Source organism: Maniola hyperantus, chromosome 12 (assembly GCF_902806685.2).
Source record: "Maniola hyperantus chromosome 12, iAphHyp1.2, whole genome shotgun sequence".
Classification (NCBI taxonomy): domain Eukaryota; kingdom Metazoa; phylum Arthropoda; class Insecta; order Lepidoptera; family Nymphalidae; genus Maniola; species Maniola hyperantus.
In genome coordinates this window covers 6,878,982-7,023,160 of record NC_048547.1, presented here as the reverse complement: position 1 = coordinate 7,023,160, position 144,179 = coordinate 6,878,982, and the positions used below count along the sequence as shown (strand labels likewise).

Genomic DNA, 144,179 nt, shown 5'->3' with positions numbered 1-144,179 from the left:
CTTAAAGACAAACTTTTGCTGGCCTGATTATTTCTTTTTCTACAACGAAATAATTCTTACATGAAATTGAGTCGATCGGCAAAAAAAGCGTTAATTTCATTGATTTTTATGGACAACTCACGCTTGACCAAAATATTGACTATCCTACCAAAATTGTTTTCACAAAAAAGAGGTGAAGTTTCCTAAGACAGTTTCCCTGTGCCTCCTATGGTTTTGAATTTCCCCATACTACCCATCCCAGTTAAAAAACTCACTGTCTACGCCATGTAATATAGCCATGTACCTAATATGAACGTAACATAATATTATAAGTAATGCCATTGGGTTCGGACGTATAGTCTCGATATAAGTTTAAGGCACTACAAACCAAATACTGAGCTGCTGGATACGATCGCTCCAGCAATGATCATCCTGATTTTAGTATTATTTTTGTTAGAATTTGCGAATAATATTCAAAATGAGGCCGTTTAACTTTTTAAAACAGTTCCCTTGACTTCTTATAACGTGTTTTATGGCCCCTTCCCGGCTTCTATTATAAAAGTTTTGCTTGACAGGATGCGGGTGCTAGTGACTTGAATATGAAATTACGTTGAGCGGAAAATAAATTAGGTTTTTTGTTTATTGTCCTAATTATTTCTTACTTACTTAATACTCGTCACTACCTTTAGCTGCTAATTTTAATACGGAACCCTAAAAAGTAAGTACATAATACCTCACGAATTTTAAGGCGCAGTGGCCTCGCGCTGTGATCTTATAAATGGAAGATTCTGGGTTGGAATATCAGCTGGGACAATTTCAGTGATTTATCTAAATTGTCTATTGTGAAGCTTTGGTCGTAGCTACTACAGTACAGAAAAGCCATGCCGCCAAGTTACGATGCAGCGTAGAAACCGATAGGGGAATAGTTTTAATAATAAATACCTACTAGCGACCGCCCGCAGCTTAGCTTGGTGTAAATTTATATTCTCTCTACTTGATGCTGCCCGCGACTTCGTCTGCGTGGATTTAGTTGTTTAAAAATCCCATGGGAACACATTTTCCGGAATAAAAAGTAAGCCTATGTCCTGCCCCGAGATGTAAGCTATCTCTGTACTAAAATTCGTCAAAATCGGTTGAACGGATGGGCCGTGAAAGGCTAGCAGACATACAGACAGAGACACTTTCGTATTTATAATATTAGTATTGATTCCGTTGAAATTTTGAAAAATCTGGTCCTGTTCCTCGTCTACATTAAAAAAGGAACCTCTTTGCGAAATTTCAGCTTTCTAGGTCCGAGGTTGAGCGGGCGTGGATGAGTTAGTCAGTGAATCTGGACTTGTCTTTTTACATATTAAGGTAACTGTCACACACCTATAAGGTTAGTTTCTTGCCATCTTAGCCCTACATCACCACGGTAAAATCGCAATACAGGGAAACTTTGGTGCTATAAGGCAATCTGTATGCAAAAAAAAAATAAAAAAAATAAGTAAGTATTATGTAAAAAACTACGCCCTAAGATTATTGTCGTGTTTTATCTATAGCTAAGAAATTACAAAAAATATACAAAGACAAAGAAGTCAAAAATTCTTAAGACTACTACCTAATTATAAATTTTATTCGGAAACAACGTCATCAAAAAGTCCGCCCCTGGTTGCCCCTGGATCAAAGGTGTCCATCAAGCTGGCAACATTGCCACGCTGAATGGCGATGGACAATTTTTGGACCAGGTAGGCCCCAGAGCGCGGATCGCAGCCTCTTTCCCTTAGGCATCTAACTGTTTTATAGCTTTTATGATATTATAGAGAAAAACCGGCCAAGTGCGAGTCAGGCTCGCGCAATGAGGGTTCCGTACTGCAGTCGTATTTTTTCAACATTTTGCACGATAATTCAAAAACTATGATGCATAAAAATAAATAAAAATCTGTTTTATAATGTACAGGTGAAGACCTTTCATATGATACCCCACTTGATATAGTCACTCACTTCGAAAGTTGAAAATACTAATTACTAGTCCATGACCACAATTTAATTTTTTTGTGTGATGTAACCACAAATTCGCGCTTTTCAGATTTTTCCCCGAATGTCAGCTATAAGACCTACCTACCTACCAAATTTCATGATTCTAGGTCAACGGGAAGTACCCAGTAGGTTTCTTGACAGACCGACAGACAGACAGACAGACACACAGACAACAAAGTGATCCTATAAGGGTTCCGTTTTTCCTTTTGAGGTACGGAACCCTAAAAAATAGCATTCAAAGCTTTTGTAGAAGTTTTCTAAATAAATTTGAACATGAAACAAGGTTAAAGATAATAAATGAACAAATAAAACTTTGTGTGAGTCATTTAACTTCACGCCTCGTCAGAAGCCTCGCAGTATTTTCTTAAGACACTTAGTTATGAAAGTTAAACGATAATTTAAAGGCTGAGGTTGACTGAATTTTAAAAGCTTTTTGGCTGTATCCTAAAACTACTCCTATAGCCACTCATAAAATAGAAGCAGGCTAGGCAGGCAGGCTATTCACTATTTTTAATAGAAAACAAGGATTACCATATCAAAATTAATATGAGTAGGTAAGAAATTATAGTTTTAAGTAGAATAATGAATTATTTGTCAAAGAGTTAGGAAAAGTTGAGATATATGGGTATTACTCAAGGCCAAATGTTTGGGGAAGGTAATAAACTGAAATGTTCGCATTACGTAGCATTCTCTTACTTTGACGAAGGTAAAATTTGGTTTGTCAGCTTTGCCAAAACTGATTATATCAGTCTTCGGATCGAATCACCGTTTATTCGATAATATCATCCAAAATGGTGATGAACTGATGAATGCCGAGTCATTTGAAAAAAATAATTGGGCATGGGATGGTCTGTCAGCGACTTTATCTGCTGAACCTTAATAGGCAGAGAGTTGAAATTTTCACAGAATGTGTATTTCTATTCTATGGTCCATCATCTACTTATATTAAAAAAAAAGTATTTTAGCTAAATACACGAACCGGCCAAATGCGAGTCAGACTCGCACACTGAGGGTTCCATATACTAAAGTCGTATTTTTTTCGACATTTTGCGCTATATATCAAAAACTATTATGCATAAAAATAAATAAAATCTGTTTTAGAATTTATAGGTTAAGCCCTTTCATGAGATACCTCAATTGGCAAAGTAATCTTACTTTGAAAGTTGAAAATACTAATTAATTATTTGTTCATGACCACATTATAGTTTTTTTTGTGATGTATCTAACCAAAGATTCACGGTTTTTCGGATTTTTCCCCTTACGTGTAGGTACTATAAGACTTACCTACCTGCTAAATTTCATGATTCAAGGTCAACGGAAATACTCTATAGGTTTCTTGACAGACAGACAGACAACGAAGTCATCGTATAAGGGTTCCTTTTTCCTTTTGAGGTACGGAACCCTAAAAATTAAGAAGTGCATAATTTTGTTCGATGATACGCGGAACCCTTCGTGTGCGAATCCGACTCGCACTTGACCAGTTTTTAATTTCTATCAAAAATTAAAACTAATGAGCTTTTCAAGTTTATGAATAACATAAAAATAAATAAAAATAAACGACGTGATATTTTTTTCAAATCATCGTCAACCGATAGACGTTCACTGCTGGATATGGGTTGTAGGGACTTTTTAATTTTTTTTTTGTTAACAGGCCTTTAAATTTATGTAGGGACTTGTCTATTAATTAACTGATTGGTCTGGTGAGCACATCTCCCCTTACGTTAGTATTATGTCTAGCATTTAAGTTGAAGGCGGTATTTTAATAGTAACACGATGAGTCTCCTGTGACCGCCCAGTTTATTAAAGCGGAAAGGTTGTATTATCTCGGCATCGCTGATCTTTGGGCTTCAGTGAACAAGACAACTGTATATTCGTATTAGAAAAGCGGCTTATATACCAAAAGCCGGCAATTATTATTGTTGAAGTGAAAACATCTTTACGCGCGTTGGGCGATTTTGAGATGGGTATAATGTTAATGTTGATAGTGCTCGGAGTGCCAAATATGTAACGACTACTTAAACTAATATTAATGACTTCATTTACAAATTATAACATTTTAAGTTTTAATAGGTACCTACTACAATTCATTTGATAAAAAACAACAATTTCAAGTTTTTATTTCTGTCGTCAATCCCCACTGTGGACTGCCAATTTTTTTCTTCTGTGTAGCTCCTGTATGTAAAGAAAAACTGACTGACTGATATATCAACGTACCTAGATGTACAATGTACATCCAGCTTAAAATCTCTAATAGTCTAAAAACTTACGGTCTGGTATCTAATTAAGCAGAGCGGAGAAATTGTCATTCAGCAAATGAAGAAGATTATCGACAGGCGACGTGGCAAATCTGATTGGTCTGCTAAACACATCTCTGCTCATCTCCGCTTTGATGGATATAGAACGGATCAGCTAGTTGTAATTATAATTTGAATCCCGATTCCATACGACTTGGCAGGATATATTTCAGAGATTGTACCCAAGAAATTTTTGACCTGGTTCTTCCATTTCTGCTATCGTACCACAAGACCTTGTCAAGGTCTGCACTCACACGTACCTAGTCGAAATTCTTTGGACACGTACGAAGCGAAGAAGCGTGTCTGTTTCTTATCCAAACGGAACGCTCTTCGGGCACTAATTTTCACCTCCACTTTTACCACTTGGTACCTGCAAGTCAATAGTGCATCTAGGCATCTTCTTGGCAAGCGCGCTCCATCTTGGGCTGCATCATTACTTTAACAGGGTCGATTGCAGCTTAGCGCTAGTCTATAATAATAAAAAATTGCTACATGCTGTATATCATCAGGTAATTTTTTTTGTACATTTTTACCATCAACTTATAAGTCTTAAGCTCGCAGTTTAACGTAAGTTCTAAAGAAGATGAAATAAAGAATGTTTTATTACCATTTTATCGCTACTGAATATCAGATATCTAAAGCATCCAAAATCCAATATTGCAATCCCTTGTGAAAGAAAATTCGTAAATAAAAGAGGCAGTCTCGTATGAGTGTCTACAGGAACGAGCAGTACGCTTAGTACGAGATTTTATATCTCACCAGCGTTGATAGTATTCGAGTGTCGAAAACCTTCCGCATTATAGTAAATTGGATCTTAACCGCCTTGTTTTAAAGCTCAAGTTTGTCTACACAGATGTGTAGACAAAACAGACAGACTGTAGATACAGCCAGCGCTCCAAGCGGAAACGTTGCGAAATTAAAATCAGTGGCATTGAATTTTTTACTTCAATTCAAGGCTCTTTAGGTCCATTTTACTTTGACGGTATTGTGTTTTGACTGTCGAATTCTAGCAACGTTTGTTGAGACGTAAAATCTTATACTAAGCGTACGGAAGACACGAGTACATTAGAATTTCCTCGTTTTCCGGCGTAGGCCGTAGAGCATTGCTTACTAGCTCGAAGCCAAATATAATCGCTGAACACCTAGTGTGGTTAAAGTTGCATTTACACCTTTGTACTATTAGCCATTTATTAAAAGCAGTTATATCTTAGTGGTTACGATGTCCGCCTCCTATTCGGGAGGTCGGGGGTTCGATCCCCGGCACACACCTCTAAATTTTCGGAGCTATGTGCGTTTTAAGAAACTAAGTATCACTCGCTTTAACTGTGAAGGAAAACATCGTGAGGAAACCTGCTTGCTTGAATGTTCTCCATAATGTTCTCCAAGGTGTGTGAAGTCTGCCAATCTACACTTGGCCAGCGTGGTGGACTATGGCCAAATCCTTCTTATACTGAGAGGAGACCCGTGCCCTGTAGTGAGCTGGCTATGGGTTAAGCCAGATATACCAACTTGTACCTAAGCAGAGTAAACAGAGGGACTGTGAAATTGTATAAGTACCTACTTAGGATAATAATTTGTGCATTGGAGTAGGATTGAAACGTGCGTAGGGTGTTTTGGGGAGGTGTTGTGTGGCTTCTCCTGTATTGAGCGGTATATACCTACATAGTCCATGCTGCATATTGTACTATACTGATTGAAATCTGGTTTAGCAGATTATCGCAAAATAAGTTTATAGTCCATTGTATAGTCTTCCACAAATTGATGCCTGTTTCTATCTCACAAAATCTATGAAGGCTCCTTTATGGGAGTGAACATGAAAATATATTATTTAGGTACATGCATATAAACAGGTGTTTGCACAGCCCGGTCGTTTTACTTCATATCAATCGTGATAGATCAGTCAGTCAGTTAGTCAGTCAGTCACCTTTTCCTTTTATATATTTAGAAAATGCCTCTGATGGAACGAAAAATCGACATTTATTTTAAAAAAAAACCTCTAAAATATCTAACAGAGGAATCGTATTGTGTGGATTAAGAGTTTTTGAGATATCTAGGTAGCTACCTTTAAGTTTCTAAATTAGTAGGCCTAAAAGCTAAACGTCAACTAACTAGTAAATAATAATAATTTACAAAGCCAAAGCTGCCCTGTCATGAACCCTTATCAGACATGTCCTGCCCATTGCTAGTCTGACGCTAACAAGTACTCCAAAGGGATTTCCTCTCAAAATTACCTAACAATATAATAATAAAAAAGTTTTTTAAAAATACATACCTACATACCTAGCCTTTGGCAATATTAGTCTTTTTAAACTTAGTAAATCCACACGTAAAATGTGGGCACACGTCCATTATTTTTTAGGGTTCCGTACCAGAAGGGTGCCAATGGGACCTTATTAAAAAGCCTCCGCTGTCCGTCCGTCCATCAATCTGTTTGTCCATCTGTCTGTCAGCGGGCTGTAGGTCACGGTACACTTAAAAACTGTCAACATTAGAAAAATACTATATTAAGTAGGCATGTAATATGTCTACTTGGATTCCTTCGACATCAATGATGTCTACGGTTAATATATTTTATAATAATAATATTTGTATGAGTAGGTACCTATGTTATCTTACGGGGCCTACATTATTCATTATGATTATGAATATTATGCTACTGAGCCTACATTATTAATTCATATTCAAAGGCTCAAAGCTTTGTTTTTCATCGCTTGACAAATTAGATCATCCTCATCAAATATTAATTAATCCAGAATGAGGGGCGGGACATATCAAAATCCCGTAGGTACTTAACTTTTTATTTCGTGCCAAGCCCCTACGTTCTGGAATTATGAGATCTAATAGGTACCTACCTAATTTTTATACACATAATAAGACAAGCCAGTGGCATAGATACATAAAAGCATTGCTTACACTAATGATTTTAATAACATACATAATTATGAAATAAGTCCTTTAGTCTTAGCCCAAGTCTTCTCAGTACTTATACAATAGGTACCTGATGATTCCCGTGACTTCATCCACGTAAATTTAGGTTTTTTAAAATCCCGTGAGAACTCTTTGATTTTCCGGAATAAAAAGCAGGCTATGTCCGTCTCCGTGATGTATGCTATCTTTGTATCAAACATCCAAATTGTTTATGTGGATCCGGACCATGAATGGGTAACAAACAGCTGACAGAGATACACACTTTCACATTTTAATAATATTATTAGTATGAATTTCAACAATAAAATTAGGCGCTCAACAATTATTTATTTAAATCAGGGGTAGGTTTTTATACCTAAATTATTTCACCTCGCTAATTAGAGTTAAAACGAATGCGAACCATAATTACGAGGGCTAATAAATGTCGCACTTTACAACATTACGGTAAGAGAAAGTATAACAATCAAACTAAACGGCTATTTTAACGTTACAGATGTTCAAGACTCTGAAAATGCAAATTTTTAGGGTTCTGTACCCGAAGGCTGCCAACGGGACAATATTAGGTATTATTAGGCAATATTAGGCCTCCGCTGTCTATTCCTTTGTCCATCCATCTGTCCATCCATCTGTCCATCCATCTGTCCATCCATCTATCTGTCTGTCTGTCAGCGGGCTGTATCTCATGAAGAGTTAAAATGTTCGTACCCTATTTCTATTGCCGCCATAACAACAAATAGGTAGTAGTAGTTTCGATAACTGCAAAGTGTCGCTACTAGATGGCATTAAACAGTCGCTTCAGTACTGAGTGAACATACGTATCACAAATTTCGTCACTGGCAGTAAGCGAAACCGTGGCCGAGTGGTCAAGGCATCGGGTGCGAACCCAGATGCAGGTTCGATTCCTGCTCGTTACGCAATTTTGATATGTATTTAAAATTATTTAACAAATAATACCTATGAATTTCAAAATGGCGCCAAGTAAATAAAAAAAAATAATTACGTAATCTTGTACGATGGTACGGAACGGAACTTTTCGTGTGCGGTCCGATTCGTACTTGGCCGGTTTGATATTACAATGTTTTCTTATTCTTATTCTCCTCATTGGCTCAGTGACCCAAATGATCTTGGCCTTCGACACTAGAAACTGCCATCCCTGAATCAATTTAGTTGGCCCAATAATCTTCTGGAAAAAATTCCATTAAGGGAAAAATTTACATACAAACCTCAATTTTTTCCCGGTGTAACTTTAAAACTACACATTTTTACTGAAATCTGATAAACTTTCACAGATATTTGTTTCAAGAACGTGCCCACCAAATTTCCTTAAATTTGATTGGTCGGTCTAAATACTTTTGTATGAAAAGCTAAAGTAAACTCTCAAAATAAATATGTTGAAAACTTGCGTAAATAATATCATATTAAGCGTAGCTAAAAATGGATAGAACAGTAAATATTGCTGCTCTTTCATAAAATTCATTATGAACTTAACAAGCATAAAATTACATACAATTGTTTTAAGAATAAATTGTCCTGTAACAAACAACCATAACCTTTGCAAAATAATACTGAATAGAATTTGGGATTTTATATCTTTAGCAATTAGCTAATTGCAATTTTCGTAGGGATCTCTAAATAAAAAAATATAATGTATGTCACTCGGGAATAATGAAGCTTTCCACTGGTGAAAGTATTTTCAAAATAGGTTCAGTGGTTCCAGAGACTACCCCCTACAAACAAACTTAACCTTCTTATAATATTAGTATAGATTAGTATGGATAGAACTTAGAAGATTATATATTTCTTGTAGTATTGGATTTTTTTTTAATAAATATTTGCAGTAAGTAGGTGCTTTGTTCTCTGTAACAATAAATAAAATTATTAAGTAAAAACAACAGTAAAACAACCATTTTTTCTCAGTAGAGCACATAAACACAAAAAGGTAATAAAAAAATAACATCGCAAAGGGTTTACATATAAAAAGGGGCGAGTGAAGCATGGCATCTCAAACATTTAGCATATTTTTTCTCAAAGAGATAAATTCTCTACTCTTGAACGTGTATTCCTAATATTCAGATACCATGAGTATAACATGTATTTGTGTATGGAATCCACATCTGTAGGTATACATAAAATTCAAAGTCTTGACTGACTTATATGTATTTTTACAACTATTTGTCTGTTGCTTTTTACGAGTAGGTAAATAAAATTGCAACAGGTAAAACACACTTTGATATCAAACCCGGTAACCTGAAGATTATCAAATTAATATCGATATACACCAGTACGTATTTTAACGATAACATAGTATGACCTGTCTGCTAAATATGTTAGATAGGTACGTATACCTTAAAAATCACTACCCAAAAAAGATAAAAATATGATATATTATACCATTAGTCATTTTGTAATCTTATCTTATTAAGATAATATTACCTACAAAATGACTAACCGCAAAATATAAAAACCAACCTTATAGTTGTGATAATCCATTGAGTAGTGTAGTAATAAAATAGCTAACTAGTGAAAATTCGAAAAAAAATAACATGAAAACTGGAAGTACCATATTTTTGTTTTTGGCTGGATTAGCAATATGCAGTATGTTCCTTTTTATATATTTATGCAGCTTGGTTTTTGTACATTATATTTTAGTACTAATATAATTATCTATTATATTAATAAATGCGGAAATTCATTTGTCTGTTGGTCTATTTTTTATTGTATCTGTCATATAAAATGCAACAAAAACTTCTAATACAAAAGTGTAAAGTGGACTTTTTGCCATATACATAATATCTAATGCTTAACATAAGAATTGCCTATTATAGTAAAATATACGGTTTTGTTAAAAAAAATTGGTTCTTCGTCTCAGAACAATTTAATACGAGTTTTATTATAATTATTTGTCTAGGAAGGTTTACATCACACTAATATTATAAAGGCGAAAGTTTGTGTGTATGTTTGTTACTCTTTCACGCAAAAACTACTGGACGGATTCAGTTTAAATTTAGAATGGAGATATGCCCTGGATTAACACGTAGGCTACTTTTTATCGCGGAAAACCTAATATAGAGTTCCCACTGGATTGTTAAAAACCTATATCCACGCGAATGAAGTCGCGCGCATCAGCTAAGTAGTTAATAATATAACACATTCATAATTTTGGCTATGGAATAGGTAACCTACCCGTGCAAAGCTTAGGCGGGTTAACTAGTAATCAACTAATACATAATATAAAAACGGACCCAATTGAGAACCTCCGCATTTTTCGAAGTCATTTTAGAAGAAAACTCTGACTCACTCATTGACTGATTCACCAACGCCCAGTCCAAACCTTTAGACCTAAAAAGCTCAAACTTTGCACAAAAGTTGATGTAATGGCCAAATTTTTTAAATTCCCACGGGAGCTAAACCGTGGGCGGTCGCTAGTTAATATTAAAGTGGTTTACTTTTATAAGTATTCGTATTTAAATATAATATAGTATGAATCCAGCATCGATATACCTATTGCGGTTGTTTTTAATAATGGATGAAAACGTACTTGGGTATATTAAAAAATATGCGCAAGTTATTAATTAAGATAAAAGCTCAAGCTTTATATTCTGAATTAATGTTACTCTCACATGTTCAATTAAAAGTAACACATCCTACTGCGTATTTCGATTTTATTTAATTTTAAAAATTTGATTTGCGATTTAAATAAAATTGCTTATATTGTGAGATTCGATATGCTTGTGTTGACGCGTGGATATTTTGGATGGAAAGTTACAGATAGTAATATTTTGTGCGCTTTGTGCTGACTATGGGCATTATTTACAGATGGGGCCGATCTGGAGAACGTGGCGGGGGTGTCAAGTAATAGAATTGTAAATGGACAGCTTGCAAGTGAAGGCCAATTTCCATACGTAGTAAGTAATAAAATGTTTATTGTACACTAATAACTACCACGTACAAACAACAGAAGTATAGTACGCGACGGGTTGAGAATTGAGATGGCAATCAGGGTATGAGGCTCGGGACGCCCCGCATACCCGAACCGAGTTAGCGCGGGGGCTGTGTGGGTGTGCGGGGCGTTCCCTCCCCCATTGCCATCTCGACCTGTCGCGTACTATACCTTACCTAACTTTTCACCTTCTACCTTTTACATTCTGAAGACCGGCATAGGCTTAGTAAGAAACTCCTAAATTGACCCACCTGGAAGCCTAAGCCTTGACTTGTAATAAATACCACACGCTCTCCTCATTGAAATTTAAATTGGAATTTATTTACTAATCATTTAAGTAATTACACCAAAAACAATTTTGATTAAATATCAGCGAACTAGGTATAATATGTGATCAGCATTGAGGCAGGCAGGTCGTCAAAATATTGTATGCAGTAAATAGGTGCACTTAAATTTACATCATAATAATATCTATTCACAGAGAATTCAACCTCCATCTATTCTATCTATAAAAGGAAAAGCTGACTGACTGACTGACTGACTGATCTATCAAGCACAGCTCAAACTAATGGACGGATCGGGCTGAAATTTAGCACGCAGTAGATATTATGACGTAGATATCCGCTAAGAAAGAATTTTTGAAAATTTGACCCCTAAGGGGGTAAAATAGGGGTTCGAAATTTTTGCAAAGTCCACGCGGATGAGCTAGTATAAAAGTATTTTAAGACACTCTTAACTTTCTGAGAAAATTATCACTTTATATTTTGGTATAGGTGTCCATACAATTATTGATGGCAAACGGAACTCAAATGGAAGACAGAGGACATAGGTGTGGCGGTGCACTTTTCACACGCTCCCACGTGGTCACTGCTGCCAGCTGCCTTATTGCAGAAGATAAAGAAGGGTACGTAATTGTACCTAACATTACCTACACGGTACACCCCATCATGGTATTATTATTTCTCTATGAAGATTACTCCGTGACTTTGCATGATACTGCAAAGTGTGTTTTGACGGTTTATACGACCACATTTGTATAGTGCATTCAAAATAAACTGGCGTGTTTCCACTTGAGACCGTCATTAACAATAACAATAGGATTAAGTCGTGGTGGGTGAATTCAAAAGTATCAACACTATGAGGTTGAACCGGCTCCTTTAAAAATGAATGTGCTCTTTGAGTGTTTGGTTTATTACCCCTATTGTTTACGTGGTATGTCGAATGTAATCCTATTGTTATTGCTAATGACGGTCTCAAGTGGAAACACGCCAGTTTATTTAGAAAGCACTATACTACACAATGGCATCACCAGTTCAAAAAAACGGCCTTACAATCTGTACTTCAATCGTATTTTATCGACATTTTGCACGATTAATCAAAAACTACCTATTATGCCTAAAAATAAAGAAAAATCTGTTTTAGATTGTACAACCAAAGCCCTTTCATATTATGATACCCCACTTAGTATAGTAATCTTACTTTGAAAGTTGAAAATAGCAGTAGGTAGGTATTTGTTCATGAACACATTTTAAATTTTTTCTTGTGACGTAACCACAAATTCACAATTTTTAGATTTTTTCCCTCATGTCTGTTATAAGACCCTACCTTCCTGCCAAATTTCATGATTCTAGGTCTACGGGAAGAACCCTACAGGTTTCTTGACAGACAGACAGACAGAAAGACAACAAAGTGATCCTATAAGGGTTCCGTTTTTCCTTTTTAACTACGGAACCCTAAAAACATAAAAATATGATATCGCAAGTGTCCCCTGTGCCCTTCTTACCTATTTAACATTACCTATCTTAACCGTAGCGCAGGATATACTGAGGAAATAAATGTTCTAAGGTATAGGTAAATGTAAACAGTCCGCGCAAACAACGACTGACACAAAACATTACTTTTCCGAGATATTTCTCTAAGGAAATAACATTTTGCCCACAGGGTGTTGCAAACTTGCATAAAGATCTATAAAAGTACAGGAAAAATTGTACAGTACGCGGCCGAAAGTAATGTACATCGGTCTTATTCTTCTTCTTATTTTGCTTTGTGGCTTTCAGTAGTGCCACACCGAGCACAATGCACTTCGCCAATGTCACGTAGAATGGAAGAGTCACAGAGGGGACAGTTTAAAAAAAAACGATACTATCAAGATTCAAATTATTACCTTTTGCAATAACTGAATTTTGTTAGTCATCTACAACAGCATAAAGAACACATACTTAAAAGAATTATATATATATACAAAATATACAAATAGATACTAGAATATATAGGTACTTATTTACACTTTAATATTGTTAGTATTTACATATTTACAGACAAATTTAACATAACTACTAAAAACTAACATAAGGAAACACTCAACATTTATGGGACGGGGGATATCAAGAGGGAGGGAGACCATCATAAAGTTTACATCGGCCTTTAGAATGACATTTCGGTTTCGTAGAGCGTTGACTCTATCATTGAGACCGACAAACGTCAACTCATTAGTAACCTCTCGTAATCGGGACTAAAAAAGAGAATATAAAATACAAAAAAAAAATAGATTTTTTAACATTTCACTGTGACTATCAACGATATTTTAAAATATTGAAAAGTCAATTTGTTGCAGTAACAACCTCCTAAATGTTAACCTGATAAGAGTATTCGCTGGCGCTGTTCTACTAACAAACGATACAAGTGCTGGTGCTGCTGATCGGGTTAGGGGTGTATCAAACATCACTATCAACCCACACTATACTGGCCCACCAGCGTTTGTCAACGATATAGCTGTTCTTGCTGTAAGTATTTTTATTCATGTTCCTCACTATTTTTACTAAGAGAAGTTTCCGTAGCGCGCTTCCCACCGTGTTCCATACAAATGTAGTTCTCATCTCAAGATAACCATTCAAGTTTCACTCAATAAAATTTTGTAGACGGTACGTTCTAGAAACAAATATTAACTACTAAATGATGCTCGCGACTTCGTCCGTGTGTATTCAGGATTTTAAAAATCCCTCGGGAACTATTTCCTTTTCCGGAATAAAAAGTAGCCTATGTCCTTCCCCGGAATGTAAGCTAACTCTATACCGAATTTTATCAAAATCGGTTAACTGCTGGGCCGTGAAAAGCTAGCAGACAGACAGACAGACACACTTTCGCATTTATAATATTAGCATGGATTTATAAGAACACTAGATGATGCCCGCGACTTCGTCCGCGTGGAGGTTTTTAAAATTCCGTGGGAACTCTTTGATTTTCTGGGATAAAAGTAGCCTATGTCCTTCCCCGGGATGCAAGCTATCGCTGTACCAAATTTCGTCAAAATCGGTTGAACGGATGGGCCGTGAAAGGCTAGCAGACAGACAGACAGACAGACACACTTTCGCATTTATAATATTGGTATGGATTGAAGTGTAGGTGTTTTAACTTTTACCTACACTTTAAAGAAATTTCTAAAAATCACAATTTATTTAAATTGAATTTTTAGTTCCAATTCCTCAGTTATTCTATTGTATTTGTATTAATGTTGTATTGTAAGCTAAATTAAAATGTGTAACTTAAAAGTTTCAATCAATTTACTTGTTAACAGCTTCAACAGCCGTTTCCTGAAACTGTTGTGACTCCTGTAGCGTTGCCAAGTTCGAACTTCAACCCAGCGGACTTCACTACTTGCACTGTCACTGGGTGGGGTGGAAACGACTTCTTTTCACAAGTAACTTTAGTTTTATACTTTTAGTATAAGCATATTCCAGAAAAGCGTGCTTTTTAGGGTTCCGTACCTCAAAAGGAAAAACGGAACCCATATAGGATCACTTTGTTGTAAAGATACTACTCACTATCTATACCATCAGCAGACATATTCCTCATCATTTTTATTTTAACAATATTTTTGAACAGACGTAGCTCCAAAACACAACCAAATCTTAGATCAGCCTTTACGCGGTTTATGTAAACGCAACTAGAGCTTACTTATTACACCATCAACAGTCATATCCATTCAAGTCTGTTTTTGAGCTCCATATAAGCAGATTTTTTGAATCAGCATTGCTCCATAACGCAACCAAATTTTTGGTAAGTTTTTACATAATTTGCATGTGTAAGGTTAGCACTTACTTTCTACATGAGCAACAGTCATTTTTCTCGTCGTTTTTATTTTTGCATGTACTTTGGAAGGGCATAGCTCGAAAACGCAACCGAATCGTGATCAGTCCTTATACGGTTTGCATGAGCACAACTAGTACTTACTTTCTATACCATCACCAGCCATATCCATATCATGTCATTTTTGGTAACGATAATGCACCTTTCAGGCTCCATAAATACTTAAGTCAACCACTCAGGGCCTACAGAATAGCATATTTAAGATTTGCCCTTCAGAGAGTTGCCCTCTATCCTCTGAACCCAACAAAATCCATATCGGTGATGGTTACCAAATTTGTTGTGACCCCCTAAATCTAAATAGATTGCTGTGCGTTGATAGATCGTCAGTCAGTCACCTGTTTCGTTTTATATATTTAGATGTACTTAGTAGTTGTAATGTATGGTTTAATGAATAGATTACATAAGTATTATCACCAGGACTAGGAATTAAAAGTTGTTTAAACAATATGTACCTACTGACACCCGTGTTACATAACATTATAGTATGAATTATAGAGAACAGACTGCGAATAACTATTTATGAATTTCTGTAATTTTTATTTTTGCTTGAAGGATCTATCAATTGGATGTATAGTTTAATTGTAATACTATAAATAATAATAGTACTATTTGTAAATAATAATTTTACTAATTGGAAATAGAAAGTCACATTGTACATACTACTATTAGAACTACTACTAATTGAGGGCAAATACTTACCAGAAATTATTCTCTTATCCTATCGCTATTGTGGCTACATACAAGTTCAACATGTCAAACTTCGAGCAACTGCTACGCGAGCTTAGATGCGACATCAAAAAAGATTCGGAGGAGTCGCTCAGAATAGTGGAAGAGCGAATCACAAATAGTATTAATGAAAATATAGATAAAAAATTTGAAGGCATTCAATCGCAGATTGAATTATTAAAGATGAACAATATCGAGCAAAATGAGAGGATTCTTGCAATAGAAAAACAGATCAGATGCAGAAACATAATATTTTTTGGAGTTGAAGAAGGAGAAAAATCCTATGAGGAATTAGAAAATAAAGTAATAAATATAGTAAAAACGGAAATAAAAGTGGATTGCAACAGAAATGAAATTGAAATAACGAAAAGGATGGGGAAAAAAGTAGAAAATAAAATAAGACCTATAGTAGCCACTTTTACGACTTATGGCAAAAAGATTTCTATTCTCAAAAATAAAAAGCAACTTAAAAACAAAACGATTTATTTGAAAGAAGACTATCCACAACAAATATTAGAAAAAAGAAAACAGCTTCAAGACCAATTGCAACGAGCACGAAATGAAGGAAAGATTGCGTATCTACGACAGGATAAGCTAATAATACATGAACCAAATAAAACTCGGAAAAACGAGGAAAGTAAAAACACTCCAAATTCTAGAAAGAGAGAATTAGAGTCTACCCCTCCAAGCCAAATGAGCAAACCGTATATACAAGGAAACATGGCGAAGAAAAATAAGCAAAAAATTAATACAGAGAATAACGGGCAAAGCTCGATGAACAATTTTTTAGTACCTAAATTAGTAGAATAGCAACTATCACGGCCCCTCCAGCACAGTCTCCCAACCCGGTTGGTCACCGTGGGAGAACTAGACCAAAACCCTCCAGTCACTAGAGGTATTAGATTTGAAGATAGCTGCGTACTGCCTATACTAACCTATGGTAGCCAAACCTGGGCCCTGACACAAAAATTAGAACAAAAATTAGCAATCTGCCAGCGTGCAATGGAACGTAGTATGCTACATGTAAGAAGAAAAGATAGAATAGCAAACGAAACATTAAGAAATAGAACTAACATAGTAGATATACAAGTACAAATTAGAAAACTAAAATGGAAATGGGCCGGACATGTTTGCAGACAAAACCAGGACAGATGGGCAAAAACAGTAACAGAATGGTATCCTAGAGACGGTAAAAGATCAAGAGGGAGACAAAGAGTTAGGTGGAATGATGATTTTGTGAAAATTATGGGAGCAACATGGCAACGAATGACCCAAGATAGAGAAATGTGGAAACGACTGGAGGAGGCCTTCGTCCAAATGGGGCGTACTGAAAAATAAAAGTGGAAGAAGAATGTATATACCTAATAAAATATGAAAATTAGTAGTGATATACAGAATAGTATTGTGTACATATTAAAAAATGAAAATTTATACAGTAAAAAATTAATAATTTAAAAATAGCGGTGACATAAATAATAGTAATGATATATAAATATAAATGTAAATGTAAATAAGTATTATGTATTGATTCTATTAAAATATGTATATACTGAATACTATGACAAATGAAATTGCATGTAATGTTTTTCAGTAAATAAAGGCTATATTATTATTATTATTATTATTATTATTAGTAGTTGTAATAAGTATTGATAATTGTTTTTCAGACTAGCGTGCAACTGAGATACGTACAGAAGTACATATACAACCAGAATTTGTGTATGTCGATATACAATAGTCAGATTGGTGCTAAAAATATTTTGCCGTCTATGGTGTGCGCTGTTTCGCTGGATCTTTTATCTTCAAATTGCAATGTAAGTACTAGAGAAAATGAGCCAGCGCGTGCCAGACTTCCGTCCAACACAGGGAGAAACGTTTGTTTGGATGATGGTGCCTTTGGGAGATAACAGGTAATAAAGGTGTATGGCATAATGCTTGACGCGTTTCTAATTACTATTCTGAATAAAGTATTAAAAAAATTACTTTATACTTTGACGTAAGATTTTTTTAAGGTACACCTTTATTACCTGTTATCTCCCAAGGACATCATTATCCAAACTAACATCCAAACAAATGTTCCTCCCAGTGTTGGGGACAATACGCAGAGAAACTTTCAGTTTTTATAAAATAACGAGGGTCTGCCACGCGCTAGGTCTTAGTCTATACATGCTGTTGTTTTTTGTTCGCTCCGATTGCCATCTCGGCCTGTCGCGTACTATAGCTGTAGTGGGACCATGAAGCGTCATGGTGGTATCCCTTTGACTCACCACATATTATGGTGATATAGTGACCACCAGTGACCAGTGGGACCACGGACCCGTCACAAAAATGGTGGTATACCGTTGAACCACCAGTGGGGCAAAGTGGTGGGACCACGAAGCTGGCATTGTTTTTTGAAGTGAAACTTCTTTAGGCGTGGTACGGAAGCGATAATTAAAAGGATATCCATAATGAAAAATGCATGCCTTTGACGTGATGGGAGCATAGGTAAAAAGGTTATTGAAAATTAAACGTGGAACTTGAAACTATGAATGAAGGAACATGGAAAGGGTGTGACGTCAAGAAGCTGCTGCATTGCCCGAAGAAGTTTCACTCCTGTTGTGTTATGGCACGTACCGACACACGCAACTTTTTTTTTAATAGAGTGACGTTGATATTTCAGGTATTTCATTTGTTTTGTTTTATTATTATATTGTTTGATGCACATTTGCTCGATGATACTATGCATTAGGTACAAGTCTAACATATTTTTCTAACCGGAAGGGCACGCGATTGTTATTATTTATTTATGATCTCTACCAAATATTTACATTTTACAGTAGGTGCTTATAAAAATAAATTTTAAATTATCTTTTAATCTTGTCATAGTGATAACTTTATCAAGTTTTGACAGCTTGTTTTGTTGTGGACGAGAAATGTTTTCTGCGTAAGGATTACGATAACAAGAAAAATAGCATTCACTCACTATCGATAAATATAGATGCATTTATGTCATTGTTATGGAAATGATCAACTTAATTCGCTAGGGTTTAGGCTCTTTACGCACTGCATCCGATACAAATTCGAGAATTCTTAATCCGAGGTAGCCGAAGTAGGTACTATTTTGTATGAGGGGTTGCGCACTAGATTTGAAATTTGAATTTCGTTTTCTGAGAGCGAGAATTTCCCCAATTTGGAGCTTCGTTCACGGACAGAATAATTAATCATATTACAGTAGCCGGCAAGAAATATTGTACATCGACCTTTAGAATTAGATTTTAGCTTTGTAGAGCGTTGTCTCTGTCACTCATACCTATGTGACGTTTTGTCAGTATCAACCACAGAGACAACGCTCTACGAAACTGCTATCTCTTTCTAACGTAACGGTCGATATACATTTTCTGCCGCGTACTGCAAATTGCTTGTACCTATGTACACTTGTGTGTTAATTCTGAATTCGAGTCATCATGCGGGCGGCCAGTCTCAAAGAATACTCAAGCAACATTCGTCGAAACAGACTGTTACAACCCTAGATATCATTCAAGAGCATAATTGTTAAAAGCTGTTTAAAGAAAGAAGAAGAAGAAGAAGAAATAACCGTGTCGTTTTGATAATAATTAATTAGCCAGATTGCTCATTAAATATTAGCATTAGATTGTAAAATCGACATCCGGATTAGATCCGACCTTGCTAGATTAAAATTTTCTCGGATTCGGATCGGATGTAGTACGTAATAACCTAAATACGCAAACAAGTAAATTAATAAAAAGCTACGTAATTTGAACGTGAACTTTTTTTTTGACAGGGTGATATTGGAAATCCTTTGGTCTGCGCAGGGACTTTCACTGGTATACTTTCCCAATCAGACGGTTGCTCTAAATCAACGTTCCCTGAAGTTTACACCAGAATATCCAACCACACAAGTTGGCTAAGAACCGTGTCGGGATCCTCAGCAATATACGCACCAGGCGTGTTTGTTACAATCGCAGTATTCTCTTTCATGCAAATATTTATTACAGCGTAACTGAACTAGATTCAAGACTGTCTGTGACTCATTTTATTTAGTTTTATTATTTGATATTTTTATATTATTTATTTTTGTACTGTAATAAAGTCATAATAAATAGGTACAACAAGTCATAAATAAAAAAGTTTACTTTAAATACAATTTTGTTTTTTTATAAAAAATATCTTTCCTTACCCAAACAAACGCTCTTGTTTTTCTGCATGAAAATATTTCATACATAAATTATGTTAACTCGGAGTGATAGCTATAAATAAGTATGCCAAGTTCAAGTTTGTTCAAATCCGTTCTGCGGGAATTTTCTAAGAAAAGTTCATAGTTTCAACGGGAACAGACAGTCCTAAATAAATTAAAAAATACTGTTTTACCTATAGTTTCAGCGTGATGCGCGAACAGACACACACATATAGATAAATTAAATAAAAATGTAACCTATAGGCATACCTACCTAAGTAGGTGGTGCAAGTCACATAACCCTGACCAAAAAAAATCAGCTTGGTCTAAACAGTTAGGAAATACTACTTTGAGTAACTACTTACATCTTGAGAAAATTGGCTAGGTTAAAAGTTAAAATGGGGCAAACACTTATACTTTAAGATTTTCGACGTACAAAAGAATGTATTGGCTAACACTTATCCTTTTCTTCCTAATACATAACAAACACCACAAGGTAAATACCAAACAAAGCGAACGTTGAAATCCTAAAGACAACAACTGCAAATCTTCGCTTACAGGACATGAAAGGACACAAATGTATAGATGGGTCCAATCCCCAATATGGACCCTGGTCTAATAACCCAACAGTTTTTGGAGTCTGTGCCATCTGAAAGCATTTGGGTTACAATTTATGTCATACTATGGCGGCCAAGTCAAAATCGAGTGCAAACATGGTGTTTTGGTATTTTTTCAAAACTGAAAAAGCATTGATTGCTCGATGATATATTTGAGAATGTACCAAAAAACCATGTTCGCGCACAATATTTTGACTTGGCCGCCATAGTAAGAAATAAATTATACTTACTTACTCCAAAAGCTTTCATTTGGCATCAGTTTCAACATCTTTGGGGTATTGGACCAAAATGACTCAAGGTCCTTTTTATCTGAAATAGATTTTTTACTATTTCAATAACATGTAAATATTATTTTAAGTTGCTCCGTGTTAATTTTAATAGACATAAGAAGGATTTAGACTCGCAAATTAATACGAAATCGATACTTATTACGTTTTTATCAGACAAGCAACGTAGATCAATAATGGCATATCTTAGCTTAATAATATTTATCAGTTTATCGATACTGTCTAATGGATGGGTGGTGTTAGATAGTTACAAGCACTGACCTCTACTAATGCAAGTACACTAGACTTGCGATTGCCGACCTGTTTTTTGAAGGTTATTTGCCATTTTGGCGTTATTAGCAGTAGTGAGCAACATATGAGCGTACTCGGAACTAAATTTTAGTGGCATCTGTCAACGTAGTGTCAATACAAAGACCATTTGAGACATACTGGCAATTCTAATTCCCGGTACGCTCGGTGGGGCTCGGCGAGGTACAAGAAATAACTATCATTTTATATAGTATCCCAAGTCCATACCATTTCCAGTGATTACATGGAGTTTTAAATGAATGCCAATATTATTTTCAGAAATGGCAACCTATTGTTTGTTCTTTTTCTCTCTCTACGTCATAGGTACTTATTCCTTATTATTAAGGGTCGATAAACCTTTCAATTACTTTCAACTTTCCACCACGTAATGTAAGGAAAATGAGCAAAATATATGAAAATTATCAATTATCTTTATTAAGTGGATCATGCCCGTGCTTTATTTGCGTCGACTTTAGGTTTTCGAAAAAGCCGACGATAAAATTTTGTTTTACGGGATAAAAAGTAGCCTGTGCCCGTTAATAATTCATTAAATGCAGGCTATCTTGTACCAAATCGATCATAGTGGCGACTTCGTCCAGGTGGATTTAAGTTTTTGAAAATACCCTGGGAACTCTTTGAATTCCGGGAGAAAGTAGCCCATGCCTGTCCAATTTTGACAAGTACAGAGATAGCTTGCATCCCGGAGACCAACTTAGGCTACGTTCTATCCTGAAAAACCAAAGAGTTCCTACAGAACTTTTACAATCTAAATCCAGGCAATAACATAAAGTAGGTATAAGTAAGCAAAAAATGTTACATTTGAATTATGGGTTATATATTTGGTAAGTAAGTCACAGCTTCACAAAAATGTGCTCATGATCCTTTTTTCATTAAAGATTACAGATATTCACTGAAATCGCATTTGAGGTTGTAATTTACTCAGCAAAGAGTAGTTGAAAGGTGAAAGGTGTTATAAATTTTGAGCACGTTCATTAGTAGGATCCACGTAGATCCCTCGTAACAGCTTTTAGGCAACACGTCGGAATTTTGTAATAAGGTTTCCGTAAATTAACGCAGCATCTGTATATAAACGTGTTGATACTGTGATAAAATGATGAATACTAAAGATGCATGTATTTTGTAGTAAGTACCTATACCTATATGAAATATCGTAAATACTGTAAGTTGCTGTAACAGATTATAATTTGGTTTTTGGATGGATATATTCGATATTAAAAATATATTTAAGTCAACATGAATAAAGAAAAGGCTGAGATAATAAATAATTAAACTTTTCTGAAAAGATTTTAACTTCAGGCAGATTTGTAAGTAACTTAAAAATTAAAGGTAGAGGCAGTAATTTTTAGTTAAAAGCAACATACATTTATACTTTTTATATTCTTTGAAAATTCAAATTGATGATTATTTTCTATGCGACTACATGGGATGGCATTTAAAACATAGGTACCTACTTACCTAATAGAATTTACATATTTAAAATAATAAATAAATAAAATAAAACCCGACAAGTACCTAATGACGCTGTTTTGAACAGCTTACAGAAATATTATCATTTTTATTTTTTTATTGTTTTATTCACATACAAGTTAGCCCTTGACTGCAATCTCACCTGGTGGTAAGTGATGATGCAGTCTAAGATGATAGCGGGATATAAAATTTCATTTAATTTTCAATTGCCGGCAACGCACTGGTGGTTCCTCTGGTCACACTCTGATGCTGCAAATGTTCTTGGGCAGCCATTGGGCAGCGGTAAACACTCAATATTAGGTGACCTGCCTGTTCGTTTTTTCGCTATTTTTATTTTTAAAAAAAGGATAGTCACAGAGGCGCTTCAAATCACATTTTGCTACTACCACCTATTTCAATTTAATTCGTACGACGTAACATAATGTCGCCATATTCAGCTTAATTGCTATTGTTTGTTAATAAGCCCAATTGCGTTCTATGAGTACTGTAGAGATATGGTATAATTAAAGCGAGCTTGATTGGTGTGGCATAGTTAGACTAACTAGCCTTACATAGCATGTGCTACAATAGTATAGCATAGTAGTGTAGTAGGTATTCTGCTAATTTAAATCAGTTATTCATACATAATCAAAAGAAAATTCTTAGTTAGGTAGGGACCTAGGTAGGTACCTACATCTAAAACTTTATTTCGATATGAGTTCATCTTGATCATTGTGGATACATTATTTTGCACGCTTTGCCTTAGTTCTAATTAAAATGCTAATTTACAGTCTCACTGTATTTTAATTGAATTTCTTTAAAATTACAAAACCATTCCGAATGGAGATCAACAGTTTTTTCAAATTATATATTATATTTGTAATTTTTATTCACTTGGAATAATATTTGGGCCTGATCTACACAGTCAGTAGGTCTTTCAACAATAATTTGTTATCACAATAGACATGATTTATAACAAAAATAGATTTTCACGGACGATTTAAATCGTTCAATGGTGGATTAAATGTATCGATCAATGTTAACAATTCATGACTCATGATTTCTTCCCCTTATCTTGTCACATTATCAGACGTCAAAACAGAGCAATAAAATGATACATTTATAAACTTTAGAAAAATTATGAAAAGATATTACCTACCCCTCACTAGGTGGACGGACGACATCAGACGGGTCGCAGGGAGCCGCTGGATTCAGGCGGCGCAAAACTGTGGCGTGTGGAAGTCCCTACAAGAGACCTATGTCCAGCAGTGGACGTCTATCGGTTGATGATGATGATAATGATTACCTACCTATAAAGAATGAAAAATATACAAAAAATCCTCCCGACCGAATTTCTGCCACGGCCAATCTCTATGGAGCTTAAATAAAGGCGTACCTATGAACGGATTTACATGAAACCTTTGTGTTGGTATTAGATACCTAACTAATAGGTATTATTAGTAGTAGGTACAGCTAAGTACCTATCTAGTAGTTATAAAAGATATATTATTAATATATCTTTTCATCAACATCTGATGATGACAACGGTGCTATGGTTCTTAATGGGTTCGGTTCAGATTTCAGAAGTTCCGCCATCGATCTTTGTTATTTGCGATCCTTTTCCAACTTCAATCAACAAAAACCTATCGAAGTTTTCCCATTTTTTATACCAAGTCGCTTTGCGTTTAATTTAGCCTCTGCATCGAAGTTTTACCTGACGCTTTTCATCCATCTGAGCGCAACGACATTTTTTAACGGCCAATTCCGTCCATTTGTTGCTGCGTGAAAAAAAGAAAACCAACAAACATACGATTTTGCATTTAAAATAACATTATACATTGGACTTCACGTACCATAGCAGTATTTAGGAAACAAACGTTACATAGGTAGGTACTAATGCTCGGCATGCGGCCATATGTCTCACGCGCCACCTAGTGTACGTTGATGGTACTATGGACAGAAAACTTCATACAAGTGCATGATGCGTGAAAGCTGAAAGCTAAAGTAAAAAATGAACAACCTTAATTTTTATGTATTAAATTTGAAAACAATGAAAATAAAATCTTAGGGCTTGTTCAGGGAAACGCGGGGCGTAGCGCGGCGCGTTGCGTTATTTTCTCCGTTTACGGAGTGGTTGAGCGTGACAGCACGTAAAACGGCGAGCAGGGCCCGCGGCGCTTACACAGCGTCGTACGCAAAAGACAAACAAGGCAAACTGTTGTCCCACTCATGAAGATGCGGGGCCACTGCAGCGGGCCGGGTGGTGCGGACCGAGAACAACATTGTCTGCCACGCGGACGTCCAACTACTACTTTTGAAAGCCTTCTTCGGACATCTCAGACATTCCATCGGCACATTACTAGAAGACAATTATTTTTTCTGATGGAGGAGAATCGCACGTATCCTTTCCGCAGTCCAATACGAGCGACGCGGCGGCGGGGCTGCGATGGCGGTAGCTGCGGCAAACGCAGTGGTGGTTGCCGCGTGCTCTGTAACGACTAACGAGTAGATATTGTGGCTAACTCCGTTGTACACAATCTCTAAACTAAACTAAAATGACACGTCTAAATCTATTGCTATCCCTTTCATAATGTTGCTTGTGGAAGAGGATATAGACAGATTTAGACCTGTTAATTAAGTTTAGAGACTGTGTACAAGAGAATCTGCCCCACTGTTAGATATCAAAACAAAACGTACGTAAATACGCTCCCATATTATTAGTATACGTTTGATTTGATCGCGCGACATGGCGTTAAACGCGCCGCGCCACACTACGCGTCTCTCTGAATAAGCCCTCAGAAAAATAAATTATTCTTGCTATTAAGCACGTCCCATAGTTGTAAAAAGGATTTTAACGTGTTTGGATAGCTGCCAAAAATTCCACTGCTATCACATAAAGAACGCCGAGTGGCAAAAATAGGCTGTGAAGTCACTTTATAATTGCTTATTTTTACTCTCTATCGGAACTAACGTTGCCGTCCAGTGTCAGCTCAGTGTCCCCTTTGTTCTTGTTTAAATATTCTAAGCCTTTGTTCTTCAACAGCGCCCCCCTGTCAATGTCATTCAAGTGGCAACAGAGCCTTGTCGCAATGTATCACATCATTTTTAGGGTTCCGCACCGGAAAAACGGAATCCTTATAGGATCACTTTGTTGTCTGTCTGTCGGTCTGTCAAGAAACCTACAGGGTCCCGTTGACCTAGAATCATGAAATTTGGCAGGTAGGTAGGTCTTATAGCAGACATTCGGGGTAAAACTTGTGGTTACATCACACAAAAAAAATTGTGGTCATGAACTAATAATTAGTATTTTCAATTTAAAGAAGGTAGGTCTTATACCAGACATGAGGGAAAAAAAATCTAAAAATCGTGAATTTGTGGTTACATCACAAGAAAAAAATTAAAATGTGTTCATGTACAAATATTCAATTCATTATCTAGTGGGTTATCATATGAAAGGTCTTCACCTGTGCTTTCTAAAACAGATTTTTATTTATTTTTATACATCACATTTTTGAATTATTGTGCTAAATGTCGAAAAAATACGACTGTAATACGGAACCCTCGTTGCGCGAGCCTGACTCGCACTTGGCCAGTTTTTATCGTTTTCATGATCGTTATGCGCAAGTCTATGTAAAATATCTAACGTATGACGTTATAAAGATATTGTAAAAAAGCAGATATTGTAGGACAAATTAGTTAGGAATTTTCTCTCTGAAGCGTCCAACACATGCCTACATTATTACTTAGCGTAAGTGGGTCACATGCCGGGGGAACAATAGTTTTACTCGCGCATCTTAGAACTGAACTCATTATATTTTTAAAAGCAAATGCGGTGATTAAAAATCGCATGTGATGAATGAATTGTGATGTTAGCACAAGTAAAAATGTTATGCCAATATACCTAAAACTAACTTAATGGATGCTAATCGTTCTCAAAATTAAAGAATTCAAGAAATCCGAGATTTTTACTTAACTACTTAGTTTAAGCTCACAAATTCGTCTATGTGAAATTCACAAATTTAAAACCCCTATTTTACCCCCTTAGGGGTTGAATTTTCAAAAATTATTGCTTAGCGGATGTTTTCGTCATAATAGATCACAAGCACCCGGCGTCCCTGGAAGCAGTACTAAGTAGGCTAACCTCTAACCTCTTGACTAACCTTTTCACCACGATGCGCGATGGCCACCTTTAAGACCGAGCTATTCGAGCGCAGTTGCGACTTTTTGGGCTGCCCGTATTTGAGGTGACCGTCGAATCGAGAAGAAGAAGAAGATCATCCAAGTATTGCAGTTGATACATTTCATAGTGATAACACTGTTTTACGTATCTTGAAAGCACGTTATTTATCATGCATCACCTTTATTTGCATGTGCTATAACGGGCTTTCAAGATGTGCTTAACAACAATTAACATTTTAATTGTTACTTACCTGCTACATGCTGAAAAAGCATCATCGTGAAATCAAGGTGCTTCTATAGTTCACAAAAATGCTTTTACCGTATAACATGTCCCCGTGGCCGTAAGTTGACTGTTCCATTTCACTTGATAAAGGTTTGACGTAATGTGTACAGTCGTAAAGTCAGAGACGTGTAACAATTTTGATTTTCTAGAAACTGAGGGAGAAATTATATAAATGCATGTTTAAAAACATGGTTTAAACATTTATCTATATCTATCTATACTATTATATAAAGAGGTAATGTCGTTAAGTTTGTTTGTAGGGGGTAACCTTTGGAACTACTGAACCGATTTTAAAAATTCTTTCAGCAGTAGAAAGCTACATTATTCCTGAGTGACATTGGCTATACATACGGGATCTTTAAAAACCTAAATCCACGCGAGCGAAGCCGCGGGTATCAGCTAGTATATTATAAAAAGGAGAAACTGACTTACTGATATATATCTACTATATCAACGTAAACTCAAACCGGTGAGGTAGATTTTATGTTTAAATTAGATCTCAACTAAATCGTTTTCTAAATTCCAAACGAAGTAGTTTTTCGCGGTCTGCGTTTATAATACAAACTACTTTTTGGATTTTAGATGATTAAAAATTTGGGAAAATATAGATAAGATATATAGAAATAGATTGGCAATTCAATCTATACCAACAAAAATGCTTACAAAAACCACTACCCAGTGCACACTAAGTATTATGAATGTCCATACCCGTGGCTTACGTGTCCGCTTTTCCAGGTCCCTAAGGGTGGTACGTGACAGTAGCTTGGTATGTAAAATGCTAATGTTTCCTTATATTTGCGGGTATTTTAGATACAAATCTCTCTAGATGCTTTGCAGATTGAACTGGTTGAAACTGGTTACCTACTTTACTATAGGTATAACTTGGAGTTCCCAACCACATGAGTAGGTAGATATTTCCAACTGCCTGTTCATTCCAGTGACGATTACATGATGAATTAAACAAGGCTTTAATATGATTTGAGGTCCTTACGGTAGGTATAGAACAAAGATTTGCACTGACAATTTTATAGAAACCACGCTCCCAGGCAGACTCTTTTATAGCAATTAGCATTCCTGCTGCAACTCTGCATTCTAGTTAAGTGATAGTGTCATTTAATTACTGGTGATAGAAATCGCCACATTGTAATAATCCCTACTGATACTTATCCCTAATCCCTACTAACGCGAAAGTGTGTCTGTCTGTCTGTCTGCTAGCTTTTCACGGCCCAAATAATTCAACCAATTTTGATGAAATTCGGTACAGAGTTAGCTCACATCCCGGGGAAGGACGTAACCTACTTTTATCCCGAAAAGAGCTCCCGCGGGATTTTTAAAAATCTAAATCCACGCAAACGAAGTCGTGGCCATCATCTAGTAAAATATAATTTGTACTTAGCTATCAAATTTCGGCCAGCTGAATCGCATATTTCAAAAATAATCGGATACTTTTGTCATTATTGTTCCACCAACAACAATATACCCTCGGATATGGGATCACAATATCGCGTATTGCGTAGTAATATTGATAACATAGCACCCCCATTGTCATTTTTACAAATCGTGAGAAAATCCGTTGACAGAGTAAACTAGAGTCAGGGCACCTAAGGGAGCTCTCAGTTTGATCCTGAATCGATGATATGTCAAATATTAGGCTATGGGTGACGTGAAATAGGCATTTATTAGGCTACCTAGTGTTAGGTATGGTAGGGTTAGAAACTTTGCAGACAAGGAAAACTATTCTGGTAAACTATTACCTTTTAGTCCAAAACAAAGTCGACAACCCAGATATAACCTGTGCAGATGTAGTGGTGAGGGGGCCGGATAGAATTGTCCATTCAAGCAGACGTCTGCCCATTTTTCATCTGGCAACGACACGGACAAATTTTGCCGAAAATGCGCCAACCCTAAGAGCACTCACCTTGCTCAATGGTCTGATTGCTCAGCACCAACAATTAGAATCTAAAAACATCTGATGTTTTAATATTAGTATATGTGAATTAAATAAACTATGTACCTATATGTAACTTATGACTCGGCATGCGATTTGCCGTTGGTGTAAGCATACCGAGGATATTGTTTAATAAATCAATAAATCAATAAAATAGACGCCTGCCAGTGACGTCGAATCCTCGACGTTTTGATACAAGTTCCCAATGTCGTAAACTGTGTCGTTTTTTTTTTTTTTTTTTTTTTTTTTTTTTTTTTTTATTTGGGACAGTAAACAATTGCATATTAAAAGTTAAAACTAGGTACGACTTAAATCTAACAAAATTGATAAATATGTAATCCACTACACTATCCACAGCTTACTACAAACAACTAGGGCGACACAACATTAACAAACATATACAATACATACATATATATAATAATATAAAAATACAAGCAAACGACTAAACTATACATAAAAATTTAAACAACTAATCGCGCTAATAAAAAAAAAAAAGTCTTATTTACAAAATAAGGGAGACATTCAATACAAAAATACATAATCATAACACTGTTCTACATAAGTGAATTGAAAAATTTTTAATCGTTTATTGTCGTTGATCCATAGGGTTCTTTATATTTTTCAGCATCCGATATTTTCAAGTATTCGGTCAAAGTTCAGTATCTTATGCTGCAACTACAATATTTTAGCAGCACTTTCATTAAAAATAAATATAACTACGTCCGCGTTGAAATATTTACAAAGGATTGGTGCGGATTCATAAAGCCATTGTATTCGTAGTACAAACACCCAGCAATTTGTGGTATTCCTGTGCTCGAAGTTTTGATCTCTATTTTCATTTGTTTAGAGTAGGGACCTACTCGTCATTTTATTGTTGGTCTAGTAGGTAGCTGTATAGTTTGTTTGTTAGGAAAGGAAATTAAACAAATACCTATAGAACGTGACACGTTGAGATGACATTCGGGGTGGGGATGGCCCGCACACCCGCACAGTCCCTGCGCTAACCCGGTGTGGGACGTTCGGGTGTGCGGCCAGTCCACCCGCCTCATACCCCGATTCCCACATCGACCTGTCGCGTACTATACCTTTGTTTGCTTCTGCATTGCTTAGGGTCGATGATGGGATAGCAATAGCAAAACAACCAAATCATTCCGCTTGCAAATGTAAGAGTACGAAATTTTAACTCTATGGTTTATGTATTATCTATAGTACATACTTAAAAAGATCTTGTCTTGATAGACTGACTGATCCATAAGCGCACCGCCTAAACCATGCCTAAACACTAGACAAACTAGAAATTTGACATTAGGTTCATTTTGTGATGTAGTAAGGATTTTTATCGCTTCAAAGGGGGCTATGTCGTGTAGTGGATAAAAGTTTGTAAGAAAGTCCGCCATTTTTCAAGGTATATCCATAAAATTGTTATTTGGACTGAGGGACGGTTAATATGAAGGAATAAAATGTTTCACGATTTTCGGAAATTTCATCCCAGAGGCAGAGGGTCAAAGGGTTGAAAGTTTTTAAATAAAGTCCGTCATTTTTCAAGTTATATTCATAAAAATTGAGTTTAGAGAGCTTTCAGTTAAAAATAATGAAATAGGTAGGTAAAGTAGATGCCTATGTGTTTCAGGATTTTTAGAAATTCCACCCCCTCACCAATTTAGAAAACTCCATTGCAGTACAGCAGTCAGTTAGTTATAGGTACATATATCAAAAATGTTAGTGACCGCTAAGGTGTGGAATTCGGTTCCGGCATCCTTGTTTTCTGCCATTGCATATTCTGGGCAAGCGCGCTCCAACCTAGACCTCATCTTGTTATTAAGCACTAGGTGATGCTCACGACTTCATCCAAGTTTCGGTTTTTAAAAATCCCGTGGAAAATCTTTGATTTTCCGGGATAAAAAGTAGCCCTATGTCCTGCCCCGGGATACAAGCTACCTACAAGATACAAGTACCATATTACGTCAAAAACGGTTGAACGGATGGGCCGTGAAAGGCTACCAGATAGACCGACACACTTTCGCATTTATAATAACAGTATGGATATGGATGATTGTTGCCAAGCGTAAGTCTATCCCGCAATTAAAAAAATATAGAAATTGGGACAGACGACTTAACATGCTATTGAGAACAAAAGGCCTTATTCGGACTTCTAAAGTCGGTTATTCGGCTACCGGCTTTGGTCAGCGTTACTTACCCAGCGCAATCAACCAATATGCCCGTCACAACTTTGCCACACGTCCGTCAAAAGAAGCTAGAAAGTAAAGTAATTGTCTAATTTTCTCTTGTTATATTTGACTTGACAATACTAACCTCAATAAAAACAAAACTTTATAAAACAAACTTTTATCTAAGCTCCATATTATGTCCATATGTCAAGACAAATCCAACGAGCTAAAATGACGGAATTATGATGGGTTTTTAAAGAGTTCCTTTGATCACCTCCCGGTTCCATTAGGTATGAGACCACCTTCATGGTATCATAATATTATCACATTGTTACGACGTCATATTAATACATATTTATTAAGTATGCGTTCCAAATTTAAACTCAATCGGTTGGCGGGAACTGGTCTAAAATTCAGTTGAAAGATTTTGACCACATACCAACACGGTAAGTTAAATAAGTAAGTAGGTATAGCTTGTAAAAACGCGGGTTGCTGTCATTTACAGCTAATGGGTTTCGATAACAAGGGTCGAGAGATTAGGTGGAAAAATCATTGGGGTTCAATTTTAATCGGCAATTTAAGTCAGTTGACAATGGGGCTAATTCCTTTGTACACAATCTCTAAACTAAACTAAAATGGCACGTCTAAATCTATTGCTATCCCTTTCATAATGTTGCTTGCGGAAAAGGATAGCACTAGATTTAGACCTGTTCATTTAGTTTAGTTTAGAGATTGTGTACAAGAGAATCGGCCCCAATATCCGGCTAAAAATCTTTTACCTGTTAGTAAAAGACTTATTTTTTACCCGAGTACGACAAAGTTAAAAGAGGAAGTATGTGTTTATTTATAGTTGTTTAACCGAAGTGTCAAGCATGGCTTCTTAATAAATTTTCTAATATTTCGTGGGGACTCCATTTTCCGAGATAAAAAGTAGCTTAAATACCTATCTGTGTCTAGGATGCAAATACATTTAGGGTTTTGAAAATCCCGAAACTCTTTGATTACTTATCTGGGACAAATTATGTTAATCACCGGGATGTATAAGATAACTTTCCCTTCGTCAAAATACTGCAAGACAGACAGACAGACCTTATATCACATTAACTGATATTTAACATTTAATAAAGGATTTTACCCAATGTAAAATCCTTTACTTTATTACAGCATTACTTAGGTAGGTACTTATACGAATAATAAAAAAGAAAATTGCGCGTAACGTATGAAAATTTCATAAAATAATCTATGAATATTAAGTGTGAATAATCGTTTACTCGAAAATTGATTTCCATCATCACAGTTTAAAATCGGTTTTTATTAATTTTCGTAAAGCCCGCAATACAAAAATGCATTTTCCGTGTATGTACAAAATAAAAAAAGTATCGTAAAAGTTTCAGCTACTTGTATGTTTATTTTACGTTATAAGAAAAAAACATGTCAGATGCCAGTTATGATGCAGTGGCGTGCATGCCAGTAGGTGAGACTGGCATACACAAAACAACAGCTGCGATTAGGATAAGCTGTGGTTATTGTTATATTCTGTTTTTAAAATAAAATAAATGATTCAATTAATGGTCAAAGCTGTGTCAAGTGTACATGCAGTTGGCAAATTGTGTATTTCATCGAGATCATATTAATGTGCCAGTAAATACCAGTCATTTTCACTTGCATGTAGTTGTAGAGGGATGTGTAGCAGAGAATAAATTACTACGTATGACAAGCTTTTAATGAGATTATAGCTTTTGAGACGCCATACATAATATTATGTATTGCCAACAATTAGGAATACATATTAAAAAAAAAAAAGAATATTAGCCATATTACTAAATGACTAATATTCCCCTTTCCTCTCCAATTAAGCGTCAGGCTTGTGCTAGGAGTAGGTACGACAATAGTGCAACGGGCGGGGTTTGAACCGTCGACCTTTCGGTTTTCAGTCCACTCCTATACCGGTTGAGCTATTGAGGTTCTTATTTCATGTGTATGTTGAACTTTGCCTTAAGTTATGAAATTCTACTTAATAAAATACATAGATAGTAATTCCCTATTGATCGTGGTACGTATCTACATTAAAATATGTACATTAAAATTGTTATCACAGTACCTAATAAAAATAAATACAAAAGTCCCCTTTCATGAGGCACCTAGTAAATAAGTTTATCTGTTCGTTGAAAAGAGGGAAACACTTGTAATCACATCAGGCTTATAACCCGTAAACGGGGCGTGGAGGCCGGTCGGCCTAGATAACCGGTACATTGCCTGAATTTCGAATTTGACGATAGACTTAACAATATTAGTGTTCATTGCCACATTGGTCTCGTGGATATATCTTATTTGACTACGGATTATAAGTTCCCGGATTCGAGTCCCGGGTTGGACTAAAAAATTGGCTTCCTAGATGATGCGTTGTCTCAACTAGGCAACACCAGTATTACCTACCACCAATAAAAAGATTAAAACAGTTAAATAATCTGTAATCCGTAATTGAGAAGAAATAAGTTCAAAATCCTTCCATGCGTTCAAATTGCCTTTTCGAGTGTAAAGTCTGATATCAAGAGGCTGGCATGGCAATAAAATTTATTCCACTGCGTTGTACGTTTAGTGATATATTTTACAGTCTATTGAAGTTATTTGACGGCAAACACCTTTTGGGATCTAATGAATACAATACGACTCATTTAGGTGATTGTATGTCGGTAAATTACAAAATTTATAATTTTGTAATACTAAACAGAGATATTACACAGATATATTTCCGCTCTCCTCCGTCTTAAGTCGTGTTTTTTTCTGCGGCGTCTCCCTGTTACTTGTTTAATGTCCTCTGTAATTTGTGTTTATTCATGCCTTAAATAAAAACCGGCCAAGTGCGAGTCAGGCTCGCGCAATGAGGGTTCCGTACTACAGTCGTATTTTTTCGACATTTTGCAGGATAATTCAAAAACTATGATACATAAAAATAAATAAAAATCTGTTTTAGAATGCACAGGTGAAGACCTTTCATATGATACCCCACTTGATATAGTTATCTTACTTAGAAAATTGAAAATACTAATTATTAATTCATGACCACAATTTAATTTTTTTTGTGTGATGTAAGCCTAAATTCACGGTTTTCAGATGTTTCCCCAAATGTCAGCTATAAGATCTACCTACCTACCAAATTTCATGATTCTAGGTCAACGGGAAGTACCCCGTAGGTTTCTTGACAGACAGACGGACAGACAGACAGACAGACAGACAGACAGACAGACAACAAAATGATCCTATAAGGGTTCCGTTTTTCCTTTTGAGGTACGGAACCCTAAAAAGTATTCGTGATTGATGTTCATTTTACTTTTAATTCACTCGGCCTTGGAAACAAATTACTCGAACCAAAGGGAAATAATGAAACAGATTATTACGCTTTTGAAAACATCAAGATGGGGTTCTAAGAGTTATTCATATAAAGCAATCTGTTATTTCCCGGGAGTGAGCAGAGTCTGTCTTACCGAAAATTTGTTGATATTTCTTTGAAGGGCCTCGCAAACAACTTGTCTTCTGCTTGATACTGCATTGAGTTTTGTAAAGTACGCTTTACGCATTGTTACATATAGATAAGAGTGTGTGTTTTGAAGTCCGCCTCACGCACTAAGGGAATGTACTTGACGCGCGGCGTGTACATCAAGGCGTTAAGTGCCGCGTACGTTGGCAGGCTTGCTGATTGGATGAGTGTTATAATATAAATAAATAATAAAAATAAATAAAATAGCCTTTTTTTACCAAGCTTTACCTTACTAATACAATAGGCCTTAAATGTTAAAATAATAAGTAATGTATAAATTATCTAATTTAATTTAAATTTAATTTAAAATTATCTAAAATGCAGCAAAAGTCAAGGAAATGGACCAAGCTGCCGCTTGCAAGCTGCAGTGACTGTAGATATGCTTGCATTGTTTGAATCGAAAAGTTCAGTTAAGAACGCTCCCTGCAGCTTAATGAACTGTCGACAGATATAATGAGGATAGCGGGAAGCAACTAGATGAGAAAGGCTAAGCACCAGTTAAGGTAGAGCTTGTTTAGGAAAAGCCTTCGTCCAACAGTAGACGTCTAATGTTTATGATGATGATAAAATTGATGAACAGTTGTGAATTTAAAATCACAAAACGTGGATTTTAAACGGTAGGTATTCGCATCAAACTCAGCAAGATTTAGTATTCAGAATTTTAATATTTGCACTTCAATAAGCCTGGAAATAGGTACGCGCCATACTCGACTATGCTACGCGTTGCATGCTCTAGTAGGTAGGTACGTTATGTGCACAGCAATGTGATGCAAAATGCAATTCTGAATGTGGTTTCCGCAAGCATTGTATTTCTAGCTTATTATCCTTACGTATTGCGTAATTTTACCAATTGGGGCAACCTTGTGCAAATTAAAATAACAAAATATGTCAACTATTTCTGTGTGCTTACATGACTAAATGCTTTTTATTTTCAAGAATTTGATAATTATTATTGCACTTATTAAAAACTAGCTGATGCCCGCGACTTGGTCCGCGTGGATTTAGTTTTTTAAATCCCGTGGGAACTCCGGGATAAAAAGTAGCCTATGTCCTTTTCCAGGTCTAAACTATACCCATGCAAAAAATTCACGTCGATCCGTTGCTCCGTTGAATGACAAACCAACAAACCAATATACCAACAAACAAACACACTTTCGCATTTAAACTTAACTAGATGATGCCCGCGACTTCGTCCGCGTGAATTTAGGTTTTTAAAAATCCTGTGGGAACTCTTCAATTTTCCGGGGTAAAAAGTAGCCTATGTCCTTCCCCGGGATGCAAGCTATCTCTGTACCAAATTTTGTCAAAATCGGTTGAACGGTTGTGCCGTGAAAAGCTAGCAGACAGACAGACAGACAGACACACTTTCGCATTTATAATATTAGTATGGAAGTATGGATAAGAGTACTGATTACAATTATTTATTGTAACTGATGCCCGCGACTTCTTGATTTTCCGGAATAAAGAAAAGTACCCTACCACACTTTCGAGGTATTTAACTATATCCATGCAAAAATTACGTCGATCCGTTGCTCCGTGCTCTGAACCAACATTTTGCGTTCGCATCCCTAACATGGGTAGATATTGTAAATGGTATCTACTTACTTACTTGCAATACTTAGTTTAAATCGAAACATTCCGACTTGTAAAATATGTACATATTATAACATTTTCATAAACTTAGTAGGTAGGTAAGTGCTGCGCATCGCTTGGAATTTGAATAAGTAGTTCAAGAGGCGGTGGCTTTTCTGGTTACAAGAAGCTATCAAAGTGTGCTCAGGGAGGCATATGGGAGGCATATAAAAGCTATTTCTTTGTTCTCAGAACGCGATGTTGAGCACGTTCGCGAAAGCGTTGTATCGACAGAGGCGCGTCATATGACCGCAAATGAAATTCCTTTCGATTGTCGCTTTGTAGAATAATATCAGCTCAATACTGAGTATTTGTTTACCTCTGATTTTTTTATCTAAATTTATGAAAAGCTGACTGACTGACTGATTGTTTGACTGATCTATCAACACACAGCTCAAGCTACTGGACGGATTGAGCTGTTTGGCATGCAGATAGCTATTATGACGTGAACATCCGCTAAGGATTTTTGAAAATTCAATCTCTAAAGGGGTAAAATAGAGATTTGAAAGTAGGTATAGTTCACGCGGATGAAGTCGCGGGCATAAGTTAATTAGTATTATTATAATATCATAGGCTTATCTTGAACCTTTATGGCAACAAAAATCTATATCTTGAGGGTTCATTTAAACGAAAAATCTAAATGCAAATCTAAACAAGTTTATTCTGTTTAAGTATCCACCCTAACCTTAAAAGGGTAGATATGTACCTATGCGTGAAGTCTGCCAATTGGCACTTGGCCAGCATGATGCCTTCTCATTCTGAGAGGAGACCTGTGCTCAATAGTGAGAGGGCGATGGGTTGGTTATAATGATGATGATTATTAAATCATAAATTAATAAATAAAAATATTTTATTCCGGCCATCGAGGTTCGTAAGTGTTTTGTTATTTTATCCACGAAAAATCTAGATGGAAAGGCAAAAAGTTATCCTTACCTGGCTCTACGGGCATTTGAATACAAAACGGCAAGCTCTGTTAAAAATGTATACGAAGTTTTTTGTCCTATATAGGTATACTTTTCACGAACAAGCGAAGTCATATTTTATGTGAGCAGTCTTCGAACTTTAGTGGGTAGTAGGTACCTAGAGAAATTATACATTACCTATTCAGCTTAACTTTTATAATATATAATATCTACAAAAGACTAACAGCTCCTATTTTACGTCGATTTATAAAATATATTGTTGGGAAAATTTGGATAAAAATTCCAATCCAGAATTCCAGATTTCTAAAAACGAGAGTAGTACGAGAACTGTTAGGTTATAGGTAACATGTGGTTGTCCCAGAGGTTGAACTGTTTTTGTTACTAGCTACGACGATAGAATTTATTCAAGCGAATATATGATTTATCGAAAAGCATAAACTTAATATTAGGTATATTTCCTACGTCAACTTATTTAATACTAGATGATGCCCACGACTTTGTCCGCATGGATTTAGGTTATATAATCCCGCAGTAGGTAACTATTTTCTAGGATAAAAAGTAGCCTATACCTACGTCAAATCAGGGTTAAGCTACCTACGTACAAACAGCCAAATCGGTTCAGTCATAGCGGCGTTAAGGAATACTAAACATCCAAACTTTTACATGTATAAGGATTAGGATTATGCCGATGATGTTTGTTTTCTACCTTTTATACTTGACAACTATTGCTAGAATCAATTGTAAAGTAAGTACAGTAGATTTTAGAACTCAGCGGCATTAACTTAAGTAGTAGGTTCCTCGGGCCGTAAACCCGAAGAGGAAGGCGGGGGCATCCTGTAGGGAAGCCCTGTGAGGTAGCTGTACCGCTAAGACGGCATAGTAGTATGCAAACTGCGTTCCTGTGCCGCCTCATCATAGCGTTGACGGGTCCGCTGGGTTTTAGTGGGTATTCTAGCTTTACAGTGAGTCCCACATACCTCCCCGGAAGAAACGTGGTCAGGTGCGTTTCTTCCGGGGAGGATGCGTAAAAGCATTTCCCAGCGCAAAAAAAAAAAAAAAAAGTAGTAGGGACTGACCACACACTCAATATTGACACACTATTGTATCCACGGTGATTGTATCACACTTTACGTAGATAGATACGTTGTAGTAATAAAATATAAAAAAACGCGAGACAGTTCTCAGGTCATTTGATGCATATGCAACGAAAGCACGTTACACAGAATACTGATTCTCGAAGGACTAGCTCAGCACGGTTTAAAAATACGATGAAAACGATGTCGACTGCGTCAGACAGACAGGATATCGTGTTTGTTTGAAAATGGTACAAAGACATTTTAAAAATACTCCTACATTTTGCTTTAGGTAAAATTTATGTAGCGTATAATATTCTGTGGTAGCGTGTAGGACGGAGGTACCTATACGCTATATTAACTTGTCAATGATTTTGATAAGTTATTATAGCGTATAGGTCACAACAGACGGAAACGTTTAAGTGCGGAAACCACTCGCCCAGAGCGAAGAAGAAGAAGATAGCGTATAGGTATCTAAATAAAAAGATTGTGGGGTTACCTAGTATAATAAGTCTATGGGTGTTATAAATTAGTAAGTACCTACTTAATAGACTTTATATAAACTAAACTGTTCTCAGTTTATCTACAGTACACTCTTGTAAATTAGCTAGTGCTATCTATAATATAAAAATGAATCGCTGAATGTGTTGCTCATCGCAAATCTCGAGAACAGCTGAACCCTTGATTCCTTGAAGTACGAGGATGGTTCTTACGGAGAGAAAAATTTTAATAATTTGAACGGAACGAAGTTCGCCAGGGCAGCTAGTTCTAAATAAAAATAGAGCACGCCCACTGACCAATTTTACATTTGCAACATATACCTACCTACCTACATTATTTTTGCTTACCGATCATAATATCACTACCTCTATTATAAATGTGAAAGTGTGTTTGTTTGTTGGTTTGTTGGTCTGTCCTTCAATCACGTCGCAATGATGTACTTATCCGATACTGTCGATACTGATGTATTTAATTAATAAATTTCAATTTTAATTGTAAATCGAATCTTTAAAAAGAGCAACCGCCGAATTTCTTGCAGGTTCTTCCCAATAGAAAAGGCAAAAAGGCAGTGGAAGACGCATTTGACAATTCGAAAGTACTTGTAAAAGTTTATTTGAATAAAAATATTTCCATTCTGTTTTACCGTTTAAACTATCGTGAGTGATTTCCATTCTATTCTATTCTATTTTTCTCCTCTCCACTTACAGTTTGCACAGATGCGGTGCGGAACTGAGATATTTGTGACGTCAAGTAATCTGATTGGTCTTTTCCTGCACCGGTCTACCCTCCGCTTATTTCCGCATCAGGGGAAATGCACTCTTACACTGAGGCGACGACATATAGATATTCGTTCACTCAAAAGCTTCGCTGTTCTGTTAGTTTGCGTGGAGAACCACTTATCGGATTATAAGGTGGATATTACACTAAGCAGTTTGTAAACTACAAGTCCCATCTGAAGATTTATGACTAGATCTAAGAAATTGTAGTACTTATAACGCACTTTATAGATAAGCCTCGATAGTAGGTATACAGATTTTACGTAATATTGAACCCAGCTTAGACATTGCGAGTATTTTTTACTAAGTAGCTTTTATCTAACTTGCCGTGATAGTATGTGTTCAATTCAAATTTTGCAACTGAATTTAAGACCAGTTTCTCCAACCGATTGAGCTTAAATAATTGGTAACAATATCTAACATCAATGACAACGCCATAATACGGTGCCATACAGATGATCTCATGATGGAGTCGGGATGTAGTGTAGCCATAGGAACTCCTCAACTTCTCAACATAATCTTGTCATATTTGGGCTCGTTGGATTTGTCTGGATAAGTATCTGCAAATACTATAAAACTCAAAGTCTCACCAGTGTCACATGATGGAGCCGGGAGGTGATCATATGAACTCTTCAAGTACCTACCATAACTCCGTCGTATTTGGGCTCGTTGAATTTGTCTTGACATATTCGTTTTAGTACATGACTTAAATAAAAGCTTGTTTATAAAAGGTGTTTTAACCTTGAGAATATTATTTAAACATAAATGCACGGTAAAATACTTTACAGTATAGACAGCGCTGAAATAAGAGCCACTTTATGAATACAATTGGCGTATTGAAAACTAATAATCTCGAATATCTGGAGATATTTGTCATTATCACTCATCAGTAGGTAGGTATCTGCTCGTGCTAATATCAGAGGTAGAAGATGTATCAAGCAGATAATGAGCCATAATGAGATTGCTTAATGGAGTGTACCCATAACAAGCCAATCGTCTGAAATTGATTGAAATTGCATACCAGTCATAACATTAAGAGGAGTTTATTCGTAGCGCCCTCGAAACAAACGAAGTCTGGCTCTCATTTGAATACTATCCAATCAAACGCAATTTAATTTGTAGACACGTTCTAAAACACCGATATTCGTGTATATGTAGTTTTAAAGTTGCACGGGCTCAGATATTAGCATAAGAACAGATTTTTAAGCCTGTGTGACTTTTAAACTACACATTTTTACAGAAATCTCGCAAACCACAGACAGATATTTGTTTCTAGAACATATCTACAAAATTTCATTGAGATTGATTGGTTGATTCAAATGAGAACCAAACTACGTTTGTATGTAGAGAACTGGGAAGTGCGATAGGAAAACTTCTCTTCATCATCATCATCATCATGATAACCTCATAATCGGCTCACTACAGAGCACGGGTCTCCTCTCAGAGTGAGCAGGGTTTTGACTTTTGGCCAATCTACCACGCTGGCCTCACACACCTCAAGACTTCACACACCTTTGAGAACATTATGGAGAACTCTCAGGCATACAGGTTTCCTCGGGATGTTTTTCTTCACCGTTAAAGCAAGATATATTTAATTAATTAAAACGCACATTACTCCGAAAAGTTAGAGGTGCGTATCCGGGATCGGACTCCCGACCTCCAATTAGGAGACGGACCTCCTAACCACTAGGCTTCTCTTTACGAATGTTAATTTATATTAATTAACTACCCCAACAGCTCGACGTTTGATGGCAGAGATTGATTGCTACATGACGTTTTCGTAATTCCGTAACAACTCTATTGTTTTCGTAAACTTTGAAAATGTTTTTGACATTTAACTTTGAAGTAAAAATTTACGTACTACTGTGTTGTTTTTTAAATAAAATTATTCCATAGCAAGTAGTTCTCATTTTATTTGTAAAATCTATACATATAAAAAGATTAATTGACTGACTGACATAATATCAAGATTTTGCATGAACTGTTTGGTTTAGCTAGTACGAATTTTGGTAGTAGGTCGTAATCGTAGGGGTTTTCTACGTCGAATCTGTCGGGTGTCAGCTAATACTTAAACATGAGATACTTTAGACAGATTTTGATTTTGTAATAGCAATGATGAATTTTTGTAGGACACCTACGAGATTTTTCATTACAGATTAATGGATAGGTAGATGAACAAGAAAACTACAAGAGAATTTTTTAAAAATGGGAAGCGTAGATGCCCGGACTAAAGTAAAATGCCAGAAGCATCTGCAAAGCCCTAAAACATTCACGTTTCCACTTGTCACTTTCTGAGTGGGTGATATTCTAGTGTCGTAAATTCTTAAACGACGTTCGCAAGTAGAAAAACAGGAGCTTTATAAAGTTTTACAATACTTCAAAATACCTAAAAGTTTTTGGATACTTTTCTTAAGTATTATGTATCGTATATTGAAGTTGTTTATCGAATTTAGTTTACGGAGGGAATCATGGTTTATCCTACGCCGTGCATTGGCCAGCCGTGCATCGGATATGTAAGTTTTATTAAACTTGCGCCCGGATGTAGCACGAGGCCACCATGGTCTTCGAGCATGTAATACTCCATATTCAATAAAATATGCATAATATTAGAAATGCGAAAGTGTGCCTGTCTGTCTGCTAGCTTTTCACGGCTCATCTGTTTACCTAACCGACATAAGAGTAGCTCGCATCCCAGGGACGGACATAGGCTACTTTTTGCGTCAGAAAATTAATGAATGCCCATGTGGGATTTATAAAAAAACCTTAGTTCAATTAGAATGAAGTCGTGGGCATCAACTATTTGGTATACACACGACTTGTATCCCGGAGATGGGTATAGCTAGTACTTTTATCCCGGAACATCAAAAAGTTCCCATGGGATTTTTAAAAACCCTAAATGTACCTATGCGTGAATGAAGTCGCAGGCATCAACTATAGTCTAGTAAATAAGATACAATGGCTTACTGAAATACTTTCAACCACGGTATATTTTTTTTAAGTCTAGTAAACCGACACTTAATATTTAAACATTAATTTATTGTTATTAAATATTGTCTTTTAAAAATCCTTCTTCACAATATTGATAAAAGTACATTGCTAATATAGAAAATTGTGAGAAAATTGTATTCAATTCATGTTTGATATTCATATTACAGAATAATAACGATACATTGTTGTTATTACAAAGGAAATGTGCGCGAAAATTGCTTTTTAAGTAGGATCCACTTGGTGTTGCGGTTTCGAATATTAAACGACGATGGTGTGACAACGGGGAAATATGAAATTGTATCTAATGTTATTTGCGCCTTTACTCAATGAAAATAATAGGAATAATAGAATAATATCCCTCTCTCTCCGCTGGATTCAGGCGGCGCAAGACCGTGGCGTGTGGAAGTCTATCGGTCTGTTGATGATGATGATGATCTCTCACTCTCTCTCTCTTCATTGTTGACGGTCGTGACACTTGATTTTGTTAAAGATGTGAGCATTTATGAGGGGGCACGGCAGTGCCTCCGCCAAATCCTATCGAGTTATCAAATTGTATAAAAAAATAAGTTTGCTTAACTCAACTCAGCTCAAATAATTTATTCAGAATACTTAGGTAAAATGTTACGCATAGGTTCTGATGATCAAAATTGTTAATTTGTAAGATGATAGAGTGGTGATAATTAATATCTACGTTCTTAACACTAAAGCAACGGGATCCAAACGCGCCTAAGTCTGAGAAGAATCCAATAGTTCAAAATATTCATAGTAATATTTTGGTTCAAAGAAGTAAAAATCTAGTTTGTTATTCATAATACATAGTTAAAATACCTAAAACGAAAATACATTATTGTGTAAAAGAACTTAAGTATAGGTACATAGTGTAGGCACAGTTTTATAGTGGTTATAATATATAATACACAAAATTATAAAATTGGTAGATTAGACATAGACACTACTACATATTGTTATGTAGTATAGAGTGTTCTTAGTGTGCTACAGCAGAAGACTCGCTTCGGCGTTCCTTCATTCAGCTTCACCTACTCGACCTTCATTTCGCTACGATATCGCCGGCTTACGTCGCTCTTTTCAGCCCGTAGGCTCGCTTAATTCAGAAACTCTTGCTTGTGCAGTACAATGCTTTACAATACCTGGGTTGGACCAACAAGACTACATGCTTGGAGGTGGGGTGCATCCTGTCTCGCTGTTAAATGTAACCCAACACGAAAACCAATCACCAGACAACGAATGAAAACGGGTTCATTTAGTAAGTAATATTTACGTAGGATTAAATATACCCAAAGTGGGCGGTTTCACGATTTAACGGTTCAGTATATCTACGTTAAGAGATAAATTATTCCGTTGGTACCGTGGCGGTATCATACCTAATTATAAATTCTTATGTAGATTGTATCACTAACCATACTAAAAGTGCGAAAGTATCGGTTTGTCGTTCAATCACGCCTCAATGGAGCAACGGGTCATAGTTAGAGACCTGGAGAGTTACACAGGCTACTTTTTATCCCGGAAAATCAAAGAGCGAGTTTTTCTTGCATGGATATAGTTAGAAACCTGGAGAGTTACACAGGCTACTTTTATCCCGGAAAATCAAAGAGCGAGTTTTTCTTGCATGGATATAGTTAGAAACCTGGAGAGTTACACAGGCTTCTTTTATCCCGGAAAATCAAAGAGTTCCTAAATCCTAACTCCAAGCAGACGAAGTTGCGGGCTTTAGCTACTGTTATAATAATTATTCGAAGAATACTTATTCGGAACCAGAAAATTGCTATAGACACTTTACAAACTACAATTTTCTATTGCGTTAGAAGTTTCTCGAAGGTAGGTAGGTACTCGTATCTTGAATTGTTCGGCATTGCAGATATTGTAGGAACAACCGGTTTACAAATCACTTGAGCGAGTAATCCTTTGAAAACAGTTTGAGCGAGGGTTTTCAGATGGTTCATCTAGAAATAGATAAGTATCTCTAGATTTACAGATGTTCATTAAATCAAGATACAATGAGATAGCAGTTTCGTAGAGCAGTTGTCTCTGTCGTTGAGACCGACATAACATGAGTGAAAGAGACAACGCTTTACGAAGTCAAAATCTCTTTCTAGAGGTCGATGTGCCTACAATATTTCCTGCTGGCTACTGTAAGGCGAGGGACGGCAAAGTCGGCGTTAAAAAAGGGTAGTCTCTACCGAAACAAATTGTCCTTCTTTGATAAAATTTTCATATTAGCTGGGTTTCAGTTTTTGAATTTTATCTTAAGAAAATTAAGAGTTATTTGTGTACAATAATATTGTGAATTGATCTCTTGAGAAGAGAACCCCCGAGTTTCTTGCTGGTTCTTCTCGGTAGGAACGGCATTCCGAACCAGTGTAAATTAAACTAGTTGACGATTCAAAAGCACTTGTAAAAGTTCATTTGTATAAAAATCTATTCTATTCTATTCTATACAACACCAGGCGCTACATTCATTTACACTATATTGAAGACATCCTGGGTTAATATACTTGTAAGGGTTTTATAAATATAAATCAGAATTATAATAAAATATCAAATCTAAATAACTAAACTAAACCAAAATGCGATAATATAATGATAATATTATCACAGTCGATAAAAGCGGAATTTTTTATAATGGTATGACTCAACATATCACGTCAAACCTTTATCAAGGGAAATGGGACAGCTAACCTACGCGTAGGCTTTATAACGAAAAATGTATATGTATGTACAACATTGAAGTTATTTCTATCAGATTTTTTTGGTATTTCCTCGGAGAATAAAACAAGATTGAAATTTACGAGATTCAAGTCTATAGATTAGGTACAAGATTTACTTCGCCTTAAATGTATTTGAGCTGGTATTCTGCGTATCTCAACTATTAATTCAAATCTCTTTTGTTGAATTTAAATGCAAATCGATTCACAAATAAATAATTGAATTTATTTATTTGTGAATTGAGTTTTAGAAGACAGAATAGACAGGGAATCACTTACTTATCTCTATGAGAGATCTCTACCAGTGACCCTTGGCAGATTAGTAGGTTTTTGAACCTATCCTTATGATCGTTTCATGGTTTTGCCTCTAAAAGTTTTCAAAAATCAAGAAACTTGGCGCTTTGAACACAAATATTTGCGCAGCTAAATTTGAGGTAACTTTTCTGTCTCAGGCAGTCTTTATGCTAGAAAAATACTACGTTGCAGTTCTCACGTTTATCTCCGAATATTTCACACAAATGCTATGCACACATCATAAGGCATATTACTTGCGGTCATGCGAAACGCCATAGTTCAAAATATCTCCACTGTATAAAAGATCAGAAGCAATTATTATTATTGGGTAAACACATTTTAGATAGTTTTAACTTGACATAAGTAAAAAATTATAACTTAATTGATAAGCTCATAAATTAGTACCAAGTACCAACAAATTATATTATGTTAGTGGCCGGTACCTACCTATAAGGGGGTAAAACAGGGGTTAGTCTACGCGGACGAAGTCGCGGTAAGTTCAAATGATGTAAATAAGTTTGGAATGAGTTATTAGTGTAAAATAAACGTGTGAAAAATAAAGATTGTTTATTTATTTCTACGAGCGATGTTGTGATTTTCAGTCCTTTTCCGTTTTATTACTGACGCCGTTAATTTAGTCTCAATTTGGTCGTGATCAGTGATGCTCGGAGCGTTTTCCCAAACTGTTACGTATCAATATATCCATCACTGTCTGAGCCAACTAAACACCGTTCACAAAATTGAATGTACGAGTAGCTACAGGAATATGTATTGGGTAGGTAGTTAAATTATGGAGAATGATATCCAAAATGGATAGACGAAATTCGACGAAATTCTTCACATGTCGAATAAATTCCCTTCCTATCAATACCCATATACCTAATGCAAAAGTGTGTTCTTTTGTTGGTTTATTGGTTTGTCCTTCAATCATGTCGCAACGGAGCAACGGATCAAAGTAATTTTTTGCATGGGTAAAGGCCTGGAGAGTGGCATAGGTTACTTTTTATCCCGAATAATCAAAAAGTTCGCACGGGATTTTTAAATATCTGTTTCTAAAGTGCCTTGAATCAGTATTGACGGTAGTGGTGCTCAAAGATTATGTCATTTGCACAAGTGGATTTTGTATTTATATGCATAAATAATTAGTACTTTTCAGGTAGGATTCGTAATTAGGTCTTTTGGGAAACGTGCCCGATGCCTTGACCGCTAGGCCATGGTTCACTCTGCTACCAGTGCCGAAATTCGAGATATTTCCTATAAAAATTATAAAACTTGGTACTATTGCCCAGAAAAGTAAAGAGTTCCCACAGGAAAACCCTAATCCACGCAGACGAAGGCGCGAGTATCAGCTACTGATACTGAAACAATGTAGTAATAATTCGAATAAGTACAATGTACCTTATAATTTTAGACAACGCCGAATTAATTACCCCAGAAGCCACTATCATTGACTTAACCTGAAATCGCATCATAAATTTCTCTACAAAGTGAATATCAGCACGCTGTAGGGGAAACTATAAATTATATTCCATCTAAACCACTTTGCGTGCGATTTTATACATACTTGAAACATTATACCGGAAATGTTTCGGAATCAAAACCAGCTATCAAATAACACAGTGAACTAATGCTTGCCTCGACTTGTATTGTTTACTTTCCTTGAACGTAGGAGTGGAAACTGAGATCCAATTTTGTAAAGGAGTATTTAAGCACTCAATTAACGCATTTGGAATGCTGCCAGAAATATTTTGGGGCGATTTCTTTTTTGTTATTAGTACATAAATAATGTTGGCAGTATTTTCGGAAATAAAGGGACCATTTTGTCGCATTTTACGAGAGTTTACTTTAGTCTAATTGAAAAATTAGTGAGTAGTTTTGGTAGATATATAGGTACTTACTAATTCTGTAACCTAAATGTCACACAACTTTCCATTTCTGTCTATTTTTTGTAGAAACTGTTCGTAAATTATGTTGTTTATAAAATAATTGTGTCTCGTCATGAAACATTAGAAGTGATGGTAAATAACTGCTATTTTTAACAGATAGTAATATACCTACTTACTGCCTCTTAAGTGCGTGTACCTATCTAAAACGCTTCACAGTGTGAGCCATGCTCGGAAAATTATAATAAGTGATCAAATCAGGAAGGAAGAGATTCATAGAAGAAACTAGGGCACCCAAAGACAGCGTTTCGCAAAACTAAATAAACAAAAGGCAGGGCACATAGCTTGAAGAACCAATACATTTTGAGTCCATATGTGATGAAAATACGAATCAGGACTGAAACAAAGCATTAACTGCTATAAAACTTCTCGTGTATGATAAAAAGATAAATAGCGATAAAAAGACCTCCACTAAATGGATAGACGATCTCAAGAGAGTTGCTGGTAGCCGATGATTAGGTACAATGTGTTCTAAGAAAATCCTTCCACAAGATCTCTGTCCAGCTGTGGACGTTTATCAGTTGAAAGGACGACAACGACGTCAATACAATCAGATACTTATTATCATCATCATGATCAACGCATCGCCGGCTCACTACAGAACACGGGTCTCCTCTCAGATTGAGAATGGTTTAGCCATAGTCTACCACACTGGCCATGTTTGGATTAGTAGACTTCGCAAACCTTTGAAAACATTATTGAGAACTCTCAGACATGCAGGTTTCCTCACGATGTTGTCCTTCATCGTTAAAGCAAGTGATATATAATTACTCAAAACGCACATAACTCCAAAAAGTTATAGGTAGGTATAGAGCCCCCGACCTCCGATTAGAAGGCGGACGGCCTAACCACTAGGCTATCACAGCTTTGCAAGCTAAGCAAGATATAGTTAGAACTAATTGGCATGTTGCACTATACACAGTTAAGGATAACTTTGGCAATATTGAAACCTAACAAGGTGGAAATTGCGCCATTTACACACGAATGGAAAACACACACACAACTATTACAGAAACTTGAAATTCAACATTGAAGTTTATTGAGTGACGACTAAGTTACGAAGTTAAGTAAAAATATTTGCAATTTTCAATAAGCTATAAAACTATTTTGAATTTAACATGAGATTTCACTTTGTTGTTTTCCAGTTTCCGTACATATATATAAGTAATACGGTACGGTACGGTTTGTCATAGAAGACAATATTGGGTAAGACTACTTAGCCAACTACCTACTTAGGACTTGCCTCCGCCTGCCATACATTTTCTTATGCTTATGTTTACGACCTTATCAATTTTTATTTTTAACAGACTTCCAAAAAGGAGGTGGTTCTCAATAAAATTCGGCCCGTTTTTTTATAGAATGCAAAGCTTGTTATTTGCTTTTCAGTTACCAGTTACTATTTATTAGCAGTCGGGATTTTTTGTATTTCTATTACGAATTTTTTTTAAGTCATTAAAATATCACGAAACATCGTCAGGAAACCTGCATGCCAGAGAACTCTCCATAATGGTCTCAAAGATGTGTGAAGCCTGTCAATCCGCACTTGACCGTAGACTTATGGCCAAAACCCTTCTCACTCTGAAAGGAGACCCGTGCTCTGTAGTGAGCCGGTGATGAGTTGATCATGTTGATGTCCTCTATCATGCGTCCCGCGTTTTTCTTTTTAAACCCTACAAGTATTTTCATAGCTGGAATTATTTTCCTTGATATTTCAAAATGATTCACTCGAAACGTGCATAGCTGAGTTAGCATACAATGTATCTTTACGCTAACGCTTTCGGAAACAAGTTTGGAAAGGGATTTACGAGTATGCGCCCGGCTGACGTAGGCTCCAATTCTGTATCCTATTCGGAGAAACGTTGAATATGACACTCGGAAACACAATCATGACATGTTAATGTAGCGAAAGTAACAGAATATGAGCATGAAAATGGATTTGGAAACCAGTTTAGTCTTTATTCGTACGATCTGTAACCCTGCATGGATAATGTTCTCGAAGCTTCCTGAAGCCAAGCCCAGCCAAGTCTTCTTGTTCAAAATTACTCAGTGCTTCAAGACCAAAGTCTTCGAACAGTGCGTGTTGCCAGTGATGACATATGGATCCGAAACATTGTCGCTAATTATGGGCCTCATAAGAAAGCTCAGAGTCACTCAGCGGGCGATGGCGAGGGCTGGAATGACGACCTCGCACCGGAAGACACAGCGTTGAAAGTTATCTACTACGCTGGCCACTGCGGATGGTCGACCTTTACACACCTTTGAGAAAATTACGGAAGATTCTCAGGCGTGCAGGTTTCCTTACGATGTTTTCCTTCACCGCTAAAGCAAGTGATATTTATTTGCTTAAAACACACGTTAAGTACTCTGAAAAGTAAAAACACGGACCTTCCAACTTGGAGGCCTAGGTTTTAATCTCTAGGATATCACCATTTCTTTGACATAAATACCACCGTTAAAATAAAAATTGAGACCTCTTATGTACAGCTACTTGTACAAAAGAAGAGTTAAAACGGCCGCTTCCCGTGCACAAGACATGCGTCGACGGAAATCCATTGTGCCGGTCAAGCTCATAATAAGTACTATACCTTCCCCAGTTTCCTTTAACATGTACTTAAAGGTCTTTTTTGTCGATTAAAAGGTTATCTCTTAACTGCGATCTCACCTGGTGGTAAGTGATGATGCAGTCTTATATGGAAGCGGATTAACTTCGAAGGCATACCTACTATAATAACAGTTTTATCTAGTCACCGCTTTTGCTAGTAGGGTGGTAACGGCCAAGGCCAAAACCAGACCAGACCAGATCAGGTACAATTTAGAAACTATAGATTCCCAAATTGTACCTCCCGGGAATCAAACTCGGGATCTCCCACTTATAAGAGCACAGTACTGCACCAAAGAGGTCAACCTTGACATACTGTTAAGCTTTCAAAAAATCAGCTTATTTCACTTAAATTACTGGAGGATTCTCAGGGTACATATTATATTATCTTGAGACTAGCTTATGCTCGCGACTTCATCCGCGTGGGCTACACTCACTTCAAACCCCTATTTCACCCCCTTAGGGGTTGAATTTCAAGAATCCTTACTTAGCGGATGCCTACGTTATAATATAATCTGCATGCCAAATTTCAGCCCGATCCGTCCAGTAGTTTGAGCTGTGCGTTGATAGATCAGTCAGTCAGTCAGTCAGCATTTCCTTTTATATATGTATATACAGAAAATTTTGACTGAAATGCTAGTTAGTTATAAGTTACATACCTACCTAACATTATCATCATATGAATTCATGCCGCTTTTGAAAGCATTTCTTTAAAAAATACTGGAATGCGATGAATGCTTGCCGTCGAATTTTACGAGCGTTGCCGCAGTTGATGAAATCTATAAATTGTATATACGATCAATTAGTCGGATTAATAACTGTCTATGTACATGGAGAGTGAGTGATGACATTGCCCGGGTCCCCTCGCTACAAATGTTTGTTTTGTGCCAATGATTTATGGTTTCGCAAATGTTTTGTATGTAATGAGTAATTTCCTTTTACACAATTCCATATCCAAACTAATATTATAAATCAATGAAAAAGAACATTTCTCTGTCTCTCTACAACCTTTTCACAGCCAATCCGTTTAACCGATTTCGACGAAATTTAAAACAGAGATAGTTCACATACCAATAGTACGCGACAGGCTGAAATGGCAATCGGGGAGGGAACGCTCCGCACACACACACAGCCGAAGGTTTTTTTCATGGAGAACACGGGTGTTGCAGGCAGCATCCAGTACGTAATATAACAGATTAATTGACTTATACATCTACTAGCTTATGCTCGCGACTTCGTCCGCGTGGACTACATATATTCCAAACCCGTATTTCACCCCATTAGGGGTTGAATTTTCAAAAATCCTTTCTTAGCAGATGCCTACGTCATAATAGCAATCTGCATGCCAAATTTCAGCCTAATCCGTCCAGTAGTTAGAGCTGTGCGTTGATTACATCTGAATTATTTTTAAAGAATATATAGCCTAGTTTATAATGCTGACAAATATTCCCCTTTCCCCTCCAACTAAGCATAAAGCTTGTACTAGGAGTAGGTACGACAATTGTGCAACGGGTGGGGTTTGAACCGGGGACCTTTCGGATTTCAGTCCGCTCCCGTAACCGTTGAGCTGTCGAGGCTTTCGGCTATTTGCATCGGAAAAGATAAATTATTCATAATACGTAGTCGGTAGTAAGTCTCGGAACTCTAAACATTAATTTAATGCCATTTGGTGATTCAGTAACGTCTGTTCCTAAAAGTTTTTATTGAATATTAGCGTTGGGCGATTTACGACTCGTGAAACCTATTGGAAAAGTGACAGTATTTTCTACGTACCTATCTATAAGTTGCCTAAAGCGATATAAAAAGTTTCACTAGATGAGGCGCTTCATAGTAACAATATATCACAACGAACATCAGCTGCATCGGTCACCGCACTCCTGTCAATCGTAATTCGCTTTAGACGCAGTTTTTTTTTAGAAACAATGATAAGTTAGAATAGACTACCTATAGGTAGTAAAACTACCTATGATAATGTGAATAAAAAGACGTATATTTTAAAAGTTATCGAGCAAGTTTGAATTTTACAAACAGCCTGCTGCATCTAGAAAGCGGATTACGATTGACAGAACTGCGGACACTGATGTTCGTTGGAACATGTTGTTACTATGAAGCGCCGCATCTAGTGGATCATTTATATCGATGCCTAAAGTAGTTTCGAGAGATAGTTGCATTGTGATATTAATGCCCAATAAGAAAATATTGTTAAAGTTTTTCTGCTGTTATTTCGTTCACTATCTCTCGACTGCGATCTCACCTGGTGATGGAACAAAACTTTGTGAAATATTTTTAGTTGCAGAATTAAATCTTTTGAGTTTTTATTATTAAGGAGTAGATCTACCATTACGAATTGGTACCTAATCTAAATACATACCTATATAAAAAGAAAATCTGACTGACTGAATGATTGACTGACTGACTGGCTGACTGATCTTTAAACGCACAGTTCAAACTACTCGACGGATCGGGCTGAAATTTGGCATGCAGAAAGATATCATGATATTTGAAAATTCAAACCTCAGAACAATCAGGCACTCGTCTGATCCAAATCCGTGAAAATACGGATATAAAAATATTTACGTCATATTATGTCATAAGCTACCATACAAAATACCATAAAAAGTTCTATGACTACTTCGGAACGTATTTTTACGGACTCGGATCGGATGAGTGTGTTATATTACGATAAAATTGGATACATAATTATTATGCTAAAATTCATCTAATCATAAACTTGGGAGTCTGAAGTAAATGTTTGTTGTGATATTTAAAACAGAATCGTAATTCCGTTTCCGAATTCAATATCAATGTACGGAAAGAGTATGATTTAATTAGTATCTTTTCTTGTATGTTGTTTAATTTTATATTTAGGAATGTGACAATACGATAAATAATATTATGTGAATTGTCAATACTGGTAACTAATTATTCATTGTAAAATTGTAAATTAAATACTGTCAATGTACGGAAAGGGTATGATTTGAATAGTATCTTTTCTTGTATGTTGTTTAATTTAATATTTAGGAATGTGACAATACGATAAATAATATTATGTGAATTGTCAATACTGGTAACTAATTATTCATTGTAAATTAAATACTGTCAATGCACTAAAAGTGACATTATACTAAGCTATTGTCAACATACAGTTGGCAATAGCTATTATGTGAAATAATAATGTTGTGTAAACTGACAATTTAAGTCGCTTATTATTATTGTAAATTATTAATACGTAGACCATCAATGTCACTGATTTTATTATTGTAAATTGGGTGTGTCAACATACCTTTTGTCAACAAACCTAAAATAAATAATGATTAATATTAAGATCATGTGATAGTCGACATCCGCCTGGTTTGCGAGGGCAGTGTTATAAAAGTACCCTACCTCGACAGAGAGGGAACAGTCTTGTATCGACAGCCCAGAGCAAACACAGCGGACCTTACTGAAGTTAAGTATTATTATATTTTATTATAATGTAATGTAATCATTTGCCTTTTATAGGTTACCTGTTGTAACTGTGTACCAAATATGTACCTACTACTTTACTCAACGTTCTAATGTTTTAAAAGATGTGTGTTATGGAGTTTCTTTGCCCTTTCTTCTCCATGACTAAACACCTTAGCGAAATGGGTGGTAGATTCATTTTAATATAAATAGATCAATGCTGAACAATACAATTCAATTATTATTGGACTTGGTTGGTTTTACTTCTGTATTTATCACCTACCCTCTTGTGCTATTTATTTTATACATTGAGATAAAAGTAAACACTAGGTTGTTAGCTTCTAATTATTATAGAAGCCTGTTTAGATGATTAGGATTCTTACTTTGAAATAATACGGCAGATGCTTTGCTTGATCTTTAATTACTTAGTATTTGGCCTTACCTGACAAATAATTGATAAATGATAACTTTCATTAGTAATCATTGGAAACTTCTCTCTTCTTTTACCATAAAATCTCACATCAGAAGTGGGATCCGATAATTCTTTTCTTGTCGCAATACTAATACTTTTCAAATGCTTTTAGCAATCGTGGATGCGGCTTCTCCTCGAAGCAACAGGCTACTGCCTGTCATCGGCAGCACTTGGTATTGGTGCCCGATGATCACAAAGCGATGGGCAACGCTGTTGTCAGCGGCACTTGGTGCTGGTGTGACACCGTTGATCGAAACGTCGCGTCGCTCCAATTGTGAAAGATAAGTGAAGTGTAATTATGTGCTGCTTTAAAGTGATCTTAAAACCACGTTTGTGGTATTGTTTCTATGAAAAAGTTTTTGTGAGGGTAATCATAAAAGATTTTAATTAGTTAGATAAACCACGTGTTGTGGTATAATTTATTTGGATAAGAATAAGTCTAGTTAGAGGTCAGATTGGCCGAACGGTTTTTGATAAAGTATATGTAGATGTGAAATCATTTAGAACGTTATGATATACCGAAACAAAAAGGTTTGCTTTTAAGAAATCGCACCGTACTTACAGCTCAAAACTTGAAGAAATTAACTTATTCTGATTAATTAAACTTAAACATAAACTATATTTATTTATTTTGCTTCTTAAAATAATTCAACTATTTGTCTTTTCTTAAAACAACACAAGAGATTATCCATTCGAACAATTTTGTCGTTCAACTAATTTCCTTTTCTTAAAACAACGCAAAGCAGATTGCCTACTCAAGTATTTTTTTTCTACTCAGTGACGTTATTATAACATTTAACATTTTTTTTAATAAATAAGGATTAAGATTACCAAACTGTTTCCACATACAAAATAATAATAATAATAATAATACAACTACAAATTCTTTGAGATTTCTTACATTAATTTTATTCTTAACTCTATAATATTATTATAACTTCGCTTAAGAATAATTCCCCTTAAATATAGTTTGTTTTATTTAATCTTCTTTTGTCGAAATATCTCATTTCAAAAGTATTTTCTTTTTAATAAAATATTCTTATTGTTCCCACATATCAGCAATAAACTTTGAGGTTAGGTTGAACCTGATTTTATTTTATCTTATTATTTTGACAAACCAATCAAGTAAATAGGAACCTATTTTTTTTTTCAATTGGTCATCCTACTAAAAATAATAATACGTCCTACATTTTATTTTAGGAAATACCTACGTTACAACGTGTTATTAATTTATTCCTGTTTTGAGTTTGTTTGATATACATACAAATCAAATAAAGAACATATTTATTCAAGCGGTAATAAAAAAAAAACTGGAGATCATAGGAGTAAACCAAAACCTGTTTGTACATTTGGCGTTCCTCAGGGATCAATATTAGGGCCTTTGTTATTCCTGATCTATATTGATAGTATAAATGAAATAGGTTTAAAAGGAAACATACTGTTGTACGCTGATGATACATGTTTATTTTACTATGGCAACTCAATACACACAATCATCACAGATGCACAAAACGACTTAATACTACTCAATAAATGGTTTCAATAATATAACCTACTTACAATTAATACCTCAAAAAAAAAACATATGCTACATTAAATAGTTACATATAAATATAACTACAATATATTTTCATACTAAATTCACATACATGACTATAAAAATAAAAATAAAATACAAACATATAAACATTTTTAAATATACGTGTCGCACTAGTGATGCAGTGCTGTCGTGACTCAGAGAATGACTTTTTCAGAATCGACGAAAAACTGATTATTCACTTCCTGTTATAGATTATAATTACTTTATAAGGTTTATAAATAATATTAACGCAATTATCATTTACATTCGCAATTTTTGAGTTAAGACTGTATTGCTCAAACAAAAAGTTTTCAGAAAGAGTAATTATTTTTAGTTGTATAGTTATTGCTGAAAATTTTTGAGTTACTATAAATAATGTTTGACTTTTTCCTTATGGTTTTGAGTATAATTTTGTAGTTACAACAATTATTTAATTTAGTTTTAAGTTTTATAGTTCCCTCCAAAAAAATAATTTGCACATTCAGGTTTGGACATTGATAAATAAAACCAGATAATCAAGAAAATTCAATCAGATAATCAGTTTTTATTTATAAAAAGTAATAATTTAATTTCAACAATTTCTGCCTTTTTCAACAAAAACAAAAAAAACCTTCCAAAACAATAAACAAAATTTGTCTTGAATACAAAAAAAAAAAACAGAGCCAATCAAAATAATTTTTTTTAACTTAAATAATCAGCTATTGTTGTAACTGCACAGTAATTGTACGTAGTCACTAAATTGGAGCTAGGCAAAATTAAATAATAGTATTTCTATAATAATAGTATACTTAAACTAGTTTTACATCAGTCTGTTTCTAATAATTAGCATCAAAATGACAGCAATATTTTTTATTTAAGTACTTAAAATCAACCAGTCAAACTTCGCAAGTAAGATTCATAATAGGTCCTGGGAATCATATTTTGTCGAGCAGTTCTTTCGTCTTTTAATATTTTTGTTTAATTGTTTATGCTGGTGTCAAAGCAACAGAAAAATAACGTTTGGTTTCCAGCTTCACATTAAAATTACTACCCCACTGGTCACAATTTAATTCACATTAAAATGACTTACTAAACCAATAAGGGTGTCTTAAGTGAAAATACTATTTTAAATTTCATTTCTGTGAATCGATAATAGTGTAATAACTAGAAATACACCTACACACTAGAAATATCTATTTAGGTTTAAATCAGCTATATTGTATTAACTCGAATTCATAGTTGAACTTTTACATACCTGATTCAACAATATCGTTCCAATTTGAATTAATGCGGTCTAAACAGTAAACTGTCACGTCCTTCTTCGTCGAATTTAGATGTAACTAAAGATGATGCAATATTGGTTAGGGTATCACGACAGTTAGTCAGTCACTCAAATTTGACATGTTTTGGGTTGCGACAGTGTGTCGTCGGTGCGATATATGTATACATTTGTATATACTATAAACCCTATACTTACTATAATACATATGTAATACATACACATAGGTACAGATATTATTACTATTATACTACTACCAAGCCGTTTCTAGTAATCCGTGTTTTGCCAATTCTATTTCTACCCACTTTATTTTGTATAAAATCGCAGTGGATGTGTTGATAAGATACCTACTGTTTATTTGTTAAATTTCTCATGTAAGTGAATTTATTTCATAGTGAGAATAAAGTTCTTTAACCGTAATAGTAGTAACCGTATACATATTAACATTGGGGAACATTGTTTGGTAACAACAAAGAAAACATATTCTATTCTACTCTGATTTCGGTCTGACGTCTATCGACGTCTGGCTATCCTGGTTTTTATGACAGTAACATTGACATTGAATCATTGAATATCGTTTTGTGAATGGAGCAATCTTATTTTTTTTTATGTCGGTACTTTTGTTGCCGCTGTTCATTTAAGTTCACTGGCTGCATTTTTCTATTTTTCTATGTACTTCGGGAACGAAGTACTTATCAAGATGGCCGAATGGTAATAAAACATACTAATAATTTATGCTAAATGACAGAACAGAGGAAGAAAAAAAAAATATGCTCAATGGATACAAAATGTTAAGACTCACAATGTGACAAAATGTTAAGACTCCCGAATGTAGCAACCAACAAAAAAAAAAACAAAAAAAAAAAACAAAAAAAAAATCCAATGATTATCCCCGAATGGGACAAATGTTATTATTCCCGTATGGAACGGATGTTATTATTCCCAAAGGGGACAATTTTTTATTCCCGTATGAAACGGATGTTATTATTCCCAAAGGGGACAATTTTTATTATTCAAACATATAAAACAAAGGGAGTTAGGTTAGTTAGGTCTGCCTGGCACTAATCATTGCCCTTTTCATTGGTCGGGTAATGTTAGACGGCTCGACTTGACAGTGCTGGTATTACACCATTGGTGTGATACATCTTATTGGTGATAATTCAGTAATGTCCTGGTACGAGACCCATTTATGGGGGCGGCAGACAGTTAGCTAGGTAGTTAGGCTGCCCGGCACTAATCATTACTAGACCCAAAAAAAAAAAAAACAAAAAAAAAAAAAAAAAAAAAAGGGGTTAGTAATGTTAGACGGCTTGTTCGGACGGTACCAGTAAGTAGCGAGGTGTAGTAATGACCTCTACTGGGCAAGAGTCTAGTACAAGACCCATTTATGGGGGGGCAGCGGTTAGGCCAGTTAGTTAGGGCTGCCGGCACTAATCATTACTAGTACCAATAAAAAAAAAAAAAGTTAAAAAATATTGGTTGGTAATGTTAGACGGCTTGTTCGGACGGTGCCAGTAAGTAGCGAGGTCTAGTAATGACCTCTACTGGGCAAGAGTCTAGTACAAGACCCCTTGCTTTATAAAACTAATAATAATAAAACAAAAACTATACATATTATACAAAAAAAAATAATTAAACATTAAATTATGGGGCGCAGCCAGTTAGGGACAGTTAAACTAGGTAGCTGTAGCTTATAGATCATTTTAGCTTATAGATCTTCCTTAGCTTATAGATCTTTTTAGCTTACAGTAATTTTTTTTATTTAGCTCTTAGCTAGATTTTTTTTCTTTTCTTTCTAATTTCCCTATGTACTTCGGGAACGAAGTACTTGTCAGTATGGCCGTGTTATATTACGATAAAATTGGATACATAATTATTATGCTAAAATTCATCTAATCATAAACTTGGGAGTCTGAAGTAAATGTTTGTTGTGATATTTAAAACAGAATCGTAATTCCGTTTCCGAATTCAATATCAATGTACGGAAAGAGTATGATTTAATTAGTATCTTTTCTTGTATGTTGTTTAATTTTATATTTAGGAATGTGACAATACGATAAATAATATTATGTGAATTGTCAATACTGGTAACTAATTATTCATTGTAAAATTGTAAATTAAATACTGTCAATGTACGGAAAGGGTATGATTTGAATAGTATCTTTTCTTGTATGTTGTTTAATTTAATATTTAGGAATGTGACAATACGATAAATAATATTATGTGAATTGTCAATACTGGTAACTAATTATTCATTGTAAATTAAATACTGTCAATGCACTAAGAGTGACATTATACTAAGCTATTGTCAACATACAGTTGGCAATAGCTATTATGTGAAATAATAATGTTGTGTAAACTGACAATTTAAGTCGCTTATTATTATTGTAAATTATTAATACGTAGACCATCAATGTCACTGATTTTATTATTGTAAATTGGGTGTGTCAACATACCTTTTGTCAACAAACCTAAAATAAATAATGATTAATATTAAGATCATGTGATAGTCGACATCCGCCTGGTTTGCGAGGGCAGTGTTATAAAAGTACCCTACCTCGACAGAGAGGGAACAGTCTTGTATCGACAGCCCAGAGCAAACACAGCGGACCTTACTGAAGTTAAGTATTATTATATTTTATTATAATGTAATGTAATCATTTGCCTTTTATAGGTTACCTGTTGTAACTGTGTACCAAATATGTACCTACTACTTTACTCAACGTTCTAATGTTTTAAAAGATGTGTGTTATGGAGTTTCTTTGCCCTTTCTTCTCCATGACTAAACACCTTAGCGAAATGGGTGGTAGATTCATTTTAATATAAATAGATCAATGCTGAACAATACAATTCAATTATTATTGGACTTGGTTGGTTTTACTTCTGTATTTATCACCTACCCTCTTGTGCTATTTATTTTATACATTGAGATAAAAGTAAACACTAGGTTGTTAGCTTCTAATTATTATAGAAGCCTGTTTAGATGATTAGGATTCTTACTTTGAAATAATACGGCAGATGCTTTGCTTGATCTTTAATTACTTAGTATTTGGCCTTACCTGACAAATAATTGATAAATGATAACTTTCATTAGTAATCATTGGATTTAATTTATCATCACTATTAAAGCCCACTGTGTTAACTTCTCTCTTCTTTTACCATAAAATCTCACAAGTGCGTAACCGCCCTTGAGGGGGTAAAACAGGGGGTCGAAATGTGTGTAGTCCACGCGGACGAAGTCGCGGGCTTAAGCTAATATACAGACAGAGTGCAACCAGAACGCTAGCAAAAATGAAGACAGGTGAGGTAGGTACTGATGATTACAGACATGAAAAAAAATATGTAAAAAAATCCTATGATTTTGTAAAATTTTACGATATAAAACATCTGACTGACACTAGAGGTCAACAAACGTTGCATAAGTAGGCCACTCGGAGTCAATGCTGCGTCGTAGGCGGGGCATTGACCCGACTTTTGCGCGCTATACATTGCTGGTTTGAAAAATACTAAATCACTAAAACTACAAAATGAGGCTAATGGTTATTGATATTCGCTAAGTTTTTGCTAGCGTTCTGGCTACACCCTGTATAAGGGAGTAGGGATTGAGAATAAAAGGACAATTAATGTTTTAATATTCATGTATATTAACTTTCACTGTGTCCATAATAATAATAATTACATTTATATTAATTAATATCACAGTTCAGCAACTTCACCATTAGGTAACATCAACACATTAAATGTTACATCATTCTTATTTACTAAAACATTGATTTAAAAAACCAAAAATAAACAGTTCGTAAATAATACTTAGTGACTCTTTAATAAAACTTTTCTCCTTTTTTTAATTGTAACTACATGACAAAATGGGTAAGTACTCATTAGCATCAAAATTTTGTAAAATCAAAAAAAAAAAAAAATTTTACATAATAAATCCAACATTTATTTCTTGGAACACTCCGATACATAATATTATTCTGGTTTTTTAAATCAGTGTAACCTACCTACCAACATTAAAGAAGGTAGGCATGTCTTATGATTAAATTAAAAATCAATTATTTTATTGGTGCTGCCTTGATTAAATATTCAAGATTCCACTTTCAAGATTTCAACATGCGGTTATTAAAGGGGCGGATCAACAAATTGCTGAAAATATGGCAACGCATTGGCGGTTCTACTGGTACTGAATTTTGGTACAACGACCCCAAAGGCCAATGCCAAACCTACACATTGGTGTTTATTAACGCTCCGACTAGAAGTTTTTATTCACGTCCGTACTGAGTGACAGGTGTATGGACCACCCCAGACTGCCTCGAATCTAGCTGCCTCCTAAATTAGCCCTGCTGCAGTATCTTGGATCTTTATCCACAAAAAGCTAGATACAAGTTACGCTACATATAGTACGCGACAGGTCGAGATGTCAATCGAGGTATGAGGTGGGGTAAAGCCCCGTACAGCGCCCTCGCTTCCCCGTACCGGGTTGGCGCGAGGGCTATTCGGGTGTGCAGGGCGTTCCCACCCCGATTGCGATCCCAACCTGTCGCGTACTAATCGTACTATATACAAGTACCTACGAAACATTAGTTGTGTCTATTATAATAATTACTCTATATTTATTAAAATTCAAAAACCTGTTAGAATTGGCGAACTTCATGTTTCGTGTTTGTTTTCATTAAAGACAAACATTAAACGCTGAAACTGGACTCCTGAAAGGGCGATTCGATAACAACCGATTAATTTTAAATTAATGTTAATAAGTTGAGTTTGTAGTTTATTAGCTCTGAACGGCAAGTTTTGCTTGTAAGTACACTAATTAAGTGTTATGTTAAGTATAAGTATTGTATTGTATAAAACAGGTACGTACCATGACTAATTAGGCGATATTTAACTGCCGATATTTCGACTCAGTTGCATGAATCGTGGTCACGACGAGACATGGCAGCTCGAACTTGACCTGTCGCAGCACTGCAGTCCCGTTTACCACGGCTCATGCAACTGAGTGGAAATATCGGCTGTTAAAAATCGCCTAATTAATTTTGGTATGGTACATTTTATACATACATATGTCGAATAAGCTTAAAATCAAAAGTACAAGTAAATGTAGATCGTGCTCTCTGCTCTTAATTTATTATTATTCATAACACTACATTCAGGGTAGGGTGCTTATCACATTAATTATGTATTTATTATACGGAAGTTTATGTGAAATTGTAGTTTCGTAATTTATTCCTTTGAACTTTGAAAATCTTTGTAACTTTATGTAACTCAAACACACATCAAGTAGGTACTGTATGGTAGAATATTATTGTAAATTGAACGGTAAAAGTCCTTATAAAAGTTTATTTGAATAAAAATATAATATAATACTTAAAATAAAGTTGAAAACTAAAATCCGACTACGATCATCTTAATAAACGCTGAACGTTAATATGAACTTTTAATAAGAACTTAGCTGACCCCTTTTATGCTAATTATAGTGACGTACCTATGTGTTGTGAATCGTGAATTTTAATCAAAACTATTTTATAGGACAGGCATTCTGATACATACATTCATTATTAATAGTAATAATATAAAGTAAGTAAGTATACAAATATAATTTGTCATGTTACAATTAATATTGGTAACACTAAAATCTTATTTAAATAAAACTAAAGAGATAGTAAGTAGGTAATTGCAACAGAAACAGAATTTATTTTATCAGTAAAACTTTACAGTGTTCGATGAAACGTATTGTTATTTCAACAAATAGTGTAAAATAGAAACCGTTATTATTTAATTTGTAAAATCCACATTGTATGTCCACTAACTACGCTTATAAAATTTTATTTCATTCTATTTCACAGCTGGATCACTGCTATCTGAAATAAAATAGAAATTAAATAATCCGTTAATTTTCATCATCATCATCATCATCAACCAATAGACGTCCACTGCTGGACATAGGTCTTTTTGTAGGGACTTCCACACGTCACGGTCTTGCGCCGCCTTGATCCAGTGGCTCCCTGCGACTCGTCTGATTTTGTCCGTCCACCTAGTGAGGGGTCTTCCAATGCTGCGTCTTCCGGTGCGAGGTCGCCATTCCAGCAACTTGGGACCCCAACGTCTATCGGTTGTACGAACTATGTCCCCTGCTCATGCCGTTCATTTTAGGCAGGTACAAAATATTATAGCAGATGCATTTTATAAAACCTACTTTAAAATTGTTCCAACCTCGCAAGTGTGGTATGAAATACCTATTTCTATTGACTTTGACGACTTACCTGGCGTAGTGGTGGCTCTACCTTAAAAGCGGGAGACCCCGGATTTGATTTCGGGCAGGGGTAAATAAATTAATAGGCTCTGATCAGGATGCTGGGAGTCGGACGGTCGAATGACTTTTCAAAGTCAAAGTCAAATGATTTATTCAAAATAGGTTATAAATTACTCTTTTTGATAGTCAGTTGGATTTTTAAGATATAGTGGTGATAATTATTAACTAAAGGTTCAAAACGCGCCCAGGTCTGAGAAGACTAGGCCACTAAGCTTTAGTATTTTTTTTGTTATTAAAAAGATTACTTTTTGTATTTTATTTTTCTTACCTTGGATAAATGGTATGAACATCAGGACGAACGGGTATGTTTATGGCGATGCGTGTGCTCGTGTGTGGCGACATGGCCGCCGCCGCGTTGATTGCCCGAATGCGCGCGCGCAGGCGCTCGTACTGCTCGGGCTTGTATTGGGCGGCGACGGTGACGGAGTTGCCCGAGTACTGCTTGAAATATAAAACAACATGAATATTAAGTTTTATTATGTAGGCAGGGAAATATCGTACTTCGACCTTTAGAAAGAGATTGCGGTTTCGTAGAGCGTTGTCTCTGTCGTTGAGACCGACAAAAGTCACATAGGTATGACTGACAGAGACAACGCTTACGCAAATTAAAAAGTCGTCTCATCTGTGAACTTCCGTGGCGTGCGCTGCGTAAATAGTTAAAGTTACACGAAAATAATGTTCGGTGGAATTGTTCCTCTTAAACAGCTCTAAAAAAAGTCCGCGATAGCATATAATATATTTATCTTTTACGGTAAGCTCACAATAATAATTTTAATGGTTTTAAAATGTGGTCTAAAACAAATACTTTCACAGGTGTTTTTACTATCATAGTAGGTATTAATCCTTATCAAAATAAAATTTTTCGTCATCTCAAGTGTTTATAATTTAGACCAAAATTGCCCTTTGTATCATTTCATTTAGAATAATATGTTAGGAGATATCACGAAATTAAAATAATGGCGACGGCCGCGGCGGTCCGTGCATGCAACGCGATTATGTCGCAGTACGATGATATTGGAGGTAGGTTGCAGGTACCTACCAAGTAGACTTTTCGAACTCGAGGATCCAACTCCTCAGCCTTGATGCAGTAAGGAATTCTTAAATCGTGGTGATACCGTGGAAATTTAAAAGGATGAATGTTTTTACGACTGAGATATCACGGGGACGGGCTACTACGGATAGGTTACTTTTTATCCTGGAAAATCAAAAGTTCCCACGGGATCTTTAAAAACCTAAATCCACGCGGGTGAAGCCGCGGGGATCAGCTAGTGTATAATAAAATTGTAAATACCCTATACGGCGCAAGTAGACCGCCAGCGCTTTTCCAAGCGATTAATACCTGTAAGCATACGTTCACATATTTATATACCTTTAAAGCAGCCGCCGCTTGCTCGTGTGTCGCTCGAGTTAGGTCTCTGCCATCAACACTCAATATTCGATCGCCTCTATGGAGCAACCCGTACGCCGCCCCTTCAGTGGACACACCCGACACGAACACACCGCAAGCATCGTCTTCCACTCCGCTGGTCTCATCTACCTCGCCTCCCAATCCCCCTACAATATCCATCCCTAGCCGTGACCCCGAGCGCACTAGACGCACCATCCGTACACATCTGTTTAAACATAAATTAAATTAGAATATGCCGTTTTATTGGGGTTCACTTTGTTGTCTGTCTGTCGCGGACGACGCAAGTCGAAATAGTTACCAATTGATTTAATACCTACTTGATAGGTACGTACGAGAGGTCGGTGCATGATAATGTTGACTAAGTATACCAGTACCTGGGTATTTTATTCGACTCCTCCTCGGCAAGATCGTGCAGAGTGGAACATGACGTCGCTTGCGTTCTCGCTGAAAATTGCATTCATTTTGAAATAACTGATAAGCACAACTAGAGATGGTTTTGAGTTAACTTAGTACACCAAATATATCCAAATGTCAGGTCTTTTCCATGTACAAGCTAAAGATCCGGTGTGACACGGATGGAAAGACGGGTAGACAGACAGCAGAGTGACATTAATAGGGCTCCGTTTTGCCCTTTGGGTGTATAACCTTAAAAGCTAACACTGCATTATTTTGGACGTACTCGTAGATATCACCACTATCATTATGATTCATGGTGACATGGGCACTTAGACACATCTATAGAACGCACTTTGACTTTGCCCAGACTTAAGATTGAGCTAAAACGAGACAGATTTATGTGAGAGATATAGCTCTGCCTCATTTTAACTCTGTCTTAAGTCTAAGCTAAGATAGAGTGCGGTCTATAGATCTCACCCTTAGGCTGAGATCTATAGAGCGCACTCTGACTTAGATCAGACTTAAAATTGAGTTAAAACGAGACAGATTTATGCGAGAGATATAGCTCTGTCTCGTTTTAACTCTGTCTTAAGTCTAAGCTAAGTCAGAGTGCGCTCTATAGATCTCACCCTTAGGGTCAGTAAATTCGTAGAAGTAACACATATGTACTTCATGGCTCCTAAGAAGTAAATACAAGTAAGTGCTAGCAAATACGAATTCAAAGGGAAGTATTTTTTTAAAGTCTAGAAAGAAATTTAGTTAGTGTAAGTGGCACTGCCGTTCCAATTAGATGTAAAATAAATGTATAATAATAATACTTACTGGTATACAGCGGTGCGGTTCGTGCGACGGGCGGAATTGAACCTGCAGCTGGAAGAACTACAAGTGTTACGTGGTCTCCTGTACTTCGCAACGCGGATACCGCCGTGGCGTGAGTCACGCCTATTAGAGATGTTTCTACGCCCTGTTTAAAAATAAACATAATATTATTATCTACTATTATGCTTATAATAAACTAGCTTATTACCGCGACTTCGTCCGCATGGACTACAAAAATTTCAAACATTTACCCCTTTAGGAGTTGAATTTTTAAAAATTCTTTTTTAGCGGATGTCTACCTACGTCATAATAGCTATCTGCATGCCAGCAATCCGTCCAGTAGTTTGAGCTGTGCGTTGATAGATCACTCAGTCAGTCAGTCAGATTTTCCTTTTATATTATATAGAATATATTCATACTAATATATTAAAATGTGAAAGTTTGTCTGCCGGTCTGTCTTTCTTATCTAAATATAATTATATATACCTAGTATTATAGCTGCATCGATGAATCTTCGAACTAGTCAAAGGTAAGCTGGCTAAGTACCATGTTAGATCTAATGTTTCCATCTCAGTACACTTCAGTAATTTTCCTATAAGATACCAGATGTAGGCGTAACGCTACATAGCAGTTTTCTTCGAAGCAGGTATTCCAGTCACTTGGGTAGGTATGTACCTACTACATTTTTTTTTTTTAAAAGATTATTAGCCATATTAAATTACTAATATTCCCCTTTCCTCTCCAATTAAGCATCAAGGCTTGTGCTAGGAGTAGGTACGACAATAGTGCAACAGGCGGGATTTGAACCGACGACCTTTCGGTTTTCAGTCCACTCCTATACCGGTTGAGCTATTGAGGCTCTGGTTTAATTTAATACCTTAGAATGAATTACCGTAGATGAAGTAGCGGAATTCAGATTTTAAAAAGTCCCGTGGTAACTCTTTAGTCATCCGGACTAAAAACTAAAAAACCGACCAAGTGCGAGTCAGGCTCGCGCACTGAGGGATCCGTACTACCGTCGTATTTTTTCGACATTTTGCACGATAATTCAAAAACTATGATTGCATTAAAAAAAAACTGTTTTAGAATACACAGCTGTAAGCCCTTTTATATGATACCCCACCTGATATAATTATCTTACTTCGAAAATTGAAAATACTAATTATGAGTTCATGACCACAATTTAATTTTTTTGTGTGAATTAACCCTAAATTCACGGTTTTCAAATTTTCCCCCGAATGTCTGCTATAAGACCTACCTACCTGCCAAATGTCATGATTCTAGGTCAACGGGAAGTAGGTACCCTGTAGGTTTCTTGACAGACCGACAGACAACAAAGTGATCCTATAAGGGTTCCGTTTTTCCTTTTGAGGTACGGAACCCTAAAAAGTAGCCTTATATTACTATCTAGGCCTTCAGCTATACATTATGCCAATGCCGAAAATCACGTTGATTCTTTGCTCCGTTACGGAATGATTGAATGACAAACCAAACTTCATATTGATAAAAGCTGGGGTAGGTAGTGATTAGCTTGGATTTAGCTCTGCAATGAATATTACGATGTAGAGAAAGACGTTTGTACCAACGAATATAGGTAGGTATAGGTACGTATATAAAATGTTTAAGTAGCTAGTAAGTAAGAAGACCGCCCAAAGAGTTTTTTTATCACCATGATTTCATTAAGTTTATGGATCTTTTTACTTACATGTTCATCGCTTACAGCTAGTATTTTATCGCCAAGCTTCAGTCTGCCGTCATGATGGGCGGCGCCGCCCACCGCAATGTGCGATATAAAGATGCCGTCTCCACCGGCTGCGTCGTCTGCCCCGCCAGCAATACCCAAACCTAGTCCACGCACCCCTCGACAGAGCGTCACAACCATTGGTCTTCGAGCTCTTCTTACTCTCTGTTAATATAAAAAAAAGCCGGTTAAGGGCGACTCGTCTCTTACACGAAGGGTTCCGTACCTCATAAGGAAAAACGGAACTCTTATAGGATCACTTTATTATCTGTCTGTCTGTCAAGAAACCTAGAACTTCCAGGCATCCCTATAGATTTCCTTGTGATGTTTTTCTTCCCCAGAACACTAATGAATTTCAAAACGTGGATAAAATGAAATCTCTATATGCACAACCTTGCTTCTAATGTACAAATACTGTTTTATGAATTTGTGGTTTCCTCACAAAGTTTTCCTTTACCATTCACAATGAGGACGGCACAAAATAATTTTAAAATAGGATTTCACGTTTGCAAAATTATTAAAATGTACGAGTACGAGGCGTGTAAAGTTCTGAATCGAGTCATTATTTTACATTATAAGTATTCAGCTGGGAGAGGGCTGTGGTCCAACGCATTTGTCGTGATAAATAACATCCTGCTGAGGGCTAAATGTAACTTTTCAATTTAGAGTTTATATACCGTGAAACCGGAGTAATCAGAATCTGCGGAGTTTGCCCGCGTTAATGCGTCCGATTTTTAATACAATGGTTAGGCAGTGGTCCGACCGCCCGGCGAGAAAACGACTAACTATCGGCGATTTTCTCTCTCAAGAAACGCACAATAAAAATGTACATTCCGTGTAAACGAAAGAGATGCATACTTATATCAAAAGTTGCTCTCTGACTGTTCACACTGCCGGCGACGACTCGCTTTACTAGTTTTATCGCTGTGCGAAGAGCTTTCAAAAGTAAACTCGCTCAGCGATATTCGTTCAGCGATGCTCGTTCGCTTGAACACGTGTAACGCGCGCGCAGGTTTGCACAGGACTGAGGGGCCGCGGGCGAATGGCGCGAGAAATCGCTCGTCGCACTTGCACACTCGCTTATAGCCCGGCGACAAAACTATCGAAACTACACACTCGCTTCCCGCTGATCGCTAACTCGTTTATAGTTTCTAGTTCCACTCGTTTCTCGTTCATCGTCGGCGCTCGGACCACTGCCTTATGATGCCGTGTGGTGACGGAAGATCAGAATACAGTTGGCGCCACCCCTCCTCTTCCCGCGGGTGTCGTGGGAAATACCGGACAGCGGGCAGCAACGTGCTCTGTGCTACTACTACCATCTACTGCGATCACAAACCCGTCTTCCCAGTGGTGATTAGTCCAGCGGTGGACTGTTATAGGCTGATGAATGTTGACTGTCAGTATTACAATTAGCAGTAGGTACAATATTTTGACTATCAATGTAGAGTTAGCTTATTATACAATTTTCGTAAGGATCTCTAATTTTTTTGACAATAAAATATTATAGCCTATGCCACTCAGGAATAATGCGACAGGTCGAGATGGCTATCGGGATATCAGGCGAGGGAACGCCCCACACACCCGCACGTCACTCGCGCTCGCCCGCACCGGTTAGCGCGGGGGCTGTGCGGGTGTGCGGGGCGTGCCCTCCCAGATTGCTATCTTGACCTGTCGCGTATTATAGCTTTCTACAGGTGAAAGAGTTTTCAAAATCGGTTCAGTAGTTCCAGAGTTTACCCGCTACAAACAAACTTACCTACAAACGAAAACCTCTTTATAATATTAGTATGAAAACTACTCACTAATCTCACGACATTTCCAGCCTTTTGCAATGCATCTACGGCCACAGAATGTGGGGCGCCTTCCACGGAGATGTCGTTGACCTGCGAATTATTATGTCATTGTAGGCAATCACCAGACATTTCATCTTTCAGAAGTTCATCGTAACTACTGTAAAAACAAATTTCTCCAAAGGTCATGTGATAAGTATAACAATAAATACCAATAGATATCTATATTTGGTTTTAAGACATTTATTTTTCCATAAAGGAATTTCCACTTAAATGGAACTTACAGGCTAAATTGTAAGAAACCGGCCAAGTGCGAGTCAGGCTCGCGCACTGAAGGATCTGTACTACAGTCGTATTTTTTCGACATTTTGCACGATAAATCAAAAACTACTTACTGGATCTCTTTCAAACCAATTTTCGGTGAAAAATTGCATTTTAACATATTGATATAATATAGTAGATACGCCTGAAGATGAGATCCGATTGAATCTGAAATCAGGAAATGTGTCTAATTCGTTTCTTGATAGCAGCTGCAAACCTTACCTATAACTGTTGTACGCGAGCTAAAACTAAAGTAAGTAAAATGTATGAAATATACCTACCCACTAGTATTTATTATGAATCTATTTTATTGTGAAAACTTTGCTGGCTTACTTCAATTATCTAGACTAAAGTTAAAATTATGAAAAATGTATATCTAGCTGTTTGTTTTCCTAATAAAAATAAATAAAAAATATTTCGTAGGTATTACTGTGCGTTATTATTGCAGTGCAAAAATAACTAGTTATTTAAAAAGCTTTCAAAAAAACCCGACTGCGGTTTGAACTGTAACATAATATTTCGTTGTTTATTGAATGAACAAAAAACATCATCGTGCTTTTGAAAGATCTATTAAATTTTAGTAGGTGGAACAGTGGATAGGTGGATACAGTGCGTGGAACTTATCTATTGTGACAGAATAGGATAGAATTTGGTATAACTATTTAAAGAAATTCACAAGAAAAAAATGATATAATTCTTTCAAAATAGCAAAGAGTCAATATAGTTTAACTATATTGCAATACTAGCTGATGCCCGTGACTTCGTCCGCGTGGATTTTGAAATGGCGGCTAACGGGGCTCTAGTTCATATTTCGCCCACCTGAACAGATAAACACCTAAAAAGATGCCTCAACTTAAATCTGAAATATTCAATTTCGGGTTTCATTCATCTTCCTCAGTTACTGCGGCTTCGAATATAAATATTTTGAAACTAAACTATTGCTACAGCAGAGTATTTTCCTTATTTCCTTACTCCCATTTTTTTTTGCGCACTCGTAAGGAACAAATTAAGTTAATATTGTGATACCCTTTAGGCAAAGCTTTTGGATGTACGCCAAATCAGCAGAAACGGTTCTTTATTCAAATTGGACAGGTCAATGGCTCACTGTAACGAAGCTAAATTAACTGACTTACTATTTCTGCAAAACAGTCAAGTCTCTGTAGGATAAAGACCATAATAATAATATTAGTAACTTAAATTCTTGACGGTACGAAAATCATATACGTGGTAGACAAAGCTGTCCAGTTGAAGTGGAACTGGGCTGGACCACGGACATGTGATACACCTTGTCCGACAAATTATGGGCAAAGTGTGCAACAAACTGGGTGCCAGAAAAACAAGACTTAGGCGTCAAGACTCGAGGCAGACCACGGTGTCGTTGGTAGTGCGTTGGTACGACGAACTCGATGCATTAACGAAAGAGTGGGCCCAACTATCAATAGACCGGGATACCGGATAAATGGAAGTTCGAAAGGGAGGCCTTCGCCTAGCACTGGCACACGTCAAACTTTTTTTTGTACCAAAAACATTTGCAATAAAGAGGAAAAGAGAGTAAAAGTGGACAGGGAAGCACTTATCTCTATGAGAAATCTCTACCAGTGACCCTTGACAATGCGAGAGGTTGTAGAGTGCGAGAGGGCGTCTTTACTTAAATATGAATATAAATATTGCGTTACAATTTAAAATTTCTAGTTATCGATATTATTATTGCTCAACTACATTTAAATAGGTACCTATAGTTGAAAACGTGCTAACTTGGACAACATGGTCTTAATGAAGACCCTTGTAATATACCTAATTGACATCTAAACACGACATCGTATCTGAATGATAAATCGATTTCGGATATGTTGATAGGGTTGTTTATCGAAGGGAGCGAGGTCCAATCGTCTAACTAAATTCATCATCTAATAAATCAATTCGTGAAAGGGTTGTTCTAGAAAACCCTGGGTAACCAGTTTAAATGGCTACAATTCACCGACTGGAAAATTTACCGCCTTGCAATCCATCAAAATATAAAATTACTAGCTTATTCCCGCGACTTCGTCCGCGTGGACTACACAAATTTCGAACCCCTATTTTACCCCTCAGGGGTTGAATTTTTAAAAATCCTTTCTTAACGGAAGCCTACGTCATAATAGCTATCTGCATGCAAAATTTCAGCCCGATCCGTCCAGTAGTTTGAGCTGTGCGTTGATAGATCAGACAATCAGTCAGTCGGTCACCATTTCCTTTTATATATTTAGAAGAAGAAGTACCTAACTAACCAGTTAGGTACTTAATTTTATATTTTACTACACAGATAGAAATACCCACCACCTCCCATGGCCCCACCAACCTTGTGGTTATATTGGCAGGAACGCGGGAGGGCGCCCGTTCGGTACCTACTTGCTAGGTGGTTCTTTCCTGGGGCACCTTCTTGACTCCCTACAAATTCTTCTATCTCATCTTTGTCCCTATAGCCAATCTCCCCTTTCTGCGGCAGACGTCACAAATACGGGAGATTCAATAGGTTACCCACATCCTCTTCCGTTATTGCATACACAGATAGAACAGCATAGGTTTTGTGGATTTGCGCATGTTTTGCCAAATGGAAAACATCGACAACCAAAACATTTGCGTAAACAAAAGGTTGTTGGTGCCTATGCGCCCTAAATAATGCGCCTCTATTATTCATTTTTTGCGACACGGCTGTTTAGAGTGCCAACAAGTCCCATAAATATTTGAACAAAAAAGGAACGTAAAGTCACTGAAACTTTTCTATTAAAATTCAGCTATATATGTTTTATAGAAATGTGAGCTATTTCACATCATCCAACTCAATTGGGAATCGCTTTCAATAAAAAATCATCTCAACCTGTCGCGTACTATAAACAACCAATCGACTTGATTTTTGGCATAGAGGTAGTTGAAAGAACGGAGAGTAGCCTACGTTACTCTCCGTTCTTTTATCCCGGGAAGTTAAAGAGTTCCCACAGGATTTTTAAAAACCTAAATCCACGCGGACGAATTCGCGGGCATCAGCTAGTCTAAATCCATACAAGGAAAAGGTGACTGATTGACTGACTGACTTACTGATCTATCAACGCACAGCTTAAACTACTGGACGGATCGGGCTGATGCAGATAGCTATTATGACGTAGGCATCCGCTTAGAAAGGATTTTTGAAAATTCAACCCTTAAGGGGGTGAAATAGGGGTTTGAAATTTGTGTAGTCCACGCGGACGAAGTCGCGAGCATAAGCTAGTTTATAATAATATTGATAGGGATGTAGGTATGTAATAATATTTGATTTACCTGAAGCAAAATATCTCCAGTTTGTAAACGACCATCGTTTTTCGCAGCTCCGTTAGGCGCTATCCTGGTTATGCTGACGTCACCGCCGCTTTCGCTTCCCGCTATGCTCAGCCCAAGGCCGCTTACTCCTCTCTCCAAAGTAACATCTGTTGTTTCCCAAACGTCATCTGGATTTGAAGTGCTGTGATGCATTAGATACTGGGGACAAAAATGTGTGTGTAGGTATAATCTATTTTTCTCAGCTGAATTAAAAGGCCTATACCTACCTAATATTATTTAACTTAATGATGATTTTATTCCACTGAATGTTGAATCTCATTAAGAAAAACAAAGTTTGACAGATTAGCGGACTCGGCCAGTTCTGTTGTCACACACTATGCCCGCAGCATAAACGTGGATCCACATTTTCGCATGCGCATGAACCGTGTGCATGTGAAAATGTGTGTGAAAAAATGAAAAAAAAAAACAAACATGTGCACACAAAGCGCGTCGAAAACCTTTGGACGCGTTAGGGCCTTTGTGCACTCATCCATATTCGGTTCGTATCCGTGATTCTCCGAAGTGGCCGTCATACAAATACGTATTACATTCGATTCGTATTTTTTCCACGGATCCGTCAAATCACGGATGAGTGCACAAAGTACCCTTACGGCGATTACGTACTGCACTTCCGTCATACGAGTTCTATCCGTCATCCGTGAGAATACCAGTGATTATCTACGACGTAATATGTCATAAGCTCCCATACAAAACAAAAAGCAACGTATTTTCACGGACTTGGATCGGATCAGTACGTAACTGCCGCTACTGTATCTGTGTACACGTGCATGTCGCGAACTCATAACTATAACTTGTTTGTACTCATTCTCAAAAAATCACAAACATGTGCACGCCATGACTGACACAACATAGACGCGAACCGCTCGTGAACACACGTCCCCATTATGTTTTTATGTTGCGCGAGTGTGCAAGGTTCGTATGAGTGCGCAAATGTAGATCTGCCTGTAGAAGTTTTTCCGCTAAGTTCTAACAAAACGGAACCGTGATATAAGTAAGTGACGATTCAAGGAAGTGTTAAACGCAGGGCAACTTGCATCTGTTATGCGTTTCTTTGAGAAGTTTTCTGCGATTTTTTACCGTTTACATCAGCTGCTATACTTACTTAGTTGTTTTACAGAGTTGGGGACGACACTTGCGCATCGCGGTGTATTAAATTTATGAAGTATGAGTTGTACGATAGCGACATACACTTTGCATACAATCTCGTGACACGTGTGTCGCCATCGTGCGTCCACGGAAACAGGCTATGATCATTTTATACTTTAACTTTTCCGCTCTTGGGCTGTAAATAACAATTATGTACCTGAAAGCTCGCTGTGACCTGCCCACTCTCCGGACTGTGCATCATATTTTGTTCTCGCCCGCTGTCATAGTTGCTCACGTTCGCTGGCAACAAGAAAAATATTTTATAAAATCCACTTGAAATAGACTTATACAAGTAGACGTTGGAAGAAGAACAAGTACGCGTGCCATACAAAATTACAGAATTTTCTTGTGCCGATTCAAAGCGCTCAACCGAGCGTCATCATGATCAACCCATTATTACCAGCCCACTTCTGAGCATGGGCATGGGTCTCCTCTCAGAATGAGAAGGATTTTAGGCTATGCTGGCCCAGCGTAGGTTAACAGACCTCACACACACACTTTGAGAACATTATAGAAAACTATCAGCCATGATGTTCCTCATGATGTTTTTATTCACGAGAAGGATAATAAAATTTAATCTTATTTAATAATAAATTATACTGAATTTTCAAATGTGTATGGAATGAAATCTCTGCATGCATAACCTCGTGTACTCTAATGAACAAATACTGTTATATTAATTTGTGTAAACATACGCACTGATTTTGTGGTCCCAAATAATTAATATTGTCTTATAATATTAACATTACAAATGACTAGACTAATAATATGTGTCATAATATAATCAGAAATAGACTTTTTGTTCAAATAAACTTTCATAAAATGCACTATACAGAGTGTAACCAGAACGATAGCAAAAACTTAGCGTTATTGTTATACCTACTTTTCCTAAACACAATTCAATACCCATTACCCATAACCATTTGCCTAATTTTGTAGTTTTAGTGATTTCATATTTTTCAAACCTGCAATGTATAGGTATTATAATATAGCGTGCAAAACCCGGGTCCATATTTTTTTATATTTTTTTTCACGTTTTTTTGTGGTATCATATCAGTAATCATCAGTACTATCACAATATGTCTTCGTTTTTGCCAGAGTTCGGGTTACACCCTGTATATTAAAGCGAAAATGTAGTTTTAAGTTGTAACCAGACACAGCCGAATTCCTCAGACCAGACTAGATCAGGGACAATTTAGAAATTATAAATTTCCAAATTGCCTCTGCTGGCATGCGAATCTGGGACCTCATACACAATATAAGACCACGGCGCTCACCACTGAACAAGTTAGGTCATGTAAAATCATATTCAGTATAACGCGTATTTTAACTTTTTAAAAGTACGATTTTTGTCCTTCTTATACTTAGATTTAAACCGTACTTTTGACATAAAAGTTGACCCATAGAGTTAAAATGGCACTATGATGACTGATAATGACTATACCTACTTCCCATCAGTATTCGAGTTGTAAATAAAATTAAATCCAAACCATATCTACCTATGAGTAGCTAGGTATACAAAGAATTTTCTGACGATTTCACAAGAAATCAGCCTTCCGTTATAAAAGAAAATATTCTTGGAATCGCTCCTTTGTAAATAGGAATTATTATAGTATTATTATTCTTGTTGAATATCGCAAAATAAAAAAGCCAAAGTACCTATACAATAAAGTCTGATGAAATAGAAGCCAGCCACAACAAAACACACACTGTGATCTTTGAAATTACAAGAATAAAGGCACTAGCTATTATGCCCCCAACTTCATTCGCGTGTTTTTAGGTTTTTGTAATCCTAAGGTAACTTAGCGTTTAAACTATCGTGAGTGATTTCCATTATATACAATATCTGTCACCGGCTTTACTCACGTATTTAGTCGATGTTAGCCCGACTAGTTTCGAACCCATCCGGGGTCCTTTTTCAAGGGAGTCAGTTCGCGCACGCGTCGCGGTTGTAACTGTGAGCTGCGCGTGCCGCTGCTCATAGAGCCCGTTGTACTCCCTTGAAAAAGGACCCCGGATGGGTTCGAAACTTTATATTATTACAATACAAATGATACTAATCATAGATCTTTATTATCCCTGTTTTGTTTCCATTTATCTTTAATTAGTATTAGAATAATAACGTAATATGCTAAAAAAAACTTCCTACTCAAAAAAGTAAAATGTCCTTCCTATTCAGGTATCATAATAATATTTTATGAGCCAGAAAACTTAAATTGAGGACCTTTCATTATTAAAAGCGTGACCACCTCGTACAAACCAACAAGCAGTTACCTACTGTACAATAACAATGAATAATATATTAATAGCTAAAGGAAAATGCACCTACCTAGGTACTTATTTTCCATGATCATGTATTCAGCTTTATCCGCTTGGATTTAGATTTTAACAATCCCATTGGAATTCTTTTAATGGAATTAATTTTTCCGGGATAAGAAGTAAGTAGCTTATGTCACTCTCCAGCTCTTAACTCTACACATGTATTAAAATTTAATTAAAACCCTAACGCAGTGGGTGTATGGGGTAATACGAATTCCCCTTCCACCCACTGGTGGGAGAAGCCGGTGGGTGCACGAGTAGCTCCTCGTGAAAATCACGTCGATTCGTTGCTTGAAGTGACTGAAGCACAAACCACTTTAACAAACGAACACACTTTCATATATTTTATAATCTGGGTTTTGGGTAGTGATTATTTATTGTAAAAGTAGGTACGTGAATGAAGAACCGTTTTTATTTGATATTCCCTTAATACCAGAGGAGTCTATAGAAGAAAGTAATTACAGCTTTACCTAATTACTAGTTCGTCGCAGCCAGGGTGATATTAATCTTGCCCTCGGTCATATATCACAAAATTGCTTCTTAGGGTTGTATTACTCGAATGGGTAAATCGAAGCGTCTATACTTAGTTCATTTCTTTTTGGGGCTTGATTTACTTTGTCGACAGATTTATTAGATTTCACACAGTTAGACCAAAGAAGGTGCAATAACCACAATGAGCTACACAAAGATTTTTCAAATCTTACTATTAAAGGGAGTTTCGTGTAACATAGGGCAGAGGTGGGGAAGTCTAGGACAAATCTAGAAAAGTGGGGCTTTATCTCTGGACACGATACGGAATGCATCTGCGGTCATCCCAGACAGATCAACGCATTGACTGCCCGACAACCTGCACGAACGAGGAACTGCACGAGGCTAACAACCGAAATAAATATTGCGGTTGCGGTTTTTCGGGCTGCTCGTGTTTGAGGCGACCGTCGAAAAGAAGAATAAGCAGAAAAATTCGACCAACGCATTACTCATACATTTAATAAAGTCAAAAAAAGCCTAATACTTACGAAAGTATCTAAGGACAGGTCACGCCACCGCGTCGTGGTGTCTCGAGCTATCAAACGAGAAACACAAAAGTAGACACCAGAATCGGCAGTTTCAAAATAGGCGTCGAAGGACAAGTGACAACGATATTACCAACCCAAGAACATAAGCTAGTAACATACTGTACTATTTTATTATTAAGTATACCCACTTTGTAAATATTCTTTTAATTTCCGTAAGTAAATAAAATTAATGGTCTTAAAATACCAAATAAACTCCCAATTAGTATGGGAGTTGTTCATAAATTTGGTTCATAATTATGATCTTGGGACTACCCAAATTATAAAGGTGCTTGAAATTGGAGTAGATCTAATTAGATGGAAACGTACTTCAGATTTAAGCCTCATTAATGAGAAAATGTAATATAAATAGAGGCACCATAATAATATTATAGGACCTATACCTACAGTTTTATTAAGCTAAACATTGGTTTCAAATCTTTTTTTTAGAGGGATGCCAACGGGACCCTATTACCTAGTAGGCCTCCGCTATCCGTCCGTCAGTCTGTCTGTCAGCGGGCTGTATCTCATGAACCGTAGGTAGGAGTTGATTTGCACAAAGTGTGTATTTCTATGCTGCTATTTAATAATAATAATAATTAATAATTATTATTTATTTATTTTAATAACTCAGTACAGTTTATCTCTCTGGAATCCTATATAACAACAAATACTTAATAAAAAAAAACTAAAAGTACATAGGTACTGTTATATCTTGTACGATGGTACGTTTTTTTAGTGGATTTTTATGCAATATTCATCTCCAACAATTTATATGAGGAATACTTATAATTATCTACCTATTACACATTCGTTGAAAAGTCTCTTTGGCTAGCATATAAATTGGTGAAAATGATAAAATACATTGTCACGTTGAATGAAAGAGCCACATAATAGGTTTGCGTCTTATGAATAGACGCCAATTTGTATATGACATTTATAAAAGTATTTGCCTAAAAAATCCCTCGAAGATTAATAGAAACCATTTGGATAATTTCTCATAAGACCTAAATTGCGTACATTTTTGCTAAACATATAAAATTATATACTCCCATAATATTTGCCATTTATAATGAAGACAGAAACTACCTATAAATACCTACACCTACGCTTTTTGCTCTCGGCTAATTTCATTCCTCAGAATTTCAAAGGAATAAAATATCTATTAATTTTATAGCGAATCCTGTAAAGACATCTGAAACTTGATGTTACCACCGCGAGATCGCAATCAACTTGTAACGAATAAAATTAAATAAATAAACCCAATAAAGAGTTCATTATCTACTACTGCTACTGACCTACTATAATACTATACTATCTACTATAGTATAACAGTATTATATATAAATAAATAAAAATCTTTTTATTCGAATAAACTTTTACAAGTACTTACGAATGTTCGGAATGCCGTTCCTACCGAGAAGAACCAGCAAGAAACTCGGCTCGGCTATAGAGGTAAACTGTGTATGTTTGTTTGTAGGAATTAATCTCTGGAACTACTGAACCGATTTAGAAAATTCTTTCACAAGAAAGCTACATTATTCCTAAGTGACATATAAGATATTTAATTTTCAAAAAAATTTGATTACTTGGTACAGAGATGGGTAGCTTGCATCCTGAAGACGGTTAGCCTACTTTTCATTTCGGATAATCAAAGAATTTCCACGGGATTGTTAAAAACCTAAATCCACGCGGATGACGTCGCGGATATCACAAAAATGGGCCAAGAAACTACAATACTATTATCAGTAGAAAGATAAATGTTGTTCGAAGCATTACATAAAAGAATCGGTACATATTATGAGTAGTGTGGGCAATATCGTCTTGTACAACAGTGCTACACCTCGAATAGGTGGGCCACTGTGCTTGTGTTGAGACGTCGTCGGGCCCCTCAGACGCAAAGCTCTTACGGCGACCATCTGAAGTACCAGATGTGATTTATCTCTATTTATAAAAATAAATCGCTAAATGTGTTGCTGATCGCAAATCTCGAGAACAGCTGAACCGATTTTGCTAATTCTTTTTTTATTTAATATTCCTTGAAGTACGAGGATGGTTCTTACGGAGAAAATTTAAAAAATTGCCTGAAAAATAATCTGAGACTGTTGGGCGGTACGAAGTTCGCCGGGGCAGCTAGTGATACGATAAAAATGAAAATTGAAGGTTTGAAAAATATTTTGGCATTGAAAATTCCAGGCATATTGGCATACCGAACGAAACTTCCAATTTGGCATAAATTTGCCACATTGGGAGTTCGGTTTTTCACATCCGATAGTTTATATCCGCAATACGGCACTACGCATTACGACCGCAGATGCCGTTGACAACTTTTTGTTACTTTTATTGTTTGCCAGAGGATCGCAGCCTGAATTTTTATCTCTTTATATTTATTATAGGCTACATCCATGACAGTATTAAAATATGTCCGATATTGTTTGTTGATTTTTGTGTTTGAGTGTTTTATTTGTCTCGCATCCAAAATGTTATCATTAATCTTTAAATACAATCTATACTAAAACACTTGTCCTGAATTGACTGACTGATCTATCAACGCATAGCAAACTTGAAATTTTGTCTAATTTTATTTTATGATGAAGGCATCCACTAAGAAATTCCATCCGTAAAGGGGCTAAATAGGGAATAAAAGCTTGTATGAAAGTCCGTAATTTTTCAAGATATATCTATGAAAATTGTTATTTAAGGTTTTCGTTAAAAATAAAGAAATAGGTATGAATTTTAGAGTTTTTAGAAATCCTATCCTTTTACTGATTTTCATAAAATCCCACTCAAGTGAAGCCAGGGCGGGTCAGCTATTGTTTAATAAAATCTTACCACTCAAAAAACGCTACAACGCTAGTGTTGTGTGTGCTTCAATCATATCGCAACGGAGCAACGGATTGACGTACCAATTTTTTTTTATATTATTTTGATTTTCCGAAATTTAAAAAGTATTCTGTATCTGCGCCCAAGATGTAAGCTGCTATACAAAAAAGATTCCGTAACTTCATCCACGCGGACTTAGGTTTTTTAAAAATCTCGAGGGAGTTCTTTGATTTTCGAAAAACGAAACAAAAAGTAGCCATGTCCGTCCCCGAAATGCAAACTATCTCTGTACCAAACATTAAACAGGGTAAATGGATGGCCCGCGAAATGCTATCTAACAGACAGACAGACGGACGGATGGACAGACAGTGGATTATGAAATTCCGGGAAGTCGAGTTGCATTGTTTCTTAGCAAGCGCAATATTCATGCACTTATTCAAGTGGGAAATGTACATTTACATTATATAGGTAACTACGAGATAAAGTTATGAAAACTGAAGTGAAGACTCTTCACTAAACCTTCAGGGAGTACAAAAGCAATTCATCTACGTCTTGTTGTATTGTTATCAAAGTGAAGAACTTTGAATATTTAAAATTTAACTTTGACCACTTGCCCTAGTTTGATTAATATAACTTATGAAACGTTTTTGATAAAAACCATCGAAGAGAAAAGAGCTCCCTATAGAGCGTAATCTGACTTAGCTTAGACTTAAGACAGAGTTAAAACGAGATAGAGCTATATCTCTCACATAAATCTATCTTGTTTTAAATCAATCTCAAGTCTGAGCAAAGTCAAAGTGCGCTCTATAGATTCCAGCCTTAGATCCTTTACAATTTACAATGATAGGGAGTTAGTGTTCGTCTGATGTCTAATTAATCAGCTATCGCCACAATCTTCGGTTAAAGCTGAAGCCAAAGTTTAATAACTTTAAGAAAAGTTCAATTGGCTAAAAATTAATAAAATAATATTTTTTTAAAAGTTTGTGTAGATTTTTGTCTTGATAAATTTATGCAAACTGTGTGGAAGGAACTTCCACTTGCTGTTTTTCCTAAAAACTACTAGTTAAAAAACCGGCCAAGTGCGAGTCAGACTCGCGCACCGAGGGTTCCGTACTACAGTCGTGATTTTTCGACATTTTGCACGACAAATCAAAAACTATTGTGCATAAAAATAGATAAAAATTTGTTTCAGAATGTACGGGTAAAGCCCTTTCTTATGATTTCTCACTTGGTATAGTAATCTTACTTTAAAAATTAAAATACTAATTATTTTACTAAGGACATCGCACTGCTTTGTATAGAATGTATGAAGAGGGGTTGGGGTGGCGACTGGGATGCGCGACACTGCATACAATCGCGCGGCAGCGCGCGTCTCGGTTGCATGCCGCAAAGTCTACCTTTAGGTGTACTTACCCGACTGAGTTATTGATGTGTAAATACATCCTACACATTTGGCCCATGCCAGTCAATAAGGCAACTTTTGCCAGCCCTAGATAATTCAGTAGGTACGTTGGTCCAACATACCTATACGTACAAGGGGCTTAACAATTATATATTCAGTACGTGTATTAGAAGATGGGTTTCATTAAGTAATAAGACGGGTTAACGTCAGGTGTTTGTGGTGATAACCGACGCCTTCAAGGCACGGATAGGAATTTATATGTTAATATACCCAAGCGAGGTCATTGATGTAATCCCTAAAGTAACATAATATCATTAAGATCATAGGCGAGGTCTCAATCAGTCGGGGCTGGAGGGCTATTAAACGTAGATAATAGGTATACCAGAATTTTCCTTGAGAATATTATAATTATGTTGTTATTAAATATGTTGTGTACGTACAGATCAATAATTTTGAAAAAAAAAACAAAAATCTTTTGTATTTATTGCACGAGTTAAATGCAAAGTTATTCAAGTATGAAATGTACTTAATTAATTTTTGGCCAACAGTTTAACTAACCTTTATTTTCCCGGGATCGAAACTAAAGATATTTAAGCCTCGTGCCCAATTTCACCGAATGCGGATTAGTAATTGTTGACACGAAGAAGTAATAAATAAACAAACAGACGTGCTCTCGGATTTCCGAATGGCATGGATTTTGCTAATCTTTTCGTCAAAATATAAAATGTGTTAGTAGTAAGTATATTATACGCATTTAATATGTTATAATTATATAAAAATAACCGCGACTTCGCTCGCGTGGATTACACAAATATAAAAGCCCTATTTCACCCCCTCTGAGGTTTACTTTTCAAAATCTTTTCTTGTGAATGTTTGCATCATAACAGCTATTTACATGCCTTTATGCCTGATCCGTCCAGTAGTTTGAGCTATGCGTTGATAGATCAGTCAGTTAAGGTATGATTCGCTACATTGCTGCTGCGACACATACATTGCTGCGATTGTATACGTTTACTACTGTCAAATAAATAGCAATGAAATTGCATATTGTATTGCAAGTTTTCAAGGAGCAAAATCCATACTACTATTATAAATAAGAAAATGCGTGTGTATCTGTCTGTCTGTCTATCTGCTAGCCTTTCACGGCCCATCCGTTTAACCGATTTTGACGAAATTCGTACAGAGATAGCTTGCATCCCGGGGAAGGACATAGGCTACGTTTTATCCCGGAAAATCAAAGAGTTCCACGGGATTTTTAAAAACGCGAACGAAGCGCAGGCATCATCTGGTTAATAATATAGCAAAGAAGCAAGAATATTCCGACACAAATTTTTCAGATTCTGATGTATAATGCCTGGGACTCATGAGAAATGAGCAGACATTATGAAGAAGGCAAATGGAGGAATGAATATAAAGTATTTTAGACTATTGTTGTTACAACCGTTTATGAAAAGATTGTTTTTATCTTGTTACTGTGTTCTCCTACTCCCTCCGGTAAAGATAAGAGATTTTTTGAGCATCCATGATTTTATTAAATTTCTTTGTAAACATTTTGATTATTTTATATACCTACCTCACTTGAGATAATTTATGCAGTAAAAACAATAATTATGGATATACTTATATGTGCCCATATCAAAGGGAATATTAATATCATTATAATATTCGTTTATTAATAATAAGATCTGTGCTTTTTGTTTCTTTTGAATTTCATTAACGAAGTTTGAATGTTGGTCTCTTTGAGTCTTATTACTTTTCTTTGAAATATTTTGATTTATTTACTTGTTCTGTTTCTTTGTTGGTCTTTGAAAACAATTACGCTTCAGGTTGAGATGGCAATCGGAGTATGAGGCGGGGACGCCCGAACGTCACCCACGCTATCCCGTACCTGATTGGCGCGGGAGCTGTGCGGATGTGCAGGACGACGAATAAAGGCTAGTTTTATCGCGGGAAGACGTTTTCTTATGGGTAACACCTGCAGAGTGGATAAGTCAAGCCGCAGCATAATTTTTTTGTAAACAATTTAACTTCATTTACTTTAAAATATGATGGAAATTAATAAATATATAATAATAAAAACAAAAGAGTGCTACGTGAGGCCTATTTGTATATAGACTTTAGAGCGATTGCCATAATCAGTACCGTTATTATAAATGCGAAAGTGTGTTTGTTTGTTGGTTTGTTGGTTTATTGGTTTGTTGGTTCGATCACGTCGCAACGGTGCAACGGATTGACGTGATTTTTTACATGGATATAGATAAAGACCTGGAGAGTGATATAAGCTACTTTTCATCTCGGAAAACTGAAGAGTTCCCACGGGATTTTTAAAGACCTAACTCCACGCGGACGAAGTCGCGGGCATCAGCTAGTACCAAATTAAATAAAGCTAAGTTGGATTTTTTATAGAAAAAGAAATTATATATAGACTGATGAACTTAAAACACTCCTGAGAAATACACGGTCGCTTGAGAGTCGACTGTACTATGCAGGTGGACGATTCGCCTTGGTCCCGCGGGAAAACAAAAACTCCTCGCGGATAAAATGCAACGGACGCAGGCAACAACTAATGCATACAATTTGTATATGTACTTACATTCCTCAGTGATTTGCAGCTCGATCTTGTCCAAGTCCTCAATCTCTTCGTCATCGAAGTCAGTTTGGACTGTGGCGTCACGCGTGTATTGTTGTAGAGTAATGACGTCAAATGCTGCGCGCTCTTGCGGACTCGGAGCCCGCTCGGTTTTCACTTGCTCGGCGGGACAGCACGTCCTTGTGCGTGCTCTGTGTTGGTCTTGAGTATCCTGCCGAGCACGCTTGCATGCTGTGCACCCACATAAGGATCCGCGTACACGCAGCAGCCACACAAGCCCGAAGAGCGCCATCCACGTGCTCATACTGTGTACACCACCACCATCACATTTCATTGACACTCGCACATTTTTGATGATTAATTCATATTTTTGTTCACATACACAGTTTATAACTAATTCATATTACACAGTTCTGTAAGTATTCAGTTTTAGATAAGCGATTTGATTCATTTGATTTCAAGTTTTTAGAAATGGAGAAGCAACCCACTGTAATACAGTGTTTACTAGTGCAGGGGTTGCCCATTCATACGTCTACTAGACCTAGGTCTACTTAATTGTTATTACTTGTTTTTTATCTGTATTATAAGTATTTTTTTGTGTTCCTTATATGTAATTTAATTTAATAAACTAATTTAATTTAATTTAATAAACTATTGAATTACGAAATAACTACTTAATTGTATTACTGAAAGTATTAGAATATAATAGAAACATTTTTTATTCAAATAAACTAATTACTTTTGAATCGTCAAATGAACTGATGCCTTTGCTATTGAGATGCATATGCACGGTAATATTTTTAGCTGCTCTAGGTATTCTTACTTCTTGTGGAAATATTCTAAATATTTCAACAGAACCTCCGAGGGCGAGGCAAGAAGAAGTAAGGCATTTATGGTTAGATATGGTTGCAGTTATCTAGTTGCAATAGCTCGTTTCGAAAATATCGAGTAGATAAAAATTTAATCTCTCTCGTGAAGTTGCAAAAAGTCTATAATTTCCAGTGACATAAATGTCGAGGACGTCTCTATAAAATGACAAATGGCACCTATAAATTGTAACTCGGTTATACCGATGCGATGGCAGCACTTAAAGTGGAGAACTCTGGAAAAAATATAATTTTGTTACAAGCGATCGCCGAAATTCTCCCCGGGGTGCAAATTAATGCTAAAAATATCTCGAATTATTGGCACGGTCTTCTCGAGATATCATATTTTAAAATCTCGAGGGGTAGGCATTTTCTGACGCGTATTTAGACTTTAGACATAAATTGATGGAAATGAGAAACCCGCAAATCTGTTTGATAAATCATCAATATTTATAAATATTAATATTTTCAGCAGATTTACGGATTCATTTGCAAATATGGTTTGAAATTAAAAGATTTCCGATTTTTAGATTGTTAATCAAGTTTAACTTGATAGTAAATATTTTCAAAACTGAAATGGAGGTAGAAAATAGGCACTAGAGAATAATTGAACTGTATAGGTAGTTTGTAAATTATTCAAGAAGTTCTCTATACATATTTAAATTAAACAAATCCGAAGTGGTCAAAAGAGTATAATTATGTTAACATTTTCTCTTCAAATGCGATCTTCAACAGCTTACGAAGTTTGCATCCAATTTAAATAATTTAAATTTATACATTTGAACAGTCAGCGGTATCAAAAGTTAGGCATGAAAGAACTGAACATTAATTTTACTTCAGTAAATATAACGAAATAAGTATTCAGTTTCTATAATTTGTTCCTCTTGGTCGGTAGCAAACCAATTAAATAACTAGGTACCTCGGAGTTTTTAGTTGTAGGTACCTACTTACTTGAGGAAGAACTTTGATTAGGTGTGATGAAACAAATGTGGGAAAATAACTCTCATATACAATTCACAACGTATGAATCTGTACATGTGAGGAAAACAACCCAGAATAATAAGAAAATTAATTATTTATGATGTGAGAGTGAGTTTATCTGATTGCCTGGCCCCGTACTCTCTTGCTCGCGAAAAAAAATGTAAAGAGAAAAAAAACTCTATGATTGGATATCAAATCAAACGTAGTGAGTAAAGTGCATACTTATATACAAAAACAAATAGGTTTGCTTCAATAATAATATTTACTATCAGACATTCGTATGTAGGTAAATAATTTTTATATATTTCAAATTTAATATTTCAGTCGTATTTACAATATTTAATATTGGGAAACCTTATCAAATAACAACAAAGGTTTTGTGTACAATTTAGTTTTCCATCGATACAGTTTTTTCAAATATCAATACTTCCTGCCCGTATTTATAATTTAATAACATATCAATTACATGCAATTTTTGATAGAATCATCACCGAATAATATAATGTAAACAGTTAATGTAACTTGTTTGTATGACACAAATCGCAAATAATTTTACTAATTATTAACCTATGTTTTTCAATTTATATTTCGATGCTTTCAATACATCAAAAAAATTAACAGGAGCAGGGCAGGGCAGGCATGGGGTTACCATGACGAGGAGGTTGCGGAGTAAATATTAAAAAAAACTTTAAAAAAGATATTATATTATTTGACGTAAGATTTTTTACACCTTTGTTACCTGTTATCTCCCAAAACCACCACGACACAAACTTCATAGTCGCGGATCGTTCCTCTTCCTCGAAAGAAACTTTCAGCCTTTATATAATAACGAAGGTCTGGCACATGCTGGCTCTTAGTCCATTATTTATAAAAAGTCTTGTCCTGACTGAATGGGCTATCAACGCACAGCCACTAGATAAACCACTGGGGTTCTACTGGGGTTAGGAATTTGAAAATACCGTAGATTCCTTTCATACTCAGCAAGTTTTTAATTTTCCACCCCTGAGAAAGTTAAATACGGGATACACCGGATTTTTTCAGGTTAGGTATATGAACAAAAATTCGTAAATACCAATTTGATGAAATTGCACCCCTCACCGATTTTCGAAAATCCAACGTAAGCAAAGCAACTCGAATTATCTATATATAAAAGGTGACTGACTGACTGACTGATCTATCAACGCACAGCTCAAACTACTAGACGGATCGAGCTGAAATTTGGCATGCAGATAGGCATCCGCTAAGAAAGTATTTTTGAAAATTCAAACCCTAAGGAACCCTGACTCGTAGTTTTTATCACGATATACATACCTATATCGTGATAAAAACTACGAGTCAGGGTTCACTAGGTTCTGTGTATATTTTATCTCTAAAATTGTGTAGCTATTGATAAGCGCTACCCTTATAATATTATTAACAGCTGGCTTTAATTAAAAGCTGTGCAAGAATCTCTTACTAAGTTTCAGAGTACCTCGTTAACCCGGATCAGAATTTGGACCAATTTTGTCATTAATATTTTAATTTAGTGGACTTTCATATTATCTTCTCATAAAGTTGAAATTGAAAATCTTATTTTCTCTTAAATTACATATTTCAAAGTATTTATTATGATCAAATTATTTGCATTTTCTCATATGAAATACTAGCTTATGCTCGCGATTTTGTCCGCGTGGACTACACAAATTTCAAACCCCTATTTCACCCCCTTAGAGGTTGAATTTTCAAAAATCCTTTCTTAGCGGATGCCTACGTCATAATAGCTAACTGCATGCCAAATTTTAGCCCGATCCTTCCAGTAGTTTGAGCTGTGCGTTGATAGATCAGTTAGTCAGTCAGTCAGTCACCTTTTCCTTTTATATATTGAGATGCTAGAGTGTGCGTATGTCTATCTGCTACGTTTTGCTCACGGCCCATCCGTTAAACCAATTTCGACGAAATTTGATCCAGAGTTAGCTTGCATCCCATGCACGGACATAGGCTAGTTTTTGCCGGTAAATCAAACAGTTCCCACGAGATTTTTATCAACTAAATCCACGTGGATGAAGTCACAGGAATCATCTAGTATCTTCATCATCATCAGCCTGTGGACGACCACTGTTGGACATAGGCCTTGCCTAAAGAGGGCCACCACACCCGGTCCTCAGCCTTCCTCATCCAGCCACTTCCTGCCAGCCTCTTTATAATATCGTCTAGTATCTATACCTTATATTATGCTATTTGTTCTATTAGCTCTTCTTTATTCATATATACATTAAATGTTATGTAGGTAGAACGTACGAGCTTTATCAATTTTTCATATTTCAATCAACGTAAATTGAAAAACGTCATCTTGGCGAACGCTCATAACTCTTGTAAAATATTCCTGAAATGGTTCTCAGTCTTGATTTTACATTCATTTCTGTAGAACGGAAATTGATTTGAATTTCTGTACGCGTGAATTTTTTCTTCTTTTCTACAATTAATAGGTAAGTACTTACTGAAGGAAAATGTGTGAGTGCATGCATAATTGTGACGTATTATGCTTAATCTTTTTAGGGCTCCGTACCTCAAAAGGAAAAACGGAACCCTTATAAGATCACTTTGTTTTCTGTCTGTCTGTCTGTCTGTCTGTCGGTCTGTCAAGAAACCTACAGGGTACTTCCCGTTGACGTAGAATCATGAAATTTGGCACGTAGGTAGATCTTATAGCTGACATTTGGGGAAAAATCTGAAAACCGTGAATTTAGGGTTAGATTACACAAAAAAAAATTAAATTGTGGTCATGAATTAATAATTAGTATTTTTTCCAATTTTCTTCTTCACCTGTGCATTCTAAAACAGATTTTTATTTATTTTTATGTATCATAGTTTTTGAATTATCCTGCAAAATGTCGAAAAATACGACTCTAGTAGGTACGGAACCCTCATTGCGTGAGCCTGACTCGCACTGGGCCGGTTTTTATTTATTTATATACATTCTTCTACAAAATATTTTAAGGGAAAGGAGAGCGTTTCTTTACCCGTAAGCGAGAAACTGGAGTACTTAGTAGGAAACCGCTTTACCTCAGTGACAAAATACTCGTTTTCCTTCGGTCTTCTTCTGTGTTAACTGCTAAACCAAAATAGATGAGGCACGGACATAGTTTATTAGTCTCTGTTTGACTTAAATTCACGCAGACAATGTAGCTGGCATCGTCTAGTATGCTGTAGGATATAATATAAGATGTACCTATAGTAGTATTACTTTTACGGCCCTGGAAACATTTAGCTGACGTAGCTCTATTCTAAATGCAAATGTAATGTTCGGCATATGATAATAAGACACATTGGGTACGGAGTTTTGTCAAAAAACATGGCGAATGACTATACTTATCGAGGCAAGAATTCATCAAGAGTCGAATAAAAAGCTTGTTGCTCAGATTAGTTACATTAATTATTTGTTAAATCAAAATAAAAATTAGGATCGATGCCATTAAACTACAGCTATGATCACCGTCATCATCAACCCGTTGCCAGCTCACTACTGAGCACGGGTGTCCTTTCAGAATAAATAATATAACATAATATAGGAGTACCACAATAATAGATCACCACGGTGACCCACGTGCGGATTCACACACACAGTTTAGAGTGCAAGAAAGGTACGAATATTATAAATAGGTATTGGTTTTTTTTTTTTTCATTGGAATAAGTATTTTTAGTAGTTACAAGTTGTAACAAAATAATTTAATTTTCAATCCAATGTGCACGGCCCACGAAAACTCAAGTACAAAAATAAAAGTAGCAGCCTTAAAGAAATGAGTAAGTAGGTATCTAACAAAAAAGCCCTTTTATTATATACTACCTGGCTCGCCGCGGTATGCGTACGAGGCGGTTGTGCGCAGCGCCCAATTTACCTACCTATTCCAAGTTTGCGTTAACTCGACATCGATACCTACTTACATTGTTTATCGCCGGGCGGCCGGCCCGCGCCGACCGGTTTATGTAGGGATGTGTGATGAACGCGGCAAAAATGTCCGTCGGTAGTGCGACAGAAGAGCGAGAGTTGAGTGTTATGCAGCCAGTGCAATGTCAGGTGAATGAATCTATGCAATTAGAGAATGCGAATGAAATGATGGTGGTACCCTCTGGGTCGGCATCTAAACGACCCAGAGACGAAGAAGAAAGTGAAGAAGATGATGAATCTCAATGGACAACGGTAAGGAGAAACAAAGAAAAAAAGCATAAAACTAGTGAAGCAGTGGAACTATACATTTCGTGCAATGAAAAATTTCCAAAGCAATTTGCCTTTGCAAAATTGTTAAAATGTCAGGGTATTACGGAGGTTTTAAAAGTCAAGTACTTAAATCCCTATAAAATTCGGATGGATTTTAAGACTGAACTAATGGCAAGGAAAATAGAAACATGCAAAGAATTTATTGAAAAGGGATGGAAATTCCATCGTGCTATGGAACAAACCTATTCGTACGGGGTCTTAAAAAACGTAGATTTGGAGTTATCCGATGAAGAAATTTTCGACAGCATCACATGCCCGAGCCCAGCGATATTAATTTCTGTTAATCGTATGAAGAGGCGTAGTGATGATAACAAGTGGTTACCGAGTGAAGCAGTGCGCCTCTGTTTCAAGGGCACTTGCTTACCAGGTTTCGTGTACGCCGATGGCTTAAAAATAAAAGTGGATTCGTATATATTCCCCGTTTCTCAGTGTTGGCGCTGCTGGCAGCTAGGGCATGTAGCCCGTAAATGCCCAAAAAATAAGATAACGTGCCCAAAATGCTCTGGCAATCACGAAAATTGTGACACACAAAGTCCCAAATGTGTTAACTGCTCAGGTTCTCACATTTCAATGTCTAAAATCTGTCCAAAATATAAAAAAGAGAAGAGATTGAGGGAAATAATGGCAGAATTCAATTGCACATATAGGAAGGCCATGGACGTGTATGTGGAGCCGGAGACAGAAGCCCAAGTAAATGAAGAGACAATGCAGGGGTACGACGAGCCGCCCTCACCTGGCTACACAGTTGACGACTCTTTTCCGTTGGGTCAAAGAACTTTTTCGGCAGTTCTGAGGAACAAAACACAGAGTGACCCTACAGTACGAACTCCGAAAAACTCAACGAAAAAACAAACAAAAAAACAGCGTAACGAGAGTCAACCTGGCAACGAGCGTGATTCATTTAATTTTGCATATGAAACTCCACCTTCCTTTGAACGTGATGGTCCTACCACAAGTTCACAAGATACACCTATTAAATTCAGTGAACTTTTAACAAGAATAAAAGAAATTTTATTTCTACGGGAAGTGTCGGTCAAAAATAAGTTATTAAATATAATTAGATGTTTTATACGGTGGTTGATAATAGTTGTAGCTAGTAATTTTGCAGATTCTCCATGTTTAAAGTTTGTTTTAGACCTTTTTGATGCAGAATAACAACAACAAAACTATACAGTTAAACATATTCCAGTGGAACTCGCAAAGTTTAAGACCAAAAAAGTTAACTTTAGAAAACTTGTTAATACAAGAAAAAGTTCATATTTGTGTAATTAGTGAAACTTGGTTTGAACCGGATAGCTTGTTCAGCATTGGTGGGTACAAAGTTTATCGTAAGGATAGAGCAGACTCATATGGGGGAGTGGCAATAATTATCCATAATTCTATAAATTCGTATGAAATAGCGGACTTTTCACATAATATTAATTCAGGAATAGAAGTTATCGCGATTAAACTACTCAATTGCAAGAATATTGAAAACATTGTTTCTCTCTATTGTCCACCATCTAAACGGACGATAAACAGCGATTGGGAAAATATTCTATCGAAATTCCAGAGCAGAACACTAATACTTGGAGATTTTAACGGCCATCACCCAAATTGGTCAAGTAAGCTAGATTACAGGGGCTGTCAAATTTTTGATAGCCTGGTAGATAGCAAATTTATTACATTGAATGATGGAAAACCGACAAGAATTAAACTAGTAAGTGGAGAATTGAAACAATCTTCCCCTGACTTATCATTAGCATCGTCTGACATAGCTTTCTCCTTTAAATGGAATGTTTCAAATGAAACATTAGGAAGTGATCACAGAATTATCAAAATTTCGACTAAAATAAGATGCATAAATAAACCCTGTTCAAAAAGAAACTACAAAAAAGCAGATTGGGTGTCTTATACAACCTTTCTGGATAATATTTACTCTAATCTGACATTACCCGCAGATCTACAAGATGCATATGACGTTTTTACGAAATATCTAGATGTAGCCGCTGATACCTATATCCCTAACTTTAAGATAAATAATGACCCTACAGGAAAATTTATGCCAAAACCCTACTGGAATCAAAACTTATCTAGATCAGTCGCTGATCGACGCTTAGCTCTGGCCAAATTCAGAAGGAATCCTACCCCTCACAATCTAGATATATTGAAAGATAAAATTAGAACAACGCAAAAAAATATGAGAGAGGCTCAACGTGATGACTGGCGCTCGTTCTGTTCTTCGCTAGGATATGCAACATCACAAAGCGAAATATATCGCAAACTAAATTGGATAAAAGGTTATAGCTCTAAACCACACATAACCAACGAAAAATTAAATGAATTGCTAAATAATCTTGCACCCGACTCAGTGCCCCCTGAAGACCCGGTTTTTCCAACATATAACTCATGTATAGAAATTAAAATATCAATCCAGGAATTAGAAAAAACGTTACTTCGTAGTAAAGATACATCTCCAGGTTGCGACAATATCCCTTATTCTATGCTTAGATTTCTCCCAGAGAGCGGTAAACAGGTGTTATTATCACTTTTTAACCAATTTCTTGATAATGGCTTTATTCCTAGACAGTGGAGGGAAATTAAAATTGCTCCAATACCCAAACCGGGCAGAGACCCTAACTGCATTTCTGCATTGAGACCTATATCATTAATGTCGTGTTTATGCAAAACTTTTCATAACATTCTAATGCTAAGATTAGAATGGTTTATAGAAAGGAATGATGTATTATCTAACAAAACTACAGGATTCAGAAAATGCCGTTCGACCTTGGATAATCTCACTAGCTTAGTTTTATCGATACAATCAGGCTTTTCCGAAAAACAAATGACTATAGCCAGTTTTATAGATGTTGACAATGCGTACAACAACGTGGACATCAAAAGTTTGATGCACATAATGAACGACTTGGGTATTGGATCAAAAATGTGTACCTATCTTTACAATTTTCTTAAAGAACGACATCTCAAAATTTTTACCGAGGACGGTTTCATTTCTAGAAAAACTGGACGTGGCTTAGCCCAAGGAGACCCTATTTCTCCAATTTTATTTAATATTGCTACATCAAAAATTTGTAAGAATATTGCTAATGTTTCGATATCCCAATATGCAGATGATTTCATATTGTTTTGTACTTGTAAACAGATAATGGAAGGAACAAAAAAGTTACAAGCTGCACTGAAGATCTTTACAAAGCTACTTGGTAATATTGGCTTAGAAATTTCGCCCTCGAAAAGCAAGGTGTGTGTATTTCGATTAAGTAACACCCAAGATGTAGTAGACTTAAAAATTGGGGAGACATCATTACAAAATGTAAATACTATCAAATATTTAGGGGTATGGCTGGATAAATCCCTTAGATGGTCCAAACACATTAACGAAATAAAAAGTAAAGCGTCAAAATGTATGAATATTTTAAAAATTTTAGCAGGTTCAGGGTGGGGTGTACATCCGAGGCATTTGCGTCGCCTTTATATAGCGTTGATACGCAGTAGATTGGACTATGCGAGTTTTCTGTATGACAGTTCTTGCAAAACACACTTAAAAAAGATAGATGTCCTGCAAAATCAGTGTATGAGAATAATTGGAGGGTATCTCAAAACTACTGCTATACACGTTATGGAGTGCGATCTGAACTTACAACCACTATATGTTCGAAGAAGCTATCTGGCGGGCAAGTTTTTGCTAAAAACCAAATCGTATAAAGATAATCATGTAAGTAATGTATTAGATAATTTTTTTTGTAGTCAGGGAAATATGTATTGGCGAAATAAAAAAACGCCGTTATTAGTTAAACTATTAGAGGTACTTAATACAGTAAGTTTTAATTCGAGTCAACAGTTGGAAATATTTTCTTTAGATTTTTGGGTCAACAGTCTGGATTTGTCAGATATAGTAAGAATAAATATGGGTAAAGATATAAAATCTAAAAGGAGTCGTAATACAGTAATTTCAGTCGAATTGTGTAATGAGTTTTTAAATAATAGCTATTATCAATTTTATATTATTTACACAGATGGATCAAAAGATCACACTGGCGCCGGAGCGGCCTTCTATGACCCTCAAGCAAATATCTCTGTAAAATTGTCTATAAAATCCAACATAATAAGTATAATGTTTGTCGAACTGATTGCCGTAGCCGAAGCATTGTCTTACATAGAATCTCTGTCATCAGGTAATTATGTCATTATGACTGACTCTAAAAGCGCTCTGCAGTATTTAATCAAATGTACGTTGGGCTATCGAGGGGCACCGATAGCATTTAATATTTTGCAAACTATAAAAAAGCTGAAAAGCATTAAAAAAAATGTATTATTACAGTGGATACCTGCTCATATCGGCTTGATTGGAAATGAAATTGTAGATAAGTTGGCCAAAGAAGCTGTAGAAGAGGGTATTTCTTTTAATTGTACACCTTACTGGTCGGATGTTTTATATGTGGTAAAAAGGCATTGCCTTGGCATTTGGAGGGAACATTTCGATGAGATATCTTTGAGTAAGGGGATATGGTACAGGACTATCCAACCAACGATAGGACGGGTTTCGTGGATTGAATCTGCTGATATGAGCAGGGGTGACATTGTCACTGCCTTAAGACTTCGTGCTGGACACCTTCCGCTAAACACTTTTGGTTATCTAATGAAAAAGACCCTAGAAGAAATCTAGCCCGAATTGCTCGGAATGTGGAGTGAGAGAAGATATAAATCACATATTTTTGGAATGTACCCGCAATGAAGTCGAAAGGTTTAATTTTTTTATAATGTTTAATTTAGAAATTAGGAATATTGGCGTTTGTAATAGCATTTTGGCCTCTCCATTATCGCGAGAGGCCAGAATGCTATATAAACTATTTAATTTAACTTTAAAACGAAGATAATTATTATACATACCTATTGTGATTTGTTACAAGGGTGACATGTTCTGATTGAACAAACCCTTTAATAAAGAAAAAAAAAAAAAAAAAAAATTATATACTACCTGATGCCCGCGAATGCGTCCGCGTGCGAACTCTTTGATTTTCCGGGATAAAAAGTAGCCTATGCCACTTTTCAGGTCTTCAACTATGCCCAAGCAAAAAATCAAGTCAATCCATTGCTTGGTTGCGACGTGATTAAAGGACAAACCAACCAACGAACCAACAAACAAACTTTCGCATTTATGATATGGGTATTGATCATCATCATCATTTCAGCCTGCGGACGTCCACTGCTGAAGGCCATCCTTAAAAAGCACCACCACACCCAACGGGTGTCATTTCAGCCTGCGGACGTCCACTGATGGAAGGCCATCCTTAAAAAGCGCCACCACACCCAATGGGTGTCATTTCAGCCTGCGGACGTCCACTGATGAAGGCCATCCTTAAAAAGCGCCACCACACCCAACGGGTGTCATTTCAGCCTGCGGACGTCCACTGATGGAAGGCCATCCTTAAAAAGCGCCACCACACCCAATGGGTGTCATTTCAGCCTGCGGACGTCCACTGATGAAGGCCATCCTTAAAAAGCGCCACCACACCCAACGGGTGTCATTTCAGCCTGCGGACGTCCACTGATGAAGGCCATCCTTAAAAAGCGCCACCACACCCAATGGGTATCATTTCAGCCTGCGGACGTCCACTGATGAAGGCCATCCTTAAAAAACGCCACCACATCCAATGGGTATGATTTCAGCCTGCGGACGTCCACCTGATGAAGGCCATCCTAAAAAAGCGCCACCACACCCAATGGGTATCATTTCAGACTGCGGACGTCCACTGATGAAGGCCATCCTTAAAAAACGCCACCACACCCAATGGGTACCTACCTATATAGTATGAAAATATCCACCAAATACTTAGGTATTTGAAAATGCTTCGTTTCGCACCCAATCAATGAATCATCTAATCCGGATTTCATTCCAGCAAGGAACAATTCCATTCTTCATCCAATTCGAGCAAAATCCGGCGCTAAAAGACTGCGGAGTAAAATGTTTATCTTTTACATACAAAGTGAATATTTATAGGGATCACATGACCCTATGGAAGCGACAACGAGGACCCTAACTCGAAATAAAATGTTACGAGTATGGTTAGGTAGGTATATCGGATTTTTTGTTAGCCTTCCGCTGTTTTTAATTTTCGGAATCTTTATAAAAGTCTTTGCTTTACAATCCTAAAGTATCAGCACCCTTATTATAAATGCAAAAGTGTGTTTGTTTGTTGGTTTATTGGTTTGTTGGTTTGTCCTTCAATCACGTCGCAAAAGCGCAACGGATTGACGTGATTTTTGCATGGATATAGATAAAGACCTGGAGAGTGACATAGGCTACTTTTTATCCCGGATAATCAAAGAGTTCCCACGGGATTTTTAAAAACATACTTCCACGCGGACGAAGTCGCGGGCATCAGCTAGTTAATAGGTACATAAAACACAAAAAATGTTTCTACCTATGTCCGTTATCGACTGTGAAACCATTCAACCGACGTACCTCAAACCAGTTTCATTAGAAAGGCAATAATGCGAAGATTAGCACTAAAGCAATGCTTTAGCCACATTTTTTTAGCGTAGTAGCACACGCCGAGTATCCGCTAGTAAATCTATAAAACTAAACGAAATCGATTGGTCTATATTTAGAGCTTTCCTTTTCACATGCGGTCTCAGGAAATGATAGATAGCACAACTACTCAAAAGCTTTGCTCACATTGGGATATACGCATGCGGTTTTGAGCCACCAAGATAATATAATATTACTTAGAATAGAATAGAATAGAATAGAATATGTTTTTATTCAAGTAGACTTTTTACAAGCGCTTTCGAATAGTCGGGTAGTTTTAATTTACCACTGGTTCGGAATGCCGTTCCTACCGAGAAGAACCAGCAAGAAACTCGGCGGTTGCTCTTTTTAATTTTAATTTTACAATTTACAATGTTATTATACCATACTATACAAGCCATTGCAGCCCCGTGCATTGCTGGAGCGAGTCAAATCCAAGCTTTTTTATCATTTACATAGTTTAGGTACATATTTACATAGTGCCTGCATCATTAAAGGAACGTACTGTAATTAAGTCTCTAACCCCAGCTGTTTATAGACTATGCGTAGATCAGTCAGTCAGTCAGGACAAGTCTTTTTATTTGTATAGATTGGATTCTAAATAAGATAGAGGATAATAATACATAATGACACGTAGGCGAGACGAAACACGACTCGCACTTTTAGCAAATTGGCCCAAGGAGGCATGTTACATGAATTTGTCGACAGAATAGGGGAAGTGGGTTTGATTCAGTATAAATACCAATACTGAAAAGTATTGATAAGATAATATTATGATGTCCGTCCTATATATTGTACCTATTGAAAACTCACAATTTTTTAACAGAGTAATCTGACCTGCATAGGTACCTACTATTTACGGTTATATTTTTACTATTTAAGGATATAAAATAACCCTTATATCGGATCACTTCGTTGTATGTCTGTCTGTCTCACGTATCTGTTAAGACATGCGATATCCTATAGGATACTTTCCTTTGACCTAGAATCATGAAATTTGGCAGGTAGCAATGTCTTACGGCACAAGTAGGTAAAGGGAAATATCCGAAAACCATGATATTATTGCTACATCACAAAAGAAAATTAAAAGAAGTTTATCTCTTGTAGCTAGCCTTATCTAATTACTATACAAATCATGCCCGCGTGGAATGGAACGATGGTACGGAACTCTTCGTGTGCGTGTCTGACTCGCACTTGACAGGTTTTTTTAGGTTCTAAATCTTTAGGTTTAGGTCAAAACTTAAATTCACGGTTTACAGATTTTTCCCCGTATGACTGCTATAAGATCTGCCTATTTCATGATTCTAAGTCAACGGGAAGTACCCTGTAGGTTTCTTGACAGACCGACAGACAGACAACAAAGTGATCCTATAAGGGTTCTGTTTCACGCACAACAGACGGAAACGTTTAAGTGCGGAAACCAGCCCAGAGCAAATAAGAAGAAGGGTTCTGTGTTTCCTTTTGAGGTACGGAACCCTAAAAGTACTTAAAATTGATAAAAATTATTATATACCTACCTTCCTAGACCTACCTAAGTATATATTTTTTTAAATGAATAAAATCATACATTAATAAATATCTATTATGTAAGAGTTTATAAAAAAAGTTCTCTGATTTTATGATAACTTATGTTTCCCTTTTATAAATATTTCTCTAAATTATAATTGGCATAAAATATGGAATTATTAACTTGTGCTTATTTTTCGAAATCCGTCGTACCTACTTTAAACATTCTTTTAAAATCTAAATCCAAAAAGTTGTTCTACACTTTAGGACATCCACATTAATTGATCAATCCAATTTTTTTAATGCTCGAGCACACTTTCGCACATTCACAGTTAGTTCGTAAAATTGGCGATACGCTCACGAACGCGTAGACTCCCCTGTGAAACAGGACGTCTCACCACTTAGGTATCAGCGAGGAAACTGAATTTCTGATAGTAGATTGCTTTACGCATGCGGATTGTCATGCCTTAAGCCGTGATGAGAGAATGGATGTTTCATAATTAAAACCAACAGTTACGCGATTACGGGGTAGTGAGTTTTTACGTTACCTACCTACCACCTTTATTACTTTTTTTGTTAATTACTTGCAATTAGTTCCCTTTCTATCTCATGTAAGATTGAAGTATTTTTTGTTTTAATATTTACGTAAGGTTTGCGACAAATTTACTGGCATTATTTTAATGTATAAAACGGGTACATACTACGATTAATTTTTGTTTTTAATTGTCGATATTTCAACCCAATTGCACGGGTCGTGGTCCGAAATTAATCGTGGTATGTACCCGTTTTATACATTAAAATATGTCGTTGAACCACGAAATAAGCTTAAAATCATTACTCAGTTAATTTCGTAGGCGTAGCACCTCCAAGGTAAAGCATAAAATAACAACTTCCATAAAATTCTATCACGGGGAAGTGTAGTGATCCATCATAGCCCGAAGTGTACCTACTTAATGGATGTAACTACTAAGTAGGTACCTAAGTATACCTAAGTATATTTTTTCCACTTTTGCTATGTCAAAACTCAAAAGACTCTTTCTATTCGCTCTGTATAATGTAGCTGTTTATAAATTTTATTGTACAACACGCATGAATGTTATCCCTGTTTTATCTACCTAATATTTATCTCAACTTATAGGAGGGCAACCTCAATAAAGTAAAGGAAAGCACTACAGGAAATTAAATCCTGTATGAATATTTCGTTCAAATTCACTCGTAGACTTACCTAATGTGCTTGAGCGTGCAATATTATATTTAATAATAATAAACAGTAATACCTTTATTTCATTATCTAATCTATCCTATGTTTTTGAAGTTAGAAATATGAAAATTGGCATTTAGGTATTTTGGGTTCCGTGCCTTAACTGAGTGAGTAGGTAAGTGAGGCCTTTTGCAGCGGGAAAATTTCAGTCTTATATAAATAAAAATCAATCGTTGAAATGTATGTATGCATGCGCATAACTTCGGAACGACTGCACCAAATTGGTTAATCCATTTTTGTTGTATGTATTAGGACCATTATGACAATTTGTTGTGTTTGTCAAGCCGAGATTTGTATGAAAGATTTTTTTTGGAAAATTCACGGGAAAAGACAGTTCCCGCGGGACGCGGACGAAGTCGCGGGCAACAGCTAGTGTTAATTAATGAAAGGTTTAATCTAAATTTATGCAATATTATAAGAATTACCAACAATAAAGACATTGGCCGCAAACTCAGCCTACCCTAGGGTTGCCAGGTCACCAAACCTAATAGCCGGACAGACCAGCCAGTTTGGCCGGACATTTGGGTAGAAAGGCCGGACACTCTACATTATTGAGGATTTTGTGTCTTAGTATTGATAGGTACGACAAAAATATTGTATGTAAAATCAAGCTTTTTTATTATTGTCATAAATCTCGTTGTCGGGCGGCACTGCCGCCTGCGGGAGTGACCGACAGTCGGCTCGCCTGCGCTCGGTCACGCTCGTTTGCGAAATGTAAAAAGCCTAACAAAAGCCGGACAAGCCGGACACCGTTTATTTTGGCCGGACACGCAATCAAAAAGCCTACCTATGTCCGGCTTTATCCGGACGCCTGGCAACCCTATACTCAGCTGTGCTGATTTTCAGTTTGCTTCAAACTAAATAAATGCGAATGTGTGTCTGTCTGCTAGCTTTTCACGGCCCATTTTTTTAACTAATTGTAAGGAAATTTGGCACAGAGATAGTTAGCATCTCTGATCTCGGCGATGGGCATAGCTACTTTTCGTCTCAAAAATTCTACGGTATTTTTGAAAAACTTATTCCAGTGGACGAAGTTTTGGGCATCATCTATTTGGTACATAAATAGTTTGCGTCCCGTAAAAAAAGGCTAGGTACTTTTTATGAAAAAAACCGAGAGTTCCATTGGAAGCATAATCAATCAATCAATCAGCCTGTTTGCGTCCACTGCTGGACATAGGCCTTCCCAAGAGCCCGCCACCACACACGATCCTCCGCCTTCCTCACTAGGATAAGACTAATATTATAAAGAAATTAAGTACTAAACCTGGAGGTAACAGTTTATTGTCGTACCTACTAATTTAACGTAAACTCTTAATTCAGTAAAATTTCCCTTTTGGATTTCCTTATCTTAGACTTATAATTAATTAAGGGAAGGCTCGTTATTTGGTTGGGTCCTGGCAGCAAGATAACCTCATTACCGAACAATGCTCAAAGCGGCCATGTGTTCTCAACGATCACAACGCGGGAGATGTGATGATCATTTAGAACACAGGCTTATTGTTGCTGATTAGTGATTAACTGATTAGCAATACAATGGAAAAGGAGCGGGTAACTACTTTAATTATATTATTTCCTTGTTTTTACGAGCATTTCACCGCGATTAATAGCCTCATCTGGTGACAGAAGGGCTGGCTCATTTTTTGGGCAACGGATCAGCCTAGCTGTCTCCATAATATTCTCAAAGGTGTGTGAGGTCTACCAATCCGCACATGGCCAGCGTGGTAGACTATGGTCAAACCCTTCTCAGTCTGAGAGGAGATCCGTTCTCTGTAGTGAGCCGGTGATGGTTTGATTATTATGATGATTATGGGGTGACTCAGCTATAGTTCTAATTTTCTAAGAATAAGACTATTCTTATAATCATGTAATAATTAATATCGAAGTATATGTAGAATTCCGGTGTTTTTAAAGTAAAATTCAAAAAAACATCTCTTAAATAATCAAAAGTTACAGATTTAGTCAAAATTTATTTATATTAGCAAATAGCTGATTCCTGCGACTTCGTCCGCGTGGATTTACGTTTTTTAAAATCCTGCGGGAACTCTTTGATTTTTCGGGTTTGTCGTCGTTGCTTGGTACCTACAATATGAATTCACTATGAACACTTCCTGAATCTTGATAACTCAGGCGGGCAGTAACCCTGCAGCATCAGGATTAAGGAGTTGAATCCAGAATTTTTTATGTGACAACGACGTAAACTTTTTTGTTGATTTAAAAAAAAATTGCAAATCGGTCCAGAAACCTCGAAAAAATCGATGTAGAAAAAAGAACCACCTCCTTTTTGACAGTCGGTTAAAAACCGATGACCTTGAAATATTTACGGAACAATCTTTAAAATATTCCCTTTCTAACAAAAAAGGAATGAATGAAATCGGACTACGCGTTAATGAATTACAACTCAGTATACATTTTAACTTTCGTCCCCTCTCCTACGGGAACCATGCTGAATTTCGGGATAAAAAGTATCCTATATTCTTCCTCATAGTATGACCTCAAATCGTACCAAGTTTCATTGGAATCCATTCAGTAGTTTCAGCGTGATGCGCGGCCGTGATACAGACAGACAGACAGACAGACAGACAGACAAAAATGAAAAAAATTACAGTTTTGGGTTCAGTATCGATTATAAAGTGCCCTCGAAAAAAAATTTTCAAAATATCTTCAATGTACAGAATTTGACCTGTTACAGTTTTATTATAAGTATTGATTTTACTTTCTCATCCACACCTTGCGAGCCATCCTACATATTTTATTTTATTTTTTCTTTAAGTATATACAAAAAAATCTATCGTACAATTTTCCTATTTTTACAATAAACAACATCTATTTAAATGTTTTATTTCATATTTCTTCTTTTATGCCTTAAAGCACTTTAAAAACTTTATTTTTTTCATTTACTAAAGTAATATATATTGGAGGGTCGATATTGAAAGAGTTCTTACTGTCTGTAGACTCCGTGAAAAGAAACGTATGAGTTTTACTCTACGGAAGGTAGCCATCTTTATTTTAGTTGTCAGAGTTGGACTTTGACACGCACGAATTTTGTTGTCGTTCACAATTTTCTCTCGCGTTAAATTAATTAAGTATCAGATTATAGCTTAGCTAATTATTATTCTTTGAGATAGGTAGGTAGTTTCTTAATCGTGATATTTAATTCGGTGATTGTTAGAACAGTAATTGTTCGATGCTAATGTACATTGTGTTAAATAGTAACATCTAGTGCCATCCGGTGACTTTGTCTGCAAAGCACTATTAATAATGTTCGCGTAGTTGTTTGACGAATATGGAATACTAATTATTGGTGAATATTAGAGTAATTCGTGAGTTAACGTTTGGCTCAGTGGATAGATTATTATAAGGACATCCGTTAAGGTTATTTCTGCAGACGCTAGTGATTTAGAGTGTAATTGGAGATATACCGGCAGTTGAGATAATGATTAGTTTGAAGTGATAGTTTAGTGTGATAGTAACTTGAAGTTAACTTTGATAGTAGGTACCCGCTTTAGAATCGTATAACCCGGTTGGTAAAGAATCATTGATGACCCTCGAGTAATGTTGAAATGGATTAGACAATGAGTTGCCCATGAGATCGAATAGCTTACATTCTACCTGGTTTCTGTTGTGATCGCTTATTTGGGTGGATAGTAGTCGTGGCGCGTGTGGCGCACGATGCTATGGTGTTCTGTATGCAGATGTGCACAGAGTGGAGAAGGTAGAGCTATTGCGATATTCTGAATTAGTAATGAGAAGTCAATTATAAGATCTGGTTTAGATCGTAAGAGAGTCAATGCAATGATCCTGTTAAGAGCGTTCATGAAGTTGTGATTGATTACCTTGAGATGATTAGATAACGGAATAGGTCGTGATTTGATTGAGAGGTTGCAATGGCAATTGCGCCCTAATCACACGATGTAGTGTTTAACTCAGGCTAGCTAGTTTAGAGTGAGGTGAGGGGTCGCTGTGAGGGGTGGTTGGAGGCGACCATAGGTAGGGTTAGGTTAGGGTGATCTGGTTGTGTTACGTTGATGGTTTCCATGTGCGATACGTTACTGAGAACTATTTGTAAAGAACATGGATTAAAGTACCTACTTATTAATTACTACCTTCTGATGTCGGCTAAAGATGAATAATAATTATCAGCCATCCTCCTGTTCTCCGACATATATATCAATCGCCAACTTTATATTATATTCTATGCCACTGACGTTTGGGTAAGTATAAAAGGCGGTCGCTGAAAATCAGCGTTGGGGCGTCTGGTACCTCAGATATTTGCCATAGAGTTTTGTGTCTGAGGGGCCCGACGACGCGACGTCTCAACACAAGCTGAGTGGCCTGCCTGTTCGAGGTGTTGCACTGCTGTACAGAACAATATTAGCTACACCATGTACATATATGATACCTCGAATAAACATTATTCTATTCTATTCTATTTTGAAGTTTTGATAGACAAAATAAAATAAATTAACAGTTTATAATACAGAAACGCACCTGTACACCTGTAGATACACATAGGATACAATAAAATTGTTGAACAAACTTTAAATGTAGCAGTAAAATGTTTTAAACCGAAGAGAAAAATCAGATTCTGCTTAGTGAAGTTACGGTGACGATAAAGGCATTAAACGGCTTGAACAATGCCCAACAGGGCTATGTGCGCTAAACGATCGAGCGAAAGATTGTGGAAATGCTGAAAGAGCTCGCCGCATTTATAGACACTAGACTCACTAGAGGCACTAGCACAGTCCGATAACGCTACTGCTTGTGTATTTATATTTTACAGATAGTTTTAATTATTATACACAATCTTCCTGCGTCGCTCCCTCAATTTTGAGGATCATGGCTCCCTTTTGATATAATCTTTGCTACGATGTTTTTCTATTTTCCTCTGTTCGCGCCGCGTGGATTGCATTGCAGATAGGTGTGTCGACCGCCACTTTTATTTGGTCTACCGAACGTCTCGGGCTACGTCCGCGGGGTCTCTTTCCTTCGATCTTCCCAGTGACCATGGGTATACACAATAGGGTATTTTTTATTTGAAAAGTGTCTTAATTTGATCCTAAAGTGATAATAAACTACCAAAAAATTTACAAAATTCTTATTCGATCGATAATTGCAATAAAAATGCATTTAAAATTTCGCCGCGAAAACGCTACCCGCCATCTTTTTAGGTTCATGAGCTGTGATGACGTCACTAAAATGCTAAACCACGCGTATTAGCAATTTCCGGGACTTCTATCATTAGAGATCATTACACAAGTCACAACACACCTATACAAAGAAGAATGAGCAATTTGTTTATTTGTCAAACATAGCATTAAATTAATATAGGCGCTTTGAGGCCATTGCAATCGGTGTGTAAATCGCTAAATAGGGGCTTTGTTTCCTGACAAGTTTATTTCCGCAGAAAGAGTGAGAGTCCAGAGTGGGAGGTCGTCCCAGTACACAGCGCTTGAAAATGCGTTAAAACCATTGGGTATATTAGCAGATTATAACAAATTAAGCTTTTGGTTCCTTGTACTTATATCATGGACTTCCGCAAAGTAACGCCTGCTCATATACTTACAACACTTGCTCGGTTATTTTGATACTCGAAGGGTTTCCTCGTTTTCTTCTTTGATACTTCGAATTCCACAGAAAAACACTCAACATAGACCGCAAGCACAATAATTATAATTATACTTACATGTTATGTTAAATATAATGGAAAAAAATGATTCACGTAAAATACTTCAATGTTATGAACGTGAAGCAGGTAGAGCAACATTTATTATGTATAAAAAATGCGCAGCGTCTCGAAATAAATTGAATAAAAAGTATTTTTAATGAACAAAAAGTTTAAAAGTGGTTGACTTTTAAAAATTCAATGGCTATTAAAAATATTATAAAGCTCCACTGGTACCCGAAAGTCATCAAAAGTTTGCAGTAGATGTCTTTGGACAGGGTCCAACTCTATACGTGAACTGTAGTTTCCTAGGGGGATAATTATTCGTTTAACGACATTCATTTAAAATTTAAAGGATGCGTTTAATTTAAAAGTTTGATTTAATAAAGAAGGATAATTCAGTATTGTATTCTAACAGACATTATGTTCCATTCAGATTTACAAGTTTGCGTTTAAATCTGTAGGTAGGTAACCTACCTTTATAAAAAGGCTGTTATTTTTGTATAGACTGTTTTCAAAGCATTGTGAGTCGATAGCGACAAAGGGGCAAGTGTTGATTGGGTGACGGCATAATAAGGACTGGATAAAGATACCCAATGAGTGGGTAAAAGGTTAGGTATAGGTATAGTAATAATAAATTTTTCATTTTCTTTTTACCAAGCTGCGGTGGTAGATCTCGTGAATTTGAATATTTTTAAAAAAGGAGTTATTTGAATGAAATCAAATGTATGTTCTATTTTATTAATGAAAAGTGTATGTTAATGTAGGTACGTATATATAAAGTCAATATTTTTTAAATTAGAATTATCATTATAATAATATAGTCGTAATAAAGAATTCAATTTTAGTGATTATTCAAAAGCACTAAAAGATTTATTTGAATAAATTTTTAGGTTCCACTTTAAACAAAAATATATTTAGTGTAGGTACAGTTCTCTATCAAGGCAACACTTTTGAATAATAATATAATAGATATGGTTACATTGCAAGTATATGCATAAAATATAAGGTACCTACCTATTTTATATGGCAAATCGATGGGCTTTGGAATCTTAATTCAAATCACATAAATTTGAGCATGTGAAAATCGACTGCGAGAAGAATTTGGTATAAATCATTACCTCAACTCAAGCTCAACATCTACGTTTGATTTATTTGCTTTTCACGTAGGGAATGTCACCAGTCAGTATCCGCCCCTGTGCCTTTACGTTATTTGTGGCTTATGATTCATTTACCTAAGTAGGTACTTACTATTCATGGTTTATTTTCCTGTTTAAAAAAGGTAAGATGGGAAATCTTCAAAAATAAAAGTTAGGTAGGTACTTAAATTCAAACAAAATTACGTATTTGTTTAGCATAAAAAATAAAAATAATTATGTATACTATAAAAATACAAAAAAGAATCGGTCCAGTGCGAGTCGGACTCGCACACGAAAGGTTCCGTACCATCGTACAATAAATAACACTTTTTAATACCACACCTAGCAATTTATTAATAAAATTAATTATTAATTTATATATTATATGTATATTATTATACTACTGCATAAGATTCTGTGTATTGCGTCTAAGAACTATCCAACACACCTAGTTTCTCCTTTCACCTAAGGTTGCCTGGTGGAGATTGCTCTGAGCAATAAGGCCACCTTTGCATACAAGTAAAGGAATTAAAACATTCTAATAGCAGTGAACCTTGAAAAGGTGTCATATTGACAGTAAAGGTTAACTAAATACGGCCAAACTTCAGCGTTTAAAATACCGCTCCCCATTTAATAAGCGTACCGCCGAATAAGCGAATTTTTATACGACATTAAGCTCTATAAAAATGTAGGCTGCCTATAAATATTCAGTGAACTCTAGCACCGACCTATGTTTCCTGACAAGTTTATTTCCGTGAAAAGAGTTATGTAGTAAGTCGATACAAATCTGCAGCGCAGCGTCGGCCGTTTCCGGTTGAGTTACATTTTTAACTTTATTATCACATTTTTAACCGTTTTTATACAACATGATCAACCCATAGCCGTCTCACTACAGAGCACGGGTCTCCTCTTAGAGTGAGAAGGGTTTTGGCCATAGTCTACCACACTACCATGTGCGGATTGGTAGACTTCACACACCTGTGAGAACATTATGGAGAACTCTCAGGCATGCAGAATTCCTCACGATGTTTTCCTTCACCGTTAAAGCAAGTGATATTTAAATACTTAAAACGCACATAACTCCGAAAAGTAAGAGGTGGTTGCCCGGGATTGAACCCCCGACCTCCGATTACAAGGCGGACGTAGTAACCACTATAAGGCTATTACAATTTTTCGTTTTTATACAATTGTTATAAATTGAGCTTATTAATAATTATAATACGTGTAGTATTTGAGTTTAATACCTAACTGCAGGTGTGCGAGTGTACAGTAAATAACGAGAATTTGACGAGCAAAGATTTGTCCTACTTACTATAACAAGATTTCTTTCGCATGTTTTGAGCTATCAAAGTCGTCCACAATGTAGCCTCGAAATATTATTAATCTAAACCAGTTATAAATTGTGTAAAAAACCATTCAAGAGTGAGTTGGACTCGCACAGGAAGGGTTCCGTACCATCGTACAAGAAAATTACACTAGTTTTTAGGGTTCCGTACCTCAAAAGGAAAAACGGAATTCTTATAGGATCACTTTGTTGTCGGTCTGTCTGTCAAGAAATCTGCAGGGTTCTTCCCGTTGACCTAGAATCAAGAAATTTGGCAGGTAGGTAGGTCCTATAGCAGACATTCGGGGAAAAATCTGAAAACCGTGAATTTGTGGTTACATCACACAAAAAAAAATTAAATTGTGGTCATTAACTAATAATTAGTATTTTCAATTTCCGAAGTAAGATAACAATATCAAGTGGGGTATTATATGAAAGGTCTTCATTTGATTTTTATTTATTTTTATGCATCATAGTTTTGAATTATCGTGCAAAATGTCGAAAAAATACGACTATAGTTCGGAACCCTCGTTGCGCGAGCCTGACTCCCACTTGGCTGGTTTTTATGTCACTCTCCAGATCATTAACTCTCTCCTCTAATCTCTCTGACTATATCCTAAACCTTCACGTCACCGTCGATTCGTTGCTCCGGTGCGTCGTGATTGAATGACAAACCAACACACTTGCGAATTTATAATATTATTAGAGATTACAAAGACATTGTCTTTTTGTAAACAGGTAGCAACCAAATTAACCAAATAATATCCAGACATAATAAAAACATAAATTTAAAAATATCAGATTAGGATTTTGAAGGGCAAATAAACAACATTTTTATATTTTAATTTCTACTAGATGATGCCCGCGACTCCGTTCGCGTGGATTTAGGTTTTTAAAAATCCCGTAGGAACTATTTAATTTTCCGGGAGGGCTGAAAGGCTAGCTGCAGACAGACAGACAGACAGTCAGACGGACAGACACAGTTTCGCATTTAATAAAAGGTAGCTCTAACTGCGATCTCACCCCCCCCCCCCCATCCAACAATTTCAGACGTCTATTTATTAGAGCAATAGCTCAATGGCTGGAACAAAACAGAATTCCAAACCTGTATTCCAAACCCTGTTGCACTATTGTCGTACGGTCTACTCTTAGAACAAGTTTTACACTTAGTTGGAGGGGAAAAAGGGTACCTATATTAGTCATGATTGACTTGATAATATTCTTTAAAAAAAAACCGATCGAGTGACAACTGTTTTGTAATTCCCAATACATACTTGCTAGGTTTTGCCCGTAATTGACCGCATTTCCCCTACTAGTAGGTGAACGGACGACATCAAACGAGTCGCAACTCGCAGGTATAGTACGCGACAGGTCGAGATGGCAATCGGGGTATGATGCGGGAGGACGCCCTGCACACCCGCACAGCGCCCGCGCTCGCCCGCACCGGATTAGCGCGAGGGCTGTGCGGGTGTGCGGGTCGTTCCTACCCTGATTGCCATCTCGACCTGTCGCGGACTATAGCAGCTGCGAGCCGCTGCAGTGCATTGTATTCAGAGAGCGCAAGACCGCGGTGGGCGTATGGAAAGCCCAACTATAAATAGATAGGTAGGACCTACCCATATTATATGTCATTTTACGAAAACTTACAACTCTTTTCAGGACAAATTATTGACAGTTGTTTTTTGGTTAATGAATATAGGTAAGTGAACGCTCGAGATAGATGGCAATAGATGTGGGAACGCCCCGCAGACCCGCACGGGTGTGCGGGTCGTCCCCCCGCCTCATACCCCGATTGCTATCTCAACTTGTCTCGGACTATTCCTATGTATTTTTTGGTAAATATATAAATATTTTAACAGTAAGTAATTATTACATACTTACCATATTAATGAGTTTCTGAACGAGACGCGGCACCCAGGAGATTCACACACTCACAGCACGCCTCGAGTATCGCAGCCTGCGTGACACAGCGTGACTCGCAAGTCGCAAGTCGCAGTCTCTTGAACGCGGCCCAGCGTCGCGGTGTGCAAAGGTCTATTGAATAAGGACTCAGGGCCGGTTGTTTCAACAAACTTTAACGGACACGTAACCTTTAAATATGGCGCTAACGAACGTAAGTAAAGAAAAAGCGTTGATTCAGTATCTATTAGCGCTAACGTTCGTTAAAAAGTTACGTTTACGTTAACCGGTGCTGGAGCCATTGGTGATCGTCAAATCAGTTCGTAACTTCATACTTCTTACAAACGGAATATTTTATTTACAAATTATAATGGAATCAATTTAATTCAAAGCTTTTAATGATAGTTTTTTTGAAGATTTTGTAACAAAGAAAAAGTGTTTAAAATGCGAAGTAGCAATATTAATAACTATGTATATAATTTAATATACTTAAAATGAAATAAGAAAAGGATACGGAGAAGTAAGTTAATTTTTAGGGTTAGTTTCGCAACCAAAATAACAATGACGAACAGTTTTTTGTACAATGAAGCAACGCACTTAAATTAACAGACGTTAAAGTTCGTCTACGTCCGTTAAATTTTAACGAACGGATCTTACGAAGACCAATGGTTTGAAACAACCGGCCCTCAGAATGGGTTCGAAATACTGCATCAAACACGTGAGTTTAACTGGTCATACATATCTATTTATAACTAGCTGCCCCGGCGAACTTCGTACCGCCTAACAGTCGATTCTTTTTCAGGATTTTTTTTTAAACTTTTCTCTCTGTAAGAACCATCCTCGTACTTCAAGGAATAGGTATTATAAAAAAGAATTAGTGAAATCGGTTCAGCTGTTCTCGAGATGCGGGATCAGCAACACATTCAGCGATTCATTTTTATATATAGAAAAGAAGAATTTTGTCACGTTAACCGACGACGTTTATCCTATACATAACTTTATTGAATCAATAGCTAATGGGAACATTACTGGCGAGTTCAGAAACCGGGCATAAGAAATTTTTCAACACAAATACTGTAGGTACCAAAAATAAAATCTCTACTCATATTACCACTACCCATATTATAAATGCGAAAGTGTGTTTGTTTGTTGGTTTATTGGTTTGTCATTCAACGGAGCAACGGATTGACGTGATTTTTTGCATGGGTATAATAGTTGAAGACCTGGAGAGTGACATAGGTATCTACTTTTTATCCCGGAAAATCAAAGAGTTCCCACTGGATTTTTAAAAAATAATGCTATTCTGACGAAGTTGTGGGCATCAGCTAGTATTAAATAAGAAGGTAATGTTAAAGTATTCTAACATCAATTTAATAGATCGAAGCTTCTGAATATCTACGGTAAAGGTGAAAAGCTTCTTACAGCGGAGCGGTAACTAGTAGAGAGATTACCATAATTCAGTTTTGCAAGGCGGGCGAGATCGAGATGTCCAAGGCGGAAATGCAATATTGGAATTTAAGATGTAGCGCCCATCGTAAAACATTTTTCCGTGGAAATAGCATGAAATGATAAACAGACACACAATGGCGCATTTGTATATTTTATTTTTATTTTAACATGATTTGCATGTTAAAATATGTCTTAGAAATCCCCTGCCAGACACCCTTACACTTTTAAACTTTAATGGTGTCAGGGCGTTGCCATGATACTGTGTCTGGCAATGCATGACGTGATTTCTAATACTATTCAGTATATTAGACAATTAGACTTTATACTGTTGTCTCCCAAAACCACCATAATCCAAACACACATTCAAGCAAACGTTCCTTCCAGTGTTAGGGACAATATGCAGAGAAACTTTCATATAAAATATCTAATGAAGGTCTGGCGCGCGCTGGCTCTTAGCCCATAAGCTTTTAAGTCCGGTTCTGTCACTTGTTAGAGACAACAATTTTTTATTCCGTACTACTGGCACAGTTGTACTCTTAAACGATATATGATGCTGCCCTAAGGCTACACCGTGTTTTTGTCAAAATAGGAAGGAAATAAAACGTTATTTTTTATGACCCGATTTTTTTCTACATCATTTTTTAATACAAAATGATTGCCGGGATATAGTCCGCGTGGTTTAGGTTTTCTAAAACTTCCGTGGGAACTCTGATTTTTTCGCAAAATTAAAGCCTAGATCCGTCTTCGCTCTGTGTCGAATTTCATCAACATCTGTTAAGTGGATGTGTCAGATAATCTTTTAGACAAACAGACAGGCTGATTTACTTTCGCATTTAAAAGAGGCTTGCAACTTCGTTCACGTAGGTGTAGGTTTTTAAAAATCCCGTGGGAGTTCTTTAGTTTTCCGGGATAAAAGTAGCTTATGTTCATCTCCAGGACCTAGAATATTTAAAGCAATCTTTGTACTTTTCCTTAATATCGATTTGAGAGACAAGCTTTTAAAAGATATCCCGTGGGAACACTTTGATTTTCCAGAATAAAAGTAAGTTTAAAGGATGAGTTGGGAAAAAGTAATAGGCACATTTGTAATAGACTTTCGCATTTATAATAATATTAGTATGTATTATGTTCCGTGATTTTGGGACACTAAATATTTTATGTACAACGCAAAATAATATAAAAGTAAATCTTGTAAAGATATGTATCCAGTGAGTAGAAAAGATGAATCTTCTAAAGATTTTTTTAAAATGTGGCTAAAGCATCGTCCAAAACTGCGCAACCAAAGTGACTGCGAAGCAGGAACACATGAGTAGATATGTGGCGGGAACATCAGTCGCCAGGCATACCTACGCGACCACTAGGTACTCCTGCACGTCTAGATTCGCTTCGTGGACGCTACCGCATCGCATCCTGTGTTTATGTCACGCAGGTGTGGCCGTAGTTTTATACCCAAGTTTTAATATATAGACACTTATATAAGGAATATAAAAAATATATTATACTGAGTCACTTATGACTTACTTGATCACCTCATGTCACGAGAAGGTTGGCTCGTTTTTTGCTCAAAGTACACACAAAAGTAATCGTGTAGGTACTGTAATAATAATAATGATAGTATTATAATTATGATCCATGCAATCATATTTATAATTTATTTATTCGTTAATAAGAGAAGGATTATCGTTCCATTGTACTAAGATTAAAGCAATGAGTTTCGATAGAGATAATATCGTGAAAGTACATAGAATTAACTACTCAATACCTGCGTTTTAAATTAAATTCTTATCTACCTTGTGGATTTTATTTTATTTTAGTCTTTTTGTATAACACATTGTATTATATTATATTATTCTATGAATGTACCTGTGTATGCCTATGTCTATATTTTTATTTATATATCTACCTATTATTATTTAGGTTAGGTTAGATAACTTCCGTACACCTTATACTTTGTCACTAGTCTGTGAATCCTCTGCAACATTGTAGACCGGTAGAGATCGCTTCAAAGCGATAAGGCCGCCAATTATAGGTAGGTACCTATTTTTATGTTTATTTTATCATTTGTTTGCATTTTCTTTAGTGAACAATAAAGTATGTACATATTTAATTGTTTCATTTCATTGCATTATACCTACATATAGTATGCGACAGGACGAGATGGCAATAGGGAAGGGAACGCCCCGCACCTCACACCCCGATTGCCATCTCGACCTGTCGCGGACTACTTATACGTAATTGTGAGAATGCACTGTAAAGAGAACACAATTATTTCAAGTTGTCTGACGCAATGTTTAGCCAAGTTGGTGCATGGATGGGTGACCGATTATTATTATTACTCTGGATTCGTACAGGAAATATGAATTACTAGATGATGCCCACGACTTCGTCCGCGTGGATTTAGGATTTGAAAATCCCGTGGGAACTCTTTGATTTTCCGGGATAAAAAGTAGCCTATGTCCTTCCCTTGGATGCAAGCTATCGCTGTACCAAATATTTTGGTCAAAATCGGTTGAACGATTGAGCCGTAAAAGGCTAGCAGACAGATAGTCAGACAGACAGACAGACAGAAACACTTTCGCATTTATAATATTAGTATGGATTATGTGAACCCACATGACCTACCTAGTTTACTTTGTACTAAACTATGTATTACACTGTTCGGAATTGCTCTCTAAAACATAATTCTTCAAATCTTTCATGGAACCAATCTGACAGTGCAACTTTTGGAAGGAAAAATTGACAAAATCGGTCAAGATTTGACGGAGTTGTTCTGAAGGAACCCTATTGTTTTACAGGACAAATCCATCTTACATGTTAACCTAAAATATTTTGGTTAGTTGTAATTTCAGCATGATGTGCACTGCGCAAGCATTGCGCAAGCAAGTACAAGAATTAAAAAAAACGTTTTGGGTTCTATACATAATAATATATCGACAATAATGCTTCCTCAGATTAAAATTTTCAAAATATTTTTAATGTACAGAAATTGTTCAGTTACGATTTTATTATAGTTAGGTATATAAATCAAATAATGATGTAGGTATTTGTGTTCTAAAAAATAAAGTAGAAAGTAAAGTGTATTAAAATTTTATTGTTTGCCAATAAAAACCACTATTGAGACCGGTTAATTAACATATTATTTTCTCTTAAAATTTTTGCTATGTCCTTATAAAGAAAAAACCGGTCAAGTGCGAGTCAGACCCGCGCACCGAGGGGTCCGTACTACAGTCGTATTATTTTCGACATTTTGTACAAAAGATATTATTTTAGCATCAAAATAAATAATAATCTGTTTTAGAATGTACATGTAAAGATTGCCCTTTTAAATGATACACCACTTGAAATAGTAATCTTACTTTGAAAATTGAAAATACTAATTATTTGTTCATGAACACATTTTAATTTTTTTTTCGTGATATAACCACAAATTCACGGTTTTTGGATTTTTCGCCTTACGTGTGCTATAAAACCTACCTACCTACCAAATTTCATGATTCTAGGTCAACGGTAAGTAGGTACCCTATTGGTTTCTTGGCAGACAGACAGACAGGCAACGAACTGATCCTATAAGGATCCCATTTTTCCTTTTTAGGTACGGAAGACTAAATATCCAAGTAAATCATTTTATTTATTTATTGTTTTATAGAAAATCTTAGCGAAAAATGTTATTTTTAACATTTCGGTGTGTGTAAATTTGGATGTGATTTTATATGTTTTATATTTCAATAAGTGTAATTAAGGTTTTTTGGTATTGGAATTTAAGCCCTAACTAAAAATAAGAATTAAAAAAAACGGCTCTTGGATAATAATAATTTGTTAAAAAGAGTTAATGGTATTAATGGGGTTAATAAAATATCTAGATAATTGCATTTCCTATAGGAAGGAAACATTATATCACTTATAAAATGCTTATAAATCAAATCCTGATTAGGAAGTATAGAATATGTCCGATATATCACAATGGAAAACCCTAAGTAGAAGGTTGTTCCGTGGTAAAGGTTGCAAATTAAGTTGTATTAATAACAACATCAGATCATAATTTAGTTAGCAAAATGCAGAGCCTGAGTAGAGTCGCCCATATCGTCATTCTAGCGTGCTTCAGGTTAAAAAATTATTTATTTTTTCGCAAAATTTTATCAAACTGTTTCTTGCTGTTGTATTCAAACTATAAAATAATATAGTTATGTGATTAAAATGTGTTCAGTGTTCGATAAATATACTTACTATTGTTTCTGTCAGATTATTTTTAATTTAAATATTTTGTTAGTGATAGGTAGAGTGATGGATTATCTTTATTAGTTTCACGAGACAACTTGGAATGGAGTTACAGTGATGCGCATGCAGTTAATTGCGTGCAATTATTACTACTTAAGTACCTAGTTGAAATTTAAATAATTATAAACTGTATTTCAAAAAAAATTGATCTTAAGTTTTGTTGTATGACTATATCAACCAATCTACACTTTTAAAGGACAGCGATTTGAGCAGTTAATAAATTACCTGTATTGAAAAACGCCCTACTTATACCTAAAATATTAATGTTCGGAATGAAAAATATAATCGTAATCATAATTTTATAAATTATTATTGATATCGGTACTTTTAACACATAATAAAACTGATAACAATACCTCTGATGACGATACCTAATAATTTAGGTACCTACTTACTTAAAATAACAAAAACTTTAACCTCCGATATCACCATATTGAAGTAACAATAGTATTATGGTTTAGTTATGTATTAATGTTTTTTGCTTGTAATAAAATTTATATTTTTGTTGATCTCTTTCCTGTAATATTAGCGCGAACGTCACTAAAGCGAAGGTTCGGGATCGGGACTTTTTTGTTTCATTTAGCCTTAGGTCATCCAGAGCAGGTGGAATTTTAAAAATTACGCACCGCTCTTCCGGCGCCAGTTTTCCCCTTCACTTTTAATATGGGTACATTCAAGAGTGCATAGACAAGCGTGATCCACCTTAGGCTGCATCATCACTTGCCAGCAGGTCTGATTGCAGCCAAGCTCTAGTCTAAAATTAAAAAAATGAATTATTTATATAATTTTTTCCATATATTAAACATGATTTATTTGATTGCAGCCTGCTGTTTACTGCAACAGGAGTGAGCACGTTAGTAAGCAAGAATGGGCTGAGCAACTATTCGTTTCCGGACAATTTCATTTTCGGAGTCGCAACGGCTGCATTTCAAATTGAGGGGGGTTGGAATGAAGACGGTGAGTCCTATTTTAATTTTTTTACAATAACGTTTGACTGCTATCGCACAAGTGGAAGTTTTAACATGGAACCAGACTATCCTGGAAGAGTGTGGCACTTTTTCCTAATCCATCATCATCATCAACCGATAGACCCCCACGCTGGACTTAAGACGTCCACTCGTCATAGTCTTGCGCCACCTGAAACTAGCGGCTCCTTGCAACTCGTTTGACATGACTATTGTCCACCTATTAAGGGGTCCTCCAAAAACTGAACCCATGCCTACCCTTAGTTAATTCTACGCGGCGTGCGTCGTATTGAAAGTTGATACACAGAGGCTGAGATCTATAGAGTGCACTTTGACTTTGCTCAGACTTAAGATTGAGTTAAAACGAGACCAAGACAGAGACAGAGCTATATCTCTCACATAAATCTGTCTCGTATAACTCAGGGTGAAATCTATAGAGCGCACTCTGACTTTGCTTAGACTTAAGACGGAGTCAAAATGAGACAGAGCTATATCTCTCACATAAATCTGTGTCATTTTAGCTCAATATTAAGTCTGAGCAAAGTCAAAGTGCGCTCTATAGATCTCAGCAATTCGCTTAGCATACGGCATTGTTAGTAGGGTGGTGACTGGTGACCATTGATGTCGAAGTATTAATAATTTGTTCTATGGTGGTGAAAACTACGGCCAAAACCTCCCAAACTTTTATTAGCGATTCGATTCTGATTCGATTTTGATTACCTCGCGCTTAGATTAATTATTCTATACATAATTAATCTTAGAGCACGCGTTTGGAACCCTCGTCCTTACTTTTAAGTTAACGTAATTAATAAAATTGTCACCACTATACCATCTTACAAATTCAACAACTGACTATCAAAAAAAAAATATTTGCACATCGGTCCAGAAACCTCGAAAAAATTGGTGTATATTGTATATACATAAAAAAGTGGGCCGAAATGAGAACCACCTCCTTTTTGGAAGACTGTTAAAAAGTGTAGGTACATAGTGCCAAGCTGCTTTGAAGAAATGATTTGATTTACATCGTGTTGATTTCAAAATCAAAATCTCTATTCTCGTTAGTAACTACCTAAAACATTGACATTATTGTATTGTAAAAATACAATACTCCTAAATTATTTGTCGTTTGTATCTTCTAAAATTCCAAAATAATCCCTTATCCTTGGAAAAGATTTATGAATTGCAAAAACAAAGCAAGCCTAAACGATAACATCTATTTCTTTTTTACGCTGACGTAGAATGTGTTTATTCCCTTCTTGTGTAATAAATATTTCTATAAGCATTTTCTTTTAAGGTAGACAAAAGCTTTGCCTTTGAAAAATAAAGATAATGTAACGTTTTACCTATGTAACGAGATATTTATGATATGTAAATTTTACATAGATATTTTCAGGTGATTAAAACTCTTTTATTAGGCTACTAGATAATGCACGAGACTGTCCACGTGGACTTAGGTTTTTAAAAATCCCGTGAGAACTAATCAATTTTCCGCGATTAAAAGTAGCTTTTTCATCTCCTGGATTGAATTTATCTCCCATCATAATCGTGATTAATTATGATAAACGGTTGTACCTTTAAAATTCCCATGGGAACTCTTTGATTTTCCGGTATTCAAAGTAGCTATGTCGATATCTGGGATGCAAGCTATCTCTGTACCAAATTTCGTCAAAATCGGTTAAACTAATGGACCGTGACAGGTTGTATATATAGAGATAGACAGACAGACCTGCGCATGTATAATATTAATTAGTATGGATTACAATTTAAAATAATCGAATAATTTTAACAACCATCCTGCCGTTAAATTGTGAATGTCTGTATAACTATGAATTAAAATATAAACTAAATTAGTTCCTAGTTATGGTAAGTTTTAACCAAAGTCCAAAGATTAGAACTATATATGGCTCAAACTTTGCGTATTAAGATTCTTAGCATCGTTGACTTAGTTTTAAGGTCATTTGGACGTAACATATTCACACTAAGTTTAAGTTTTATCAGTTCAAGAATTTAAGTAGGTAGGTAATGGTTATGTAAGTTGGTACTTCCATATAGGAACTTGTTTTATTTTTTGGTAAAAACAATTATTCAGTAACTTAATTGTATAAATTATGTGAGATAAAGTATCCGCGACAGGTTGAGATGGCAATCGGGGTATGAGGCGGGAGGACGCTCCGCATACTCGCACGTCACTTGCGCTCGCCCGCATCGAGTTAGCGCGGGGGCTGTGCTGGTGTGCGGGGCATTCCCTCCCCGATTGCTAACTCGACCTGTCGCGTACTATAGATAGGTACCTACCTAATGTAAATGTAAAACGAATCCACGAACGGGGTCTTTTATTTAAATTTATATTACGTACCTATACAAGTATCGATTGTTAAAAAGTGGTGAAAGCCTAGTGGTTAAGATATCAGCCTTCTATTTGGAAGGTTGGGGGATCGATCGTAGGCACGCACCTCCAAAATATCAGTTGTTTTATTAATGGTGAAGGAAAACATCGTGTTACCCATAATGTTCTGAAAGGTGTGTGAAGTCTGCTAATCCGCACTGGGCCAGCCATAGTCAGGACTGTGGTCTAAGACCGTTCTCATTGTCTCTCAGGACACCCGTGCTCAGTAGTGGGCCAGTGATGGATTGATCTGATATTGTTTTATTTTTTGTTTCAGGCAAAGGCGAAAGTATGTGGGACACCTACTTACACAAACATCCAAATTTCACAGTGGATCATTCAAACGGTGACATAGCTGCCGATTCTTACCACAAATATAAGCAAGACATAATCATGATCCAATCTCTCGGAGTCAAATATTACAGAATGTCAATATCATGGCCAAGGTAATTAAAACTATTGCTTTTGACCGATAAGAACGAATACTTGCTCTTATCTTTCTGCGAATATTATGTACGATATTTTAGAAACAAAATGATAATAAACTTAAATCTAAATAAAATTAAAAACAACTGAAACAAATTAAATTAAATCTAAAACCTCATTGAGACTCCCGCAACGAGGCATTGTACCCAAGATGCTGGCAGTAGTGCCCCATTGGATGGTCAAACTAAGACTATTTAATTTAATTCAAAACAACTTTATTGTTAATAGATTTACAGAGAATTTCCTCAAAAAGAGCTCAGCCCCAGGGCCCCACAGCCCTAGAACCTCCACTTCAAAAGGCACAAATATGAAGCTCACATTGAGGTTTTTATACTTCGCCTTTTGCACCCAGCATCTTGAATGGGCCGGCGATGGGATGATGATGATGATAATCTTGGATAGAAGGCCTCGCTGCGGTGTCCTCGATGAAATTTAAAAAAAAAACAATTAAACTTTTACAAGTACTTTTGAATCGTCAAATGCACCTACCACTGGTTCGGAATGTCTTTCGGAAATGCATCTACCATTGGTTCGGAATACCTCGGATTTTTAGATTCAATTTAATTTAATTTATTTTAGTTTGTAAATTATTTAGTTTATAAATTATTTTAGTTTGTATCTAAGTCTTCATTTTAATTTAGATTTAATTTAAGTTAAATACCTATTGATGAATTTACATAAAAATAGTAATTACATACTTATAAAAAAAATAATTACAACTTACAACTAAATACTCATCTATTTTTTTATTACAATAGGATCCTCCCAAACGGAACTGACCACTACATAAATAAAGCAGGTGTCCGTTATTACCGCAAGCTCTTGCTAGAACTAATAAAAGCCAAAATAACCCCCGTAGTCACACTTTTCCACTGGGATATGCCTACAGCGCTTATGGACTTAGGTGGGTGGACAAACCCAAAAATGGTGGATTACTTTGAGGACTACGCAAGAGTAGTGTTTAGCTTATTTGGAGATATTGTTAAAACATGGACGACGATGAACGAGCTTCATGTACATTGTTATAACGTGAGTAAATTTTTAAATTTTTACTGTACTTAATTGTGACAGTTTTTTCCATTATAATTCAAAAACAAAATGGTTAAAAATAAAAAATAATCTATTCATATAATATTATTTATTATTTGCAATAAGGTTGAGAAAACTTTATTTAACACTATTCCACAAGTCGACATCATTTACATAATAAAGTAGAGCTGAAATACGTAGGCGTGACAGATAACGGATGGACGGGCTTAGTTGCACTAGGGTTCCTTTTTACCATTATGATACAGAACCCTAAAAACCGGCCAAGGGCAAGTCAGACTCGCGCACCGAAGGTTCCGTACTACAGCCGTATTTTTTCGACATTTTGCACGATAAATCAAAAACTATTATGCATAAAAATAAATAAAAATCTGTTTTAGAATACACAGGTAAATCCCTTTCATATTATGATACCCCACTTGGTATAGTAATCTTACTTCGCTGAAAATAATAATTATTAGTTCACAACATATTTTAATTTTTTTGTGATGTAAACACAAATTCACAGTTTTCGGATTTTTACCCTTACTGGTGCTATAAGACCTACCTACCTGCCAAATTTCATCATTCTAGGTCAACGGAAAGTACCCTATAGATTTTCTTGACAGACACGACGGATGGACAGACAGACAACAAAGTGATCCTTTACCTAAGGGTTCCTTTTTCCTTTTGAGGTACGGTACCCTAAAAAAATGAACCAAAACCTTAGTGATCAAAATTTCTTTGATCTTGACGCGGAAAGTGCTTGGCATAAATTCTGCCCGAAAATATTATATTCTGCAATATTAATATGAGAAGTTAAAATCAGTATAGTAGATGAACTGTATACTTAGTAAAGACATTAGTTTATTATTATCTTGAAGTATTATTACCTATTCCATTGCGCATACGTAAAAAGTTCTACAAACAATCGGTTCTTTAAAAAGTTTATTAGGCATAAAATTTTATTTAAGTACAAACTTACAGCGATCAAGTTACACTGTTAATTTCTTGAATCGCTAAAATATAATTTCTGCAGCGTGGGTATAATTGCTAATGGAGCTCTTGGGAATATCCGATCAAGCCGGTCGTTTGCGTCAAAAGGGCTTATCCACTTACATAATATTTAAGTAAGCTGTTGAACACTATGTATTATTTTTAGACAAAACTTTTACAGAAGATTAATATTTCAGAACTGCACTTCTGTGACAGAAATAACGGAGGCAATGTACCTGTTTAATTATGATACTACATATTTCCATTATTACTAAAATTGTTCATTACGTATTCTAACTTTCCCTTTTTATACTACCACTAAAATAGTAGGGAAAGCTAGTATCAACTAGCTTTCCCCTGGGTAAACCCACGTAAGATTGGGTGTAGTGTCAGCAAGTTAGCCATACATTAGAGTTCTAGTGAACCTATATTGCTTCAATCCATATGCAAAAGAGAGAGCTAGGTACCTTACTGTTACCTTGCCATCCGTTTAACCGATTTCGACGAAAGGTACAGAAATACTAGCTTTCTAGGAGACGGACGTGAAATAATCTCTATATATAAAAATCAATCGCTGAATGTGTTGCTGATCGCAAATCTCGAGAACAGCTGAACCGATTTCGCTAATTCTTTTTTTATAATATTCCTTGAAGTACAAGGATGGTTTTTACGGAGAGAAAAAATTAAAAAATTGCCTGAAAAAGAATCGACTGTTAGGCGATACGAAGTGCGCCGGGGAAGCTAGTTTATTATAAAAATATCATATAAAAATAAAAGCCACGCGAACGAAATCATCTACTTAGTTATTCTTAAGTAGTGATTATAAAAGAAATATTCTTTCACAGGGTTATGATCTCAAAAACTTTGTTCCGGCTATGCAATCGCACGGCGTTGGAGTGTATTTATGCTCGCATTATATGCTCTTGGCACATGCGCGAGCCTACCATTTATATGACAAGGAATTTCGACCAATGCAAAAAGGTTTGATTTTTATAATAATCTTCTTTTCAACTGAATTTGAAAATAAAGCTTGAGTTCAGCTGCTAATCATATTAGGCTTGAAACACACAAAATGCTCAACGGAAACGTATCCAACTCGGGTTCTAAAGATAATAAAAGCATACGAATGTACGATTTGTTAGACAAGGCAAAGTATGAAGGCGTTTATTCAGCAAAACAACAATGTAATCACGTCGTGTACTGCGTGCTATGGTAGATTTCACAGCTCCAGCTCCAGCCGTCCACGCGTACGAAGTCGCGAGCATAAGCTAGTCTTATATATTGCAAGGCCTCATTTATTAAATTTTATTACTATTAGATAAGTCTATCTAGTATTAGAGCTAACTTTCGTGCTATAACTTTGTAATTTTTAGGACAATTGAGTCATGTCTCTAATTAAGTGGAACGCAAATACTCTAGGTTATATTTTACATAGTTGCTCACCCGTGAATAGTTTTTATCTTAAACACGTCAAGGTTATGCAATGATTGTTCAATTAAGATGATAATTATTGTCTTGCATTACTTAGTTGAATTTTATTAATCCATGTATAATTTCATACTTGCAGTGTTACTTGCAGTTATCATCGTAAGAAGTTAATATTGTTAAGTTAATGTTGTTAAATAATAGGGATTACCGATATACAGAAAATAGAGTAGGAAAGACCAGAGTACATTATAATCTTAAGAGCGGATTATTCGGAGTGCATGTTATGTACCTACTCCAGACCTACTCCATACAAACAAAATTTGATTCCTATTTGAATATCACTAAGCAATAAAACTTGATGAAATTTTGTTGGAACGTTCTACAAATCAATCTGCGCTTTATCGGGTTTTCGTAAAAAAATGTGGTTTTAATGTTACGTGGCTTTATATGAAATCCATACTATCCATACTAATCCATACTAATATTATCTGTGTGTGTGCGAAAGTGTGTCTGTCTGACTGCCAGCTTTTCACGCCCCGTCTGTTCAACTGATTTGGCGAAATTTGGTACAGAGATAACTTGCATCCCGGAGAAGGCCATAGGCATACTTTTTATCCCCGAAAATCAATGAGTCCCCATGGGATTTTTAAAAATATAAATAGACGCGGCCAAAGTCGCAGGCATCATCTAATTTGAATAAAAATGTCCTCCTCTGAAAGTCCTTGCAAGTACCTAACTTTGTATCAACCACAAACCGTAGATTAATTAGTAAAACGGATAATATTCAAATAGGAATCGAACTCCATTTGTATGGAGAGCGCTCCGGATGCACTCCTCTATTGCATTATATAGAATAGGTAATGCCCACTATTACTAATTTATAATTAAACTAGCTTATGCCCGCGACTTCGTCCACATGGACTACACAAATTTAAAACCCCTATTTTATTCCCATAGTGCTTGAATTTTACGAAAAACATTTCTAAGCGGCTCCTACGTCATAATAGTTAACATGCCAAATTTCAGCCCAATCTGTCCAGTACTTTGAGCTGTGCGTTGATAGATCAGTCGAGTTACCTTTTCCTTTTATATATTTAGAGGATGATAATAAAATTTTCAAACAAAATATTTACGACATTCGAGGACCCTGGAATAGATAGTCAATAGACAATATACGAGTAGTGGTTAATCATATAGCCACAAATAAAATGGCACTAGAAAATACCTACCTACCACTTTCTGATCATAATGGAAAAGGATCTTCTTTATTTCTTACTATACGATAGGTAATATAGGTATTAGTGCACAGTAACAGCCATTTAAAACTTTATGCTATATTCTGATTTTGTGCTATATTTTTACAGGTAAAATTGGACTAACTCTCGATGTGTTCTATGGAGAACCAAAGGATAGTAACAATAAAATAGATGTGGAAGCTGCTGAGAGATACCTTCAGATGCATGTATGTATACGCCAAGTTTCCAACCTTTCTACTATCGTACCGCAAGGCATCGCCATGGTCTGCACTCGTACCTACGTAGTCGAAATTCCACTGTTATAACGAAGCGATTTGTGATTTGGAGCTTCCAGTATCAGTTTTCCCCTCCAATGGCTCCTTCAAGTCAAGAGTGAACAGGCATCTTCTAGGCAAGCGCGCTCCATCTTAGGCCGCATCATCACTTGCCACCAGGTCTGATTGCAGCAAAGCGCTAGTCTATAAATTAAAAAAAATGTTACGAGTAAATCACTAGTGTGAGTCCACTGCACTGTCCAACCTTGGCCAATCATGCATTCTCTGTAGAAAGTTGACGCATGACAAAAATCTTGATTTTGTCTATAAAGATTAACTTCCGTGCCACAATTCTGAGAAACACAGTAAATATTTACGTTAAAATGCTACCTGATACACTAGTTATATTGTTTCCTTAATAATATTTTAAAACTATATATAGGTAATTAAGAGAATTCTTCGTAACAATTTTTTCAAATCATTTTCAGGGTTCCGTAACCATTGGGTGCCAACGGGACCCTATTACTATGCCTCGGTTGTCTGTCCGTCTGTCTGTCATCGGGCTGTATTTCATGAAAAGTAGAGAGTTGAAGTAGAGAGTTGAAGTTTTCACAGAGTGTATATTTATACAGAAGACCAAGATGACGAATTTTAAAATGGCCACCTTAAAAATTAAAAAACGTGCATAAGTAGTGCTTAATCTTGTACGATGGTACGGAACCCTTCGTGAGCGAGACTGACTCGCACTTGGCCGATTTTTTTTGGTTTATTTACATGTCCATATTTTTAACTTTGTAGTTGGGACTGTACGCCCATCCAGTTTATTCCAAAGAGGGAGACTACCCCGTGCTTGTGCGAGAAAGGATTGATAACATGAGTCGAATCCAAGGATACCCAAGATCTCGTCTGCCAGTGTTTACTCCCGAAGAGGTAATTTTGTTACTCATTAACTCACTAAAATAAGGCATTCGTCCAGTAGAATGGTTTAACTTTACAATATTATGTAATCCTATTATAGATTCGGCAATAGATGAAAGAGATAATATGTTAAAAGGAACTTCCGTGCTCTGTATTAAGATCCTGTTTTCTTGTTTAGAATTTTTAACTACCTACTCATCATTATCATCGTCAATAGGTAGACGTGCAATCCTGAACATATTATTAAGTCTCTTCGTGTAAGTAGGTCTATAGACTATAATATAGTCCAGCAGCCGCCAAGGGTTTTTTTTCTGATTAATAACAAGCTGATTCTTTCGATCTTCGATTTTCGATCAACAGCTAAGTCCGCCCTTGTTGAGCCATGTCGGTTACTCTGGTCTATAAAGCTCCTCATTTCTGATTTGATCATATTGTAGAGTAACTCCAAGCATACGTAAGTCTCTCTGTCGCCCGTTGAGTGACTCTGAGCTTTCTTATGACGCCCATAGTTACCAATCATGTCTCGGATCTATACTTAGTACCCAATCGTAAGTAAATCATTTTTACAGGTTGAAATGGTACGGGGAACTTCCGACTTTTTTGGCATCAACCATTATACTAGCGTTTTGATATCTCCATCTGAAATGGAACCTGGCTGGCTGATACCCTCACTTGACCACGACGTAGGAGTGAAGTCGGAACAAGATCCTAAATGGCCAATTCCTGGAGCAGAATGGCTGGCAGTAAGTCTATCATTATTTTGATAAACATAGCAATCAGGCTTGTATGATGTATGATAAAATAATGAGTGCACTCAATACTCATTATAAGTAAATCATAAGCGCGTTTGATTTACTTAGTAGCTTTAGTTTTAAGTTCACGTAAACAATTATCACCACTATATCATCTTACAAATCTAACAACCGAGAATCAAAAAGTGTAAATATTACCTACCTATTTTGAATAAATTATTTGACTTTGACAGAAAACTTGTAAGTTTCACTTAATTTTACCCGCGTTAAAAATACGGATAATGTGGTCATCACCCTAAGATACACTGCGCCGAGTTCTATCAAAACCAATACAGTAGAAGTGATTGAAAGATATAATTCGCTAAATTTAGAACGCACGAATAATTATCATTATAAAATATGCAAAAGTGTGTCTGTCTGTGTTACCTTTCCACGGTGCGTCCGCTTAAATAAATTTTGACGAGGTATGGAGATAGCTTGTATCCGGGAGACGGTCAAAGTTCTACCTTTTATCAAAGAGTTCCCATGCGATTTTAAAAAAAGAACTAAGTAACCACGCGCTCTTCTTTTAATTATTTTTACCATTGTTTCAAAACACATTCCCAGAACTCCGTTTCAAACCACGGCCTTCATAAGCCATTAAAAGTAAATAAAAACTATAATCGTGCAGTTCAAACTACGCATTAACGATCTTGACTTTAAAGTAAACTGGAATTCAACTTGTTAAATGTATTTATTTACGAACATGGATGTTTTTAAAAACAAAATGTTCGCTTTTGAATTTAAAACTCGTATCTATGTAATATTAAATAATTGTAGTACAAGTTATCCATGTAAGAATTAAAAACTTATTTCCGTTAAATCCGTAATGATCTCAATAGTGCCTCCGTGACGACATTCTCTATGTCTATTTTTTTAATAAACCGATAGCAAGTCTGCAAATGATTTACCGCTTTAGGCACTTGTCCCACTGCTGATGAGGAACCGACTAGCTATCGATTAGATAGGTATATTTTTCTCGCTCAAAATACGTAGGTATTATCGATGAATAATTCCATGCCAATAAAAGAGATAAATATATTACCTAATAGATGATTGCTGTCTGTCTGCACTGCCGGCGAGAACCTTTTACCACTAGTTTGTCGCAGCGGCAAAGGATAAGTCGCTCAATGACGTCGCAATAAGTAATAATGTATGACGGGTGATTATACTTGCCGTCGCACTTCAATACACTCGCTCATACCCAGCGACAAAACTATCCCAGCTAACTCGCTTCTCTTGCTCGCCAACTCGTTTCTAGTTTTTAGTTACGCTCGGTAGCTCGTTTCTCGCTAATCGACGGCCTCGTCGGCGGTCAGACAACAGCCTAATACTTCAAATGATATTGACAGAGAACTTGTCTGCGATGTTTATGCTTTAATTGTTAGTCTCTATCAATCTAGTCTTAGTTTAGTTTAGGTATGTGTGTTTTACCTATATCCGCAATAATCAAGGGCAAGAATATAAATTAACTAGCTTATGCTCGCGAATACGTCCGCGTGGACTACACAGCTTTCAAACCCCTATTTCACCGCCGTAGGGGTTGAATTTTAAAAAAAAAAGTCTTAGTGAATGTCTACGTCACAATAAAACTACCTGCATGCCAAAATATCAGCCCGATCCGTCCAGTAGTTTAAGCTATGCGATGATAGATCAGTCAGTCAGTCAGTCACCTTTTATACATTTAAACTAACTGATGCCCGCTACTTCGTACGCGTTAGATTAAGGTTTTTCAAAATCCTGCGGGAACTCTTTGATTACCCCTTTTTCACTCCCTTAGGGGTTGAATTTTCAAAAATCCTTTCTTAGCGGATGCCTACGTCATAATAGCTATCTGCATGCCAAATTTCATGCGATGATAGATCAGTCAGTCAATCAGTCAGTTACCTTTTATATATTTAGACTAACTGATGCCCACGACTTCGTACGCGTAGATTTAGGTTTTTACAAATTCCGCGGTAACTCTTTGATTTCCCGGGATAAAAAGTAGCCTATGTTATTCTCCTGATCTTAAACTATACCAACGCAAACAATCACGTCGATCCGTTTCTCCGTTGCAATGTGATTGAAGGACAAACCAATAAACAAACACTTTCGCATTTATAATAAGGGTAGTGGTATGAATTTGTGCTTTTGTTTCTGATGTATACTAAAACTATATTGCCTAATACAGTGCTTACTTCAATATACATTAAAGCTATTATTAACATTATTTTCTTATGTTATAGTAATAAGCTCTATTATAATAATATACTTGTTACTCATGATAATTTATTTTACAATTCGTATTTTATTTCTGCTGTTGCATTTTGTTAGTTTTTTGCGAGTAGGTATAAGGAAGTATATTTCTTCAAATTATTATAATGTGCTTATTAATAGTAATATAATTTACTAGCTGATGCCCGCGACTTCGTACGCGTGGATTTAGGTTTTTTTAAATCCCTTGGGAACTCGTTGGTTTTCCGGGATAAAAGGTAGCCTTGTCTTTCCCCGGTATGCAAGCTATCTCTGTACCAAATTTCGTCAAAATCGGTTGAAAGGATGAGCCGTGAAAGGCTAGCAGACAGACAGACACACTTTCGCATTTATAATATTAGTATGGATTTAGTTTTTTTCTTTCTAAAAGTAGGTAGGTTACTAATAATTATTAGGGTCTTGACTAGAAAAATATATTAGGTATGATTTACTCAATCTAAACCAATTACAAGTGTATTACTTAAGTTTTCCTCTATTCAGTAAAGATAATCTGTAAAGAAAATCTGTACCAAAGTTCTCAGGGGAAATTCTGAGATATAACAGGCTGTTACTTTATCTACGTAAATAATTTAATGTTCTGGAGCACTATAAATATTGTGTGATAAGATACCTTCACTTGTGAGGAAACTAGGATTTTTTCTGAAAATTCGTTCTCATTTTTTGCTGGAACTTTTTTGTTTTTCTGCGATAAAAAGTATCCCATGTCCGTTTCTAGAAGCAAGCTAGCTTTGTGCCGATCAAGATTGGTTCAACATGAGCCTTGAACGTTGTGACAGATAGACTGTGACATATACTCCATATAATAATGATTATTAGATGATGCCCGCTACTTGATCCGTGTGCAATTAAGATTTTTAAAAATTCCGTGGAAACTCTTTGATTTTCTGGGAAATTATGTTAGTCGTTAAAACGCATAGACTGTGAATAGGTGACAGAGAGAGACACACTTTAGCATTTGTAATATTCATCGGCATCAATCCATCGCCAGCGCACTACTCAGCACGGGTATCCTCTCAGAATCAGAAGGATTTGGCCATAGTCCACCATGCTGGCCAAGTGTGACTTTGTGTGAAGGTGTGTGTAACACCTTTGACAAGTACGGGTTATCAGATTTTTTTAAATATTGGTATGGATTAAAAAATATAAAATATGTAATTTATTTACAGGTACACCCACCGGGCTTACGAAAAATTGTCAATTGGATTACTAATAATTATGGAACCAGGGTTCCTATTATAATAACGGAAAACGGATCCTCTGACTTCGGTGGTCTCAACGACTACGCACGAGTGTCCTATTTCAATAAGTATCTCTACCAACTATTGCTAGCTATGCACGAAGATGGATGCAGAGTTGAAGGATATTTTGCATGGACGCTCATGGATGATTTTGAATGGTCAGATGGATACACGTAAGTTGTTTATAAAAGCTTTTTACACGACTGCTTAAAAATGAGTGTAATGTTTCAGGGTTCATATTGTATGTACGTATGAATATACCTATAGGTATTCATACTAGTGGTTAGGACGTCCGCCTTCTAATCGGAGGTAGGGGGTTCAATCCCGAGCACGCACCTTTAACTTTTCCGAGTTATGTGCGTTTTAAGTAATTAAATATCACTTGCTTTAACTGTGAAGGAAAACATCATGAGTAAACCTGCATGCCTGAGAGTTCTCCATAATGTTCTCAAAGGTGTATGAAGTCTACCAATCCGCGCATGGCTAGCGTGGTAGACTATGGCCAAAACCCTTCTCACTCTGAGAGGAGACCCGTGCTCTGTAGTGAGCCGGCGATGGGTTGATCATGTTGATGATGATGATGATGATGAAGTTATATCTATGTTTATTTATTCCACTATAACTTCTAAATGCCTGATTAGATTTGGATATATTGTAATAAAATTGTTACGGCCCTTGCAAACGCATCAATTTTTTGACACAGATACTTAGGTAGTTTAGTTTAACAGCACGGAAGTGTACCTATGTTATACAATTAAATTACTGATAGACTATTAAAAGATTAAACCGTGACTCACGACCTCTTGAGGCTCGGATGAATAACTTAACATCTAATTGAAGATAATGTTTTTGAATTACGATGTCACCGTCTTGCATCCGCTTAAAGATGTATTCACGAACGTCTTGAATATACGAGAGTGGATATCCAACATCATCATCAACCAATAGACGTCCACTGCTGGACATAGGTCTCTTGTAGGGACTTCCACAGTCCACACGCCACGGCCTTGCCGCCTGGATCCAGCGGCTCCCTGCGACTCGTCTGATGTCGTCCGTCCACCCAGTGGGGGGGTCTTCCAACGCTGCGTCTTCCGGTGCGAGGTCGCCACTCCAGCACCTTGGGACCCCAACGTCTATCGGTTGTACGAACTATGTGCCCTGCCCATTGCCACTTCAGCTTCGCAACCCGTTGAGCTATGTCGGTTACTCTAGTTCTCCTACGGATCTGCTCGTTTCTGATTTGATCACGTAGAGAAACTCCATACAACTGTTAAAGAAATATGCTAACGAAAACTGAAATCAGGGATTCAGTAATACCTACATGATTCTGACTTCTGAGTCCTCATGGAACTTTTCATCAGTCTTTTCATGACTTTGGCCATGTTTTATTCACATGTCTTTAACAAAGAAACACCTGTGTAATCTACCTCAAATGTTGATATGAATAAAAAGAATCAAATGACGATATTTAACACAAACGATCAGCTGTTTATCCAAAGTTCAACGAGGGTCATGACTTGGTCTAAGGCTCCACGCAAACGGGCCACCGGCCACAGCAACCAGTGGCTGTCGCGCGCCACGTCCTTTGGTACCGCGCAAACGATGGAAGTCGGTGGCTGCCACGAGTGGCCACCAACCACAAGTGGTGGTCACCGACCACAAGTGGTGGTCACCGACCACTCTCGTTTTATTGGTAGTCACTGCAATTTGTAACACTCTCCTGACATCCATCCCTCCTCCTCTCCATAACATATTGCATGCTAATAGGCAGAATTTGGCAGTACTTTTTTGTTTTTGTAACATCTTCACTGTTTACAATAAAGAAATTTGAATTGAATTGAATTGGCCTAATAAACACTGAATCGCGAGTGGACGCCATTCGCTACACGTTTGCGGTGATTCCATACAAAAGATGTTAAGAATCATGTAATCAGCTAGTCGCCATCCACCGCTGACTGTGGTCGATGACCCGTTTGCGCGGAGCCTAAGCCTACAAACGCTTTTTGGCGGGTGGCGGCGATCTTTGGTTGCGGAGCATTCATAATAATTGTGACTGCATTGTTCGCGGATACATTGCGTGCTTAGCATTATTACATTACAAATTAAGTACAGTACGCGGCCGAAAGTAATGTATATCGACATTTAGAAGGAGATAGCAGATTTGTAGAGCGCCTTCCCTGTCATTGAGACCGACAAAACGTCATATAGGTATGAGTGACAGAGACAACGCTCTACAAAGCAGAAATGTCAATCTAAATGCCGATGTTCATTACTTTCTGCCGCGTACTGTACATCGACGGTAACACATCTGCCATCACTTTCGAGATAAATGGTATTCGTGATTTCGTTATAGGCCTTCAGTGCAACCTATTAGCTAGTTTTCGATAACATGCATGTCAACATGTCTCTTATACCCTGTAATAACAATTATAGTCAATCATTTCCTTTCCCGTGCATGGCGTAGCGGAAATTCATGCTGAATGCTCAAACAGCCTAACATAGCCTCGATAGCTCAACGGTTATAGGACTGAAAACCGAAAGGTCGCCGGTTCAAATCCCACCCGTTGCACTATTGTCTTACCTACTCCTAGCACAAGCTTTACTCTTAATTGGAGGGGAAAGGGGAATATTAGTCAGCAATTTGGCTGATATTCTTTAAAAATAGAACAATATTAGTACGTACAATAGTAGGTACTTTATTAATGTAGAAGAATTCTTAACTCATAAAATTACTGAGTAGGAAGTACAATAGAATTGCACAGCCTTTTATGTATATTTTCATACAATGACACATTCAATTCAACAGCCAGACTTTTTGCTTCCTGTTATTTGAAAATCTAGATTATCTAGACCTACACGTGTATTGTCAATCACTAACAGCTTGCTAACAGTAAAAAAACAATAATTAATAAATTATAATATGCACTGGAAATTTACTGGAACACTAGCGTTGATAACATAACTATAAATATGTATTAGGTATATTTCATACAAAAGATTTCTTATTAAATAAATTCAAAGGTGTGTCTGTCTGTCTGCTAGCTTTTCACGGTCCATCTGCTTAACCGATTTTGACGAAATTTGTTACACAGATAGCTTGCATCCCGGGAACGGACATGGACTGTTCCCAGAAAATTAAAGATATTCCCACGGGATTCTTAACAAACCTCGCATCCCGTAGATGGGTATAGGATACTTTTAAAAATTCCATAAAATCAAAGTCTCTACGGGATTTTAAAAAAATCAGTCAAGTGCAAATCGGAATCGCGCATGCAGGTTTCCATACCATCGTACAAGAAATAACACTTTTTATTTATTTTGAAATTTTTATGGCGGTATTTTTAATTTTATTATTATTCATTGTTATAGCGACAATAGAAATACACATTATGTGAAAATTTCAAACTATTGCGGTTTACGAGTGTATAATAGTTTGAAATTTTCAGCCACTGCCCACTGACAGACGGACGGACGGAAGGATAGCGGAGGCTTAGTAATAGGATGTTGTTGCGCGTTGGCACCCTGCGAGTACAGAACCCTGTAAAGTTAAATCCACGCGGACGAAGTCGTGGGCGTCATCTATCTAGTCTTCGTCATTGCTGGCGTCATTTAGCTAGTTAATAATAATAAGTACCTGTTTCACAACCGTCAGACCAGATAAACTTTATCTATCGAATAAATTTGACATTTTGACGGATTCCAAATACAAAAACTATCATTACGTCTTGTAGCTTATCGACAGATTACAGATAGATTTAAGGTCTGTTTCACAACCACCAGATAAACTTTATCTAAAGAATAAGAAACGTTGCTACTTATCAAATATTCTATGGTGATTCTATGATCATTTTTGACAGTAACAAGGTTGCAAAATAACTAACAACAGTTTATAGATAGTTTGATAATTTATGAAATACTAGATGATGCCCGCGACTTCATCCACGTTGATTTAGATTTTTTAAATCCCATGGGAACTTTTTGCTTTTCCGGGATAAAAGTTGCCTATATCAATTTTCGGGACGTAAGCTACTTCTGTACCAAATTTCATATAAATCCATTCATATAAGTCCATCCCCGGGATCTAAGCTAATTCTTGGTTAGACTGTAGACCCGTGAAAAGCTAGCAGACAGACAAACTGACACACTTTCGCATAATATTAGTATAGATATGGATTTCGGCATTAAGATAACAGCTGTCTGATATTTTAAGATAGGCAGGTTATGGTGAAGATGGTTAAATCTTCTCTATATATAAAAATGAATCGCAAAATGTGTTGCTGATCGCAAATCTCGAGAACAGCTGAACCGATTTCGCTAATACTTTTTTCATAATATTCCTTGAAGTACGGGGAAAAAAATCGACTGAATCCTGAAAAAGAATCGACTTTTAGGCGGTACGAAGTTCGCCGGGGCAGCTAGTTTTTAATATTTATTCAAATGTTTGGTAGAAAAGTCAGTTTTAAATTGATCAAGATCAACTAGCAGGCGCTCTTCGATTCATGATTAGATCTTAAATTATTATAAGTTCTAGGATTTCAACCCAATTACAGATGGAAATTTTGAACAGGGCCAAACCGCAGAAAACTTTAGAGTAGAAAGTTCACTGATTCCAACCTGCAATGAACTTATCCTCGGTTACAGCTGGAATTATTTAGATAAGGCTTATTTAAATATTTGTACAAATCTACGTTTGTAGGTAGGCTCATAGGTAGGTACAGTAAAATATTATCGCATTGTTTTGAAATCAAAAAATCAAAATTAAGTAGGTAGAAAACAACATCTTCATTCTTCACATCTAATCTTAAATAAAAAATTAATGAAATCTTTATTTAGATTCCTCACAATAATTATTTCAAACTGTAGAACATTATATCTTTGTTTATAATAATTAATAGTCTCCAGAAATCTAGTAATATTTTCTCTTACCTTATTTATTCGTGTCTGTTTTGAGAGATTTACCGTAAAATATAATATACTATCTACTTATCTATTTATCGAATTCGATTAATTATTACTTTTTCGCATGAAAGCCAATCCAATTTTTAATTTTAGGGCTCCGTACACCGAAGGGTGCAAGTGGAACCCTTTTACTAAGCCTCCGCGCTGTCCGTTCTTCCGTTGGTCTGTTTGTCTGTCAGCGGGCTGTATCTTGTGAACCGTAATATGTAGAGTGCTGAAATTTTCACGAAATGTGTATTTCGCCGCTATAATAACAAATAATCAAAATTTCAAAATGGCAACCATGAAAACTAAAAATGAAGTGTTATTTCTTGTACGGAAGCCTTCTTGTGCGAGTCTGACCCGCGCTTGACTATGAAATAGGCATGGGATTGACTGCAATCACTTCAAATAGTAGGTGATGATGCAGCCTAAGGGGCATTCCCCATTCTAGTAGTGTCCAAGTCCGTGGAATTTAGACAATGAATATGTTAGGGTTGCAGTCCTTTACGATGCTTTGCGGTCTGATTGTAAAGTGGCGAGGGGGAACTTGAACAAATAGTTCCTTGGCATACTTTCCGAAGTATATCGTGTAGAATACCGACAGACATGTACCTACTAACCTTACGCCGAATGCTCTAAACTTTCCTCTCCGTTAGCATCGATCTCTATCATGTCTGACATAGAACTCAGAATGTTATGAATAGCTACTGTTACAATACGAACATTATTTATTACCTTATTAAGTTGCTGTTTTTTTTTTGTTTCAGAGTAAAGTTTGGTCTTTTCCACGTAGATTTCAATAGTACAGAAAGGACGAGAACGCCAAAATTATCAGCTCTAAACTACAAAGAGATTGTGCGGACCCGGCGCATCAACTTCAACTACATAAAAATGCCTTCATATAAATTTAATAATTTATAACACAGAGTAATAATAGTACATAGGTTAAGATGTTAACTTAATAGATTATAAATTATTATTTATATTTGTAAATTTGTAAATAGTTGATGTTAAAGTTTCCTGTTGTTTAAAAAAATGTTTTATTTTAATACGTACCTAGAATACTAGCTCATACGTGCGACTTATCTGACCAGCCTAGTTGGACTCGGCTAACCTCTTTCGCGAAACTGGACCAACCTAGCTAGATCTGTGTCCCAGGTATTGTTATACTCGTCTAAAATTTCGAGTGCAAAGCTCTCAAGGATAACTGGGTGGAGTGAATAGTACCTATGGTCACAAAATTCTCGACAGACTAGGTATTAATTTAATGCCTAAACAATTAGCCACCATATTGAGCTAAATAGTCAATTAAATAGGTAGGTTTTATGGAATGAAATATCTAAATCTAAATATATAAAAGGAAAAGGTGACTGACTGACTGACTGACTGACTGACTGACTGACTGACTGACTGATCTATCAACGCACAGGTCAAACTACTGGACGGAACGGGCTGAAATTTGGCATGCAGATAGCTATTATGACGTATGCATCCGCTAAGAAAGGATTTTTGAAAATTCAACATTCAATGAAATAGGGGTTTGAAATTTGTGTAGTCCACGCGGACAAAGTCGCGAGCATAAGCTAGTCTAAATATATAAACGGAAAAGGTGACTGACTGATCTATCAACGCACAGCTCAAACTACTGGACGGATCGTGCTAAAATTTAGCATGCAGATAGCTATTATGACGTAGGCATCCGCTAAGAAAAGATTTTTGAACATTCAACCCCCAAGGAGGTAAAATAAGGGTTTGAAATTTGTGTAGTCGAAGCAGGTGAAGCCGCGGGCATAAGCTTATTAATAAATTCGTTAATTTTCCGATATAAAATGTCCTAAAAAGCTTATTTCCGGTTTTGGTGTACAAGCTATTTCTATAACGAATTTTGTCAAAAGGTAACAGACAGACAGACAGACAGACACATTAGCTTTTAAAATATTCAGTGAGTACGGTTTTCAGACACAGGAACGCTTGTGACGCCTTCTGTGCGTTTGTGCGGTTGCCATCGCAGTTTTTGTGTGAACGAGCGCTTGGACGATTTAACCTATGGACTTGTAACGCGCCTAATATTACGAATAAAAATTTCTGTCACTTTTGGTGCGGGACGAGGAAACACTACATAGACAACTTGACACACTCGCTCAACAAAGTTTTGTGTCATTATTAACACACACATATCTAAATCTTCAACACTACTACATTTTACGCACACTAATAAGTTATATACATCAACATACAAAGACATTACGAGTGTAAGACAGTCAAAGTGATTTCCGATGCTACCGTATCGATATTTTAAAATATATCGATAGTTTTTCAGAAACAAAAGTAGAAGTAAGAATTTATTACTCGTATTTAATTACTTAAAACCAGTGTTTGGTCAGCGTAGCGTATTCTTGCATACATTCACCTCACTTAATAGGTAATTATCCCAAAAACTAATAATGCAACGTAAAAATAAGAAAAATATTTATTTAAAAAATATGCACATACTTTTTTACTTATTTTATATCATTTTTAATCTTTTGTATTTTTTTATATAACGAAATTTTCATTTAAAATTTCGATAGTGAAAATGTGCTTATTAATGATTTATATTATTATATAATACAAAATAAACCTGACCGCGCAAAAGCCTACCAAACATAATTAGTAGGTATATCAATCAATAAAATGTTTTTTTCTTTCCAATCAATCATTTATTTATTGCACATTGGGTTTACATGGTAATTCCAATATGGTGTACTCTTTGTCCAAAAATATTAAATGTAAGTTATTAAATATAACACGTATTGCCCTTACAAATTAGCAATGCAAAAATTTTCTCAATACCTGCCGCTTTTACCCCACAGCAAAATTCCATAAGACAGATAATATGATACTTTGAAAATAAATTAGTAAACACACCCGGTGGCCTCTTCTATTTTTAACACGTCATTGGGGCCGATTCTCTTGTACACAATCTCTAAACTAAACTAAATTAACAGGTCTAAATCCATTGCTATCCTTTTCCGCAAGCATCATTATGAAAGGGATAGCAATAGATTTAGACGTGCCATTTTAGTTTAGTTTAGAGATTGTGTACAACGGAATTAGCCACATTATTTACCATTAGGTTAATGTTATGTATATTCTTGGCGATTTAATACATAAATTTTTATTGCAGCTAACCAACGACATATTATCTTTATTTTATTTATTGATTTTTAAAATGAATTAATTTTGTGTAAATATGCCTAATACATTTCTCAGAGTTAATTTTTCGGGCTAGGTATGAAATCCTTGTATCAGCATATTTATTCATCACGACTTTTGCCAGCTCAATTTTATGATTTACAGTATTATCTGTATCGTGAACATCAATATTTGGAAATAAATTTTTATCAAGCAAAGAATGAAGGCCTTTTCTTACTACGAATTCCGTGGTAAATTTGGGGTTCAACTTTTTGCCCACGTCAATGCCCTGTCTTATAATTTTCTCACACAGCCGGCATAACATTATTACACTTGGTGACGCATACTTTAAAAAACCTTTGGTTTTGTGATAAATCAGGCTTTTATCATCACATGGCCCAAATAGACCTTTGAGGCAATCGTCACATTTAATTTTTTTGGATAAAGAGTACACTACAAACCCAGAGATATACTCAACTACCTTTTCGCCAAATGGGGAGAGATACATTTGACATTCCAAATCCAAATCAGCAGCGTCTTCAGAATATTCTGCATTACATTCTATATCTGAATCATTTATATTCTTACGAGAAGCTGTAAAATTAATTTTGTCAGCTGGAGAACATGTTAAAATACTTATATCTTCTAATTGTATGCAATTGGTTCCCGTTCCAGTTACTGTTAATTCGTTGTGGATTAAAAGTTTTTTGTAAATCGACTCAAACTGCCGCGCTGTCGGATTGTCCGAAGAACCACCATGACTCCGAATTTTTGAAAAAAGAATTTCTATGTGGTCCTGGCAAATTTTGTGTAATGGTAAGTAACTCAGTCTACATCCAACTAGAGTCGGGCAAGGATTCAACACCAAGTCTTTGAATAGGGATTTAGCACTTTCGGCACATACACAAAAGCCTAAAAATCCTGTATAGCGTGGAGTTTTCAGTATGTTTGTCCTTTTAATAATTCCATTTTTATTTGAAATATCGGCATTAAGGTCAAAGATAAATTGTTTTGCTTCATCTAATTTTGCAAAACATTGTTGGTAATTATCTTCATTCATGGCTCTTTTGTAACCATACGGAGCATGGGTTTTTGAGTCCAAAATATCAAAAACATCATTGAACAATTTTAAAAATTTTGCCGTGGGGCTGATGTTGATGAAGCCGGGTAAATTAAGATTTTCACAAAAGGTTAAAGCGTCTGCCACACTATCGCTGAAGAGTTGAGTCGCTAGTCGGACATTCATTATTTTATGTTTAAAATAAACATGGTTTGATTTTAATTTATTTGCTACATAAAATAGTTCATTTTCCTGTAATTGATGTAATAGTAAAATATTATTCCATTCTATTTTATTCTCTAAGGCATCTGTAAAATATTTATAACATTCGAACGCGTTTCGTACCAACTTCAACATGTGGCAAGGATCTAAAAAAAAATGAACCTGTTGGCCGGATTTGGGATCTAATATTGTGGTTTTTAAATTTTGAGGGTCCATGCAACATCCCAACTCCTCAGCCATAGCAATATTAGATCTCGTTCCGTCACAGGTCAAAGCTTTTATTTCAACACCTGTATTACCAACTAGTTCAAGTGCTTTAGTAACTAAACGGGCCTTCAGTGCGGCAGATGTTCCCTTTACTAAAAAGTAACCTACTGGTAACTTCCACATGGTGTTTATGCCCACTAATAAAAATACTAAAGCATCTGTAGCCTCCTCAGAATTTTCAGATAGGTTATCAAAACCATAATTTACATAACCGTAATATCGCTGAGATTTAGGATGCCATTCAGGACTAAGTTTGATTTTCATTTCGTCAATTATAAGTGAACAATAAATTTTACCCTGGCTACCTTCTTGCACACGTTTTAAAGCATTAAGCGCTTCTTGGGTAAAACCAGGGCGACCATCGATAGTGGCATACCACTTTGTTAACGTCCGAGGATGCGGCAAGGCAGTCGAAAACACCTTGCGGACATATCTATATGCTTTTGGTGAGTAATAATTAAGCGTGAGTGCAAAGCATCTCAATTCCGGTGAGAATGGTTTGCGTGACGTCTTTCCTGTGATGTTATTAGCAAACTGCCTTTCAAGAAGTTCTTTATTGGAAACTCCAATATTTTCTAAAATTCGTTTTTGTTCCTTGTCAATTAATAAATTTTTATTTATGATTTTTAAAATGTCATGTAGAGAAGCTACTCTTTTTTTTAAATATCTGTTTTTGGACTGGAGCCTTTTAATTTTTTTAGTTTGGTTGTCAATTTTCATTTTCATTTTTTTTTTCCTTGGTGTTAGTTCGATGTTTGCTTGCTTGATTGATGGTGGAGTAGTACTAGAAGGACCTGGTTCCTGAGATTTATAATTCTCTACCGACTTGAACACCTGAAAAAAAATTGTCGAGCAAATTGATATCCAAAGTATAAAATGTTTATCACAAGATGTTGCCGACGGCCTAATTTCATCAAAATCTGTTAATTATTCATCATAGTAGGTTGTTAAAGCGTAACACAAAAAGACAGACAGTCAGACACCCTCAAAAATTGTTTCAAATTTTACATGTAAACACATAATATGGAAACACTTACGGTATCTGCTAAAAGCAATGTTGGTATGGCATGAGAGACTAATTTGCGACGTTTATTAGGCAAACATTCAAATTGGGACGAATCAAAGTGCGCCGAACAGATAGTACTTGTGCGGGTAGGTTCCCAACTACGTTTTCGATCGCACAATTGTGCCCACTTCATTTTAAAGTGGGCGTCTTTAGGAAATCTGTAAAAATAAAACGATTATGATAAATTATTACCTGATCCTCATCCTTGAGAAAGGTACACCTTTTAGCTACATATTACCCAGTTCAGAGACACCGTTTCGCGCCTATCACTAAAATTGCGTTGCTTTAATTTTTTTTTAAATGTATTAAGTACGTGAAATCACAGAAATCGACCAGTTTTATTACAAGTATAGGTAGCGAAAAAATTGTGGTAATTAATAATAACTATTCTTTACTTGACTTGAAGACGGTAATTTAGTCGTTAATAATAAAGAAAATGTTTTCATCGATATCGATAATCGAACCGCAATCACTATCACATGATTCTTAAAAATCGAACCTTATGTCCTATGCAATTGAATCTAATACTGAAAAATTTGGTAAAAATAACACAATAGTCTCGTGGGGAGTGCGGCATACTATAGACGGAGAGCCAGGGCCCAAAATACTGTTTGAATTTACTAAGGCTAATTTTTTTATAGTTCATTAGAATGGTTGCGTACACAAACATACTGCGGTCAGTCAAGTGAACCTGAGAACAGTGACTCAGGTGCGCTATCAAAGGTGTCGTACCTGCGAGGTAATAAAATGAATTTACTAAGGCTGAAAATTGTTATATAACTTGTATATTGCATATAAATAAAAGTTGTAATGGTTAGTCAGCAGAATATGGGGACAGAGCTGGTCAGTATGCGCAAAAAATTAGCCTTAGTAAATTCAAACAGTTTTTTGGGCGCTGGCTCTCCGTCTTTAGTATACCGCACTTCCCACGAGACTAGTGTTATTTTTACTACTACGTAATTTCATGCTGTTCACGCGTATTCAAATTTTAACCTAATTTGTATATATCGAGGGTTGCAATTGTTTAGAAAAAACAAAATATAGTCTCGTGAGAAGTGTGACTCGCTTCTACCGAATTATTACGTACTCAATTACTGAATCGGTAAAGTTCTCGATTGTTATTTTATTATAATAATTTATGTAATTTAATTTATAGAAAGCGTTTATTACACCAAAAATACTTACTTATGAAATGAAATTCCATCTTTTTGTAAATTTGATGTGTTTGATTTGTTCTTGCACTCACTAACGGCACAAACAGGCATTTTTCACCCAGCGTGTAAGACGTCGTCACACATCGAAAACGATTCTGACAATGACAAAATCGATTCCGCAAACAGTGTTTATAAACGCAGTGGATTAAAAATCCATTACTATTGACAGAGGGGAATAATCATGCGAGGCGCGTCCTTAGGTTTAATCGTCCAAGGAACGAGCGTCTGATAGATATGGATAGATGCAAAGCCTGGGCGTGACAGCTGTAATGAACTAAAAGTGACCTAACTACTAATATCTAGAATGGCACCACGTGACTGGTAGACCTCGAAAGCCGAGGCGACTCGGTTATTCGAACGATATTGAACTTCACTGCATAGTGAGTAGGCATACCACCATAAATAATAACAATATATCAAAATGATTAATCATATAGGATAAAATGTATTTACTGTCATTCAGATACCTCATAAATCAATATGTCATCAATATAATATTATCTAATTACAATATAATTAACATAAAGATTGTTACACCATCGAAATCAAACTGCATAATAGTATCATAACAAGATCCAATTATGCGCAAGCACATTTTTTAGGGTTCCGTATCTCCAACGAAAAAAGGAGTAATTGTCGTGTCTGTCAATACCCGTCAAGGAATTAAAATAGGGTAGGTACTTCCCGTTGACCTAGAATCATTATATTTGGCAGGTAGCAATGTCTTATCTAATGGGATAAATCTGAAAACCATGACTTTGCAGAAGTTACATTACAAGAAAATTAAAAAGTGTTACTTATTTGTTGTACGACGATACGGAATCCTTCGCGTGCAAGTGCGACTCGCACTTGACAGGTTTTTATTTCAAGTTTCCAAGGAATGAATTAATATTTATTGATTACTAAAAAAAATACATTTGACTTAAATGTAGTCCTGGCCCCTAAACTAGGAGATCCCGTATCTTAGGGGCCAGTGCCTTCCCATACATAGTGGTTTTACTTAAAATTAGCACTAGAAGTCAGCTCTGGCAAGTCACACTGTGTAAAGTAACACTCACAGCAAATCAATTCTTACAAGTTTTGCTTTTGCTTGCTAAAACTTGCAGAAATTGACATTGAAGATTGACATGACAATAATTATTGACTTCTTCTTTGTTCTTTGTTTTGTTCTTTGATTGAGTTTTATTGCTAGGGGACACAACTAAGTCCTTATATAGTCCGCACAAAATGAGTTCTCACGCGCCATTTTAACTCTATGTGTCAACTGTCATGTCAAAAGTACGGTTCACCTTTAAAATAAGGACTAAAATCGTACTTTTGACATGACAGTACCTAATTGACACATAAAGTTAAAATTGTGCATGAGAACTCATTTTGTACGCGTTATAATCTATATTTGGAGTTCCTATTTTGATAAACGTAGTGATTATAATATACCTTATACTCTTTGATTTTGATGCCTTGTGTAAGTATAAAGCCATAGATTAATTATTGGTCTCGCTCCGCTCTACTATAAAGCATAGATTAATAATTATTGGTCTCGCTCTGTATATGGTATAAAGCTTGCTGCTCTAGGTCGCATAGATTCAAGTGTGTAAAGGTATTTATTAGATAGGTATATATTGTGTTCAAAGCGGATTCTCAATCGGATCTCATAGCGGCTCAAAGTCAATCAATACCGGATCTACAGCCACTACGTGTGCTAACGTTGTTTCTACACAATATAACAATGCCCTTTGCGAGCAAAACAACGTAAAAGCTTCAGATAGTTGGAGAAACATTTACATCCTATACCTAGCATTGTTTCAAACTAGAACTTAGTATGTAGTTTGGGATGAAAGCAGAGAGATGAGAGCAATTTTTTTCGCATTTATAATATGACTAGTGATAGGCACACACGTATGACCACAATAACACCTCATGGAAAGTGATGATGTGATCTAAGATGGGATGCGTTTACCTAGAAGATTCTTATTGACTCTTGTTTGATAGTAATAAGATTTGACTGATCTGTCAACGAACAGATCAATCTTTCACATAATTTACATTTGACATTCAAAATTTATGATACATACTCATATTATTAGATATCATCATCATCATGATCAACCCATCGCCGGCTCACTACACAGCACGGGTCTCCTCTCAGAGTGAGAAGGGTTTTGATATGCGTGGTAATATTGATATCATTCTGCTCGAACGCAGCTGGCTTACAGATTTCCAACTTTTCTGTTGTTTGAATCATTTTATATTTTATGTTGGAAGCTTATATGTTGAATGAAGAGAAAAGGATCTTGCTACGCTTCTAGACTGAGACTTTCTAGACAAAGTCATTAAATTGAAACAATAGGAAGGTTTGTATAATAAAGTTATAGAACACTAAGACCTTTGTTCTGTCCTTTGTCCACAGCTCACAGCTT

The 144,179-nt window shown here is 36.2% G+C and overlaps 3 protein-coding genes across 14 annotated transcripts; 2 read left to right on the top strand and 1 right to left on the bottom strand.

Annotated features, from left to right (window-relative positions):
• The first annotated feature begins 11,083 nt into the window (after nt 1–11,083).
• LOC117987201 (serine protease 30-like) lies at nt 11,084–20,103 on the top strand. The gene is made up of 6 exons (XM_069502131.1): nt 11,084–11,125; nt 11,934–12,064; nt 13,775–13,943; nt 14,735–14,857; nt 17,700–17,846; nt 19,817–20,103. Exons 2-6 carry the CDS (start codon nt 11,952–11,954, stop codon nt 20,033–20,035), a joined length of 771 nt encoding a protein of 256 aa, XP_069358232.1. The 5' UTR covers nt 11,084–11,125; nt 11,934–11,951; the 3' UTR covers nt 20,036–20,103.
• A 40,733-nt stretch (nt 20,104–60,836) lies between these two features.
• Nucleotides 60,837–110,186, bottom strand: LOC117987041 (disks large homolog 4-like). 10 transcript variants are annotated; one of them, XM_069502107.1, is made up of 11 exons: nt 110,074–110,186; nt 84,673–84,974; nt 74,641–74,723; nt 73,278–73,475; nt 69,672–69,752; nt 67,834–68,034; nt 66,132–66,273; nt 65,288–65,357; nt 64,875–65,118; nt 63,774–63,946; nt 60,837–63,053 (listed from the first exon to the last, which is right to left on the bottom strand). In XM_069502107.1, the coding sequence occupies exons 2-11, from the start codon at nt 84,971–84,973 to the stop codon at nt 63,050–63,052; spliced, it is 1,497 nt and encodes a 498-aa protein (XP_069358208.1). In that variant the 5' UTR covers nt 84,974; nt 110,074–110,186; the 3' UTR covers nt 60,837–63,049. The 10 variants fall into 10 exon arrangements, with proteins under 10 accessions (XP_069358208.1, XP_069358207.1, XP_069358200.1 ...); XM_069502106.1 differs by lacking the exon at nt 110,074–110,186 and adding an exon at nt 98,991–99,205; XM_069502099.1 differs by lacking the exon at nt 110,074–110,186 and adding an exon at nt 99,024–99,205 and having other exon boundaries at nt 84,673–85,219.
• Nucleotides 110,187–110,688: 502 nt separating this feature from the next.
• On the top strand, nt 110,689–135,792 carry LOC117986990 (myrosinase 1-like). 3 transcript variants are annotated; one of them, XM_069502096.1, is made up of 10 exons: nt 110,689–110,809; nt 116,639–116,772; nt 119,444–119,612; nt 120,411–120,681; nt 122,520–122,655; nt 124,467–124,564; nt 125,411–125,542; nt 126,100–126,273; nt 129,744–129,988; nt 135,524–135,792. In XM_069502096.1, exons 3-10 carry the CDS (start codon nt 119,458–119,460, stop codon nt 135,675–135,677), a joined length of 1,365 nt encoding a protein of 454 aa, XP_069358197.1. In that variant the 5' UTR covers nt 110,689–110,809; nt 116,639–116,772; nt 119,444–119,457; the 3' UTR covers nt 135,678–135,792. The 3 variants fall into 3 exon arrangements, with proteins under 3 accessions (XP_069358197.1, XP_034829843.1, XP_069358198.1); XM_034973952.2 differs by lacking the exon at nt 110,689–110,809 and adding an exon at nt 115,491–115,642; XM_069502097.1 differs by lacking the exon at nt 110,689–110,809 and adding an exon at nt 116,164–116,545.
• The last annotated feature ends 8,387 nt before the right edge of the window (nt 135,793–144,179 follow it).

What these genes read in the sequence shown, in the direction of transcription:
- LOC117987201 (XM_069502131.1), top strand. Translation starts at nt 11,952, where the DNA reads ATGGCAAACGGAACTCAAATGGAAGACAGAGGACATAGGTGTGGCGGT. An exon ending in ATTGCAGAAGATAAAGAAGG is followed by an intron (nt 12,065 to 13,774) that starts GTACGTAATTGT and finishes AATTTGTTGCAG; the next exon opens with TAACAACCTCCTAAATGTTA. An exon ending in TTTTATCTTCAAATTGCAAT is followed by an intron (nt 17,847 to 19,816) that starts GTAAGTACTAGA and finishes TTTTTTTGACAG; the next exon opens with GGTGATATTGGAAATCCTTT.
- LOC117987041 (XM_069502099.1), bottom strand. Translation starts at nt 85,003, where the DNA reads ATGAAATGTGATGGTGGTGGTGTACACAGTATGAGCACGTGGATGGCG. An exon ending in GCTGCAAATCACTGAGGAAT is followed by an intron (nt 74,724 to 84,672) that starts GTAAGTACATAT and finishes TCTTGTTGCCAG; the next exon opens with CGAACGTGAGCAACTATGAC. An exon ending in AACCGCACCGCTGTATACCA is followed by an intron (nt 65,358 to 66,131) that starts GTAAGTATTATT and finishes TGCAATTTTCAG; the next exon opens with CGAGAACGCAAGCGACGTCA.
- LOC117986990 (XM_034973952.2), top strand. Translation starts at nt 115,593, where the DNA reads ATGCAGAGCCTGAGTAGAGTCGCCCATATCGTCATTCTAGCGTGCTTC. An exon ending in ATGTCAATATCATGGCCAAG is followed by an intron (nt 119,613 to 120,410) that starts GTAATTAAAACT and finishes TTATTACAATAG; the next exon opens with GATCCTCCCAAACGGAACTG. An exon ending in ATTTCGACCAATGCAAAAAG is followed by an intron (nt 122,656 to 124,466) that starts GTTTGATTTTTA and finishes ATATTTTTACAG; the next exon opens with GTAAAATTGGACTAACTCTC.